Source organism: Thunnus thynnus, chromosome 14 (genome assembly GCF_963924715.1).
Source record: "Thunnus thynnus chromosome 14, fThuThy2.1, whole genome shotgun sequence".
Taxonomy (NCBI): Eukaryota; Metazoa; Chordata; class Actinopteri; order Scombriformes; family Scombridae; genus Thunnus; species Thunnus thynnus.
In genome coordinates, this window is record NC_089530.1 from 15035132 (window position 1) to 15179310 (window position 144179).

The following is a 144179-nucleotide window of genomic DNA, read 5'->3' on the forward strand; positions in this document are numbered from 1 at the left end:
TTTTATCTATTTTATTTCATCTTATTGAATTAGATTTTACGGACAGACTGCTGTTTTCTGGAATTTTATCTTCTACGCTACAGGCAAAGAACAATACTGTCCCTGATTCTGATCCAAGTACACCTCCAACTGTTTGCAAAACACACACACACACACACACACACACACACACATACACACATGCTTTCCTAGTCTCCTTGTTTGTACTGACACATACAGATAATAATAACAACTCACAATCACGTGTCTTTTCACTTGATCGTGGTGTCAGCGGTATGCAGCCGCAGTATGATCCGGATTGTCTGCTGAAATTCAAGCAGCACAACCTGCTATCATGATAAAATGTCAGCTTGCCAACATTTTACTTTAATTTGTATGAACCCGCATTTGCAGCCCATACACACGAGGAAAAGCATTAATGCGTAGCGGAGATCAAATGCGAGATGGAAGGACACCCTCCGTGAGAGCCACCGATCCCACATCCTGCTCACAATGCTACAGCCCTTTGAATCTGAATGTATCCCTTCTTGTGAAATTGCTGCCAAGGCGAAGGCCCTCACTGTGTCAGTGGCACTGATAGAAAGAGACAGAGAGGCAGCGTGCCTCTATTCACAGCCAACATACACATTAGCATAACTCACATTGCGCAGGGGGGGGGGGGAACCACCTAGCCACCTGTAGCTGTGCAACACACTCTCAGTGACCTGTAGCGCTCTTTCCCATCCACTTCATTCACTTTCTTCCTCTGAATTTCTTGCATTTGCATCTGTGTGTGTGTGTGTGTGTGTGTGTGTGTGTGTGTGTGTGTGTGTGTGTGTGTGAATGAGTGTCCTCACTGGTGACACAAGCAGACTGTTTTGAGCTAATGAAGTGAGCAGGCTTGAGCGGTGAGCAGACATCATTTGTTATGTGTGGAGCACAAGTGCTAGATTGTGCAAGAAGATTGTACAAAGATTTGCTGATAATGACTAAAAGGTGATAGAAAGTTTATAAATGCATGATGATGACAACGAATGTTATGAGTGATTGTGGGTGTGTTTCATACAAAAGAACTGTGCACATTAGAGACATGATTAAAAAATACAGCTGGAGAAACTCGCCATAGTTTGTTTTCTCTCTCTCTCTCTCTCTCTCTCTCTCTCTCTCTCTCTCTCTCTCTGTCTCTCTCTCTCTCATGTTAACTTATTTTAGAGGAGGGGCAGGAGGAGTGTCCTGAAGACCACTGGTAACCTCCCCCAGGGTTGTGATTGGCTGAGACAGTTGTGAGTGAGTCCAGGGGAGGCCAGTAGGAAGGTGAGTGGTCTGGGAGCCTTGCTAGGGGGGCAGGCAGCCGCAGAGAGCAGTTACCACTGCCTCTTAAAACCTAGGTACTCCTCATAACAGCTGCAGACTGATAGACAGAGAGCAGGGGAGGGCCGGAGACAGTTCTGAAGGAGGGAGAAGGAAGGAGAGTGAGAAGTTGTGAATAGGGAAAATTAGAGAATAAGAAGTCCTACTTGTGTGTTCACCCTTTCTTGAATGCTGCCTCCACACTGCACTACCTGAGGCACACATACACTCACACACAGGGAGGTGTTTGAGGGAGGCTTTGAGGGCTGACTCTCCAGGGAAGAAGGGAATTAAACACTTTTGTTTTCAATCTGCTTCGTCCACATTCAGGAGAAAACAAAAGGATTACAGCTTGTACGTCTGCCCCACTTGTTCCTCTCTCTTCTCTGCATTTTGTCTTCACTGAGTTACTTTGGAGACTTTGGATACAACCTTCTTGAATTGTTGGTCCGAGCTCAGAGAGGCATGGCACACGGACAAAAGAGCCCCAGGTGGGCATTAACCCAGGGCTCCTTCAGCTTGGCACCGGGCCTGTCGCTCTTCTCCCTCCTCCTCCTACTCCTCACCGTCTCGGCTGCAGACGAGTACGACTACTACAGCTGGCAATCGGACAACTTCCACAACGGCCGCTTCTACACCAAGCAGCCCCAGTGTGTGGACATACCAGCTGACCTGCGCCTGTGCCACAATGTGGGCTACAAGAAAATGAGGCTGCCCAACCTCCTGGACCACGAGACCATGCCAGAAGTGAAGCAGCAGGCTGGCAGCTGGGTGCCCCTCCTGGCCAAACGGTGCCATGCCGATACCCAGGTCTTCCTGTGCTCTCTGTTTGCACCGGTGTGCCTAGACAGGCCCATCTATCCCTGCCGCTCGCTGTGTGAGGCCGTGAGGGACAGTTGTGCTCCGGTGATGGAGACCTACGGCTTCCCCTGGCCGGAGATGCTGACCTGCGATAAGTTCCCCATTGATAACGACCTCTGCATCCCCATGCAGTTCACTGGGAACCATGCGACCCAGCCACCAGGTAGGGAAGCCATGTGCACATACACCCACACATAGATACAAATGGATGCATATACTCAACATATATTTAAATATAATTAAGCATGGCTCCTAAATAAGTTACAGGTCAAAAGTTTTCATTATGGCTATTTGAGATTTTAGGCAACGTGTTAATATGACATTTTGGACATACTAAAATCTAACTACCCCGTCAGAACGTTCAACAATGACACTACAATCACTTTAAGTTAAATATATCAATTAATAAAAAGTTTTAAAAACTGTAAAATCTCTCTAGCATAAAAAGTATTGCCATTGTTGATATTCTGTACAAAACATGGTTCGTATTGGACAAATTTCAGTTTTTAATGTGTAGTGTAGCTGATGCATTTTAGTAAGCAACATTAATATTAGTAACTAAATTAAACATATGGGTTAAAAAAATGAAATAATTGTCATAAAAAATGCTATTATTGTTATACTGTGACTTGTGTTGGGCAGACACAATTGCAGTAATAAAACCGTATCAAGAGAATAAACGGTCTCTGCATTCAGAAGTTTAGACCTTATATTCATCTCGAATCTCAGAAATCTCAACATTTCTAAGACAGATGAGTGTTCGAGATCCTGCAGAGTCTGAAACAGCGAGAGCCTGAAAAAAAACGGCTGTGAGTCTCATATGGTCCCCCTGCCCCGCGCTGATGACAGATGAAAGTTTAAGTGAGAGGCTTTCCAGAGGAGGTCGGTGAGAGAGAGAGGCAGGAGCAGGAAGAGGCTACAGGGGAAGGTTCTTGTGTAAGTGGACAGTTCAGGACGGCTCCGTGCCATCTCCACACGCCTCGGGGAGGGACAGACCGAGACAGAGACGGGAGACTGAGAGACTCCGGTGTCCAGATCGCTCACTGAGTTAAGATAAATAGACTGTGATGTTAAACACGTCTTTACTAAAGAATTGAAACACACACACACACACACAGTTTTGTCAGTAGATGCCAATCAGGGCCTAATTAATCAATCTAACAGCTGAGTGAATGGAGAATGTCTTATTTCAAGCTGTCATGTATGCAACTCACAAGATGGTCTGCTGAGTGTCAATAAATGAACAAATGAACCCAAGATGGATGAAATAAGAAGACAAATCACCACCTCAGTGTTTCTCAATGAGATCTGATTCATAAAAAATTGAAAATATTATATAATTTTGGACAAAGAACAAGCAGGAGGACAGAGAACTTTGAGAGAGTGAGTGAGAACTAAATTGAGAGAAATAGGCGTGTGTGTGTGTGTGTGTGTGTGTGTGTGAGTGTGTGTGTGCGCAGAGCGACTACTTAAGCAGCCTCTTCACAAAAGCAGTCAGCGCTAAGAAGGGGGAGAGAGGGAGTTGATGAGAGTCTTTAGACAGTGGAGGGGGACAGTCCCCACTGTGTCCCAGCCTGCTCTGCCTTTGTTGGGTCTGGCAGCCAGCAGGCCAATTAGCTAGAAGGCCAATTACTGAGCTCCCACTAATTAGTCGACATGACAGGACAAGAGAGGCAGGCAGAGAATGGGAATGGCTAGAGTCTGATTGTCCCTAAGAGAGCAGAAAGGAGAGGAGTGAAAGGAAGCGGGAGTAAAGAGAAGCAGACAGTGCGCAGGAGAGGAGAAAAGCTGCTTCCTGCAGCATAAAAAAAAGTGTCCGCCTCTCTGCTTTCAATAAGAAAATGGTTTATTATTCTCATTATTCTACTTCTTGCCTTTAACCGTTTATTGCCTTTTATTATCTACTTTGGTTTGAAATAACGCTCCTGTATGTATTATAGTTAATATCTTTTCCTTAATACATTTAAAAAGCTGGAAAAAATTATCTTAAATAAATAGTGATTTACTAAAGCACTACAAATGAAAGCCAACAATGCCAAAACATCATTTCAGTCCTGTCAATTGAAACAAGTTGAGTAATATATCTTCACTTTTTATCAAAAAATGTTCACAGCATACTGATATCTATCTACTCTGATTTTAAAAGTGGGAAAAGATCGTTCGATTCTCTGGTGAAATCATGCAGGGCTGACTTATTCCATTAGGAAAAATGGCTGTTCTGTTTTTGTAGGACTCGTATCAACTATGTGACATTTTGGCTTTTGCAGCTCCATAACTCATTCTTTTTACACGCTCACTGAGAAGGAGGCGGTTAAGACTTCATCTGTCACCTCCTCAAACAGGAGACTGTTTGTTGATCCTATCTAATCAAATAACGATCAGAGGTGGCTAGATTACAGAAAGTGGTGCAAGACCAGAGGGCAAATATGTAGAGAGATCATATGAAACTTAATGCCAAGAGAAAAAAATAGGACTAGATGTTATGAATGAAATGTTTAAAGCATAAAGTGAAAATGGAATATCAGGTTGGATTTAACAATTACATTTGAGTTTGTGTGGTTGTGAATATGTGTGTGTTTGTGCGTGTGTTCGGGTGTGAGTGAAACTGAGAGTGAACCCGTATCACTTCTAGCCCGAAGGCTCAGTCACTGACATTTTGTTAAGAACCAGAGATTCTCAGATGTGCCGATGGGGCCATCCTGAGGACAAGCTTTTGGCTCGCAAACACACACGCACACGCGCGAACACGCACGCACACACACACACACATAACGCACACACACACAAAAACACAGCCAGAAATAATAAAAAGGAATCTCAGCTAAAAACTCTTAGAAGCGAGTTTCTTGGGAACCTTCTGTGTCAAAGGACATGGATGATTCTCTTCACACAGGATCGTATGTAGTAATCCAGATGAATCTCGGGGAGTTTGATCAATCACAGGAATCAAATGCTGCTCTACCTGCTGCTCTCCCCCTGTCCGAGAGGCCCCGATGCTATCTGAGCTATTCTGCAATTACATGATATAGCACGGTTCGAGAGCTCCTGTGGAAACTAGCAGTACAGAGTTAGATTCACTTTCCACCACTCTGTCACAGCCAAAACTGAGAGGAACACCACCACCACCACCACCACCTGAGCTCAGGTTGTGCGTGTGTGGATGATTTTTTTGGCATATGTGTGTGTGCATGCCAGCTTATGTGCGTGTGTGTGTGTGTGTGTTATGGGGGCCCACGGGGTGTGATTATGTGAAACACAAGTCTGTAGATATTATACTGAGGAAGACAAGCAGACTGCTGACAAAAGAGGGTCCAGGCATCCAGGGAATAAAAAAAAAAAAAAAGGCCAGCTGAGCTCACTCTCTCAGGCAGAACATAGTTAATGCCGCCCATCAAGTTCACCTCATGGATTTAATGATGCTACCCCTAGCTACTGTCAGCTTCTGTAAATCAGCAGGTATGATAAGCGTAGGGATGATTCTGCAGTGTCTCTGTTTTTGGCACGGGCTAAACTCTATAACTCAAGTTGCATGTTTCCGCGGAAAATGTTCTTCGAGACAATATGCGCGTTGTCCGGTGAAAGTCGTTGAAATTGCGCGGTGTGAAAGATATTGTCTGTCCTCGCCGCCCTCATTGATGTGGCTAGTGTAAGTTACAACCGTGCTAAAGGAGACAGGCAGCACTGTCAGGTCCCCAGCAGCACAATGGGCGCTACTCATGTGGCCCTGGCTGCTATATGAAAGGGGAAAATGTGATCCAATGCTCTGTGCATGGAAGACTGCCTAGGCCTTTTGAGAATGTATTTTCTCTTCTGTATAGGATTCCTACAGATGCGAGGAACGTGCTGTGTTTTAGGGGCCCCAGGGGTTGCCTCGCGGGCCGTGTTTAAGTCCTTCTCTGTCTGTCTGCATGCCACATTTAAACAGATGTTAGGCCCTCCGACATAAATCACACGCTGCATTTCATCTCCGGCACGGTACCGTTTTATGTCATAAGTGTTGCTACTCGTAACTTAAAGGGTCCAAATGAGGCGTGAGATGGTGACCGACGCATACTTTAAATGGAACGTTCTCCCCATAAAAGTGGATGTGATGCTCGGGCTGCAGGGGATGAGGTTACAGGACACCTCGGGGGATCAGATGAGGATATTGTAAGATTTTTTTTAAGTTAAGATATGTGTGTAAGAAAGAGAAAAGGGGGAGGGGGGGGTCTTTGTTCATACTCTAAGATAACATTAACTGTGATTGGGCAGAGCGGTTCTGCTTTTTTTAGTCACTTACAGTGATGGCCATAATTTACGTCCAAATTACCAACTGATTTCCTGATGATGATGATGATGATGATGATATCATTACTTTACTGTCATGTTTTTGGAGGTCACAGCAGCCAAATATCGTATCTAATAACATTTCACATTGGTGCACATTGACATTGCTTTATGGGGCCTTTTATTTCAAAACTAAGTCATTATTTGACAAATGACTCTTCACTTATTTATCATTAACGTCAACTTTTGTCATTGACATCACAAAAGTGTTCTCAAGTTTTTTTTTCTGATACTGGGGAGATTTCGTTGCTGTTTTTAATCAACCTCTCTGATTCGTGAGGTAACAGCTATGGAAAGGATCAGCGAGAGAGAGGGGGGGGGGGGGGGGCGAGAGACTGCAAATACATCAAGAGCGAGAAACAATGAAATGGAGAAAGTGATATTAACCTCAGAGCTATGACTAAATGAAGTTGTGCAGTTAAACTACTGGACTCTTGCCGCGCGTCATTTCCACTTTGGCTTGCTGTTCGAAGATTAACAACAGGGCTTTCCAACGGACCACCTCCCTGCTCACCCCGCTCCCATCATCTCTCCTCTCTCCTCATCTGTCTTTCACAGGCTACAACAACAGCTCTGAGAGACAATATTATAACACTCGTCACTATGTTTGGGAACATTTAAGTATCTGTGTTATCTAAAAGCCAAATGAAAACACATGAGAGGTGGTCAAGTCCAAAGTCAACCAAAGCAAGAACATAAGCCTCACAATATAATCACATAGCATGGTGAAAATTCCTTAACTGCTTTAAGTTGATGGCAAAAATACATTAATGACCTAATGTTAAAATATTTTCTGAGTAGAAATGTGTCCAGGAAAAAAAAGCTACGCAGCAATGATTCCCATCAGAACATGACGGTGATTCCCTCGACGGAGACCAGACTGTGATGAGGGCAGTCGTCGCTTAATTGATTTCTCAGCAGCATCCAAATGGTTTTCTGTCCAAGCTCAACTAAGTTTTCATGGAGGGACTTCTTTCTCCTGACACATGCTCTGGCATCGAAGCAACTGGGCCTCCTGCCAACATACCACCCCTGTGAAACCAGAATGAATTACCGTGGAGCCTGAATAAGACTAACAGCTTCAAGGGAATCATTCAAAACACACAAATCCAGAAGAGTTTTGGCGTCTCTTGATCTGTGTGTGTGTTTGTGTGTGTGTGTGTGTGTGTGTGTGTTTCCGTGTTCTTGTCCCAGTCTTCATGTCAGCACCAGACAATTAAGAGGCCTGACCCTGTAGGCCTTGCAGGTCTCTCGCCCACGAAAGCTATGGGAACCCTCAGGAGGAGAAAAAACAGGCAGAAAAACAGGCAACAAGAACATGGTTCAACTCCCTCCACACATACGTACGCTCAGTGATGGTTAGGGGGTTCACCTCCCAACGACCCGAGCAGCGAAGCATGCTAAACTTTGACCCCTCTCATTATCTGCCCAGACGCTGAGGTTTGGGCTGGGGGTGATAACCTTTGAACTCTGACTTTTAACCCAGGGGCCTGGGCTGGACTGTGCTAATATAGTCCCGTGTGTTTCTGTAAATGTGTGACACAGAGGAAAAAGAGAGAGAGAGAACAGGAAACTTTTGGAGGGGGGAGAGATTTGAAAAATATTTGGGATATTGTGGTGAGTGAATGACAGAAAAAATTAGGTCCCCTACAAGCAGTCTCCCTGAAAAAGGCTGCTTACTCAGCAGAGGGTTTGTGTTGTTTTCCCTTCAGACAAGTTTTCTCAAATCATATTTCTCTGCCTGTGCGTGTATATATATGTGGGTGTAGGGAGAGGTTCTATACCTGCTGCAACCACATCCTTCTCCCCCCCCCTGCCTCTTTCTAATGTTATGCCTTACTCATTCAAATGGCCCAAGGCTTTTTTGGGAGATGAGTAGACTGATATTAGATGTGTACAGCTGCAACCAGCCCCTCTGGGATTACATGGAGTTTATGTAGTAATTGTCATAATAAAGTTTTATATTGAAGAGCCTTTGGAGAAAATTGCAAGGCAGTATGCGGCATGTCTGTGTGTGCTTGTGTGTCTGAAGAAGAGAAGACTTTTGAAAGTAACAAAGGTGATAAAACTGTCCGTTTTCTGCCGTATAAGTGTGTAACCGAGCAAGATTTTGCAATATTTGAAACATAAAAAAAGACTCAGTTTACTGTAGTGCTTGTTCTCGGTTTCTCTCATGTTGTATCTCCACTGTGTGGGTACACAATAATAACAATCACACAGCCCTCAAATCAAAGTTAGTGAGGCTAAACATGCTTTTGAGCGAAAGAGGCACAGTCATAAATTTGAAGTTAAAAATAAACTGAACTTGTTGCTTTGGTTTCCACTTGCTGTTTCACAATGTGTGGTTGCTGTGTGGCCTAAGTGCTTGCTGTGTCTGTGTACAGAAACACTTTTCACCATGTTCAGCTGCTCCTTCTGCAGCGTTTACCTTTCTGCGCGCCCAAGACCACGCCTGCACCACCAAAATATACAACGGCCAGAATAAAAACATTTTCTCCAGTGTAATTGCAGGGCAAACATCAGTCAGCCTGCTGGACTATATATTCTCTCCACAGCAAATAGCCTCTGACAAGGGGAGGGGGGCTCCAAATAAGTGCCTCAAAAGTGCTCGGGGCTTAACGATTTCATACTGACACGGCTTTGGTTTTGCTGACTGCACTTGACTAACAATGACCTCAACTCAGCCGTTAGATATTAGCTAATCTGGCCTTAATAGCACCGAATGAAATATACGTAATTCTTCCCACTCGAGTGTCGTTGTTGATGAAAGTTTGTTCTTTTGTCTCCTCAGTGTCGAAGCAGTGCCCTCCGTGTGACAACGAGCTGAAATCAGACAACATCATGGAGCATTACTGCGCCAGTGACTTCGGTAAGTACAGTACGGGTGATTAAAATGTTTGAGTGTTGCATTGACACACATACAGAACAGGTGAGGAAAGACAATTTAACACATGGCACAGCTGGCCTGTCTTTGTGGGGCCCTTAACAGAAAAAAAAACACTCATTGCCTGCAGGTGGCTCAAAAGTAAAAGTGCAGCAGCCATTACCAGTAGGTGGCGACACAAATTTATCAACATCTACGCAGTTACGCAACAGTTGTAGCAGCAGGTTAGTGCAAAATGGGTCCATCAACAGCTCCCCCTTGTGGAGAATCTGCAACCTGCTAAGCATTAATAAGTTGGATTGTGAGTAAACTACAAGTAAGAGAATTTTAGAAAATGAAAGAAAGAATTTGTGGTGAAGAAAGCCAAAGTTACAAGTGCCATCATGATCATTATAAAGAATTTTTGGTTTGGTTTGAAAGGCAGCTACACTCCGAGCTAGAAACAGCAGCAGCTGTAGTTGTTGCACCATGTTACAAGCCCACCTGTCTGCCACCTGAATCATTATGTTGTATAACATTAGTCTGTGTAGATTAGCCAAAGCAATTACGGGACTACAACACTCATACACACTCACAGTCTTGTGATTTATGCATTTACAAAAACTGTTTCAACACTGAGCTAACACTTAAATACACCGCAGTTATTTAATTTTCACTCTGAGTGGGTGGAAATAATAAATGTTCTTTCTCTTAAGTTTAACCAAATATTTTTACAAGTATTTTTAGACAAGGGTCAAAATTAACACATTTATTTGAATTATTCTCTCTGCTAGCATAACTCTTCTTTCTTATAAATCGACTAATCAATTTAACAGCCCTGAGTCCCCGACGCCCATTCAACACCATTTTCTAAGTTTTCTACTTTCCAGTATTCCAGTTTCACCACAGTTCTGACCTGCATATGAAGCCAGAAGATAATTATTCCATTATTCCTGCTCATCGAAGCTTTTGGCCCATCATATTCCGCAGCAGCTGAGTTTCTGCTTGCATGGACTGTTGCCCCACTCTTTAGAGTTAATGATATACTACAGTCCATTTTCTGCGGTCATAAGTTTCAAAGCACTGAAAAAGAAATGGTGACAAAAAAAAAAAAAAACCTCGTAACCTTGGGAGAATCATGTTTCTGAACATATTAGTGAGAATACAGTAATTGAAAATGAAATGTGGTCAGACCGGTGCTAAAAACCATATTTCTATGCTGCAGTGTCCCACAAAGGAGATGTCTGCAGTTACGTAATCTGTCAACTGGCAATTACACACACCTACAAAATGGATGGGACATACAAAACATGACCCATTATAAATCATAAATTAATAAACATCCCATCACATCCAACAATAACAACAATCTATGCACATCTCTCACACTCTGAGCCACAGCCAAAACGTAGACTCATCCCCTGTAATTAATCACATTATTACCAAATCACAGATATTTGTCTGATTAATTGCAGGATTAACCTTCATGTCTCAATCTTCCGACATGTTTCGGAGGATCAGAAAGAACGACGCGGATTCTTTCTGTTCATTTGGATGAAACATGATTACATGTGAAAGCAGATAGCCGGCCACGCCGACAGATTATTGGCTATGAATGTATGTCACCGGATGAGACATGAGGATGAGCGGAGAAGTCGAGATAAATGTGACGTATGGATTTGGAGATCAAGGCAAGAATGGCTCAACATTGTTATTCTATAGAGCGATAGCTGATTACAGCTTGATCTCACGCCTCATGAATGTTGTTACCTATTCATCTTCGCTCACTGTTTGCCCTGAGAGCATTCTGGTGTTTTATTACAGTCTACTTTTGATGTCTGATCGCATATCTTTGCTTGCATTCCTAAGTATGCAGTGCAGTACCATCCAGTAGCATGGAACAATGACAGGAGTTGAAAAGAAAGGTGCAGGGAAGTGCGTCTGGCACGGTACGGACAAGCACCCTGCACCTGGTTGGGAGGGGAAGGTGCTTGCTTTAGCTTAAAAGAAAACCTGTTTCTCCTCAAAATGACAGCGCACTTCTCTCTCTTTCACTTTCCATCTGTTTCTACCTCTACGCCCCCTCTACTCACTTTAAAAAGAGTGACTTTGTATAAAGACGTGGGCACAGCTTGTCATAAGGACACTGGCCAGGCTGCACGGTGGGCCCCACTGCATCACTTATGACTGAATATGACTGAATACGGGTGTGGGCATTAAAAGTGAAAATGATTTTATCCTTCCTATCCCGAGCTGAAACACTCACACACACACACATGAATGCATTCATTCACAAAAGTGCGTACGCGCTCGAGCGTGTATAGGCACACAAACACACCCTCAGAGAGGGAGCTGCATGTGAATCGAGATGCGGATGAGAGGCAACTCAACACACGCATTCCTCCTTGAACATGCCATCACCTCGCATGTGTGTATACGTATCAGAGAGTACCGAGGGATGTTTATGCAGCAGTTAGACAAGCAGGCGAGAAGTGAAATGGCGATCTTCCAACAGGCTTGGGTACATAGCGATGCCTCATACCGACCCAGCGCCTTTGCCCGGCCCGTGATTAATTTCACCTGTCAAAATGTTCACCCAGAGAATTCCTTGCTCAAATGCTTGGCAGTTCAATTTTAATCTCTCACATGTAAAAATATGAACTTATAAACATGTGGCTCGACGGGAGATACAAGTCAGTGCTTCATTAGTCTGATAAACCTGAGTTTGCTGTAACCGAACACCACATACTGAGAATACAGAGGTTATCTGTTCTGTACTTTTTGCTTTAAAAAATACATGGTTGTAAGCAGAGTAAATGCAATATTCCATCAGAGAAGCATAAGACTTTGATTACATCTGCTTACAAACTGCTTAGCTGATTGTTGTAAAATTATGTACAGGATTAGAGTCAGTTTTGACGAGCAAATAATGCTACAGACTGTGGTCCCATGTATAACTACAGCCGCAGGCTTTAGACCTGGATTCAAGTTAGACTTAGTTGAGAAGAATGAGAACTTGAGACTTGACTTAGACTTGACTGCTGTGAACTCTCTACAGACCTGAGACAAAAACATTCAAGTCCCAAGTTTTGACATGTTAACATCCAATATGTAACAATAACAAAAAAATGGCAGCACCAGACAAGCCTTGCATAGCCACACAGCTTGCAAAAAAGTGAATTATTAGCAATTATTCACATTAAAATGTCTCAGTCATGTAACACTTTTGACCCATCTGTGAAAGGAACTTGTATCATTTAACAGTCAGATATTTGACTCGCATCTTGACTTGAAACTTGCTTATAAAGACTTGTGACTTAGACACACTTAAGGGCTTAAAAATGGACTTAGAGTTAAAGACATAAACCAGCTGTTATTGTAACTCCACAAACATCTCTTCCTTGTCATTTACTGGTTTTCCCCAAGTCAACAACACAAATATACACACAGGATGCAGTTTTTACAATGCGGGAGAGGTGAAATGATGATACTCAGGAGAGGTGTAAACCAGCTGCTTCTTTTGCACAACACAGAGCTCAGAGTTGTTCTTGCAGAGAGAGGAAATGTCATAGCCTCTTGAAGTAGAAGTGAGCAGAACATGTGAATCCAAGTGACACGTCATAAGAATCTGGGTGTAAATAAAAAAAGTTCAGCCTTAAAATATCTCTTTGTCTTTTTTTTCCTCAGCCCTCAAGATGAAAATCAAGGAGGTGAAGAAGGAGAAGGGTGACAGGAAGCTGATAGCGGCACAGAAAAAGAAGAAAGTGTTGAAGCAGGGCGTGCTCAGGAAGAAGGACATGAAGAAGCTGACGCTGTACATCAAGAATGGCGCCAACTGCCCGTGCTCCCAGCTAGACAGCCTGGGCTCCAACTTCCTCATCATGGGCCGCAAAGTGGACCAGCAACTACTGGTCATGTCCATACACAAGTGGGACAAGAAGAGCAAGGAGCTCAAGTTTGCCATCAAGTACATGAAGTCCCATCAGTGTCCCACCTACCACACCGTCTTCCAGTGACGCAGCTCGCCGCGCTGTCCGCAGAATCCACCATCGCTCCCCACATTCCACCCTGTTCCGCTTAGATCCTAATTCTCCTTTCAATATTGAGTCCCTGCACCCGAGATCCCTGCAAAATCTGTTACCAGCCCACTACACAGTCCTACCAGGGAATCGCGGGGTGGTCAAGTTTTTATTTTCTCAGCTTTAACATGAATCAGGTAGTCAAGCCGGTCGTTCTGATCTGCTTAGAGGAATCAGACATATTAATGTCTGAGAGGGGGAAAAGCTGCACGCTATGCCTTACACACATGCCTGCCCATAAGAGCCCCAAAGAAACCACTGATTTTTTATAACAGCGTGATATGATTTTAATCCCTGAAGAAAAGCAGATCAGCAGAACAGCATCCAATTCCTACGACTTAATACTGCTTCTGATATAGTAGAGCCAATCACTTGTACGATATCTTAAAGCGACTTTATCAATTAGACAGTAGCGATAAGAAATGGGGAACCTAAAGATTTGAGGCAACTTTTGGAAAACATGTTTGTTGATTATGTAATGATCCTAGAGTGAATGGAAAGGGAGATGAGTAGGAAGGGGGAGCTTTGTTTCTATGTGAAAAGAGCTGAGAGAAATGATTCGCTGTATGTGGGCTGTGCAATGGGCCAGTGCAGACCCTGGCACAGAGCTCCCAGAAACAACATCAAAGCACAGAAATGTAGATGACCCACTTAACTGTACGTTTTAATAATGTAAAAAGTAGATAATTCAGATGAATACTAGATGATTAGAAAACAGGGCTTTTTTTTTCTTTTATCCCTACTGGGGAAGAAGATCAACGGAGTAAGACATGGCGAAGAGAGACTGACGGACTGGATGATGCTTCCACTGACTTTGTACAGCAGCGTTTTTTTTGTGGCCTGAAAGAGGGAAACTTGAATATTTTTTTTTTTTGCTTTTTGAATTGGAGAGAGAAGGAGGTCGGGGCAGAGAAGACATCTTCCTGAAAAAAAAACAAGTGGAGAATAAGAGAAAGAAAGAGAGAGAAAGAGACTCTGGATAGAACCAACAATGTTGGGTTGATAAGTCTCTGGTACTCGCTATTTTTCACTATCACTCTTCAAATGTTTCTTTTTTTTTGTACTTAAATTTTTTTTAAAATTTGCTTCAGTTAAACTTCTATGGTATGAAAGCAGAAATCATACGTACAGACATAGCACCTGAATTCACTGTTGCTGTAGCAATAAAGAATGAAATTTAACTTTGACAATATTTTCTAATCAGTTAACCTGTAAGTAGTTCTGTTACTGAAATACATCTTTTGTTTTACAAAAAAGTAAATGAATAAAATATATTTAAAATTTTTATAAAGAATATCTCTGTGAAATGTGCCTTTACTTTATCCTAAATCATTATTATTATTAACCCACACAAGTGCACACTCTGACTATTATCTGGAGAAAATAATCACATGGTTACACATTAGTGCATAATTTCACACACTTACATGAGAAACTGTGTCCCTATTTGATTCTATACTTAGCGAGGAACATGTATCTTCATGCTTATCAGTTTTCATTAAAAAAATCAGCAACAAAATTTTCAAAAAATTTAAATTTCCTTGACTAAAATCAGATTAAACTGTTTCCATCAGCTAAACACATTCTGTCAAAACATGGCATTGAAACTATCCTGATCTCTAAATATTCCATTTTCCATTTTTTCTCCCCAAAAAGTCAAATATTTTTTTAAAAACAAGCCCAAAGTCTTACTTCTATATTGATCTGACAAACAAAACAATTTTTTATCCAATTTTAACTTTTTCTATTACACATTTTGTTAAAAGTGGAAAATCAAATTGATCAAAGCATCACATGAACCTAATCTGAGCTGCAGTTTCTCAAAGAACAAGAGGATACATAGAGGATTGTGAGAGTTCACATGTTCTGCTTTGCACCTTCATTTTTCCATTCAAATGGAAGAAAGAGGTGATACCTCAACCGCACTCCGCTTTACATAAAGCCGGCGTCCCTCCGAGCCTGCGCTCGAAACCTGCCAACATTTAGCGTTAAGGAATTAGGGGTTGAAGAATAAAGGGGTGACGCAGACAGACAGCGGGCTGCAATGTAAATGACTAAGTCGATCTAAACCACCCAGAGCTTAATCGCTCCAGACGCACACATTAATTCACTGCAATAAAAGGGTTTTGGCATCTTTGTTCTCCAAAATGCAGGACAGATCAATTGTGACACTGTACAATGTTCGTTGTCTTCCGCCCATATTTCCCGGAATGTGGAGGCTTTTGGAGACTGTTCGAAGCGTGAATGCCAGTAGAGTGATGACCTATTTCCACTGATGGTGGAGATAGCGCGCACTGTGTCTCTAGACTGAGGAATGATAGAAACAGAAGGAGACAGGGAGAACTGTGGAGGACAAAACTGCCCTTATTGGATACCTCGAAACCTACAAATTCTCTGCGATTATATGACGTGTGATCGTAAATGAAAAGCACTGAGCTAGAAAAATTGAAATTCCACAGAGGTGGCGAACCCTTCGTCTGAGAGTGTTGACCCCTCCTTCAGAGTTGAATCAGATGTCATGCAGAAAATGTACATTACGTGTAGTGCGGAGAGAGAGTGTAAGGGTACTCGTGAACAAAGAGGTAGATAAGCAATGGGTTCAAAGTAGAAGAGGACAAATTAAAAAGAGGGACGGTGAGAGAGGAGAGGGGGGGGGGAAAGTTGGCTGGGTCCCACACACACCCATCAGCGCCTCCTCAAAGGTCACTTAGTGTATTTAATAAGGGCCTGATGAGGGACCAGCAACACACAAAAACACACACACACATGCACACAAAGACACTCATGCTGGGAAAAATGTGGACACAAGCTCACATTGTCTCACTCCCTACAGTGAGACTTTCATTTAATCATCATTAAGTTGATCAAATAAACATGAACTATCACACTTGTTGCCATAGGTTGCAGTAAAATAGTGGAGAAAAGGCATCAAAACACACATACAAGTGCACACACACACACACACACACACACAGACCAGAGAAGAATGGCCACATTGTCTGTTTTTATTGCAGCTTGCTGATAAGCGCCACCTTTTTCACAGTTGAATAGTGGCCGTCTGTCTGGCTGTCACCTGCACACACTACAGCCCCCGCATCCCAGTGGTCACACACACACACACACACTACAAAAAATAACAGTCATATATTATCATATACTGTATATTCCAAGAGCTAAGTGTAGTACTTTGCTTTTTTTGTTGACTCCATGTTCCCACAGTCACCTACATTTTCCAGAATTTCTTTTGATGAAAACCAGAGCGATGGGTGTGATCGACTTTCGACCACTTTTTTTCATTCTTTGAAAAAATATTTTTCTCGTGCGATCAAGTTCATTTGGGAAATGAGCTAATGAAGTCTGTATGTGTCTTATCAGAAATATATCAGAACACATATGGATTTGGAAACCAGTGACTCCTAAATGTTTATCTCTCCCAGTTATCTCGAATCTCTTTATCAGTGAGGTTTTATTTGAGTTTTATTTGATTTCTTTAGAAGTTACGGACAATGAAAAAACAAATATCCACTGATCCAATATACAATATTAGATTTTGTAACTTCATTCCAGTGTTCAGGCTGAGTGGAGAGAGCATTACAGAACAAGACTGGGTCAAAACCTAGTATATGTCTGGAGCGCATATGGTTAATGTGCAAAATTGTGGCCAATTTGTTACAGAGACAGTCAGTGGTAGTGGCTATAATGTGAATTCCTGGATATTAAATGTTCATCTGCAATTTTCTGTAGTGGTCCCAGTAATGTATGTTGTTAAAGTGTACTGAAGTAGCATCACATGACATGGTTAAGCTACGTTTGAGTCAAAAAAAGGCTATAAATGCAGTTGAAAGAACACTTTCCACTCATATCTTGGGATGTTTGATATGAAAGAGAACTTATTTTACTTCTAATTAACTATTCTAATTATCTGTTAACTCTCCCTGCTCTTCATCTGTCTCTCGCTTTTCTAACAGTGCAGCCCCACTATACGCGACCGATGCGTATAAACTCGAGTCTGCCCTGTCTCGCCGGTCGCTTGCGGGTGTGGGTGGGAGTGTCTCGTCCATCCTACAACCTAAAACTCTCCCTCACGCCTCCCAGCAGCTCTTGGAAAGCTGTTTTCTCTTTTTCTCTGCAAGCTCACGCTGTTTATCCCGGCTCGTATGCAGCAGAAGCCACCAACGGAGATTTCTCATGTGTAGCAGCCCGAGCGCCGAGGCCGCAAACCTCACGCGCCGGGTCAGCTGCAACAAGGCCTCCGCACGCTCCTCCGACAGTCGTGCAATCATGGCGTAGGAGTCCGGGTGCGGACCAAGGTAGGGCGTTTACTGGCTCAGCTCATCCTCTTAGCGTATGATAAATTTGGAATGAGCTGCAGTCAGTGGAACCGCTGTACACATAACAGAAAAACATTTGCGCCGATTCATTTTGAAAGAGCGACGGCCAATGGGAAAACTCCAACGCTCAGCCGGCCGACCACTGGTGTAACTTATTTACTCGGCGTATCTGTCAGTCAAGTGTTAGTAGGGCTGGCTCCATTGTTGCTGTCCAGCCAAAAATGGTGAGCCTGGATGAAACTCTCACTCTTTGAACTGACAAAGCCTGAAATTTACTGCTGATGTTTTTGACTCCATTGTCTTTGGACACAGTATTAAACATTGGCAGCAACATCACACATTTTTCTGAACCGAGTAAAAAAAAGACTTACAGTAACTTAAATTGTTACAAGTTTATTTACTAAAAAAAAAAAAAGATACTTTCTAGATAATAAATATAAATTTAGAATAATCTAGAACTTCTTTTAACTAAAACATTCAAACACGCACACCAGCGAGCCTACAACCACACGCACACGCTCATACACACGTTAATCAGATTTGACAAGTCTACCTCAACAGAATGAGACCATTATATAACGTCCTGGAGAGTCAAAAGAATTTCTATTAGTTGCAGCATGCCTCTCTCTGCCCACCACACAAGGTACCATTAAAACAGCATTAGACAGTAAGCCAACATCCTTCTGGTCTGAACCACTAGACCACCTGTCTGCAGGAAGGGAGGACAGAGAGAGTTGTACATTAATTTAGAGGAAGAGAGTGAGGCAGAGAGAGAGAGAGGGGTGGAAACAGCAGCACACGGACAGAAGAACTGTACTGGCTCCGAGCCTTGGCCTGCCTTGCACAGTAAAATGCATAAAAGATGTTGCGTGTTGGTGTGTGTGTGTGTGTGTGTGTGTGTGTTTGTGGATGAGTATAAGTGTGCCGACTCCCTTTAAAAAGGCCTACAGCAAGCCAGGGACTCATTTTCTCTCCATAATAAAGTCAGAAAAACTTGTGGCACACACACACACACACACACAGTCAAGGCTGCTTTCCACAGCATTGTTCTCATTTACATGAACACTCGCTGGAGCTAAAAAGCCGGATTCAGCTAGCTGAGTAATTTATTTTCTCAGTCATAATGAATATGATGGATGAAGCAGGATTTTTACAGTAATGTCATTTCTAAACCGCTGCGACGTGAAGTCTGAACCAGTTGACAACACTTGTGGGATATGAAATCACTGCACTTCATTTTCTTTTCTTTGAGACGCATTCACATTGGGCCTGTTGTGTCATTCTACATCATTTTATTTAATTTCATATGAGGAAACATTTGCGTGCATGAGAGTGAACGTGTGAATGATGTGACAGTTGTCAAACCAAACAACAAATACTCCAGATATGAAATATAATGGAAATAAAATAGTTTCGTGACTGTTTGAAAAAGCCAGAATGAGACTTGCTCTAACATGCATCCATCACTAAACACAAAGACATGGATGGACTACGAGCAAGGCAAATGTTTTGCTCATCATCATGGGAACTCACAGTGCTCTCTCACCCACACAGATCATTGAATGGTTTCAGCGATCGGGGATCAGATAAACACTACAACCGTAAATTACGACTTCTGTATGACGCAAGTGTGGAAATCTCTGGAGTCACTTTCTTCTTGTCTCTTTATTGTGTCAGGGAAGATTAATTATATCACTGTGTAACTTCTTCTGCCATTACCGCAGAGGCAAAACCGTGTAAATGGCTACTTCAACAGACCATTTTACAAAGTAGTTACATTTAGGAAAGGTAAACATTACATTTATAAGTTCGTATTTCTTGGAGTACTTGGAGCGTGGACGAATTTAAAGCTTTTAAACATTTGGTTGAAATGCGTCTTAAACCACCTCAATTGCAATCAAATTGCTCCGACAAAGCAGATTTTCAATCACCTCCTAAGGTGGTTAGAGCAGTAGCGTTACAATCCATCTCTACTGCCGCTTTGTTGCTTTTACAGTTGGCTTTTTTTTAAAACTCGGATAGCTTTCCCATCCGCCCACGATGCACAAAGTGGCTAAAGCGTAATGGATCAGTAAGTGACAGTCAAATTATAGCCTCTCCTCTATTTGTACTGGTCTACATCCCACCCTGACCTGACAGACTGACAGGCACAATGACACCGTGACAATGACATTCAAAGCTCGTCAGTCGGCCAGTCGCACCAGGGTGATAAGGTTAGATCCACTGAAGACACACATGCATAGCGCCGCCATCCTGAGGAAAAGAGGGCAGGGGGACAGAAGAGAGACAGGGTGAGAGGCTGAATGAGGAGGAGAAAGAATGAAGGGGTGGGGGGGGGGTGGGGGGACTGGCTAAGAAAACAACCGAGCTGCTCTCGAGGGACTTGGGCTCTCGGAAACAATCACACTGGCCTCAGTGTCTCCTCTGCAGTGGAAAATGAATAAATTAATAGGTGGAGTAGCGGGCCTCCCATGGGCAGGGCCCTGAAGCCATCTGTGAAGGCCATCAGTGTGTCCCAAACCTGCTGTTTCCCTACTGAACCAACATGTCAGTCTGGAGATTTACAGCCGCACGGAAAGCACACACAGACAAAGACACACACACACACACATATAAACACACACCCACGCACTGACAGCATCACACATCCAAACATCAAAGAGGATACAGCAGCCAAACACACGTCCACATGTATTTATAAAGAAGTGTGCCAGGATGCAAAGCCACAGACAAAACAAATATTGGCGCAAAACACATAAGTGGAAGCAAAAGTTCATACTCTTCACACGCCCATATGCGTGCACCAACACTTGGCTGGCACGGAGATTTACAATCGTTTGGAAAGACAAGCATCAGCCAATAAATAAATCTGTTTCTCTGGAGACCTGTTGACCTCCTTCTCTCTCTTTTTTTGTTACACACACACAACGGCATAGGTCAAGGTCAGACAGGGATGAGCGGAAGGTCGCGAGGAGGTGAAAGTGCTTGTGCATGTGTGTGTTTGTGTGTGTGGGCACGAAGGCTGATAAAACTGTGCTCGGAGTCAAAGCCCTCCTATGTGGCAAGGGGTTAGCAGCCTCCGTGTTTTGGCAGTTAGGTCATGAACTCTGATCCCATCGGACCCTGAGAGATGGGGGGGGTCCGGTTAGGTGGGACTGTGACCACTAATTGACATAATCTCCCATCTCCTATTTGTCAGTGTCTTTTCAAATGGATCAGGATAATCAGACTGGCTCAGGGAGGGTGTGTTTGGGTGGCATTTCTGCTATTGTTAAGTGGACATTGCTAGTTCTCCCGTCGAGTGACCTCCTTCTCCCCTAGAGGACTGAACACAGTCGTTTCTTAAAAGCTACGCAGATCCAGAGTTTAGGATCTTCAATGATTTTTATTCTGGTGTATCTGTTGATAAGGCGACATCCAAGGCAATCAGGACCTGTCTTGTAGTGCAAAATAGTTGAAGACAAAAGATTCAGGTCTCTTTAAAGGGGACATATCATGCTTTTTTGTGATTTTCTATCATTTTTATACTGTTAGGATGTCGGATGTCTATGTTAGACATGGTTTAAGTTCCAAAACTTGAGGTGAATGTAAGTAAAAATGTTCCCTGAAAGTCAAAAACCCAAGTTTCAGCCTGCTCTGAACGCTTCGTTTGCAATGTTTCCTCTACTTCCTGCTCATGCGTAGCCTTGGTTGCTAAGGTTGTTCCGTGGGTTGATTGTGTCGTTCACTCACATATTTCGGCTCATGTACGGATGTATTTGAGAAGTTGACATTTTGAGTAAAGAAGAAGGAAAAAGAAGAGAAATTGTTTAAGTAGCCTCTGGAGCCGGAAGCCGATCAGAACAGAGCGGGTTCATCCAGAGGGTGGCCTTAAAGAGACAGGAGCTAAAGCGGCCTGTTCCAGACAGAGGCTGAACTGAGGGGCTGCATTAAGGGCCAGTATAAGATAAAGAGTTTTTTGAACTAACTGTAAATCAAACAAAATGCAAAGATATACTAGTAGAGCCCCAGAATATAAATATAGACCCAGGAATGTGCATGATACGTCCCCTTTAACAACCCCAGAGCAGTTGGCAAGATGTTTCCAATGTGTTGGATGTTGCCGGGCCAACTGTGCCAAGACTTACCAAAACTAAAATGTGTGCTGGCAAAAACTGATGGGGGTTTAGCCCAAAGAGGAAGGAAAAGAGAATTAGCTGGAAGTCACTGTTGAAAAAGCAAATAAATGAAAAAAGCAAGCAAATAAATGTTTTTTATTTGGAGGCGGACAACACACAGTTTATTTGTTTGGAACGTTTGTTTGTCAGTAACCTTGTGATAACAGGTTGTCTTTTTCCTGTCCTGAGTGGCTCATTTGCAAACTCAGATAATCAAGAGTCTGAGGGAGTAAAGCGGTGTGTCAGCCTTCTTCTTCTATTGAGTCTTTTTTTTCTGCTCTATACCTTTAGGGCTGCAAATAATGAGGGTTTTTTTCAGATTAATTGATTAAGCTTTCACCCTGAAAATGTCAGTAAAACACCCATAACAACTTCCCAGAGCCCAAATTGCTTGTTTTGTCCAACCAACAGTCCAAAATCCAAATATATTAAATTTACAATGATTTAAAACAGAGGAAAACTGCAGTGAGTCTAGAACCAGCAAATATCTGGCGCTCTTGCTTGATAAATGATTCTGATTCTGATTCATCCACTAATCATTTACACCTTTTTGAAATAAAAGCTGGATTTACTCACACCAGTGTTTTCATCTTAATCAGCCTTGCATTATTGAAGCAGTCTTATAGCTCTACTCGAGGCTGTTTTTGCCTTCTGCTCAGCCTTTCAACCCTCTGCACCTCTTTAGCCTCTGGCCGACAGACGTCTCACTTTTCTCATCTTTTTATTTATTCCTCCTTTCTCTGACGACAAACCGCAGCCACTCTCAGACACTTACTTCTCTTCTATACCACACAGCATCTTCTCTGTCAGGCTTTTTTTCTCCTAGTAAATCCCAGGATATCATCACACAAGCCACCGAGATGACAAAACATACATTTGTCCTGTAACTACAGCACTGAAGATACTTCACAGTTTAATACATCCACAACATTCAACTAGGAAACTTTGTAAGCATCACTCGGAAAAAAAAAAAAAAAAGAAAAATGCCTGTTTAGCACAGAAGCTGAAATGATGCCATTGTTTCTGTGTTTCAGGTTGACAAAACAAAGGAAATGAGATTTTAATGATGCGGTGTAAAGTACAGCTTCACATCTCCAGTGATGATGCATGATGTCTCCACAAGGTATTTAAAAATTTTTAATACACAAATGATGCATTGAATTTCACAATATATCAAAAAGACCTAAAAAATCCGAGCAAGAATTTTTACAATAAAGCCTACTGCAATAAATATTCACACAAATCTGCTGTAACCAAAGTTCTCAAATATTCCCTGCTGGTATTTGTCCTTGGTGTGAATACAGACTGCACAGGCTTAATCATCTGATTCCTTTCCATGAGCAGATCGCTCGCCCAAAAAACGGTCTGTACTTTCCCCCCGCTGCCTAAAACAATAACCCCACCAAATGCAACTCCAACCGACCAGCTTCAGAGCAATCGCTCCTCAGCGTTTGAAGTGTTTATGGACATTAATGATCCAACATTTCAAAAGAGCAGCACATGTTTGGCATAGCAGAGCGCTTGGGCAAGAGGAGAAGGCATGTTTCAATGGAAAAAGTTTCATCAAAAGAGTTGTGTTGTTTTATAGTGTGGGATGTGAGGGTTGTGTGGTCTGGGTCGGGTGAGTACCCCTGGGATGTCAAGACATCAACTGTCCGACCGCAGAGACATCCAAGGCACGGAATGAAAAACAGGTGTTTAAGTAGAAGGGAGAGCACCTTTGCAGAAAATATAGATATCAGATGTACAGATGTTAAGTTATGCTCCTGGCAAACACGCTAGACTCGTGTCTGTTCCCTCAAGTGATATATGGTAAAAATATGGTATAGGAGAAACACGCAGAATGCCACAAACATATGTATTGCGCAATGTCAAGCTTTAGGTTATTGCATGGAAGTCAAACTGATGAGAATCAATCTTTTGAAAAGATCTGCAGTACAGCCCATTTTTCACATTTTTTTCCTACATTTTAAGACTAATGTCATTGTCAAAAAGAAGGATCAACAAATTCATGGATAATATGAATCATCATTACTTGCTGGCTTAAGCCTTTTAGGCGAAAAGAGGAGCAAACAGACACAAACAGCACAGGACAGAGAGGAAAGACAGTGCTGTATGTACCACCACAGAGGCAGGACAGAGCCAGATGTAAATGATTTGCTTTTTTTTTTTTTTTTTTGTTCTCTGCTCAGCTTACATGATTTTGGAAACTTGTGATCCTGTTGAACATCTATGGGGGGAATGAACTCTGCTCTCTATCTGCCATAGATGGAGTGTTTCCCACATGTTCTGCATACTGATCTCTGGCCAAGACAAGCACAAGGTCGGTCAGTTCGGCGGACAGATTCTATGTCCATCTAACCTCATTTCCTCTATGACTGCCTTTCTGCAAATCCTTATTTATTTTTCTCTGTGTCACTCTCTTTTTGTCTCAACCAAACCGTTAACCGTAATCTGTTTATTGATGCGTGTTTGCGTCTCCGTGCGTCTCTGTTTGAGAGATCAGAGTTGAAGGGATGACAGACAGAGAGCAGAGCCTCTTGGAGACCTTCGAGAGACACAGAGCGGACACAGAAACATGTTTTCGCCACACATCAGCCGGCCTCCATGAGTCCACACTGAAACTATGTCAGACCCCGGAGCTTGTGTTCAAACATGCAGAAGTCACGCAACTGTCTGTTTATAAGGGATCTAGCACTATTGCTTGAGGACAAGTGTGTTTTTTGGACATAAATATAGCCAAAATAAGGAAGAATGAAAAGAAAATGAAACAAACACACAAATAAACAGAAAGATGGATTGGAGGAAGTCTGTGAGGTCTTCTGTTCAAGCATGTTTCAGTGATGACGCATATGGCATCACAAAGCTACCTTCATTTCTAAAAACAACTACTTATTTACAGATATTTCATTGAGAAATGTTATGAAAAGTTTTTTTTTTTTTCTTTTTCTGATTCTCCCACTTCTACCCACTCACATGTGGCAAACATACCAGATGAAACTAATACAGTGGAACAGACGCTCAGCATGTCGACGCGTTTCATGTGTAGATACAGTAAAGGCAAGTGCAGCTGAAAACACTTACAATCAATCATACTGTACACTGATGAAGTCATTGCTCTCTGGATCGCTTAAATAACTTAAATGACATGCGAAAGCATTGAAGTCGGCGCATGGTGACAGTTAGTTTGGACCGCCTATCAAAGTTGAAGAACAGTGTCTCGAGTCGTTGGAGGTACTTTAATATCTTGGAATCTCCGAGAGTAAGTCATGGGGCACTTGAATCACCACGCAGCACTTTACAGTAACTAACACATGTTTCTGTGTTTCCCAGTACTGTAGCATGGTGTGTCTCCAGGTGGGTCAGGATATAACTAAATGGGCAGCAAGGATATTGTGGCTAAACAGCTCATTTACTATGAAAAGGTGAATCCCCAGAGGCCAGGTGCTGTATACAGACGCGTCTTTTTTCTTGATGACCGTGTCTCCTTTTTTCCTCTTCTTTAATAGATATTTCATTATGTTGCACTGTAAAGATTTCTCTCCCTCTCACTCACTGTGTCTCCTCCTCCTCCTCCCCTTCCTCCTCCTCCTCCTCCTCCTCCTCCTCCTCCCTCCTCCTCTGAGAGATGAAGTATTTGTTTAGGCAGACTCGGTGAGATCACAGTCACTGAGAGGGAGCGGGTGCAGCTCTCCAAACCGCATGGTGGGACATTACATTGCTTTTTAATTACACTGTGCCAAACAAAGCACATTATGCGTGATACAAACACGCCCCATCATCTGCATTACATGTGCTGTGACTGCAGGGGTTTTGCAGAACAGGAGCAGGTTTATTCATCATGTAGCGAGACAGTAAATATGACTGAGAGACTTAAAATAGTCTCAGAGGACAGAAAACAACTTCCTGCATGAAAAAAGGGAAACTTTCCACTAAATGGAATCCGAGTGATGTCTTAGAGAGAGTAACAGAATGTGCACAAGTATCAGCGTGTAGAAGCCACATATTAATTGTATATATCAACGTCTTTGTCATCCTTGTAAAGTTGTTGATTTTTCCAAAAAAGAAACAGTCTTAGATGGACCATCATACATCTTGGTGGTATTGTAAAGGGTTTAAATGGTGCTATATGTATAAGACCAACGGATCATGGGATCAGCATTATCAAGGGATTTTTTTAAGCCAAGCAAAACACTATATAATCCCTCTAATTGCATAATATGTATGTATGCACTGTCGCGTTTGCTCCCTCTTTACAACGCGTTGTTACAACAGTAAAGAAGTCCCCCAGTGCAATGTTTGAAACTGATCCTTTGATGAAAAAAAGTCATGTAAAATGCACAAACACAGATTAAATGCAAAGAGTTAGCATTCCAACACACTGTAGCCCACACACTTCCATGTACACCGAATGCCAGCAGCTGCTTCACAGTAAAAACCTTGTAGCCACTAGAAGTCTGAGGAAGATAAGGCAAGGAGGAAGGCTTTACTTTGAAGTGTTGCCTGGAATGCTACTTCATAAAATTGCTTACATCTACATTTTAGCAGTTTTCTGTGCTTTATTTTTTCCCTCTAAATTTGGTCCCCCAACTGTAATAAATCTAGGGATGGCGAAGTTAAGCGTATTAGACGATCAGCATTTTGCTGCTACCGTATGCTTGTTTCAGAGTTTTTGTCTATACATTGTCAGGAGGAGCGCAGTCATCTTCTGGTCAGTGCAGTCAGTGAGAGAGAGTGATGATGAAACCCTTGGTAGTTTTGACCTTCATGTATCTGAAAGAGCTCCCCTGGCTCCTTCATCACACTCTACACAACCTCTGTCTCTGCCTGTCAACACCAGCTTATAACGAAAGAGCTGGCCGACAGCGCACACAAACATACGCGCGTTTGCAGACACGCACCTCACAATGCAAGACAAGAGCAGTTTGCTCAGCAGTTACGGAGCGCATATCTGTAGGTACAGATGAATGGCAGCATTTTTCAAGTAGCACAATCGCTTTGATACACAATGGCTGGCAGAAACAAAAGGGAGATTCCTGGACTGTGGACTGTGCTGATCTGGTCTGAGAGCAGAACCCACACTACCACCCTGCCGCCTCATCCCTTCTTGTCCCTGCATTGTCCCTTTTCCTGGAAGCCCATCCCGCTCCTGACACATGAATTAGCCCCATCCACCTTACAGTCATCACTGTGACCACTGGGCACCGACCAGTAAATCTCTGTTTACTCACCACCCCAAGCCTTGGATGAGCTGTCCTTGCTAGATGTGTCATTAGCGCTTCCCAGGGGACCAGCCCTTTGCCTGGAAGACATGGCGTCAGGTTTTGATCCATGTTAACACTCACCGCCCAAATATTCCGATGCTGTGACCTGATTCTTAGAGTTTCCCTGTCCTGAGAAGCTCTTTCATGTGTTTTTGTCCTCTATGTGTTACAAGTTTCCTGTGAATAGAATTCTTTTAGTTTGAGTTTCACCTGTCACCAGACAACATATTTTGACTCTGTCAGAACTTCATCAGAATCCTTGTCCTGCTCTTTATTTGATCAGAAAATACTGAAGGAATGGAAAATCTACACTAAAAGGTATTGTGGTGCAAGCTGTGTAGTATTTGCTTTATCCAGCACCACTTCACAAATGTGTGTGGACTGTATTTTACAAATCCATATGATATGATGTGATATGATATGATATCTGATATATACGATACGATACGATACGATACGATGCGGTACGATAGGATACGATACGATGCGATACGACACGATACGATACGATACGATACGATAAGATACGGTACGGTACGATATATTTATGGACTACAAACATAAAAACAAAAATCCAAGAAACAAAGAAACAAAAAGAAACACAAGACATTCAACATAAAAACTAAACAATACAATCCTGAAATCCAAAAGCATATCTCCACAGCTTAATAAATATGAATAATGCCCACATCAAAATACAAGGATAATTTGATCTGAATGAGGAGAATGAATAAGGAAAATCAGTCTTTTGAATGAATTCACATGAAACTTGGCAGTGCAGGAAGTGGTTGTTGATTCAACACATCCTCATAATTAAATGACAGCCAGCAAAAGACGACCTATAGTTACGTTTACGCTATCAAGCAATCGTAGTGATGCGCTCCAGAACGAGCTGTAGGACCCGAATAGGCTGCTTTTCAAAACTATTATAAATGTTACAAAATGTTTTATGATGTGACGACACCGTGGTTAAGGTCTGGTTAGGTTTAGGCACAAAAACCACTTGGTTAGGGTTAGGGAAAGATCATGGTTGAGGTTAAAACAATCACTTGAAATGTGGTTTATACTTCCTCAAAGTTGGGCAGCCTTCGTGGTCAATGGCAACAGTAAACACCATGACTTACGTTTTTTTTTAAAGATGTCCTGACACGTGGTTGGAAACATGACTCTTGCGGTTGGAAATGAGAAATGAACAGTGCCAAGTAACTATCTAGCCATCCCCTCAACCCGCCTCCACCTACAATAATAAGGCAAAAAAAAAAACTTCAAGTCACCTTATACTGACATCATCTGAACTGCGTCACCTCCCTGGGTCACAATTAATAAGGCTGCTAGATGGTGTAAACTATGGGTCGTTTTTGAATTTTAGACCTATACTGGCATTTTTCTTGTGAGGGCAGGCTGGCTGGTCAATCAACAGAAAATAAATTGACAACAGTTTTTATAACCAATTAATCGTCAAAACAATTTAAGAAAAATGGCAGGCACCCGCATCTCAAATGCAAGGATTTGCTGCTTTTGCTTTTTTTTTAATCATGCTAAATTAATAAATAAATTGCTTTTGACCTGTTGGTTGCACAAATCCAGCCATTTGAAGATGTTACCTTGTGCTCTTTGTGATTGTGATGCACCACAAGTGGAGGTTAAACGACATGCCAACAGCACGTTTGTTGTCTTAATGAGTACCAGTGTGTGTATGTATCCTCATATCACAGTTTGCAGTAGACTATGATCAGTTTGTAGCCGCGACAGCTCTGTGATTCCAGTCCAGCCTCGACGCCCCCTCACCTTCTTTTCTCTCCTCTCTCTCTTTGCCATTTCACTGGCTGTAGACCTACTGCTGGCAGCTCTGTTGACGCTGAGGGACAAGTCAACAAATCAACAGCTTCCTATGCCAAACTCATCACACAACGCTCAAACTGTGCTGCACTGGCTCATTTACAGATAGACAGATATAGAGAGGGGTCAGCACACATACATGTACATACCTACATATATGCACTTGTACACGCCTGTAATTAACCTCATGGTTACACTTGAAATATATAGGTTTGTCACTGATGTGTGTATGTGTGTTTATCTGTGTTTACCAGGCACTAACATGACACAGTCACTCAGTTCACAGCCAGTAGCTTGGCGGCTGCCTGATTTAATTTTTCAAAGGCTAAGAATAGACTTTTACAGGTTTCCTCCACACCAAAGCAAACATCAACACATTTTCACAACGACAACAGGGGCTCTGAGTCAGTCGGATCAGCCTGAGCTGGCTCCCCAGAAGAGGCCCGAGCTAACTGAACAAGTTTCAGATAGAAAGCAAAAGACATTCTTAAATATATTTCTCTTCATCGTCTGTGTCATTAACTGCTTTGCTTTCTGAAATATAAAATGTAGTATAGCAAGAAAAAAATCCTACAGCCGGATAAACAGCAGCACTTTACTCCTACAAAGCAACCCCTCTATAATGTGGCATGTAAATGTCTCATGTATTTAATCAGTGGGCAGCACATGTAACCGCTCATGTTTTATTAGCCAAGCCAAATGTTTAAAGTGAGCTCCCGAGTACATTTTTTCCAAGGATTAAAAATACTTACATAAGAGTATTTCAAAGGGAACAGTATACTTGCCGTATCTGCTAACAGGGTGGAAGGGATATTCATGTACCATGAAAAAAAGCAGAAACGATAAAGGCTTGTTGCGGGCCTTTAGGGTAAAAACTGGGTCACATCTTTGTCAAAGTAAAACTACTTCAGAGACAGATGTGTGTGTTCAGTCAGACAGAGACAGAGTGGTTGCAATAATTCCTGCTGTCGCTCCAGAAAATGAAGGCTTTATTGGCTGCCTGTCAACGAGCAATGCCTTTGGAGAAGATACGGTATCAGAAAGGTGGGTCTGTGCATGTGTGTGTGTGTGTGTGTCTGTGTGTGTGTCTGTGTGTTTGTGTGTTATGACCGGTCATGGTCAATGACAAGTAGCAATCAATTAGGGCGTGTGCTGAGGTTTCTGGGTAAAGGTTTCTCCTAGACAAGGACAATCATAACACAAACACAAGGCAGGCGTCACAAAGCATCAGAATATATTGAACTTCCTGATAAATGAATGGATAAAGGATGAACTTCTTTCTCTGATATTTCAGGTTGAAATATTATCAAAGGCTCTCATGTGGTAAAGTATTATGGCCTAACCTTGAAGAATAGCCTGTGCTGTGTCACCTGTGTGTGTGTGTGTGTAAGCGTGTGTGTGAGTAAGAGCAGGGGCCTCTCAGAGCACTAATGACAGCTGATGATAGGCTGAGAGGAACAGCTCTATGACTGATGAAAGCTTCTGCAACACTGAGGCAGAGAGAGGGGTCAGATTGTGGCTGGTTGGACCACAAGAGATAACGCTAATGACACAGCTATTTCACCATTTAACACTTCCTTGCCCAAAACACTGACAATGAGGGTGACTCCTAAATTAAAAGTCCAAATTAGACTGCGATCTTGTGAGCTCTCTTTGTGTGTGTTGTGCTTCTTTTTTTTTTTGAGATGGCTTAGATCCACTCAGTTAGCTCAGATCAGGGGAAATACCGATTAATTCCAAGGCCAGTCTGGGTGATCCTATTCATCCCATGAGTTGACAGGAGTGGCTGCGTGCAGGATGACATTGACCATTTCCATTGGGCCCTGGTGCACACTAAAATGTTTTGATGAGCATAAAAATGATGTGAACCATATGCCATGGCCATGTCAGTTATATTTAACACTTATTAAATGAGACATTTTGGATTGGCGCCTAAAGCGGCACTTTCCACTAACTACCAGCAGCAATTAAAAACCCAGTAAAGTAATCACTCATGGAAGAACGCGGTCATATCCTTCCTGCAGAGCTACAAACACTCACAGTATAAGATGCCAGAGTTCAAACTGTTCTGATGGCTCGGGAGCGTTCCAAAACAGCTATAAAACTTAATATTTGTTTTGGTTTGTGTTTTGGCTACCTGTGTAGCACTTGGTTTTAGTAGCGCAGCCTATTCAGTACAATAAAAATACATATTTGAGCTGTCCAAATTAGCTAGATATACAAGCCAGAAAATACTTAAACTCTTGAAGCATGATGTAGGAAAGCTGAAACAAGGCTGTGACTGATGACGGCTGACTTCATCAACAAAGAACTTCAAAGGCTAGCTGAGCCTCTACTGTATAGCCTCAGGCAGACTACTCATCAATCTGGAGACAGCACTACTGAGGTGGTGCTATACATCCAGTAGATAGCATCATACATCAAACAAACTCTGGGAAATACTACCCTGCTCTACAGCTACAGCAGAAAGCTATCTGATGTTAGCCCACACATGGCCTCATATGAAAAACATACATGTGGAATGCTTAAATACACTAACAAAGTGATGTTTTTTTTGTCAACTGTGGACTCTCAGTATCCAAATCAGTGTTACAATCGCACCTCACTGATCTTACATATTGCTTTTAAACTCATATTACAGTGATATACTTTAAAATAAGATTTGACTAACATTTGATCCTTTTATACATCCAAGGGTCAAATGTGCACCTGGTGCTGCTGGGCTGTGAATAACATGTGAAACATTCGACACTCCCCTATCTCGATATGTCTTTATCCGTTCATTCCACCGCTGAATAGTTGGACAGTGTGTTAAAAAAGGAGTGGGTGCTACACCCAACCACTGAAAGCCACGGTGGCCAATCTCTTACTCAATTACACCTGATAAGACCTGGTTGGAGCTGATGTTATAAACATAAACTTCAGCATTCTGTGGTTTTCAGAAAAAAGTTAGATCTGTGTGTGAGGTAGTGCGGCGGGACAGGCAGAGACTTGCACACATGATCAGTTATAGATAGAAAAGACATGGAGCTGATTGGAGACACTCAGCTGCACACACTAACCACATTAATCTCTCTTCAAACTCATTACTAAGTAAAATACAGCCCTGCTATTACTGTCCATACAGAGAGTACTGTGTACAGTAGGTGACATTATACAGATGCTCTGTTGATACAGTATACACAGACACCAGACGCATCCTGTGTATTACAGAGTACATGGCACCAGGGAGCCCACACACCGAACACAGAGTCTTCAGCCTCCAGGCTGAGAGCAAAAGAAGCCTCCATGGTAAAATGCTGTAATTGCAGCTCAACTGTCCAGCGCAAACATAAACAATTACATCATGTCCTGCACAGATGCAAACAAACAAAGGAAGGGGAAGAGGAATAAGAGTAACATTAAATATCTGATGCTGTCATTACATCTGCGGCTTTCTGGTGGCAGTATTACATCAGTCAACTGGTACTTTTACAGACAGCAGAACCAATAAGATGGTGAAAACTGCAGTCAGTTAGATATCTTATCGTTGATGGTAAAATTATGAAAGTAGCAATAGATTGAAGTAACGAGCAAAGGAATGAGAAAGTGGGCAAAAAGTGGAGAGAAGTGAGGAAGAAAGAGAGGGGGTGAGAGACCAAACAGGAGAAGCGGGAGGGAGAGGGGCAACGTCTGAGTGTAGGAGACCCAGGAATGTTAATCCTCTTTGTATGTCTCCCAGCAATGATTAAACTTTTCTAATATCAGGCATGACGAGAAAAAACGGGTCATAAATGGGTCAGCTGTGGGAGAAGAGGAAAAAACAAGAATAAAGCCAGTGGTTTTGCTCACAGCAGCACAGCTTTAAAATCACACAAAGCAAAGCCACAAACAAGCCGGGGGTTACCACCTGCAGGCTTTCAAGTACGGCAACAGAACCAAAGCCTGTTGTTAGTTAGCATGTCTCAGCTACATCAAGCTGCGTGTACATCGCTGGTAAAAGTGGACATGCATATTTGTACCCTAAATGAAACCAAGCTACACTGAACTGGTTACCCATTCACCACAATAACTGCGGCCACGTGACAAATGAAATACATCATGCCTGCTGCTACTGTGTGAAAATGGCCCGAGAAGGCTGGCGGGCTGAGTGGTGGAGTCACAGAGAACCACTTAGCGGCTACGCTAGGCTAATCAGAGGTGAGAGGTCAGCGCCAAACTGTGTGTTCTTAACCCCTACACTTCCTGGAAACTGTGCTCTCTGGAGGAGGATGAAGAGAAGACGAGCACACATTTTCCACAGCTCGGGAATCCCTGGGGCTCTGGGGACTGGATGTATCCCTCTTTTTTTCCTTCTTCTTCTTCTTCTCCTTTTTTTTCCCCCTCCCAGTCTCTCTTTCCCCTGCTCTCACCACTTTCAATGAGCTGCATCATTACTGCAGATTTAAAGACAGGGCAGATGAAGAACAACACAGGGAAAGTGAGGGGGCATGGGGTGGGTTGGGAGGGGGGGGGGGGGAGCGCATGTATGTGTCTGTTACACACTGGTGTCAGCAGGGAGACAGATTGGAGAAGTATTTCCTTGCCTGTCAGAGGAAAGGCTCTCTCACAGGAGGGCTCAGACATCATAAATCCTCTGTGATTCTTTCCATGCCCCTCTCTCGCTCTCTCTCTACGCCTCTCTCTGAGCCCAAATTCTAGCTGTGGTGTCGAAAACAATCTGATTCATAATTTCCCCTGAGTGGCTCTGTGAATTAGCCCCACACACAGCTTAGCAGGCCTCATTTTCACACGGCCTCTATTCATCAGCATTTGTGGTCACACACTCCAAGCCTGCGGTCACCTCCACACTGATCTGTCTCCACTGATACTTCATTTAGCCCTAACAGTGCCATTTATCTTCAGATTCAGTCATGTATTACTATGTTAAGCATTATGTTCAAGCACTGTTTTATGGGGCCTTTATTGTAAAATACCATAGACACCCATACACCCACTTAGGCTGTTTCACACGCTCTCACTTGGTTCTATATATATTCTTCCATCAAAAGCAGCGCAGCCCTGATCATTAACATTCTTACATTGAAGGGCAGTTTTATCACTCCAACCACACGGAGCAGCCGCTCGCTTTGAAGTTGAGTTATAGTCAGCATCAGCTCTGTTTGCGTGCTAACTGCTGGGCTATCTGCTGAACTACTGCTAATCTAATGAGAACTCCATCTCTGTGTGAAGTAGCCACTCATCTGTCACATGCCACCGCAGTGGACTCTATCCAACAGGGATGAGCAAAAGTGGTTGAATCTGGTTGTTTGAGAGCGATAGGGTCGCTGTGTATCTGCTTAGTGTCTGATAGAAGGATTTACACCCTCACCTCTGGACTGGTTTACTCATCGGGCCATACACGTTCCTCAGATTCTTTGGTGAATGGGGGGAAAACCCACTACATGAAACTTACACAACAAACATACTGCACAAGTATACATACTGTATGATAAAATAAGACAGCGATGAAAACTTTATCTGAAGAGACACATAGGATGCCAGCCAACATGTATTTATATTGCACATGACTGCCCTCTTCTGGTCTTAGTTCTTCTGAGTGACTTCTAAGGTACAAATTTATTTTTAAGATTAAAAGATGGGAATTTGCATGTTGTTCAGTTATTATAGGTATTTACTGAAATGCATGTGACAGTTTCATCACTGGTGACAATTCCTGTCATTTCTGCATCAGAATTTTATTATTTTAGATGCCGGTTAGGGAAAACACAGCAATAAGTAGTTGCATATTTTGTTTGCCAAATCTTGATCATGGATTAGTTGAGTTAAGGATTCGGGAAGACCTGGTAGATTCAGAGGGAAGGGAGAAAAGCAGGGCCTGAGTTCACCTTGGCTAGTCCTGACTCTGCAGCTCAGCGGCTCCAAAAGGCTCTCAGCTCTCAACAGTCAGCTACTGCTCTGACCGCGGGGACAAGGTCAGGTGGTCACTGATTCACCAGCTCATACAGATGGGGAATCCCACTTTTTACTGTAGCTGTTTCTTCTCCTCTCTGTCATCAGAAGACTTAAGATCTGATCCGAAAGACATGAGTATCACGCACAATACCATAACTAAGCTGTAGATTACAGCACACAACATTTAAATAAGAAATGAATACAGCAGCTACTTCAATACCAGCGCAACACAAGTGCAAGATTCATGATATGGGGGCATAACATGCTGATAACCTGTGTAGGCTTTGCTTATCATCAACATTTCAGGTGTAAAAGGTCAGGTGCTGCAGCAATGTGCTAGTCTTCTTCTTGTGGACTTGCTGCCCTTTGGTTTCCCCCTCTGCCCCCCTCGTTTGACTTCCTCCCCTCTCCCTCTCTCTCCCTCTCTCTCTCTCTCTCTCTCTCTCTCTCTCTCAGGTGCCTGCAGAAGCAGAGAGGGTCCCGTGTGTTCGCTCATCGGTCCCTTGACACACATTCCCTAAACAAGCACTCTCCAAAACACTGCTGGTTGCCATGGCAGTGCTACTGAGTAAATAAGAGAGAGGGGGAATAATGTCCTTAGAGGAAAGGAGTGCTGAATGCGGTGGGGGGGCCGTGGTGTGTGTGACTCTTTGCCACTGTACTGCCCCCATGGGAGAGTTGCCTGGCAGAATCATTACGGTCTGTGCAAACACACGCTGACATCTCGATTTGAGTTAGCCCCGCCACACACGAACACGCACACACACGCATGCATATGAGCTATAAACACACATTTTGATGGAGTTTACCACACATATTCGGTTAGGTGGTGTCAGTGTCTGCAGATCGTCACTACCGGCCGCTGTGGCCGAGCCACATGTGCTCATTAATCTAATTGTATACTTCCTCATGTTCGTTTACGGAATGGCTACTTGTAGATCTGGAATAAACCACATCTACTGTGTCTGTCAATTTTTGTTTAGACTGACACACATGCACAAACACATGGGTAACGTGTGTTTAGTCTAGCTCATTATTTGCCCTTTAATTTCCTCTAAATGCTACATCATTTAAATAAAAAGGAAGCTTAGGGCATCTGGTTGCCCAAAAACAGGTTATGAGTCATCATCAGGTGATGACAATTTACAATCTTAACAAAGGCGCACACAGATGAACTTTAACACGCTCGTAGTCTTAGGCACTGTTGTGTAAATTTTTTCTATGATTTTGAGCACAATTGTTGTGAAATTATCATGAGAGTGAATTAGTACAACAGTGTGCACATCCATGTATGCACTCACACACATATATACCAGTGAGGACCCTCCTTAAGCTACAGTAACTGTACAATAACTCCAAAGAACAAGTCCTAACCAAACAATCGAATGAAGAAGTGAAGACCAAAATGTCCACCCATTGAAAAAATGTGACCAGAGAGACAGAGGTGGAAGATCTCTCTCTCTCTCTCTCACACACACACACACACACACACACACACACATACACACACAGAGCACCACTGAAGCAGCTAAATGCCAATTAGACACTGATGAGAGACATGAACAGAGGAATGTAGGACTAAGTGAAAGTTTAGTCCTTTCTTGTCCAAAGTCCACTGTAGCTTCCATTTTTCAATCTCAGACTTGGAGAATATAACCTGTGGAGACCCCCCCCCCCCCCCCTCAGCCCCTCAACCCCCCAGTTGCATATCATAGAGTTCAGCAGTAAATCTTACTAAGGTTTCTTGATATATCCCTGTTTTAGTTGGCACTGGTCTGCGTGTGCATGCATGTGCACTTCAGTTTACAAGTATGTGTGTGAGTACAGTATGGTACAGTGTGTTTTTGTGCCGCACACACAGGCATGAACATACTTTGTGTGCCCTGTGTGTGGCTTTGTTATTGCATATATAAACCAGTGATTAATGGAATTCAGCTCTGCAGATGAAAATAAAAATGTCTGTAGTCTTTAAGGGATTTAGTTCATTTGTGATGTTGCAGTATAAAGGCATTCTGCCAAATACTAAGGTTTCAGCTGAAATAATTTCTGATTCAATTTGGCCTACTTTTCAAACTTTTCATTTTAGGTCTCTTAATCTCCTCAATTTTCTAAAGTCCCAGTTCTTATGCCAGCCGTCTTATAACCTACATGAATATCATACATTGTAATCTAAAAACATCGGTTTCATCAAAGTACAGAAATGATGATGAAAGACACCTTCAAGGTGTTTTTGCAATACACGTGATTTGCCTGTGCAGTTTTCTTTCCTTATATGATATATGAATTATAAAAGGAAGAAAAGGCGAAAAATGCAGTTAATTAGTTCCTTGGTTACCACTAGGTAGCTTAAAAACAATCCATAAAACACACCTCGGTGCACTTTACAGACACATAAAGCATGTTTGGAATACCCATCGGACCAATTCACTTGCATGGAAGAACTATCCATTGCATCACCAGCTTTAAAACGCAGCTCTATCAAAATCATACATGTATGCATGATGTATGACCCTGCCCGGCTCTCACTCCTAGCCCACTGGGGGGCCATGGGCAGGTAATAGCCAAGTCCAATTGGTCCTCCATTATGTACTTAATCATCCAGGGTCCAAAGACCACATCTGGAGCTCACTCGGACCTCTAAGCCTGAGGCAAGCCAGAGTGCAGCTTGTCATGGTCAACACATGCTGCAGCACAACAGCTAAAGCACCTGGGATCTGGATACCGGAGCCCAAAGCCTGAAGGCGCAGGACACAATACAGAGTAATGTCTAAATCTGCATCCTAACTGCACTGGTCAGATTGTTAACAATTTAATTGTCCATCTGCAGCTTATAAATTAATGTAATATAAAATATATTTCAGCCCTCCCTGTATCAGCCTGTTAATTTAGAATGTGTTAGTGTTGTGAAGACAGAAGGATGGCAAGGTTGTCTTCTCTGAGTAAAGTCCATGTGTCTGTGTGCGGTCATACAGGAGTGTGTACGCGCATGCATGCATGCGTATGTACTGGCCTGTGTGTATGTGTTTGTGTGTTGGGAGAGTCTTGGCTCTAAGTGTTTATGATTATTCTTTATCTCCAGGCCTACATGATCATTAGCAACATGAGTACGGCTTGTGTCAGTCTCAGCACCCCATTAATCTCCTCCCCACCCTGTCCCTGGCTGATGACACATGTCTCTGTTCTCTGTTCTATCTTGTTCCAAAATGCAAATTGTTCCAAATGCCACGTCAGCATAAAACACATTTTTCATTAACAGAGCAGAACACACACAAAGCCGTGCTCTTATATATACAGTATGCCCACACAGAGGTACAAACTGCAGAAGTACACGTCAATGTGCTCGTGCACTTGCACCCGGTCATGAGTGCATAAGAGCACACACACAATTCAAGGAAACAAAGCATAATAGCCACAATCCGAAAATCCCTTCTTTATGTAATCAACTTTTTTACTGAAGTTGCTACACAGTAGATCCACAGTTTGAGGAAACTTTAAAGTGAACAGACAAATAAGGCTTTCTGCGATGTTGTATAAAAGAAACTGTGAACTGTGAGAAGATGTAAAGCAACAGGACGAGCGACAGCAGTCAGAGAGTGTTCATGTGATGATGCGGTCACCATGATGGATCTCCAGCTGCAATTAAGCATGGCAGCTCGTTATCAGCAGCTGTGATGCATGTACAGTGCAGTAGTGGTAAGGTAGAACTTTCACCTGGACACATTAGATCCACACTCATCTGAGAGACATTAGTGAACCATAACACACACACACACACACACACACACGCAAATTACATGCTGATCTCTGTATCAGCTGACATTTTTCCTACGATGCTTGACTGTGTGTCCACATGAGACACATAAATCTTTGACACCGGACCTATTGAGCGAGGGCCAAACACACAAACAGACATCAGAGAGGACCGCTTTGGCACAGCTGTCATTCACGTCTTAGCAAAACACACCAGAACTGGAGGGGAAAACTGTAGGAAATGATGGATATTGAATTAGCGGAATAACAGTCTTCACACTCACACATACACATACTGTACATTCACACAAAGTACACACACAGCGAGGTTAGTGTAACCCTCACAGGTAATTTTATTTGATGGCTTTAGCAAGCCACCACTTCCATTTCTCCTACACTGTCTGTTTAAACACTTGCAGTGAAATATTCAATGTTCTGTTTGGTCAGGCCAAATTGGCCATTTGGCTGACCTACAGGAACAAGGTAACAAGTATGTACCGCAGATCTTGTGGCAATGTGCACTATGGGGTGGAGTACTCCTCAGAGGTGATATTGTCACATTTATGAATTCTTGAGGACTGACCGAAGAAGAAAGATTGAGTGTATTTAAAATAAATTAAAAAATTTGCTTCCATGAAACACATTATGTTTTTCACACAACAGCGCCTTCAACACCATCAATCCAGAGTTCATCTAACAAATTGGCCTGTGTGTCCAACACATTTCTACATATCCAATTCCCTCCAGTTTCTTGGGTCAAGACAAGTTCAAAAAGTTTTTTTTTTATCAAAAACACATTTTTGCTTCTTATCCTAAATTAGTTGACCCGGTAATCAACACAGTGGAAAATAAGCATATTCATTGCTTTTACTGGCTTATCAAAAGATTTTTTTAACTTTTGTTGAGCCACATAAATGGTCTGTGACATGAGAAAAAATTAAAAAATGTTGCAAAAACAAAAAAAAATGTCTTTGTGCTGCCTGGAAATGATCAATAGCGGGGACTGATTGATTTGCAGCAAATAGTGCAAACAGACAGATGTTCTGACATTACTTTATCTTAATCAGAGTCAAAACAGACAAATACAGTTTATAGTCACATCAATCAGTTTATTTATGTCTTTTTTTCCCTTTGGAGTTTGCCGTTGTTGATCTAAGAGGAATCTGAGCTTCACATTGCTGCATGATGTGCAGAAAACCCTTTTATTCCAGGATCAATCGTGTACACTGAATATATAACCAGTGTGCACATTTAATTTATATAATACCATTATACAAGTTAAACTTTTAAAACTCTTTTCACATTTTCAGTTCAGTTCCTTAAGTCAAACTGTGTCCAACATGAGTTTTGTCAAAAAAATTCTTTAAATTCTTTTTCTAAACAACTGATCAAATCTACACTGTATACTCAAGGCGGCATCATGTGGATTCAGCTTGTCTGTGCAATTTTAATACTGCAAACTATTTGGCATGGCAACAAAGACAGACACAAGAAGTGAGCCTTTACGTTAGGTTTCTCCAATCACAACAAAACTCCTCACAGTGTATAAAGTCATTGTTGTACGTGAGTGAACTGTATTCTAAATATCACTGCTGTATTATTCAGTATGCTGTTGTTGTTGTTTGTGAGTGTGGTGAGTGCAAATAAGTGGGTGGTGGGTGGCTTTGTAACATGAATTTACTGACTTTTTCCACCGTATTGTTCTGATGTAAATTACACAGTTCCCCCCTAACACACACACTGTGTACACACACACACACTCGGTCCCTCTGAGCCCTTTGTAGGCCTCAGGTAGACCCTCAAACCACTACTGTAATCTAATCATCTACTGGACCAAGGGACTGTCAGAGAGGAAATGTTAAGCACAGGTCAAAACCTCAACAAACACTCAAACTAACACACATACACACGCTCATGCACACATGCACACATGCATGTTTGTGACTACGCAGAGACCCTGAAGCGTACGGCCCCTGTAAATGTTTTTGTTCAGTCCCGACCACAAGACCATTAGTTCAGTCTTTTTAACTGGAAAGCCGAGTCCCTTTTGTTTAGAAGAAAGAGAATAATGGTCTGTTGGAAAGGGTTACCCTGCTTTACTTTCATGACGGTGGTTGTTACGGATTTCTGGGGATTTAGAATAAAGCCATTTGAGGATCATGTCATTGTTCGGAGTGGCATGGATACACAGGGAATGGAAATTCACAGAGCTTAGGTGGAGCTTGCAGTTCAACGTGTTTCGAAATGATGATGGAGAGATTAACGTGCAAAGTCAAAATCAACTGTATGCACGTCTATGTGCCATATAAACGCATGCCTTTCGATGCGTGCGAGCATGCGTGCGAGCATGCGTGTGAGCGTCTCTACTTAAACATACCAAAGAAAATGCAATAACATCCTCTGAAGTGAAGGGAAAGTTACAGAGTGATTGGAGGAGTGGAGGGCTGTGGGATGTGATGTGATGAGGTAGAAAGTGGGGTTTAAGGGATTAGGCTGACCCCACCTCCCAGTTAAAACCAGTGAGGAAATCAATCATGAGTCACACAGACTGCTATCCAGGGTGCAAAGTACGACACAAGGCTGGGTTCGTTAGTGACACACTGCAAAAGCACGCTCAGAAAGCAGCATGGAGCCGGAGACGTACCACATTGCGTACAGAATGCAAATGCGTGCATGCGCTGTAACATAATTAAATTCCTCCGGGCACACACACATATACAAGCACTAGCAGATGCACAGCAAATCAACACAAGTGTTTAAATTCCAGGGAGACATCTGTAATGAGGACTGAGCCATTTGGATCTAATTATGGGCAACCAAGTGGAAAAGATGGAGTAAATCAACTCAAAGTGATTTCAGTAACGAAAACTCAATTCCAGTGTGTAAACTCTATTCGCCATAAATTTAATTAATGTTGGTTTAAATGGGAGCGCTCAGCTGATTGTGCATCATAAAACATTGCTGAGGTTTCAACTTCACTCTCTCCGTCTCTCTTCTTCACACTCTCTCATTAGTCTTTCTTCTTATCGCAAGAACCCACAAGCACAGACTGAAATAGCAGAGTTCTAGCGCCATCTTGGGTCCTCTAATGCATCCTACAATGGACCAGAGAGTCTCCTCTACCCTTATTTGGGACATGCAATTAAGATTCTGAGAGCACATGCTGGTGAGTAATGATTTAAAAGCTCTGCCAGGTAGCTCAGTGCCATACTGTGCAGGGCCTTAGAGGTCAAAAGTAAAATTTAAAAATCAATTCTGAAACAGACAGGCAGCCAGTGAAGGGAAGTTAAAATAGGGGAGATATGATCATGCTTTACAAAAGCACTAATATGCTTCAACATCCCTATTTTCTCAATATATTAACTTGTGTATCTGACCTAATCCAAAGCTGATTCCAAACAGTGATAGCTTGAGTTAACAGTATAAGGTATTAGTGAAAAAACTATTCAGATCCATTACTTAAAAAAGTAAAAGTGCCAATATATGAATGTAAAAATACTCCATTACAAGTAGAAGTCCCACTCTCTCTCTCTCTCTCTTTCCCCTTGTTGTCTGTCAGCTCTCAACTATCACTATCTCATAAAGGCATAAAAATGTCCACAAAGAACATTAAAGGAAGTATCTTAAGTAAAACTACTCAATCTGCAGAACAAATGAGTGTTATACCATTACATATTACATTATTAGACTGGTTATACTGAGGTATTAATGTGTTAGCAACATATTACTGTTGTGGCTGGTTGAGGTAAAGCTACTTACCTTAAACTACTTTACAGTACAAGCTAGAGGACAGGCCAAAACAAATTTGAGGGGTCGTAATGTGCATAACAGAGCAGGAAGCAAGAAAAAACAAAAGTTAAACTTTTGTACTTTTCGTTAATATTTTCTTTTTTTAAAACATTTCAGTTATTCAAATCAAAATTATCTGAGGAATTTGAGGGAGAAATCACACTTTGGTGGAACTGCAAATAACTCAGACATCTGAAACATAAGGGGTCTCAACTACACACTACTTCCTTTTTTGTAAGGGGTCATGAGCCAAAAAGGTTGGCAAGCACAATGTTTTTATTCTTAAGCAATGTATTGTATGTTATAATCTTATATGTTTTAGATGTACAATCTTGATTTGAAAAGTTACAACTGTCATTTAAATGAAGTGGAGTAAAATGTGTAATATTTCTCACTGTGGGGGAGTACAAGTACAAGAATAAAGTAGCATAAAATGGAAGGTGTCCAAAATTGTAGTTATTACAAGGATCATGAGATGATTTGAAATTTGAAATTTACAAGACAAACCCATGTTTCTTTTTAGGTTTCTAATCTTTATTTTTTTGTGGATTGCTGGATAATTTCACCTATTCTGAACTTTTCAAAATGATTCAAATAAAACAATGTGAGAGGGAGTGAGAGTCACGCGTCATATATCACAACACACACAGCCTGTGACGAGGGCTCGCAGGTATATATAGCTTTGTTCTAGGGGGTCACAGGATAATAAAGATCGGGAACCATTTGTATGTGGCATACTGATGGAAACTGCACTGTGTTCATTTCTCCTCTAGATGGCCATGGCTACCAACTGCAAAGCAGACAGTTACAGAGAAGACAACATTTGCAGGGCAGCAAAACACATTAAAAATGCCTGGAGGTCAACAAAAGTCATATAGATTATATGTTCCCATGAGGATTGTAACTGCAGACTTGTGTATACTACTTTGTGAAAGAAAAGAAAAATGATTTATAACAACTGAACAAAATATACTTCATATTTCTGTGATCTAAATATTGCCATGAGATGACATGAAATGATGAATATGGAATATAAATAAGGTTGGCTTTACAATGAATATGACAGACATCTCTCACCCAACAACCACATGACATCTCATGCATACTGTAACTCTGCAGGTGTTGTTACTGTAAAATACATCTCCAGACATCTGATGACAAGTATCGTGTTTGTACAGTGTGACTGATATAGATCGGTCTGCTGCCTCACTATCAATCATGTTCACGGTGCAGCAGTTTGAAATCACCCACAGTTTCTTTACTGATTTCTTAGTTGGTCATTATGAGAAAAAGGAAAGGTTTAAAGCTAACGATTTGAGAATTGAACAACCTTACTGGCAAGTTTTGCAAAATGTCTTGACAGTTTTTGAAAAAATGTAATAAAGTTTAATTTGAAAGTTTAGGAGAGCCACTCTTGTTGAATATTTCTGGAGGGAAATGTCTATAATGCTGCTTATGTAAGGATTACACATTTATTGCCATCTTTGCACAAAGAAAACGGTAAGAGTAGAGTTTTATATTTGAGTTGCTGGGGATAATAAGGGAAGAAGGCATAAATCACAATGGTAGATTTGTGTTGGAGTTGACTGTAGATATCAATTACTCCTCTGTCCTCGCTGTTTCTTCCTGGTCCGGTGTTAAGGGTTGGCGACAAGCTCACATTAATTTTGATTTAGCCCCTTCTGTATGCTCTCAGTATCAGCTGTCCTCTATATATGGCTGTTTGTAAGCGATCTGAGCTGTAAGTGTGTTAAGAGTTGCTGATGCTCCTGAAATCTAATCTCCTTCTCTGGATTATCCTTCACCTGTTTCTAATAAACACTTTATTGCAGAGAGCATGGACCCATATTTGTCCGCATCCTCCATGTTCACCTAACTAACCAACTCCACACACACATATACACACACACCTTCATACCTTTCTGTGTCCCAGCAGTCCATCTCAGGCTATTTCGGTGTCTCTGACCTGTGGTAGACAAACAAAGGCATATCAGTTTTGTAAATACTTTTGGGACCATGATTCTTGGAGCTGGCCTTTTTTTTTCTCCCCAACTATAATCGGCAACCCACCCCGCTCAGGCTTGCCACCAACTGGCAGTGCCGGCAGGCTGCTCACGGACTTTGGAACATTATCAAGCAGAACGGGCCAGTATCCCAGCAGCCAAAACCCAACAGATGCACCGCGCTGAAGCCGACATCACAAAATCAGGGGACGAACATTTGAAATGTTCCCTCGCACATTAACAACACATGTATTCACATCTATATATAAACAGTCGCTCGGCTAGGGAGTTACCGGATGAGTGGAAATAAAATCTGGTGTATCAATTTCATCTCCACTGATTTCCCTTGTAGGATCTGTTTCTGTACGGATTTAGTTTTGCATCCAGTTACATTTGTAATGGAGCAGACGAGGATCACAGCAGTATTGATTTTAAGGCCATTGTGAAAGGTAATATTTTTTACACTGTATTTGCTAAAAATGTTATATTTTACGGTGTTCAAAAGCTTTACAGTATATTTTGTACTTTAATTATTCAGTGTATCCTCAAGATTTCATCGTATCAGAAAATGTAAAACTATTAATTAAGCCCATGTAAAGAATCATTTTAGGTAGGTATGCAGCTACCCCAGTCGATTTAATCCATACCACATTAATCACATTTTATTCACATCAATGATTCATTTACCAAAAATCAATGGTTCAAGGAATAAAGGAGTGAATGAGATGTCAAAAGAGTGTAAACAGCCACTGGGGAGCATTTCCATCATGATACTATCCAATATTTTAACACTGACTGAGCTCAAATTCAAGCAATACATCTGTCACTAAATTGAATAAGAAATCTCTCTCTTTGTGTCTGTCTCTAACTTTTTCTTTGGAAAGATGAACAGTTTCAAGACCAATGTCATGCCTTCAACAATGGTTCACTGTGCAAACCTTGTGAAATGTTCAGACAGAATATATAGCCTACAGTACAGACATTAGACACATTGCGGTACTGTTCTTTTTTCCATCTGAACACAACCTCTCTCATAGCCCTGCTCTGTGCCTCCTCTGTAGCTCTGTCCTGCAGCTCTCTAATAGTGGATTAGTTTGGGCTTGTAAGTGCTGTAAAGCTCTGGGAATGAACATCGATCTTGCAGTTTAATGAGAAATAACATGGGACAGACCCCTGCACCGTCTCTCCCTCTCTCTCCTCATCTCTTTTAACAAACAGACGCACATACACACACACAGACACACACACACTCTCTCTTCTTCACACCAAAGCGCCTGACAATCAGAAAAAACTACAAACCCCTTTGTCATGCAGCCACGTCAGATGGAATCAGCGTTAAAAGGTGTTGCATTTTACTGGGTAAATTGGCCGAAGGCAACAGTGCATGTTATGTTAGGAGGAATGACTTAACTGTCTAGGCAAAGAGGGAATGAATAGTCACACAAAGTTACACACACACACACACACACACGCACACGGGCACATCCTTCCCTCTTTCACCAGACCAATGCTGGCACTATACGTCCTCAGGCCTGCCTTAGCTGGTGGTTTGATAAATTGGCCCTTTCACCTTTCATCTCATCGATGTACATTGTGTCAGTGGGTTCGTGTGTATTCAGTTCTGCGAGTGCATGCTTGTGTGTGTGTGTGTGTCTGTGTGTGTGTGCGTCTGCCTGGGTACATTGTCTGAGCTGTGAAGTGTTTGGCTTCCTCACTGAGGGCTGCTGTCACAGCCTCTGAAAGCGTGTAATAGGCGCCCATTCTCCCGGAATGAATACACATCCATACACTAGTGAGAAAATGTGGCATTTCAAAAGAAAAATAATCGAACAGAAATACTATAAAAAAGGGGCGTAGCAATGTCATTCTTTTCAGCTAAGCACTAAATTTGGTGCATATGATTGCTTTGGGAAGTGTTTGCGGTCCACAGTGAATTAATGCCATTTTTGATAGATCAAGGGTGGTTATTATTGGCTGTGCAAAGCATTTTGGCACTAAACATGGGGTTTTCTGGGAGCTGGACTGTGATTCATAGCTGTGTAATGTGGTCTTGGTTTGACTGGGATTCAAAGGCAACTGTTTGTTTTATTCAAATTCCTTAGAAATACTTCCTCTTGATATATGTGTTCATTTGCAGCAGTTTGGTTTTGCTGTAATAATGATTTGTAGTATCTGTTTTAAGAGATATACCACAATCATCGTATATTGTAGCTTGTCTGTAGATGAGTCACTATCTTTAACACAGGTCCTCAGTATAACGTCATATCTGCGCAAAAACACCACCAACATCCAGCAGGAAGAAGAGAAAATGAAGCCATATAAGGAAACTACTGTAAAAATATCCACATAGCTTTAGCTGGGTACAATAGAGTAAGGCTGCAACTAATTATTGTTTTCGTTATTATTTATCTGTCAATTATTGTTTTTACTTTGTCAATTAATTGTTCAGTCTATAAAATGTCTAAAAATAGTGAAAAATGCCCATCGCAAGCTTGCAGAGCCCAATGTGATGTCTTCAAATCTCTTGTATTGTGTGACAGATAAAACCAGCAAACTCTCACTTTTTTTCATTTCCCGCTGAAAAATATAACTCAAGCAATTAAACAATTGTCAAACTTGTTGATAATTCATATTATGTGAATCATCTAATGAATGAATTGACTGATTGTTACAGCACTACAAGTGTCAGATACTGTAGTTTATGTAGAAATCTACACAAAGACACCAGGTATTGATTATTAATCAAACTCCCCATAAGAATATTATACCAAAAGGCTGACAACCTGTCCAGGATGCTTTCTTGCATTCAATCAAATGCACGTCGGAAAAGGCTGCAGGAACCCCCCACTACCTACGGTGCACCACATCACAAGAAGTATGGCTGATGAATAAGCATAATCACAGAGGATAGGCTACATTGCTGCAGCAGTTCTCAACCTTTTAGGCTTGCAAAACCTTTTAAAACACACATTTCATTGGTGTGAAAAGTTCAAACAGTCCAGTACATCACAAGAAAAAACAACTGTTGTAGTTAAGTTAAGCCAATGTTGTGTTGCAGAAATGTTTTATCATCTTTATTTCTGTCTTGTTAATCCTCTAGCAACGTCTCAGGTTTATCTTGCGACCCCTTGGGGGGGTCCTGACCCCAAGGTTGGAAACCACAGGCTGCCATGGGGTATAACCTGGTCAATATTTCCACCAAAGGCTACTTCAATAACAATAACAACACACAGATATCATAATAAAACCATACTATTACATAATGTCTGAGTGTGACAAAATGATTCTCACAACTGCAGCATAAAAACTTAATGATGGAAATACTACATCGATATTACAATAATTATAAGAGAGGGAATTTGGACACTGTCTCCGTCTCTCTATTCATTTTATGTAAGATGATATTCATGTGGGTGCACTGTGCGGAAACCTACTTACTCGACCAGTGCTCCCACTCACTCACTCTGCAAACCGAGCATTCTCACACACACAGACACACACACACACACACACACACACACACACATAGTGTATGATGAGCCGAGAGCGCTTTCTGTCTTTCATTCATCTCCGTGTGAAGGCTGCTCACACTTTCTTCCCGTCTTCCCCTCCTCCTTCTTCTTCTTCCCTCCCTCCCTAGCCGCTGGGATAGCTTACTTTGTTTTTGTTTTCCCTCCTGTCCGCGGTGCCTTTCGCTCGGGAGTAGTAGTGGATGATATCAACAGAGGCAGAGCTCCGTTTCTTTCCTCCGCGGTACTACGGAGAGAGGAGTCGCTAGAGGACACGCGCGTCACGACAGAGCAGCACGAGGCAGTTTTTCTTTTTCTTTTTTTTTTTTCTTCTTTTTTTTTTCTTTTTGGAGGGGGACGTTGCGACTAAATATAAAACATAAACAAAAATATCTTTACTGAAGAGCAGCGTTACCGCGGACAGGACTCCCGTTAAGTTTTGACGGATTCTACGGTACAGGTGCGTTAAAGGATCAAAGAGCCAGCTGGCGGATGGTTGTCGGGTTCAGTGAAGAGGAGTCGCTGCCTCTGCGCAAGGTGAGTGATGGACTCCGGACTAAAATACTGCTCAACAGATGAATTATTGACCGGCATTGACCTCGTCTTCATACATCTGCATCATTCTTTTATCTTTTTCAAGCGGAATAACCAAACTTTCGGGCACCTTAAATCACTCAGTAGCCTGTTTCTATGGATTTCTTGCCGGTGTTACAGCGTATTTGGTGACCCATCAGATTCTGTGACCTGCAGTGTTGGAAGAGGTACTCGGATCCTTAAGTAAAAGTATCAATACCACAATGTAAATATACTTCATTACAAGTAAAAATCCTGAATTTAAAATCCTATTTAAGTAAAAGTGTGGAAGTATTACCAGCTAAATGTACTCGATGTACTTAAGGTGGCTGCAAAATTAGTACTTTTACTTGAGTACTCTAAGTAGGATTTTAAATGCAGGATTTATACTCGTAATGAAGTATTTTACATTGTGGTGTTGAAATTTAAGTAAAGGATCTGAGTACTTCTTTCAACACTGCAGGTCACAGAATCTGATGGGTCACCAAATACGGTGTAACACCTGGAGTGTTGAGTGTCAGTGGTCTGCAGCAACATCTCCAAATTTTGTGGTATTTTTTTTAATCTAGGGGAAAAATACCATAAAGTTTGAGGCTTATGTATCGATCTATATTTTGATGCACAGCATCTACTGTTGCATGATATTAAAAAAAACGTTTCCCTCTTCAGCATACTATATTTTTTTCATGAATTAAGCAGTTTGAAGTATCTATTAGGTCTGTGTTTCTAGACTGTGTTGGGATGTTGACCATGAGGTGTGGAGCTGGTGAAGTGTCGGGCTGCAGCTATGTTTTGTCCATTAGTGTTTGATTGGTTATCCGATTAGTCATTTGATCTATAAAATGTCAAAAAAAGTAGTTAGGAATGTCTGTCCCAGGCTCCCACAGTCCAAGGTAATGTCTGTAAATATCAATGGGCTGCATTCATAAACAGCACTTTTATCCATAGAGGTTTACAATTTGTTTCTCATTCACACACACACACACACTGATGGTGGCAAGCTACCATGCAACGTACTGTCAAGACCACTGGAAGCAATTTGGGGTTCTGTTTATTGCTCAAGGACACTTTGACATGTGGATAGGAGGAGTTGGGGATCGAACCACCAACCTTTTGATTATGTCTCATTTTATCCAACCAACGGCCCAAAAACCTGAAGATAATCAGTTATTACAATGATACAAACACAGAGAAAATCATAAAATCCTGACATCAGAGAAACCTGAACCAGGGAGTAGTCGAGAGCTTCTGCTTGATAAATGACTTTAAATGATCGCCTGATTATTAACATCATTTCAGATACATTTTCTGGCAAACAATTAAAGGATTAATTGACTAATCATTTCGGCCCTACTGTTATTCTCATGAATTTAGAGCAAGTTGAACTTACTGGCAAGTCTCTACAGTTTGAATTAGATTCTGGGACTTTTATTGCATAGAAAATCCAAGCCCTGCCCTTTCAATAATGACTTTCTGTGAAATCGGAAAATGAGATGCACATCAGATAAAATATGGATTAGTTCTGGTACTCACTGCATCTAGTTTCACTGGCTCTGATCCATCTCGTTGGAAGCCATCTCATTGCAAGTATTTGTCACTTTGGGAAGAATGTCCAGTCGGCCTCGTACTGGGTGTCTGCGACAGGATGATGCCAGCTTAGGGCTTTTTCAAAGCACCCGCCTGCCTATCGCCAGGCTATCCCTAAATATCTAGGTATAAATATATAGTCCACTCACTACTGTCTGTACTTTCCACTGAGTTGCACTGGGTCTATTTTTCCACATGTAGCCCAACTGCCTGTGCTGAGCGGAGGCCTCGTGCTCTGTTTACATACCGTTATTGATCACAAGTCAGCACAAGAGATCTTCAGTTCTGGGCTGTGATCGATTCTGCCTGCACTGACTTCTACTGTACTTCAGGTCACTGCAGCAGACAGGGCGGCAGGGTGTCTCAGAGCCAGAACAGAATAGAATAAACATTAAATGCACCTTATACACTTATTACAGCTGGGGGGCTAGAGATATTAGGACTGCAACTTTTTCACTATACATTAATCTGCCAAATACGTTGTTGATGTTTGGTCTATGAAATGTCAGAAAGTAGTGAAAAATGCCCATCACAACTCTTTAAAATGTTTATTTTGTCAGAACAAAAAGTTCTAAACCCAAACAAATGAATTTTACTATCATGTAAGGCAATGCAAATCAGCAAATGTTGAGCATTTTTCCTTAAAAAAAATCTGAAAACAATGAATCAAAACGGTTGACAAATGAACTTCTGTAGATCAACTGGTTGTTAAATCAACTTGTCATTTCAGCTCTACACCATATTCAATTTAGTTACAGCTAAAGAAAGTGTTTTTTTATGTTTTACTATTATGTCCTGATTAAGTTTTGTAGTGTATGTGGTAACACTGTAAAGATGATGTAATAGCGACAGAACTGTATGTAGAGCTGCAATGATTAGTCGATTAATTGATGTAGTTGATTGACAGAAAATGAATCTGCAGCAAAAATAGCCAAACTTTCAGTGCTTCCAGGTTCTCTAATGTGAGAACTTTACTTTATATTATAGTAAATTGAACATTTTTAGGTTTTTGGACTGTTGGTCGAACAAAACAGGACATCTGAAGATGTAACCTGGGACTGTCATAAATTGGGATGGGAATTTTTAATCACTGTTTTCGTAGTGTTTTGTTGAACAAGCACTTCATCAATCAATGAGGACACTAATTGGCGGAATAATTTGAAATAAAACTAATTGTTGGTTGCAAACTCTCTCGTATTTATGCCAACTCCCACGTACTGCACTGTAGAGCAACTTAACAGGTAATTTGTGAAAATTTTAAGATTTGCAAAAATTAAAAAAAGATGTTGCGAGCTCTGAGCCTCTTTTGCTCTCCTCTGTCTCTGTCTGTGTCTCTCATGAGGTGCTGAACTATGGGGGAGAATCTGATTAACCGACTGGCATAATTTACCCAGTCCTAAAGGAATAAAACGGGGAAGCAATGTTGTTCTTGAAAAGTGCCTGCTTTCCTTTTGTACATACAAATAAAGCGTATACACACATGCAAAGAATAACACACACACACACACACACACACACACACACACACAGTCCGAGAGCAATAATTGATGCAGTGATGCTCTTGAAAAGTGGCTGCTGCTTCCTCGCTTTCCTCTTTTCTTAATAGGACAAGGATTGATTGAGCGAGTGCATATACGCGTGTGCGCGCTCACATTTCTGTTCACAGGCATGTGATTGCTCTAGTTTCTATAAGATTGATAGAGCATTGTGTGTAGGTGTGTGCCTTTGTGTGTGTGTGTGTGTGTGTGTATGTTTTCCTCAAGGGCTGCTCCATAGCAACAGGCAGCACATCTTCTTCAAATATCTCTTTCTCGCACACCGTATGCAGTGACCTTTCTGCTGACTGCGTGCATGCGAGTCTTTGCATGTGTGTGCGTGTGTGTGTGTGTTTGTGTGCGTGTGTGTGTGTACGCGTGCATCAGTGTGTGGGCCATTTGACCTTTCTTTAGTGTACATTCATTAATAGCTGCATAATAACTAATATGGAACCGCCCGCTGTGCCTGTCTACACGATCAGGATATTGAGTGTGTCTGTCTCATAGCAGCATCAGTGCCATGCCAACCTTTTTCCAAAAAGCTTTTTGTGCTTCTTTTTCTCTCAAACAAAGCAGATATCAGCACAATAGCGTAGTATTGATAATAATTTGGTATGCTTTGAACAAGTGGCAGTTTATCATTTTTAGCCCATTTCACGTATCTCTCAGCGGGAGCAAGAGAGACATCTTTAATATATATCTTGACACGGTTGTCATGTTATGTTAATATCAGTGTTAGACTAATAACTGGTTTCATATCCAGGCATAGGAGACAGAGCTCTTTAGAAATCAATTTTCTTTTGCTCCATCACCAGGCTCGGAAACTGGCCCGGTGCCAGATAGGGAGGGCATGATTGAAGGAGAGAGGGGATATTGTGGGTACATTAGTGAATGAGAGGCGAAAATCTGCTCATCAGATGTAGGATTCACCTTACTCCACCTTTGAATTTGTCTAAACGGGTGACTCACCTTCACAAAACTTCTCAGGCAATCTCACAAACACTCTTGTACCAAGGAGTAGATGCAGGATGAAGAAGCACTTGATCGTAGCTTCCTAGGTGCTGCAAGGTCATGCCCTATTTAGTTCATGCCAGTGTGTGTGTGTGTGTGTGTGTGTGATGCACTATCACAGCATGCAGTCTAAGCTCATACATATCAATAGCATATTCCCTTTCTGTGCATGTGTTTTAGGTCAGAATTTACACAGTACATGAACGCAGCACGGTATGTTGTCGCATGCTGTCTTTGTAAATGGAAGCAGTGTGTGCATGTGGTTACTATATGACTTGCTGCTCTATTGTAAAAATCTGTGCTGTGCAGTTTGTGTACAGGCTGTTGGCCTCTCTGGCTTTTCTTGAGAATATTTCTGGAGGAGAGAATACACAAACACAGCCCTCTCATATTCAATTCCCTTATCAAATTCATGCTCGTATTTAGAAAAATATTCATGTTTTGAATCGAATGGCGAAGGAAGCGGAAGGGAGCTTACGTGACTGAAACAGGCAGCGGTTTGTACGAGTTGTTTCATTCCAAAGTGGGGTTTTTTGTGTTGTTTTTATTTGATCTTGATTGATTTACTTAAAATAGTTCAAAGATTTAGCACCACCTTTCTTTTCGGGCTATGTTCAACATGGACCTTACAGTGTTTCCTTTGTGTGATCATGACAGTTGATTGCCATGATCAGTGCCATTGATTGCTTCTCTGTTTTTGTAGCTCCAGTTTGCTGGAAACAGTATTCTCCAACACACACTCAAGGGCCAAAAAACAAGCTCAGTTTAACCTTAAAGCCAAAATCAAACCCTTCACTGTTATGACACTACTGTTAGAGAACACAGCTATCAGCAAACTGAATAAACAAACATCTCCACAGTGTGAAAGGTAAGCGCAATTAGTTGTCATCACAGCAGTCAGTCCTTTAACACTAGTTGCTTTGCATTAAATCTGACCTTGAATTATTCAATCCCAGTTACACAGCAGGTTATGCAGCATGTATGCAGCTGCAATCAATCAAGGGTGTATTTGTGAGCTTTCGACACTGTAAAATATTTCATACACACACATACCTGCAGGCAGGCACATGCCTCCATGCCAGGTGCATTAATAAGCTCCCTGTCACCTCGGGCTTATTGTGGGGATCCCTGCAGGTAAACCAACTCACACTTAGCTAAGCAAACACACTGTACATACACAATGACAGACTGACACTCTGTAACGCACATACATAAAATTGGAGATCTGTGATTGACAGTTGATACTACAAGGACGCTTGTGTACACGTCCCCTAAAGACGGAAATGTATCATTAACTCTCAGCCGTATTGTACCGAAACTATTTATATACCTGCTTTGTAGTCAAACCAGCAGACTTACAGCAAGTGGGAGGTATTCAAATGAATTACGCTGTGTGATATTCTAATTGGTCGAGCCTTTTGTGCCACCGAACAAGGAGCTTATTTTTCTAATTAGTAAGGGAGAAATTGTCATAATGCAAATTAGCTGTTTGCAGTCATATCAATTCAATAATGGAGACAAAGAGAAAGAGAGAGAGAGAGAGAGAGGGGAGAGAGAGGATTCCGAGATATGGAGACAGGAAAGTCATTACAAAGCATTATTTGGCTCGTCACCTCAGTTGTTCTGCTTATTGCAATTTAATGCCTGATTTCTTCCTTATACTTTTTTTATTTTTCTTTCCAATACCTTTTAAATTTATTATTTATATGTCTCACTCAAAGCTCGAAGCTCGTTCTCAAAGGTAATGTGTGTCTGTTGTGTTGACTTGCATGGCGCCTCATGGGAAATCTCCCCATTGGTACGATACATACGCTACTTGGGAAAAGAATTTTGCTAATGTGAGTTTTTTGTTTGGGTTGAGGAAAACACATTCATGAAAATATTGAATTATAAGTGTATTCTCAGGTGCTCTGATCCTCGTTTCACTCGTCGCCAACCGAAGAGTGTCTGTGTGTTTGTGTCTGTGAGTGTCTGTCTAATATTGAGGCGACAAAAACAGAGACTGAGACATTGAATGTGGGTGTTCGGTGCAGAAAAACCAGGACATTGCTTAGTCTGTTATTGTCCTACAGCTTTCAAGGGGAAAACATGAAGATGGAAGGGAAAGGAAAGTCACATAAAACAGGATAAGAACAACTGAAGAAAAAGTGCCAAAGTAAAAGTTGCAAATGGAACTGATAGACCCCAACAGTTTTGTTGCCATCCCCATATGTTACAGTAACATAACAGCCCTCCGTTGAAACTTCAGCCTGCCTTTTGTCTCCCCCCATTAACTCAGTTTGCCTAAAGTCTGTTACTGAACACACGCAGACACACACACACACCCATATACACACAGGGAGGCAGAGATGTGCTCGATTAAACTGGGAAACCTAACTTTGCCTGTGAAAATAGTCTTCGTTCACCCTCTAATGAATCGATATTGTGGCCTAAAGCGATAGATCTGCTATTAATACCATTAACAACTAATGGCCCGGGGAGAGAGATGCATTCGATCTCATTTATGCTCAGATGGGCAGCGAATGTTTTTTGGACTCTATAAACTCAACAAAGTACCACAAAGAACTCTTCTTGTATCTCTACCATTTGTAACAAAGGATTTCAACATTGCTATATTATTTCATTATAATATGTTATGAATATGACTGGAATGGATCAGAGGAAGTGGTATGTACACTATTTTGGGCTGAGTAAAAGGTTTTGATAGTAGTTTCAATATAATACGTGAGTTTAAATACGAAAACAATATGTTTTATTCCTTACTTTTGAGAACAAACAACTTTTTCATTCAAAAAATGAAGGTGCGTCAAATGTCGTTGTCTAAATAAGCAGCCATACAAGAACGTTGTCTAAAATTGGCAAAATTATGACTGACAGAATAACTACATTTTAGGCCAAAAAGCAGCATTTTAACGCCCTCTTATGTTGTTTTAAGTGTTGCACCTCTGACCACACCCAGCATCAATGATGTCAGGATGTACTGACCACATCCTGGAGTACATCATTGCAGCAAGGTGAGAAGTTAAACCACCTAAGGGTCGGTGTACGTACATTTCAAGAGTTACTGGTCGTTTTAATTGTTCATCTTGTCCGTACTGATCATTAAGAGATGCATTCCTTCACACAATTCCAATGAAAGAGATGGGAAACCGAATCCACTGTCGTCATTTTGTGCAAAAAAACACATGCAAGTTCAACTGAAGGTAATATGAGGCTTCAGCAGTCTGAGACAAATCAAATGGGTATCTTCCAAAGTTAAAATCTTTTAAGTACAAAATTCCCTCTTTGTTTCATGATCCCTCTGCCACAGCTCAGCAAGGAAACACTGTCTGTGGAAACAAAAAGGGGGAATTTACAAAAAAAGTAACTTTGGAAACTAACTAACTTTAGCTGCAGCTAAATTTTGGAATACATTTTTACAGAATAATAACTGGATTTTATCCCCCATCACTTACATCGGGGGCATCTTCACCACCAGTATAGAGATGAGGAATCATTACAGCGACTAATACAGTAACTCTTTCAATGCACATACTGTATGAGCATATACACACCTCACATATTATGAATAATGTGAATAAGTATTCCTCAGTTGAATGGATGTGTCTAACTTCAAATTGCATTGCAATTTATTCCAGTAGTAAGGTGCATAATACAGTAGCTTATCTGCTGTTCTTTTCTCAACAGTAGATAAGTCTAGCCTCATGAATAATCCCTGCCCTCAAGGCCATAATTCCACCACTGGGAGAGAAAAGAGACGGAAGAGACGAGAGGGAAACAGAGACAGAGATGGAGAGCATCGTCTGACTGCTGCATTGTATGTCCTACTGTTTTTGCCTGTCAATATCTAGATGCTTCATACATACTGTAACTCAGAGAGGAGCATATCTCAAAGATAGAATTTGGGTCACAACAAACAGTGAGAAATGGGAGAGAAGGAGTCATAAAAACACACACACACACACACACACACTGACTCAGGGGGAGGAGTGTGCGACGTGACCTTGGCATTAAGTGTGCATTATTCTGTGCCTGAGACCATACTGTGTGTCTTCCTATAGATTTCCCCCTCTTCGTATGATGAAATGAACGCTGGTGAGCTGACAGGAACCATGATCTCATATTTGTGTCACTCATTTTGGATGATTTAGCTTTTAGCGTCTAGTTTTATACTGCACAGAGAGACTTGTGTGTTTGTACCCTGGCCGTATTTGAGTTTGTGTATCTTCAGTATTTAGCACAAATAGTACAAAGGAAGCTCCTGCAGTGCAAACAGAATGAATGTGAATTTGGAGTCAGACTCAGCCTCCGATTCCTTTGAAGACTTTATTCCCTCAGTCTAGTACCTTTGATTGCTACTGTACAAAGGGGAGGGTTGTTAATCTTGGAGCGAGTGCAAGTGGGGGAAGACCGTGTTCGGAAAGATTACATTACCAAGAGCGAAACAGAGAAAAAAAACTTGTAATGTGAAACATCAAAGTGACACGGCAGAGTGCCTTTGCGATACGAGGTTCCATAATATTAACCCTGCAACCCTTTCTCTTGTTATTCCCACTAGTGACTCATTAGACAGGTCATTGGCTCAAAGGCTGGTGTCAATATTTCATTGTCTGTATGCATAATTTGATAGTTAAATCAGGGGAGCACTTCATTTCAGATGAGATAGGAAATATAGGATAGTGCAAAGAGATAGGGCGGGGGGGACAAAAAGTCCAGTTCACAGCAGTTACCCTCCTGATGGAGCAGAAAGGGATAGATTGAGGAGGGAGGAGAGGAAGGAAGGAACTTAAAAGGAGCCCCGCTGCAGCAACCACCTGCTGTTCTCTCTCTCTCTTTATCCATATGTCTCTATCTCTTGTCCTATACAAGTGTGTTAGACATTTCCGTCTTTATGCACTTGTTCTGCAGTATGCATTTTACCAATGAAGAGGTGTTTTCAGGCCATGAGAGACCTGAGAATGTATTTGTAATAACACTAGTGTCTGTCAATACAATAGGGCTCTCATTTAGTACACAGCTATCTAGTGAAAAGTAATATTACAAACTAATTAACATTCTAAGCCCAGGCAACGGAAAACAGCCTAAGTGGTTATTAGAAAAGTACAAAAGCCACAACCAATTCAGTGCCAGCATTTTAATGAATAGTGGGCCAGAGGCTGAGATTTCAGGGAGGGCATAGAATTCACATCTATGTTAAATACTTGATGTGGTCTTAAAAGAGAATCCCCTTAAGGTTCATTCTGTCTTCAGATGGCTTCGATTTTTCATGCACTCGCTAAGACTCGTCTAGTTTTTGAAATCCTACGTCTGCTTGAGTTTGTACAGTGTATATTTTCACACTGAGAACTCAGTTTCAAGTCCCCGTCTACTTAAAAATGTGTTTTGCTTATTGTTCCTTTAGTTGGATGTTTGAGCTTCACTGTGCAGAATGGTGTATGTGCATAGTTTGACACTGTTTTTATGTTCATCTGCTGAAAGGAAAAGCCTCTCTGTGCTCATCAAGTTTAAGTCGTGTACCCAGGAGCTTGATTTGGGACATCACAACTAGTTTGGAAGCGAATCATGGTCCAGAATGCAACTGACAGAAGTGTGATGTGGAAACTTGAAGCCTCCAGTGCACAAATACTGAGAATGGACTTTACAGTGAAGTAGGAGACATCTTTTGCCCAGCAGTTAAACTTTTTAAAGTTACTACAAGTAACTTTCATTGTGTGTTGATTTTAGCAGCCCCTGTGGACAAAAGCGGTAGTGTTTTCCCAGAGCAAAGACTGCATTTCCCATGAGCACTGCCGCCTCGTGTCGTAAAGCCATTTTTCTTTTTTAAACACAGCTGTTTGCAGGATGCATAGCGATGAGGTGATATATCTATTTGTGGCGATGTAAGATTAATAATTGTAATATGACGATGGTGAAACAAAGTAAAGTTTGTTTTAGTACCGTTCATGCACCCAGGTTACATGTAACGCTGCATTCACCACCAAATCCGGCAATGCAGCACCTTCCCAAAGGGTTGTGCGGAGGTGTGGGCGTATTTATTTGTGCTTTAGAACGTAACCGCTGTGAAACAATCAGAAAATAATGTTATATTTCTCAGATTCACTCCTTTGTTCTCGCTTCACCGCCGCTCACTCGCTCTCTCCATTCACTCTCTCTCTGGCTCTCACTAGTGTTCTCAGCTCTCTCTCTCTTTTTCTCTTATCTTTTTAAAAATTAGTCGGGAAGCCGACAACAAATTGGTAACTTTACTTTTAACGTTATCAAACAAAGAGAAATGTCCTCCCCTTGTCCTAGTAAGGTCTTTGTACTTCCTCATGCTACAATGCTACATGTAATGCAAACAGGCTCTTCTCATCGGCGTGCCGTAAATTGTTTCATCTGATTTCGCAGGGAACCCGACCCAGCGGCGGGCATTTAGAATAGCAATATAGAAATAGCCAATCTTCTCGCTGATGGTCTCGTTTGCTTATGTAGGTCATATAGATGCATCAGAGGCATCATGAGACTGTTTGATAATCAGTTAAAAGTTTCTTGTAGTAAATTGAAATTAGCTCATCAGTTCATCAGCTCTGAATTTTCAATGAGGGAGAAGGAGTAGATGTAATTTTAAGGATGTTAATTAGGTAAATGGTCTTTTATTGTAGAAAAAACACATTACATTACATTATTATTATTACAAGCTAAGTATTTTTATATATCTTACAATATCACTGGATGGGATCTTTATGTATATTTCTATTTCTATTTCTATTTACTTTATGTATTATTTATTGTATTATAACCAATGACCCAAGTTGAAAAAAAATATCCTCAAGTATTATTTTGTAAGATTTTAATACTCAAAACCCAAACTCATCTGCTTACTCAAGACTGTGTTGGTGTGATTTGATCAGATTTGATTGACAACACAACAAAAAAACCCCACAAGCTGTCGTCTCATTTTGAATCCAATAGGGCTAAATCCTGATTGGTGCACAGTACACAATGTGACAGTGCCTTCACACCAATTTCGAACAGCGCTGACAAAACAGAACAGATTAATGTCTGATGTGAAATAATCAAAATTGTTCTAACTTTGACGGATATTTTTTGTGCTTACATAGGACTAAATAACTCATTGTCAAAGCCTGATTGGGAAAAAAGGTTTTCAGGGCCTTTAAATTTCTGATTGCTGAATTCTTATCAGCCTCTGCTTGCATTTATTGACTTTATACAACCACTCTCTATTTATTACACACTTCTGTCATCATCAATTATATAGTGACCTCTGAATGCATCTGAGTGAAGATGCAAATTACACTGGAACTCTACCGTAGATTGCTGAACTATAAAGATGTAATTAAAAGATGAACTGAAGTTGAACTGTCTGCTGATACTGAATATGTATATGTGTACATGCCTATTTGTGGTTCGTGCTCGTTTCAAAATTGATGCTAAAGATGGAATAAATTAAAAACGGGATGTGATGACATACAGTAACAGTCCATGAACAACTGCTCTGGTTTAATTTGGTGAGAATAAAACCACTTTTAACTCTAAACCCTTGAAACATGAAGATATCACGTTCAGTGCACCAATTATAAACCTCTCCTTCCCTCCCCACGCTCTTTTTTTCCCTCTTTCATTATTTTCCCACTATCTGTCTCTCCATCTTTTCGCTTCGTTGGGCCTGCCATTCTATTAAATCTCACCAACAGATTGTCTCTATTAATTAGTCTACATCTCCCATCTTGCATGTAATAATCAGAGGTAATAGAGATATTAGGAAGATACGGATATTTCTGCAGTCACAATCACTTATAATTAGCCGGATGATTAAAAGACAGACTTGCCTCTGCCTGGCTGACGTCCAGACAGACAGCACAAGGTCTTTTTTTTCTTGCTGCAAAATTTCTAGGGCACCTGTTCGGCAGCAAATTTAATGTGTCAGTTTGCTAAATATCTCTGTTCCATCGTGTCTCGCAGGACACTTCAAATAGTGGAGGTAATAATGCCTCTAGACAAAACAAGTTTCCAGCTTGTCATCAGTGACTTTTATGAATGAATATTTTACACAAATAGCGTATTGGAAACGATAAAGCGTGTCGCTCTAAATCAAATGTATCTGCGTTTCCATTTAATTTTCAGGTCTGAGAGTCGAACTGTAGGGTCAAGTAGATAATGGATGACGTGTCTATACAGCATGTCTGTAGTTAATTGGAAGGTCCTGGGTGCACTAAACAGACAAGGAGAAAAGACAGGGGTAATTACCAGTCTTCTACTTTGTGTGTAAAGGTGTGTGCGCCTCCACATTTGAGTGTGTGCAGTGGCTAAAGGTAATTATACACTGGGCCAGAGATAAAGAATACCAATTCCTGTCACAATATTTCCCTGCTGACACATGGAGTAGATTTTGTCTGATTTTATCACTCACCCTGCGATTATCAAGACACATCAAAGGACTTATTCTTTCAGAGTTATTGGAGCTGACCTCTACAGCATCCATGTATCTTGGGCAATGAAGCACTTTACCCCTGCAAGCTCCCCGTCCTGTCGCATCCTTGCGGCAAAGATCTCCTCCAGTTTAACGGTTGATGTTCCTGGACCGTTCCCTACAGACCCGTTACTCACTCTAACCCTGTCAGAGTACTGCCTACTGGGCACACATAATGAAGAGAATAGAAAATTGAACACAAGACCCCAGAGCACATCATTAAACCGTTTTCTATTATGGTACTCAGTACAAAAGCGAACGAAAACACTGCTTGCCAGGTTGTTAAGAATCCACAGCCACAGCTCCCAGTGGGATGCTCAGGTCTCCATGGTTTTACTGGTTGGGCAATCCCAGCACTGACACGGTTTTATGACACCATTTCTCACCAGGAAAATCTTGCCAGAGACCTTTTAACAGTTTACTTCAGAGACTGTAATCCTAGACAAAGTTGCTCTTGGCTGTACTATTCCCTTTACAGCATTATTATTTCCTGCGTCTCAGGGGAAAGCATTTTATTAGCTTTCAAAATTTAAAGTCAAAATTTAAAACAGCAAGTGTACAGTAAATTGGTAAGACATTTTGTGATTGTTACTTACTAGAGCCCAGTGTACAAAAACCACAGAGAAGAGCTTAAACCAATGGTTGTTCTTGGCCATCACCAAGTCCAGATATATCCCTTTTTCATAGCTGATATTTTCTCGTCATGGTAGGAAAAGCACAGGTGTTATTCAGAGAAAAGGGTCTAAATACGATCCCAATTGAAGGTCAATCTTTTTGTTTCTTACTGCAAGATCAAGAAAGTTTAAGGAAGAATGATCAATGTTTCTTAATGATTCCTAAAAATGTAATGCAAAATGAAATGCAAAAACTCAAGCCAGAGCCTTAGGCTATTGTTTCCGAGACTGGAGCCAAAATCATCCATGAGAGGATATTCTGACAGAAGATCAACATATTTTGGGCTGAACTGTCATGATGAGTCTGTCGTTCTAAAGGAAAACCATTTCTGCATTGAGATGAGACACATGCATGTTCATGCACCTCTAACACATACTGTAAGGTTCACTGACATTTTATTCCATTCTGCATTTTAATCATATTCATATTTGCGTATGTTTGGGTGGGTGTGTGTTTGTGTAGTCTCAGATGAAGATGAAGTCTGCTGGCGTCGTGGATGGAGGCTTGTTCACAGAGAGCTACTGTAACATCTGCAATGCCCAGCTCATCTCCGAGTCCCAGCGCACTGCACACTATGAGGTGAGTCGTCTCCTCTCAGTTTGGAGGAATTTTTTTCTGCTTCCTCGTTTTGTCAGGACTAAACATACACATGCCAAGTAAAGAAACACACCGACGAATGAGTGCACAAAACAAAAAATGCTATGATTACTGCTTTGACAGGCAGATTCCTGCACTGTACACTTTGCATTAGGCTTATTTGTACCAATTTGTGCTTGTGCCGTTCAAAACAGTGCTCATCCATTATACATAGACTTAATGCAGCATGGTAATGCCACTGACTCGCACAAAAACAAACACACGCACTTTTTGTTTTAATGTAGTCCTCTCAGCAGACTCCCCAAGAGTAATTTAATGAATGGCCATCGGCCCTGTGCATTATTTAACTAGGATGTATGTGTGAGTGTGCACATGTGTGCATGTGCGCTTATGTGTGTGTACTGCATTGAGGTCGTCCTTGATTATAAGGCACAATTGAGATTAACAAGCACACTAATGAGGACAAGACCCTTATCTGGAGAGAATTAAGCAGGGACAACGACAGTGTGTATGTGTCTGCATGCATGTGTACCAACCCCACTTAACAGTAATCTATTTCTGTCTCTAAACCCAAGTCAGACAAAAACACACAGCCTTGAGTTGCTCGCCCAAATGGGCGAGCTGAGTCACTGTGTTTCTTCAGTGTCACCCTTAACGCACAAAAGGTCTCTGAAGAAGTCAGTAGATCAAGGAGACACGGAAAGAAATCATTGGATGGAGGTTTTTTAATGTTAGATTATAGGGTCAGTGAGGACAGGAGCCAAGGCAAGGCAGGGCAACTTTATTTGTAGAGCACATTTCATTCACATAGTAAAACAGACTAAAGACAACAGACAACGGATTAAAGGGCACCAAGAACTATAACCATAACAATAACTATAATGATAACAATGTGAGCATCCACACTTATGAACGATAATGTTCTGTAAACAGTGGTGCCAAGCACGCATTGTGTGCTCCAGCTGTGTCAGCAGCTTAGGAAAATGGATATTGATGACTTGTTACTGCTGTATATTGCCCAGAGAAAGAATAAGAAAACCAGAGGGGTATGGGCTCACAGGCAGGTGGTGATTCAATGTGTTGCTCAGAAGTATTTCAGGACACTAGTTGCTGTGTATTTACAGACCAAACTGCACTGACTGACGGTAGCGGACACTGAAGCGCGATGCGCAAAAATGCAGAGATGTCAAGCTTTTATTGCGCTGTGGCACGGACACATGGTATGAGAATGGATGGAAGCCTAAAAGGGTTGCTAACTTTGTCATTTTTTTACATTATAGTTGAGAACAAAGTTCCAGCATCATTGTATAATATAGAGAGATAAACCTATCTAAAGAAATCACCTCTGGCTGTCATTCTGCTCTAATTTACAGTGTGTCAGTCCATGGTGAGAAAGCAGCAAACCCACATTAAAATAAAGTCATCAGTCAGTTTCCAGAATTAAGATGACATATGCAGTTTTGAAGTTTTACTGGAAATGTCAGACTAGATGGAGATTTTGTCTTGCCATATGGTTTAGAGGATGGATTTTGATTGGCATCAGTGTTTCTATCGTTCATCAAATCGCTCTGAAAGTGATTCCAACGATATTGCCACTGTCGTTGTCGCTATAGTTGCGGTGTGGACTCCACCATCTAATCCAGTTAGAACAATTTTTAAAACTATATATTTATAGTTATCATTATAGTTATTGTTCTTGGTGTGGATGGCCCTTTAGACTAAAGAAAAGAGATCATTGAGGATTACAAAAATACAGAGGATTGAAAAAGGGGCCTGCTCAGAGTACCGTGGTGCCCTTTTTTGAAGCCTTGTTCAAAAAGGATATATCTGTACCCTAATGTGACACTGATGCTTCTTTTTACCCACGATGGCCAAATGGCTTTAGTCAATCCAAGTGACCTTCAAGTGACTTTATAGTCAACTTAAGTGCTTCTTTAGTCAGCTTCAAAGCCTTTGAGGCCAGTTTCAGCAGTTGGATGTAATAAAGTTGGGTTTAAGCCGTACGCCGGGCTTAGCTACATCCAGCCTTGTGATAAATATTTACCCCTGTTGCACCATCTAAAACTATGACTAGGCGCTACGTCCAGCGTAGACGGTGCACGTCCACGCTGACACATGCTGCCGCAGTGATAGTTTCCATGTTTACTGGCGCCAACAAATAGATTACAAATGACTGAATCAGCTTTATTGCCAAGTAGGTACTCAGTTTACATACGAGGGATTTGACTTGGTGTTGTTAAGGTGCGTAGCGGTCAAAGATATACAATCAAAATTACACACAAAATTAAGAGGCCCTAAATAATATACAAAAGAAGAATTTACCATAAAATAAAATGTAACATATAAAATATAGAATATATTCTGGTGAGAGGAGCAGCTACAGATTGAATTTTAAACATTAAATAGATGAGAATGGAATGAATGTAGAGGATATTGATCAGGAGTTTCGTTAATGTAATGCACCATGTAGGATCAAAGATCACTGAAGTGCAAATGAGAGATTGTGGCATGTGTAACGTGTAATGTTCATGTTGGGGAAGGGGGGGGTTGAGTCCGTGTCAGTGGGGATCCCGGGGCTTGTTGATGAGTCCGGCTGCAGTCAGGAAGAAACATGTTCTTGTGGCATGAGGTTTTGGTCTTGACAGACCTCAGCCTCTTGCTGGAGGGGAGCGTTTCAAAAAGTTTGTCCGGTGTGGGAGAGGTTGGGCATGATCTTTCCTGCTTGCCTCAGTGTCCTGAAGGCATGCAGGTCCTAGAGGGACGGCAGATTGCATCTGATCACCTTTTCGGTAAATCGGACAGTACGCTGCAGTCTGCTTTTGTCCTTTACAGTAGCAGCAGCTTACCAGACGGTGATGGAGGAGGTGAGGATGGATTCAATGATGGCAGTGTAGAAGTGCATCATCATTGCCTTTGGCAGGTTGTAGTTCTTCAGCTGCCACAGGAAGTACATCCTCTGCTGAGCCTTCTTGGTGAGGCTGCTGATGTACAACTCCCACTTGAGGTCCTGGCTGATGATGGTTCCCAGAAAGCAGAAGAAGTCATGCAGGGTTGGGCGGGTGGGGCTGCATTTCTTCTGAAATCTACAACCTGCTCAGAAAATTAAACTACTCATATTGTGAAACCAGAAAAAATATTGAACTCTAGAGTAAGTATATGCATATTTTAGCATGCAAACAGAACAATGCCATAACTAATAAGAAAAAGCAGGACGTCAGGACAGGACAGGGTGGACGTCAAACTAGACTCTTCAAATTTCTGCCAGTTTAATATATTTTTTAATGGCAAAGCAAACACCAAAGAAAACATGAATTAGGAAATTTGCATGAACCTTTATAAACTACTACTCCGTTCAAGGTAGGTTAAATTCACTAAACTGAGTTCAGTTTACTAAAATCTTGAGTTGAACTGCTGGTTCATGCTGCTCCTTCATGCGCTCCTCTGCATGGGGAGGACCGTGGGAACCACAGCGCGAACAAACCGTGAAAGCTGGAGTGTGTTGCAAACTAGACAATGTATGTATGTAGAACTACACCTAGATGGTGCAGCAGATAGCCTATTAATTCTACGTAAGGGTTAAAGGCACATTTTATGTCCAGCCTAGTCTTACGAACGGGTGTACATCTAACTGGTGCAACTGGCCCCTGAAGTGGGATTGCGTTACATCAAAAATGAGCCTGAAATTAAGCCTGGATTTAAGGTCAGAGGGATTTCACCCTTTTCAGTTTCATCTGTGCCTCTTGCACCAAATTCAGGCTGAACAATTTCAGCCCAGTAACCAAACCCAACACGGCGTCGGGAACAAAAATGAGCGTTGGGCGTAACAGTTGCCTGTGTGGTGTGTAGGGCTGCAACTAACGATTAATCTGTCAACTATTTTCTCGATTTATCGATTTGTTGTTTGGTCCATAAAATGTTAGAAAATTCTGGAAAATGTCAGTCACCGTTTCCCAAAGTCCAAGGTGATGTCTTCAAATTTCTTTTTTTGTCCACAAGCAAAAGATATACAGTTTACTGTCATAGAAGACTAAAGAAACCAGAAAATATTTGCATTTAAGAAGCTGAAATCAGAGAATTCGGACATTATTTCTTAAAAAATTACTCAAATCGATTAATTAGTTATCAAAATAGTTGGCGATCAATTTAATAGTTGGCAATTAATCAATTAATCGGCTAATCGTTGCAGCTCTAGTGGTGTGTTATAGTGGAGGACAACCAGCAGAGCATCTGGGATGCCTGACAAAAAAACAAGCATGTCAACATTAGCCTGTAAGAGCTCAGACTGCACAACCATAAACAATTGTAAATATAGCGAAGCAAAAGAGGAACAATGTTTTATTTCATTACAGTAAACCTGTAACCATTTGACTCAACCACCCACATCACCCTTGGGTCTGGTGTGCCATCATGAAAGATGGCAAGCTAAGACTGGTCCAACATGTAGTCTGCTGTGTCTCCCAAATAAGTCACAGCAATTATGATACTGTGATCGCCTAATCTGACACAAAGAGCTATCTCAATCTCAATCTGCCTAGTGTTAAAAATGTAAATCAGAGTGTGAGAGTGAGATACCGCCTGTAAACACACAGGGACAGTGTGGCAGATATTTTTATGTTGTTGTCCTCTGTCCTGTCTGTCTCCTCCAACTTCATTTTACTGACAGGAAACCAGAGAAGAAGAGACAGAGAGACAAGTATAGTCCATTAGAGTTGGATGAGCACTGAGGGTCTGTGCAGGGTAACCATGGTGACACTAGGTCTCGCTTTTAGCCCATATCCCAGAGCCATCAACTACATGACCATTTATACACCTCTAAACACGAGCATACACTCAGGCACACAAACACACGCACACACACGCTCTGACAAAATGCATTAAAGTAGTCTGACAAGTGAGGAGGCATGTGAGGTAAGGGGGGGTCTTGTCCCGGGGGCAGACGATCCAATCGAAGCACTGGAGCAGCAAGTACAGTGTCTTGTCAGAGTCTCCCGTTTGCCTGTTCCGCCATGATATAAATTTAGTACGTTTTCATCTACAAAACATAATTTCAAAAATCGTACGAATAAACAGTTAAATGATTCCCTCGGAATTCCAGCTCTGGATCGAGCCATTTTAATACATCTAATAAAGAGTCTGTGATTTTGATTTAATCATATCCATCTCTCATCAATCCAATACACATATTTCTCCCTCAGCGCTTCTTATAATTACAATCTTGACTATTACGCCGACACTCTGTGTTACAATAATGTGTATTTGACTAAAGATGTGGCAGTAAAGATACAATGCCTGTGTTAATAGTGTCAACACTTGCTCATGGAAAATTGCACCAGCAGTGGAATTTATAGATAATAATAGATGTTATATAGTAGGGAGTGAAGGTCAGAGCTTGCCAATAAAATGATATGTACAGAGCAAGATAGCTGTGTCAACCTTGTACACAATCACACAGGGGCGTCTTAACACATTCACATGCAATGTAATCTTCCTCCTGCAGTGTACATCCAGTGATTTTCATTGTTCTTCAGTAAAGTGACAGTTAGCAGCTTCAAGGACAACTCGCTGTTCTTTCATGTAAACCCTACTGTATAGTTCTGCTTATTATAGCTCAGAGTCTTGAGTGTAAAGCTCTCTGATGGAGACAGGTCAGGTGGGGCTAAAATACAACATTGTTTGCTTTTTTAAAAAACATTTTTGCTTATATTCTATTAATTATTGATTTCAAATTTAATCTTTAAAAAGTAATTTTAATGTAATCTGAGCAGAGCTGCGACGATTAGTCAATTAATCGATTAGTTGACTGACAGAAAATTTATCAGCAAATGTTTTGATAATCAATTAGTCTTTTTTTTAAGCAAAAATTTACTGGTTCCAGCCTCTCAAATGTGATGATTTCATTCTTTTCTTTGTCATACAGACGTGGCCAAAATTATTGATACCCTTGCATTTTGTTATAATAATGCTACAGTCACCCTGAACAGTGTTGAAATTAAAATAGATTTTATTATCAATGCATGTCTGTGTTTGATTTGCAGTGGAACAAAACAAAAAAGTTGTGAAAATAAATGAATTCATTCTTATTCCACAAAGACATTCTAAAATAGCCTGGATAAAATTATTGGTACCCTTTAGAAGTTGTAAGACATAATTGATTTGAAGTGAAACTTTAAGCAGACTACTGTGTTTTAATTAGGTCCACAGGTGTTTCCAATCTTATAATCATTCATGCAGCCAGTTTAAAAGGAGAAAATTACTCACTCTGATGTTTTGTGCCACTGTGTGCATCACTTGAACATGGAAAAGTGAAGTAAAACTAGAGAGTGGTCTGAAGACAGACTTTTAGAAAAAAGGTAATAGCCAAGCATGGTCAACGTAAAGGTTACAAGACCATTTCCAAAGAGCTTGTTGTTCCTGTGACCACTGTTGCCAACATTATTAAGAAGTTTAAGGCCAATTGAACTATAGCCAACATCTCTGTATGTGGTCACAAGAGGAAAATTGGCCTCAGATTGAACAGAGGGATTGCTTGATTGGTCGAGAACGAACCAAGGAAAACTTCAATACAGATCCAAGCTTCTTCAAGTTAAAGGTACAATAGTTTCAAGTTGCACCATCCGTCAATGTCTGAATGAAAATGGACTCCATGGTAGAAGAGCCAGGAAGACCCCACTTCTAAGAGGAGGGACAAAAAAAGCCAGACTGGACTTTGCCAAAAGGCAATTTGACAAGCCACAGTCCTTCTGGGGAATGTGCTTTGGGCAGATGAAAGGAAATTAGAACTTTTTGGTAAATCACACCAACCCTATGTTTACAGAAGAAAAAATTAAGCCTTCAAAGAAAAGAACACCATAACTACTGTGAAACATAGTGGAGGCTCAGTGATGTTTTGGGGTTCTTTTGCTGCCTTGAATCTGTGCAGGACAAAATGTAATCAGAAGACTATCAAGGCATTTTGGAGCGAAACATACAGCCCAGCGTCAGAAAGCTGTGTCGTAGTTGCAGGTCATGGGTCTTCCAGCAGGATAATGAGCCCATACATATATCAGAAAGCACCCAAGAGTGGATGAGAGGAAAACACTGGACCGTTCTGAAGCGGCCTGCTATGGGTCCTGATCTGAATCTCATTGAACATCTGTGGAAAGAGCTGAAACTTGCAATTGGGAGACAGCACCCATCAAACCTGAGAGAACTGGAGCAGTTTGCTCAAGAAGATTGGGCCAAACTACCAGTGGAGAAGTGCAGAAACCTTATTCAGAGTTACAGAAAGCGCTTGACTGCACTTATTGCCTCTAAATGCTGTGCTACAAAATATTAAGTTAAGGGTACCAATATTTTTGGCCATTTCCATTTGTTTTATTGTATTAAATATGTTAAGTTGTAAATCAAAAGCAAAGTTTCAGTTATATTCAATGTGAAATAAAGAATGATATATATACCATATACTTCTGTCAGTTTCAACTTAATACAGAGAAAATTTAGTTTTAAAAAAAAAAAAAGGTGGAAGGGTACCAATATTTTCAGCCATGTCTGTACATGATACTAAACTGAATATCTTTGGATTTTAGACTGTGGTCAAACAAAACAAGACATTTGAAGGTGTTACCTTTGACTCTGGTGTATTATAACAGCCATTTTTCACTATAGTACAATGCCAGTATGTTCAAGTGAAGCAAAGAGCTCTCATCTCCCCCCACCTCCTCCTCTACCCAACATCTTACCCCGAAAGCTGAGGCTGGCCCAGGCCATTAGTCACCTAGCCGGGGGCAAAATGTCTGCTAGCATCATCAGCTGAAACAGAGATAAAAGCTCTGAGGGAGGTGCCAAGATGGAGTGACAGTCATTGATTTTTTTCCACTTGGTTCACTTGATAAAATAAAACTCAGTTCACTGGCTGACACTCTTACTCTCTCTCTCTTTTTGTCTCTCTCTCTCTCAGAGTAAGAAACATGCCAACAAGGTGCGTCTGTTCTACATGCTTCACCCTGAAGATGGAGGACCACCTTCCAAGAGACTGAGGCCAGATAACCCAGTATGCTGTCACTGAGTGTGTGTGCCTGTGTTGCATGTTAATGAGATTTTCTTCCTCCAAATTAGAATCGCTAACCCGAACTGTAGTACCAGTTAGCACATTAGTGGGAGGACAAATATTTGCCTGCTGACATGTGTGAATGTGCAGCATGTCTTCATGTCCTTGATCATATATAAACAACAAAAGACCAGAGTTTACTTTCTTCAGTATAATCCTCTACTATCCCTGTCCACTTTCAGGCTTGGCCGTGGCAGCCAAGTGCTCATGGGAGTATTTGTTTGATCTTTTGTGTGTATTTGTGTGTGTCTGTGTGCTCAGATTCCCCCCAAGAGAGGTTGTGCCTTAGCTCTGGTGTTTCTGGTAAGGTTTAGCAGAGGCATACACCGCCAAGTAGTTCTATATCTGACTACTGCAGGCCATGGCTAGAGAGGTCAGTGCATTAATGACGTCTGTTATTTCGTGGGTTCCGCTCTGCAATTGTAGCAAATGCTGAGGTTGCATTTGCATCCTCTGCGAATTGTTAGGCTTCGAACCGTGCTGCTATTTTTCTGTTGATTTAATTATGACTTTGTGGGTCTTTGCGTGTTTACATCTGTTTTTGTATGTGTGTGTGTGTGGTGAGAGAGTGAGAGAGAAACAGTAAGTTACAGACAGAAATGGAAAGAGAAGTGTGAACGTAATGGACTATTGTGAAGAAGGCACTTTACCATAGTACATTGTGTGCCCCATTTATCCTGCAAGCCCATAAGTCCCACATGGCACAATACACACACACACACACACACACACACACGACACATACAGTATACACTTTGAGGACACAGCTGGTGGAAAATTAAATCTTATCAAACTAACTGACAAATCTAGCTGTGCCAGAAAGAGAGAGAGAGGGGAGGGGAGGAGGGCGTGAGAGGAGGGGAGAGATGGAGCATCTCCAAAAACAATGTGGTGCCAGACCAAAGACCTTGGGCTGCAGTTTTAGGGCCAATTACCTCGGCATGGCAATGACCCTCTGTCCTCGGACAAGAAATTCAAACTATTGATTTCAGGTTGCACTTGACGAAAGAGCAATGCAGAGTTTAAAACCCTGACAAATTTGGTATGTTTGAGGCTGCGAGCAGACATCTTCAAAAGGAAACAGATTAAAGGTTTTTTTTTTTTCCAGTTTCAGTTTCTGTCAATTAAATCCAGCAAGGCAAAAGCATAAAGACAGGTCTGTTTAATAGTTTAAAATGTAAGGAGCCAGTTCAACTATCTGTGGTAGGAGCTGTCTGTATGTCACATGACAGCTACAGTATCATGTATCTGTTTACTGCTTTAGACCACACATGTTGATAGACTGACGCTATGTTTTGGCATGTCTAGGACTGACCTAGACTTGATTGTTTCAAATTTTACTATATATAATATTCCTTATGTCCATGGGTGGATTAGTCCCCTCACAGTTCTGTCACATGTAGTGTCCCTCAAGGCTCCATCCTCGCACCATTTCATCACGTCTCTTTGCATAATTATATTAACTATAATCTAGATCCATCGTTTTACCCTTGTAACAAAAATTAGACCACTGAAGTCCAATCTAAAAGAAAAAGGAGAAAAAAAAACTAAACTGGGAAGCAAATGGATTTAAAAAACAAAAAAATGTAAATGATGTCATATTGTGAGACTCCTGCTGGGCACCTGCTTGTGGAATCTTGTTTCTTAACACAAGCTGTAAAATAAGACATAAAAAGGTGATGCATGTGCACCACACTGCATACACTCATGAAGTTGGCATGTCCAGGGCACATGGGTTTACACACACACACACACACACACACACACACACACACACACACACACACAGATACACACACACATACTGTGGAAATATACACACCTGCGTCTCCATCTGTCTCCCTAAGTGAGTAAGACATGACTCAGCCCCTCCTGGCTTCCACCTCATATGGGACACTAAATACACACACCACGTGCACATGCACACACTTCATCCACCATACTGTAACATACTGTGAGCACCGCAGCTAGTACTTTGTTCCTAACCTTTCACACAGAGATGTGACATTGATTATCTGACAATGCTTGAAAACTGATGTAAGATGAGCGGTTCTCGTGAGATGAAATTCTTCACCTTTCAATTTGGGATGAACTTTTCTCTTTTCATCTCTTTCATCTTTTTTTTTTTTTTTTTTTGCTCCCAGGGGAAGTTTTGCACATCTCTTCTCTGCACTTCATCTGAGTGTTTTTTTTTTCCTCCTCCCTTCTGTTCTCACACTGATTGACATGGTGCAGTCCAATGGGAACGGCAGAAAGGGATTTTTCTGTGGAGTGAACGAAATGCCAGCGTCTACCCACTATAAAATGCCATGCCTTGAGCTTTGTGTGTCTGTTTGTGTTCGTGTGCGGAGGTGAAAGTGTTTGTCACAGAACCAAGGTAGAGAAAGTAGGTCGCGAAGGTGCTCCTAGATGAAAGGGGAGGGGGGGGGGGGCTTGATCCGTTTTTCTCCCCTATTCTCCACCCTGCTCTTTATTTCCATCTCTCCGTCTGTGCAGATTTCTACCTGTGCAAAGGGCAGCGGATTAAAAAATGCTTCTCCCCCTTGCCTTTTATTCTTCACTAATGCTGTATTTGCACCGTAGTTCCTTTCAATTTACACTTTCAGCCGTTCTTCAAACTCCAAATGAGTGCGTCTGTTTCCCTGTGCTGCTTCATGTGTATATTTAGCAATGTTTCCCACAGCGCCTCGACACAGAGCAGTGGAAGAAATAAGGAGGAGCAGAGAGATAGCAAAACAGAAGGAGAGGAAGATAAACACAGCTAATTAGGAGTCTATTGTTAGGTGCATAAGCAGGATGAAACCACCCAAACACAAAATATTCAGAGATACAGACATCATTGTCAGGCAGCGGATAAACAAACGTACATACGGCATCCACACATACAAACACACACAACAATTAGGTTGCTTGCAAACCGGTCTCAACAGGTGGGTGCTGTGTGACAGGTAGAGACAGTGAATGACGAAACAGAGAGGAAGATGGAAATGAGCGCGGGTAGAAATCTGGAAAAATCAGAAATTTAAGAAACAGAAAGGTTGATGACATTCAGCGGAGACACACGAAGGAGGAAAACAGTGAGTCAGAGATGCGGCTTATTGTTGAAAGTAGAATGGCGGTTGTAATGAGCTGACAATTATTCATATGTCAGTCATCCACACACACTTGAGATTGTTTAAAAACTTTTCCTGCACTGTGACTAAATCCCTGGTGAAACATCTGTTATTGTGAGACAGGATTTGCATTGCCTTTCTTCTTTCAAGTACAGTAGATGATGTTTTGTGTTTCGGTCCCATCTCTGTCTATGGCTTCTTTTACTTTTCCATGTGTTTTGACAGGTGAGACCACTGCAGGTTTCCACAGGGAATCGTCTCAGCCTGTTTGTCCTCAGCCCCCCCCCCCCCCCCCCCCAAAAAAAAAAACCACGACGCAGTAGTGGGACATCAGGCTCACTACGGTTGATTTTCCCTCATCCTGGTACAACAAGATCTCGGTAGAGCGAACAGCAGCGTTGCCCATGGGAGAGGAGAGGTAGACAGAGTAGGCAAGGGGGGGAAGTAGAGAGAAAGAACAACAGGATGAATAGTGAAGGAGATGAGAGGAGGAGCAGAAAGTACACATTAGAGAGGAGGTGAAAAAGAACGAGGAGAGATGATAATAAGGGAGCTGAAATGTAGGCGAAAGTGGGGGATGGGTGGAGTGAGGGAGGAAACTTTTCCTGAGAGGAGAGAGAAAAGAGAAGAAGTGAGACTCATCCTCATGGGCACTGTGGCTCCCCTGATACAAGCGTGAATAAAGAACATGCGATAAATATAGATGAGCTGTTTTTACTTTACATACAGACGCACAAATCAACATGCACACACATTATCTTCCTGGCAAAATGAGACAATGCTCCACCGTGACAATACAGCACAATACGTTTAATTTGTACCTACAGAGAAGGAGAAGGAAAGTGAGTTAGAGATGGAGATGGAGGGTGGAGGTGGGGGGGGGGCAGTTCGGAGCAAGCCTTTAACAGGATCACAGCGGGGACAGACACGGGGGAGGACAGGAGGGGAGGCTGGAGAGGGGGAAGGAGGAGAGGTGGCAGTGAGGCCCTGCCAATACAGATAAATATTTCATCCTATAACACACAGAGTCACTGAGACTGGTGCCCAGAGGGGGAGGGAGGACGCAGGGAGAGGGAGAGAGAGAGAGAGAGAGAGAGAGAGAGAGAGAGAGAGAGAGACAGAGAGAGAGAGGGGCTGAGAGTGAAGGAAAGGCAAAGAGAGAAAAAAGCAAGAGAAGAAGAGAGTGAGAGAGGAAAAAAGGAGAGAGAAGAAAATAACAAGAGAGAGATGGGACAGCTGAGAGACAAAGCTAAGCCTGGAAGGTAAAGGTGTCCTTAACTCTCACATCCACTGACTCTGATGCTAACCAGGGCTGACACAAGACACACACACGCACGCGCAAATTCACACACACACGCGCGCGCGCGCGCGCACGCGTCCACAAAGACACACCCACACACCCAGATATGGTGTCGCAGACACTTTTCTATTATTGTCCTCTCTCTCCCCACGACTGAGGTTTTTCTCCTTCAACTCGACTTGACACCTGGATTAGAGAGAGCGCTGGTGTGAAAAGACAATAAAGAAAGAAGGAAAGAAAGAAGTGCAAACAGGAGAGGCAGAGAAAAGAGAAAAAAGCTTGGATGAACAGCGAGAAGGTAGAAGTTCAATGTGAGCAGAGAGAAGGAGAAAGTGTGAAATACTGCTACTCTTAGTGTACTCTCGTTGTGAAACACAACTGATATATATTTTTAAATTAATATATTGTCCATGCTGTCAAACATATTTAAGTATGTGGACTCCCAAACATAACACCCATATGATTTGTTAATCGTCGATTTCTAAAACTATGAGCATTAATCTGCTGCTATAACAGCCTCCTCTCTTCACCCTCATCCAATCACAAGAGCATCAGTGTATCCAGGCTCTGATACTGGGTGATTGGGTCTGTCTCACAGTTTGTGTGTCAGTTCATCTTAAAGGTTTTGGATGATTGTTGAGGTCAGAGCTCTGTGCAGACCACTTAGGGTTTCCACACCAAACTGGTAAAATCATTACTGGATCTCGTTTTGTGCATGGGAGCCATAGACTGAATATAAAGATGTACGTAGCGAGGTGCGAAGTCACCCACTGGTTTGCGTTAGAGCTAGTTTGAAGCCCAGAGTTGTCGCTTATGGTTGCGGTGCCATCTTTTCCATTTGGAGCCAGGACCTTCCAAATAAGGTGTGCGGAGTCACACGCTGTTGAAACACGCCCCAAAGCGCGTAACATTGAACTCACCAAAATATTGCGGCAATGGTCTGATTCAGTGTGAGCCCCGGGCGGCAGACATCAAAGCCTACATTAAGTCTTCAAATCTTCAATCTAATGGAGCAAAAAAATTCCAAAATGACCATCATTTAGTAGTTGTAGCCATAATAATTTGTTAAAAAAAATGATTGACTAGATAGAAGCTGACGATTTTTGAATGGGAGTTAATTGAAGTCAGGGACTTTCTGGAGCCAGCATCTAGCGGCTGCGGTAACATTGCACTTAAAGGTGCTTTCACATTGGCTTCAGCCTCGAGCCGTGGTAGTTGCTGCTTGATGGGAGCATTGTCATGATAAATCACAAAGGTTTTTGTCAAAAAGAAAAAGAAAAAAGAGTGCAGTTGGAGTTTCTGTAAGTCTATATTTGAAATGCTTCCTCAATGTACAAACATTTTCTGCTTGTTGAAGTTAAAGTTTACGGGCAAATGGCACAATTCCATCAATCGTTCCTTTGTTAAGTTTTCTGAAAATTTGTGAATTTGAGTCATTTTCATGACCCCTCATCATTTCATGTTGCCTGCAGTAAATGCCACTGTGGTTTTATACAGTATTTTTAGATTTTTCAACATAGTGATGAGCAGGGACAAGCAGAGATAGAGAAAACAGCTAGAGAGAGAGAGGGAGGAATATTGCTTGATTTCTCTATGTATGTGTGTGTATTTGTGTGCATGAGCGTGTGTGTGTGTGTGTGTGTTTGTACACTTGTGTCAATCAGGCAGTTGGTCTTTTTGTTTGTGTTCCCTCTCTGGAGGGAGCAACTCCCCCTCATCATTAGTAATGAACCAGCAGCGGTGAAAGGGCCAAGCCACAATCTCAGCCCAGAGAGACAGATGAATATTTGATCAGTGTGTGTGTGTGTGTGTGTGAGTGTGTGTGTCACAAAGTGCAAAGTGTACATCTTTCCATTTCTCATCTCTTCTCTCCTTTTCTCACCTTCACTTCTCTTTGCCTTGCTTTTCACATCATTCCTTTCATCACCTCCACTCATCTCTTTTCCTTTTCACCCCCCCCCCCACCCCACCATGGTCCATTTTTCTTCCTTAACTCTTCTCCTCTCCCTCCTCTCCTCCTGCAGGACTGTGCAGAGACAGAGGTGGACAGGAACAAGTGCTGTACATTGTGTAACATGTTCTTCACCTCTGCCATTGTGGCCCAGTCCCACTACCAGGGCAAAACCCACGCCAAGAGAGTCCGCCTGGTGCTGGGGGAGCCGACCAACCTACCCACAGCAATGACCAGCCCTACGAACACAGGTATCTCACACCTTCTGCCTCTTTCCTGATCTAGGTTAGATAAATCTCGCACATTCAAACATGCTGTGTTTGAGCCATGTATGTTTCAGTACTTGTAGCTGTTAGTGCACTGATGTCAGACTGATCACAGCAGGTATACAGTGGAATAAGATGTCAACCGGTGCATGTTCAGTTTTACAAAACAGAGAGAATAGACTACTACACTGATTCTCTGAGTCTTCAGGTCAGACTTGAAAGTGAACGCTTGACAGATCCGATCCTCTCATTGTTCTGACAACAAACTGGTACTTTGGTGATCAACCCTTTCAGCCCCAGCAAATCAATACTTCTATTGGATTCCAATTGTGATGCTTGTACACAGAGCCTCACTAAAGACCAAGGTGATTAACCTGGTCGTAAAACATGCTCTATGTCACACATCAGGATGTCAATGATTAATTGCTGTTAATAATTTAATGGATTAAAAATAATGATAATGCAGCAGACGAGGGACATGCAGTGTAACTGTCAGAAAACTGAACTGTACTGTAGATTTTTTTGTAGGTGTCTCTTCATGTTTAATGAGATAGAGTAACAAGTGTGCTTCCTGACCGCCCATAAGGGCCACACTAATTATAAAAAGCACCTCCCTGTCGTCCAAGGAAGAAAAACATTGCAGCGTGTCTCGCTCCATTCACTGAGGCAGTCGTGTTTATGAACACTGACTGCAGCATAAAGTTGTGAAATTCACAGTGGCTGTATGATTTAGCTAGCTATCTGAGGCTCATATTACCGTCTCGAACAGAAGCAGAGAGCAGCTGCTCGGTTAACGCAGGCTGGGAGCTGAGTGTCAGACAGCAGAGAGCAGCGCTGTAGCTACGGTGCTAACAGCTTCCAACAAAATCAAAACTTAAATGTTGAAATATAAGTGATACTTCCCCGCTCCGAGTATAAATGCATTTTAGCAGTGGCAAGTTGAAGCAGCAATATATGTGTATCTCCGGACTGTTCCAGCTGAGCAGCTGTTTCCAGCAGCTGGACTAACATTAGCCACAATGAACAACACACATCACTCCATCATGTAGATAAAGCATGCGTATTATTTAATATAAACCCTGTCAAACTGAACTTCCTAATGGGAAACTGTTTACTGCATTTAATACCATAATAAACTTTAGTTGTTAGTTGATTTTAAGGTAGTATAAAGCTGCCACCACCTTTGTTAACCCAGTCTGGTCCAGTGTCAGAGGCAAGAGAATATTTACCACACACACACACACACACACACACACACACACACACACACACACACATATGGCACAAAAATAGCCTTTATTGAAGACACAAATTTATTAAAACTATAACTAGACATCCCAAAGCAAAAAGCCCCCACAGAGGTCAACCCCTAATAGGCACAGGCGGCCAGCCTACGACCCTACAACACACAGCACTGTGAGTGAATTAGAATAAACAAACCCTGAGAGAAACACTGCACACAGTACCAAACAGCAATCAGTACACTGCACACTAATGGAACACGGTATCAAAATGCACATCAGTCAATAAAGACCACTCCAAACTGTAGTTAGGTCAGAACCATTTCTACCAAGAGGGGGAGGCAGAGGGCCCCCTTGGCCACCAGCGTTACCTCTTAATGGGCCCCTGGCAGGTTGTCAAATTACTAAAATCTATTTTTAAGACAGGGAGATAGAGGCCCTCCCCCACATTTTCCTCACTACAATATTTTGGATTATGTTGGGCCAGTTGTTGAAAAGACGGCAAAAGTCGGGAGTGAGAGCTCGCAATTTGAAATGAAGTCATTATTTTGTGTTATTTAATTTATAATTCAAGTAATTTGGTGTTTACTTGATCTACTCTTTAAATTCTTAATGTACTCTGATTTTGTGTTGAACATAGGTCACATCAGTTGTTAAAAAACTTTTATTAGGGAAAAATGTCTACCGTATTATTAATGATTAATTGATAATTAATTGTTAACGCAGCCAACTATCGATTAAGGAAATTTCCTCGTCACACATCTCGTGTACCTCTGCTCGCACACACCTAAATATCCAAACGTCCACTTTTTGCAACATTGAACTGAGAGCTATTTCCATTTCAGAGCATATATTTTTATATGAAGTGGATTTGTAAAGCTTTAGTCATGCTTCAGTCAAAACGTCTAGACTGGGTATCAGAGGAAAAAATGTGCCTGGAAATGCTAACATGCCAGAGGCCCAAGAGGTACAACTTTGAAGGTGAAGTGCACAGACAGACTTTAATTCATAAAGGTCTTATGATTTAAAAAAATATCTCATTATAACAAATCAAGACATCCTCAAATTGTTTTTTGTTCATGCTCATGATTGTTTAAGATTAGCGTTTTGGTTTTTTGTCAGTGTCAGTGCTGGTGAGTCGTCTCCAGGGGAGCTTTACATAGTAATGTGATTCAAATTGGATTCAAAGTGAAAATTCACAGAGCTATAAATGCACAATCGCTACAAAATGGAGTGTTTTAATCAAGCCCCTGAGTGACTTTTGCTAAACTTTGACCTACTTTGGAGAAGTGTCACTTCTGTACAGCCGCCACTGTGGATTTGCGCTGGTTTTGTGACAGTGGGACCTGAAGGAAAAGAAACAAGAGAACAAGAGCAAGAAAAGAGGAATAGTGACCTGGGAGAGAAGAAGAGGATTTCAGGAGAGATTAAAGTCAAAAGTAGCCTTCATGATCACTCTGAGATGAGCACTCCACCGTAGACGCACAGTCAAGCTGACAGGCTTGTGCACGCTCTGGCACAGAAACGCGATCATCAGAAACACACGTAAGCAGGATGACAGATGCATGCACGTTCATGCTACACATGCACATGGACACTAACTAACATACAGAAACACACTCAGACATATACACGCACAAACAAACCGCACAGTGAAGAGTAAACAAAGGACCATGTGTGTTGGAGAGGCCCTTGAGATGTAGAGAGCGGAGACTGTACCTGTGTGCCCTCCCCTTTCACACATCACATCCCCGCACACTCCAAACCTCCTCCTCCTCCTCCTCCTCCTCCTCCTCCTGCACACACACTATCACACACACACACACACACACACTGCCTGTGCCCCACTCCGTGAAAAACACTTACTTCTGCTCCAGTGTGCAGAAATCACAGTCGGGAGAAAAGGAAGGGTGGGAAAAACAAGGGATGGAAAAGGAAAATACATCCGAGAATCTCTCACTGTTGCTGCTCGGCACGTGCTGTTCCATGGAGGTGACAGAGCTCAGGAGCTTTACTCGTGCTCACATACACACACACATACACACACACGCACACACTCACACACACACACACACACACACACACACAGACAAGAAGGCTACACCAGAGATTTTAGGATGGCCTTGAGTGAGATTAATTAATAACAAAAAAATGAAATGACAGTAAAAGAGGAGTAGGGTTTGGCTTTGTAAAGTGAGATGGTATTGTGGCGAAAGCAAACACAAGAGAAAGGGAATGTGAGTGGGTGTGGTTGGCGATGAGCAGGGACACAGCCATAGATACAGTAACTATGTGAACAGAGCCCGAAGACACATCAAGGTATAAGCAACCAATCAGCACACAGGGCTAGAGTCAAGTCAACACAGGCACACACACACACATACACACACAAAAAAAAAAACCAATTCACCTCACATCCATGGTCACTGGTCAACAAGTCAGGCGCACTCTTCATTTGTTATCAGTGAGCTGATGGTCGTTGTGATGTGACTCACACAGGCTTAAAAGAGTGCGCGAGTGGGCTTGTGTACATGATATAAAATGTCTAAACGTGTGTTATTGTGGCTGTATAGTCATAGTTGGTCTAACTCTAGAGTCATTGACACATTGTAAATGGCGGATCGGCACATTTGGACATGCCATCTGGCATTACAAGCTTTCTCACACGATTTGGCTGTGGACCTAACACCCCCTCCCTGTGTTCAAATAAACAGTTTGAGCAGAGATGATTTCTTGAGTACACGTAAAGTACTGCACCTCACACAGACAGACGGCCTATTCTGGAGCTTCATTCACACGGGCGCGCACACACATACGAGCTTTCACACATTTTCTCAAGCGTGGATCATGCATTCAACCCGCCACCCAAACACCCACACGCACACACAAGACACACGTGCAGCAGCACACGCACGTATGTAGTCCTCACTGCGTGAGCCACAACCGTGTCCTGTGGACATGTCAGTGCCTGTTGGCTATTAATGGGCAATCACCATGGCAACCAGTGTCATGTCATGAGTAGCAGGTCACCTGGAAGTCTGCCATTTCTCCCCACCTCCATTCCCTCACAGAGGAGAGGGAGAGGAGACGGATACAAGGGAGGGAAAGATATGAGAGAAGATGATCTAGGAAAAAAAGATGAAGCAGGGAGGTTCAGACGTACAGCAGATGTGAGTAGAAAGAGAGTTTCTAGCACTTGAAGATTGGTCCCTGGAATGCTGATGGCCTCCTCCCGACCCTCATCTCTGTTCATTAGATAATAACAGCAATAATAATAATAATCTTTATTTATAGAGCACTTTTCTAAACCCACATTACAACGTGCTTTACACAAGGCAACACCTTCAAAACAAGCAGATCATAAAAACGATTTCCAGTAGAGTAATAAGCAAATAAAACAAATCAAACCCAATACAGTGTCGCCAGCAAAAAGGCAGTCAATAAAAAATCAAGTAAAATCAGGAAAAGCTCTCCGATAAAAGTATGTTTTAAGAAGAGATTTAAAAGAGGTCACTGATTCTGCTGACCTGATTTCCTCAGGCAGCTCGTTCCATAGCTTCAGGGCTCTGACTGCGAATGTTCTGTCACCTCTAGTTTTCAACCACGCCTCGGGAACAGATAAAAGACCTCTGCCCAAGGATCTCAGTCTACATACTGGCTCATATGTGACTAAGAGGTCAGATATGTAGCATAGAGACAGGCCATAAAGAGCCTTTAAAGTCAACGGTAAGATCTAAAAATCAATTCTAAAACATACTGGGAGCCAGCACAAGGAGGCTAATACAGGTGTGATGTGGTCATTTCTCTTGGATCTTGTTAAAAGCCTGGCGGCCGACTTCTGCACAGTCTGGAGCCGATTTATAGATTTTTTGGTTGAGGCAGGTGAAGAGGCCGTTGCAATACTCGAGGTGTGAGGAGATCAAGGCGTGTAAAATGGTCTCTGTATCTTTGAAAGATAAAACAGGTGGTATTGTGGAAATATTTCAAAGATGATAAAAACAAGACTGCACAAGTTTTGTTGTGTGCTGCTCAAAGCTTAAGTTACTATCAAACCAAATGCCGAGATTCTTTGCAACACACTGGTTGTGTTCCAACAGGGAACCAGCGGATGGCAGGATTTGTTTTGCTATGTGCTAGGAACCGATTACGACGATCTCTGTTTCGCTTGAGTTAAGCTGCAGAAAATTTGGTGACATTCAGTTTTTGACATCACATAGGCAGGTGTGTAGTGAACTCAGCATGCCAGGTATATTACGCCCCTGAAAAATGGGGAGAAATAATCCCGCCAGTGATAGGGTGATGTTTCTTCAGAGAGTGTTTACTCGAATTAATCATCAAATATACATATACACAATTTGCAAATAAAATACCTACACAACAGGTCCATACTCTGCAAAACTTTATTCTAACTTACTCACAATGTTACATACACATTCTCTTAACACTCAAAACATATAAGAAAATTATTACGACCACTTTAACAGTGTGAAATACCAACAACATACCTGAAAAACTGGGCGAAATAATCACAAGAGTGATAGGGTGATGTTTCCTCAGTGAGAGCAAGGAAAATACTGCGATTTCCCCAGAGTATGTGGGTGGAGACACAAGCAATTAATCTCAGGCTACCAGATTAAGACTACTTTGCAGATCACTGATAATACTATTATAGCTTTATTTTTAACAAAAAAGAATGAAATAAACAATGAATGAATTAAAGACTTTTTAGCATTTTAACATGAGTTTTTATTGTTTCTAAACCATTTTTAAACAAATCTTATAAATTGTGTCTCATGATGGTTTGATCTTTTTAACCTTATTACAGAATTTGAATCTTATTACAGACCATAAATTTACTCCTACACTTTAAACCTGTAACAGACCATTAGTGTATTATCCTTTTAATTGTCACAGGTACATCTGGGTGTCATCAGCATAACAATGAAAGGAAACACCTTATCTATGGATAATATGTCCCAGGGGAAGCATGTGCAGAGAAAATAAAACTGGTCCCAAAACTGACCCCTGAGGGACACCATACTTGACAGGAGCAAAAGATGATGTGGTTATTAATGGAAATACAGAGCCTCCTGTTTAACAGGTATGAAGAGAACCATTTCAAAGCTGTACCAGATATTACTACCCGGTACTTCAGCCTGTCAAACAGGATGCAGTGATCGAATGTGTCAAAGGCAGCGCTAAGGTCAAGAAGAACAAGGACTTAGCGCATCCCGTCATTGGCAGCCATTAAAAGGTCATTAAGTCTCAGTGCTATGATGCTTGTGAAAGCCGGACTGAAATTTTTCAGAAATGTTATTATGTTCCGCTGTTAAAAGCAATTGCTTGGACATGTATTTTTCTAAAATTTTTGATATAAAAGGTAGGTAGCTTGGAGATTGTTCTGTAATTGTGGGGAGGGTAGGATCCACCCCAGGTATTTTTTTAAAAGAGGTTGTAATCCGGGACACAACCATTAGATAAAGAACTGTTAAAAACTGACAGGGCCTAATAGATTCAATGACTTTGAGAAAAACTTTGTTAGCATTACTTCAACTGGCCTGGAAGACACTTTCTGTGGTAGGTGATGGACATTAGAGTATGTGCCATTAGGTGTAACAGAAGCTCTGATAGACTCTACTTTACCAATGAAGTAAGATAAAAAAAACATTTCACAATCAGCATCACTTTGAGCTGGGGCACAAGGAGGGTTCGGATTTACCAGCTGATCAACAGTCTTAAATAAAAATCTGGGGTTGAGCTGATGAGCAGAGATAAATTCAGAGAAATATTGTGCTCTTGCATTCTTTACCATATTATTGTAGTGGATTATGTGGCCTCATAGTGTACATGGAGACCTGACTTCTTCCATCTCCGCAGATGTGGCCTACAGCAATCTATTCTTTGCTCTCAGTCTCGAGCGGTGCAATCTAAACCTAGAGCTTTCAAATGTGCATGTGTGACTGTGTGTGTAGGCATGTATTTGAGATTTTGTCTTTGAGAAGATAATGAACAAGAGAATGAATGTGAATGCATTAGATTTACATGAAAATGTAATTTCATGAAAATATTTTCATTTCATATAATTTTTGCCCTAGAATGTCATTTGCATTTGAATTCATGTTAATAAGCTCCCTCCCTCTCTTCTTTCTATCCTCATTCTGCAATCCATCACTCTCCACGCTGCACACCTTCTCTTTCCCTCATCTGCTCATTACTCCCCCAGATTCCTCTCCTTCCACCCCGCTGCCCACAGACCCTGCTACGTGTCCCCCTCCTCCTCCTGCCCTGCCCTGGCCCATGGCGGTGGTGGGCGGAAACGGCGGAAGAGAGGCGGGGAAGTACTGTTGCCTGTGCGGAGCCTGGTTCAACAACCCGCTGATGGCCCAGCAGCATTACGAAGGCAAGAAACACCGCAGGAACGCAGCCCGGGCACGTCTCGTGGAGCAGCTAGCGGGCAGTCTGGATGCCACGGAGAGCACAGGTCAGCCTCTTGGCCCCGCGCCCAACAAGTGACAAGTGAAGGGCAGAAGGGGTATTACGACTTTATACGAGGAAAGAGGATAAGGGGCAGATCACATTCAAGATCTGTTGCAGTGAGTGTGGACTTCTGAAATGTTCATATGCCTTTAATGTAGTATGCATTTCACATATAGTATACTGAGGTAAGCCACACCGGTTAGACAAAATTAGCCCCATCAGCCCATTACTGTTAAGATCAGCATATTCGCATTTGCCATACAACGGGGTAGAAACATGGCTTCTATATGAATGACTGTCTTTCTGACTGCGTCCTGAACCATGTGTGCTTCTACTAAATCAGGTGGGAGCTTTCCCTCGTGAAGAATTAATATCTTAAAGATGACTGGAATACCTTCTTCTAATGGCCTTTAAATTTAGAAAAGTTTTACAATCCTGCCATCATAAAAAGCGGCACCCCACGGGCTCTAAAGGGAGCTTTGGCAAGTCAGAGAAAATGACTCAAGTTACATCACCCACGTATTTTCAGCTTGGGCTTGGAGAGTACTGATTTTATGAGAAAGCCTGTGTTACAAACTGAGGGGGGAGGGTCTGACGATGCTTTCAAGTTGCATTATGGGAAGTGTATTTCTGAAGCTTGACCCCTATTAGGGACTAAGGGCGTTTTCAGACCTATAGTTTGTTTGCTCTGGTTTGAATCAGTTGATGAGTTGGTTAACTTGGTGCATTTTTTTTCCTCCTTGGTTTGGTTTCTTTTCACAAAGAGAAAAATCCAAGCGAACCAAAATGCACTCATTGGTCAGATGTGTCTGGGGCAGGGGCAAAATCATAAACACAGGCAGGAGGTCCTGAAGAAAATGCACCATACTTTGTTGCACTAGTCCAGGTCAGACCTCAATTCATTCTCCAGTTGCTGTTGATTTCGCTCGTTTCGCTACAGGAGCCGTTTAACTCGTAGAGTACGCCTAGTAGTTTGGTCGGATCAAGGTCATTTTACGTTCTCACCACTAATGAACTGCTTTAGAGTTTGTGTGGGACCAGACCAAGACCACATCCTCTAAAGGGTCTTGGTATGGTTGTTTCGGTTTGCACTTGAGTACGATTGCTGTGTTAAGATCTGCCCAAACAAATTGCATCAAGGGAGATAACGAACCAGAGTCCAATACAACCAGACTAAACAGCACAGGTCTGAAAATCCCCTAAAAGTCAGCAGGTGTCAGTATTTGCTGCATCAATCAATTTTGACTCCAAACTTATGGAAATGTTATACAAATTCCCTGGAGTAATCTTTTAAAGGTGTTTACAGGGTAAATACTCTTAAGTGTTGGTCTCTCTAAGTCAACAAAATGTAAGAGTCCATCCATCCTCCCAACCAAATATTTGAATCTCTATAATTAACTGTGTATCTCAGTCCAACTGAAATTTTGACACATTTTATTCATCATCTGTTTGCCAGAGTCTAACCTTGCCATGTCGGTTCTCCGGGGACACAGTCTCCTCAGATTACAGCATAGCTTTCACACTTGTTAGTGCTGGGCATTGCGACGTGTAAAACTGTCAAAGTCATAGGACCTCTGTTGGCATGCTGCATATAGTTTACTTAAGCTCACACTACTAAGCTCAGGCAGCTAAATACTAACACATATTACACTAATATTTCCACTGAGGGTTGAAACATAAATCCCACACAGAATGACACATGAAAGGGTAAATAATGATATTTAAATGAGTGATTAAACTGAGATCATTTCATACTGTACATTACTAATTGATAAAACTGAGATCAAATTACGGTTAGCATAACAAGCACTGGGTTTTAATTACTATTCTCTTTCTCCCTCCCTCTCCAACACAAACAGTTCCACGCACAAATGTAGCAGTAAAAGGACACTGATGCTCATATACACATTTATGCCAGAAGGATATTCTAATGAAATAAGTAATAGTATTTGGCACATAAAATGCTTTCCTTTCCTGGTTCCTTTGAGTAATATCACTTACATTAGCCTACTGCAGTGGGCAGCACGACAAGCGCATGAGCGAAACACAATACCGTCAGGTTTGACGCACTCATACCGCACGCAGACACTGACACACACACACACACACACACACAAATCTTCTGTGAGCTAAAGCTGCGCCATTTGCTGTGTGTGCTCCAGGTGCCATGACACAAACCATCATCTCAAGAAGCCAATCATATTAAAAGCATGAGTCATGTTGCCGCCTACACTGGCTCAGAGGCTTTAAGTGGTGTCATGTTGGATATCGTCCTCCATCCACACACTGTGACCCAGATCCCACAATCTCGGCTGTTTTTTTTGGGGGGGGGGGGAGAATTTGACTTCAAATCTCAGCATGTAACTACAGAGCACTCTTGAAAATTGTTAAAATACTGTGTAACAGACATATAAAATTCAAATTCATTTCATTTTTGTGTAATTTAAACGGAGATGTTTTCACTCAAAGACGAGAGAGTTGAAAAATCTATTAGCCGTCTTCCTTTCAAGGGCGATGAACTGGTCTAAGATTTCTAAGTGAGCTCGCTGCTGACGTGATCTATTATATGTGCCATCAATCAAGTGTTTCTTCCAGTGCCTTTAGTCTGAAACACTTTGTTCATCACAGTACGGCTTCATTGTCAGGAGTCGTTTCTTCTTTGGTGAGACACATTTCCATTGGTGCAAGATTCTCACATCTGATTGGCTTTTATCAACACTTCAGGTGTGAAGTCACAGGTGTGCTGGGTGTAATCTCGGAGGGAGGGTCGTATACGAGGCGGCAGCTGAGCTAAGAGAGAGAGAGGAGGAGGAGGAGGAGGAGGAGGAGGGGGAGAAATGAGGAATTCGCTCTCGGCCAAGTGCAGATTCATCTCTGTCCTTTTGTCCTCCTTTTCCCTCTGTGGAGCAGCGTTCTGTTTACATTCTGTTTTATCTTTTTTTCCCACCCCCCCTTCCTGCCGCTATACTCTGTCTTGTGTCTGTGTTTGTTGTTCCTGTTGTTGTTTTGTGTGTAAATGTGTGTGTGTGTGTGTGTGTGTGTAGACCACTAGGGCCTCCGAACTCGTCATGTCTCATCTGTCATCCTCATTAGCTCCCCACAAGGCACAGGTGAATTACTTACACACCAATATTTCCTCTCTCTCTCTCCAAAACTATGCCTACAGAGTCAGGTTGTTTCCTTCTGATGATACTGACCTTTACTTGTAGGCCTATTTGCATATTCTCTCTTTGTCTCCCTCCTTTTCTCCTCCTTTCACAACCTCACGACCGAAACGTATCACAAAATGCCCATGACATTTATATTGACATTGTTTCTTACTTCTTAGATTTTTCTTGTGTAACTGCGGCAGACGGGGTACCATGGGAGTATGTTGTTAATTTCCACGGCTAGGTGCCAGACAAAACCCCTTGGAGATGGATTACGGAGGTGGACGAGGGACTTGCAGTGGGGGTGGCTACTGACGAGGGATGGAGCCTGGCTGACTCGGCTGTGTCTTTACATAAATCATGACAGGGGTAGAAACCCCTCAAGACAGAGCCGGCGCATTGTCTCTTCTCTCTGGAGACTCAGTCGAGAGTTATAAGCAGTGAGATAAGCGTCTCGGACTGGAGCGTGCATGTGTGTGTGTGTCTGTGTGTGTCTGTGTGTGTGTGTGTGAGGACCCAAGAGAGAGCGAAGTACCAAAGCAGAGAAAATTGTGTGTAATTGATGACTGTGCGTGAGTCGGAAGACAGGACTGACCCCTTCGCCCCATGAGACAGTGTGACACTGTCGCACTAGCTGGCTTACATACATGCATGCGTCAACAAGAACCACGTACGTAGTGCCCACATATTAGCAACGTCTTGGTATCAACACTCGAGTACTTTTTGGGTTCCAACAGAAATGTGCAAGTTTTGAAATTTGGCATCTAATATTTGGTAATTGATTGCTGAGCTTGTTTACTTATTCTTTGATAAAATATTTCCACGACTGATTGAAATCAGAAAACCTTTCTGACTATATATTATTTAGGCAAAGTTCTCTGTTTAACACTGATGCATTGAGCAATTTAAAATATTTTGTTTGAGGTTAGATTTCTAAATTTTTGTCATGGATTAAACTGCCCATTTAAAAGTTCCCAGAGCCCAAGGTAACATCTTCAATGGTCTTGTTTTGTCTGACCAATAGTCCAAAACCCAAAGATATTCAACTGACAATAATATAAAACAGAGTCTAGCAGCAAAACCTCACACTGGAGAAGCAGGAACCAGAGAATGTTGAATATTTTGCCTTAAAAGAAATGACTTGAATTGTTTATCAAAATAACTGATGATTAATTTTCTGTCAGTTGACAAACGCATTCATCTACTAATGGTTTCAGCACTACTAATGTTAATTTTTTTTTGTTTAAAAAGTCAAAATGTTTATATTCACCAAACTAAGGCAGTGTAAAAAGTATTATTTTGTATCAGTACCAAAATTCAAGCATCACATGGCACCGTTATCAAAAACAATACCTAGACTTAACATGAATATATCCTTGTAAACTACCTTTTATTAATTTGTTAAGATGAGTCAGAGGATAAACAGTGCAAACTAATGAACTGTAGTGTCAACTCAGAAAATGTAATTGAATGTGGTCATTTTATTTTAAAGCTAATAGTTTAGAAAGAGTTTCTTGTATGTGAATAGAATTTTTTTTTTTTTTTGCCTAAAACAGATGGTCCTCCCAATTACTGTCACATTTGCTGAAAGACTAATTAGTCCCTCAATAGGACCTTCAAAGTTTGTTGCTTGGTAAAATTCCACTTGGATTCAATCTGACTCTGACCCGATGCTCAACCCCTCTCTGCGATGGTATTTGTGATATATTCCTGTGAGACGTACTGTCGGGCGTTCACTGCAGACTTTTGGTTTTGATTGCATCTCAATGGGCTTCTTTTTGGATCCAGTTCCTTTTTAATCTTGCAGAGCGCATGGTAAACTAATGGTGTACCACGGCACAGAGGCTCTGGGGTAGTAAGAGCTCTGTAAACTATTACCCTGCCTCCACAGCGAATAAAATTAAAAGATGAATACTGTACAATGAGATTCTCAGCTGCAGTTCGTCCCATAGGAAGGAAGCAGAAAATAGAGTAAACTCTACCTCGAAATGATCCTTATTTAACTGGATGTTCAGTGGTGGTGGGTAAACAGCGTGTCATTTCCTCCCTCTGCTGCTCAGTACAGTACTATCCCACTATCTAACTAGATTTCATGATCGTCAGCGCTGACCACTACCTAAAAATCCTCCTGGGACTGAAAAAAAAGCTGCAGTTATAGCTTGGCAGAGCGTCCTAATGGAACGAGCCATGAGCATCACGGTACAAATGGGTCATTAATGTTGCTTGAGCTGTGGCTAAGTGAAAATACATCAGACACTGACTCCACAGGAAGACGTCGGATTACTTTACAACAAGGCTCTTGAAAATAACGCAATTTTTCCCCATTTTCTGTGCAGAGAATGTAGCTCATTACTTTTCTGACAAGCATTTAGGCATCTCCATACCAGGGGTGCCAGCAATGCCAGAAGGCTCTGTATATTAAACAGCCACAAACAGCACCACACCCACTGCCTTAGCTCATCTCACCCCCTCTTTTCTCTCTCCCTGGCATATCTTCTTGTGTAATTAACAAGGCTTAGAACACCCTCACAAATACTGGTCATGCTCACAAAAAACCCACATTCACAGCCCTGCGCTGCGTGCTGACGCTCACATCGCGCGCGCGCACTTTCCCTGCATGTAATTAACATGGATTATGGCACAGCATGGTATTCTGCCAGAACTGTTTTATTAACCAAAAAACATAGTGTGTGTGTGTGTGTGTGTGTGTGTATCTCCATGGCTGCATGTTCAAACGACTGGCACATACGCATGCACATATTCTGGCACCGATGCAAACTGCAGCATATTGTAGATCAGTGCTACTCGGCCAGGCAGTGGGGAGGTGACATCAATCAGACTAAAAGCAGGGAAGCTGCCTTTGTGTGTGTGTGTGTGTGTGCACATATACACACGTGCACATAAAACACACTTAATCGTGTATACAAGAATAGACCTCTTTGTGTAATCCTCGCGGCGGTATAGAATAACGGGGTAGAGAAAGGGAAGGAGAATGAGAGACTTATCATTCCTCTTTCTTTTCTAAATTATCTCTTCTCCAATTAATAGCCTTTTCATTAAAAGAGAACAGAAGTAATGACATTTTGGCAGAAGAGGTAGTACTATCTCTCTTTTTTCTCTCTTTCACACACAGACTTAGTGATTATCTCCTAATAAATGCAAAATATCAACATTTAAGCCAAGACAGCGCTTACTCTGGGCAACTAATTTAGTCGCGGCTTTCTTGTAAATGACTGCTTGTCCTTAATCACCCCTGAAACAGACACAGTGATTCGGAGACGACGGGGAGTGGATATGCCACATTATGCGGCTCCGGCCCAGTCTAAATGACCTCCCACCACTCCTAACTATATTACAACTTCATCTCCCAACATACTTCACCAATTACCGCCACAGAAGGTCAAAAGGTGATGGAAAACACAGACAACTCATAAATCTCAAGGACAGTAATGACAGCAGGGAAAAGGGCACCCACACACACATATGAGCTGAACACCTATCCAGAATTCGTCTTCAAAAAAAAAAAAAAAGAAAATAAAAAAACAAGCAGAGACGAAGACGGGAGGGGGGAGTAAGTGCAGGCTGAGGGGGGGGAAAAGTCTTGGAGCAATTAATTTTTGACTGTTTTGTCATACAACCCCCGAAAGTGACAAGGTTGTTCATCTCGGATCTGAGGGAAGTTCTGCAGTGACGGCTCTGCAGTGTGCAAAATGTGAGAAAAACAAAAATAGCACTTCATTGCATCTCTGAGAGAGAATACGCAGCCAATTAAGTCATGATGCTGATTGCCCTATCCGCAGTGCATTTCCTCTGCTTCCTCTTCTTGTGAAAGAGAGAAAGATTTCAAAAATTCAGTGCCGCTCTGTTGTAGCTACCACGTGTGTGAGGAGGGTGGATGCACATGTCACACGTCTTCCCATGTGGTCATTAAACAGCGACGTGCATTTTACATCACTGTTGCAGCGAGACGACTCACTATCCTTACGATTTCTCCGTCTCCTCTCCTTGATCTTTTTATATTCATCTTATTTTACGCCGCAAATTTTTCTCTATTCGCTCGTTCTGTCTACCTAAACCACCGCCCGCTCCCCCCCCTCTCCCATCTCTCTTCACCCCACTCTGTCAGTGTCTCCCGTCCTCATCCATCTATTTATGGGTGTTCATCTCGACCACCTGCTAACCCTCTATTTAGTTCACATCTGTGTCTGAGCCGCACCATCTCGAGCACACATTCACCGATACAATACGAACCTCTATGCACGCACAGCCGTACGCAGCGCTATACATGTACACAAGCTACTACACTGTTCTCTTCTTCTCTTGTCCTAATTCTTCTCACCCGAGTGAAGCTTGAAAAGGCACCTTCACACACACACACACACACACACATACATACACACACGCACACAAGCGGATACTAGAAAGAGGAAGGCAGTGATCTAAAGATCTAAAAATGTAACTGGCTTTCTGCTAATGATTAGTCTAATCAAATCTTTCTCCAGATGCACTCTAATTAGGAAAATTACTCTGTGCTGCAGTGAGTAAAAATAGGACAGTTATTTGGTGTCAGCTCAGATTTTTATTGTTGTTCCTGTTGGCCTCATTGCTGCTGCTGCTGCTGCTGATGATGATTCGGATGATGATGATGATGATGATGGCAGCTTTTAAGAATTTTTATGGTCTAAACTTCTTAAAAGTGCCCTTACAGTAACTGCTGTACCTGTGTGGATGTGTGCTTGTGTTTCTCCAGGGCTGCGCAGTAGTTACTCCTGCAGTGTCTGCAGTGTGGTCCTCAACTCCATTGAGCAGTACCACGCACACCTCCAGGGCTCCAAGCACCAGAACAAGTGAGTACAACAACTCGTCACTGTGTATGTATGTATGGATGAATGTACAGATGACTTAACAGTCAATTGAACTGAAGGAGAACTGTGGCGTGAATGTGAGTTGGGCTGAAGACTGTATGAACTGAAGCACAATCCCTTCTCTTTCTTGCTTATAGAGGGAGATGTATGTCATATGACAGTAGACATTGAAGTCACCACAGTCACTCCGACCTGGGTGGCAAACATACAACGCAACAGTCTTTACACGTACTGTGTATTCACATAGAAAACAAGAAAAAGCTCAAATGGTAAATGCAATGCAAATGAGGATCATGGTGGATCCAAACCCAAGTCTTTTATAAATATAATAATAGACAAGCAAAGATCATAGCGTTGGCATTTCAACCGTGTCTCCTAGAAATGACATTCATCCACAACTAATTTGCAACAGCAAATATATTGTGTAAAACATATAACGCTGCCACGATTATGCTTTCTATCACGATAATGAGGAAATGTTCATTAATGGGTCCGCCAAGCTGCAAAATGTTTATTAAGATTGTATCTGTAAATATCTGTTGTTTTCCTACAATATCTGCTCTTGCATTACAATATCCACTTGTAGCGAATAAAGCATGATAAAATGTTTTTCTGGTTATGTTTAGGGGCTCACAGCACTTTGTTAAGGTTAGAGAAAGACTGTTGTCTCGGTTTAACACTGAGAAAGTTTGCAGTGACTTGACAGACGAGGCCCTGTGCTTTGTACACCCACCATCCGCCCTGACCACCTCCATATATTTACCATCAGCTACATAAATATAGTGCTTCCTGCACTAGAAAAATATTACAAGTCAACATAATTATGTTTCTCTCCAAACTTAACTTGCAAAACAAACGAGTACTTTGCAAATGTAATTTCTAGGAGACAGTTGGACATATGTATTGCAAGGGGACAAAGTCAGAGAGCTGCACTGGGCGGGACCGCCTCAAGCTATAAAATGATCAAACTGTGTAAATATCTGATGAGCCTACATAAGCCACATCGACTTGATGAGATAATGCACACAGATGTGGAACAGGCTGCGGCAGCATATTGTAAATATTGACAATAACACACTGAAGCGGTGTGGTCATTTCCATTATGGATTTAAAGAATGTAATCCCAGCCAATGTGAGGGGAATTATATCCACCAGCAGAAGGGACTGTGATATGGAACAGTTACATTTCATGCATTTACCATGAGATAGCTGTGAGCGTGGTTATAGGCAGAGTCTGTGTCTCTATGCATGTATGTGTCTCTCTATATTTAAAGCAGTGTAATGGAAATTAAGTGTCTTATGAAGGGAGTATTTGTCAGATAAAAGGGTGCTTGAGGATATAATTTTGTTGTTGCGGCTGTTTCTTGTTTTCTTTTCCTTTTATTCTTTTCTTCTTCTTTTTTTTTTTTTTTTAAGCACAATTCAGCTCAAATGTCTGTATTTATCCACCCTGGAGCTTAACTTGTCTGGGCTACACACACCAAACTTCTGCAAACAAGTTAACTCTTAGACAGAGACTGGTGGGTGTAGTGAGAGAAACAACGGCGATAACAAGGATGAGAGAGGCAGAGAGTTGAGGACAAAGAGACAAAAACAGAAAGTAAATAATAGGATATATTTTCTTTTAGCCAAGGGTAAATTCTAAATGCCCTTTTCTGGTGATGATGAGAATCATCATGGATGCTCTGTATAGTATATGCAGTATGTGATCTACATGGACACACTATAGTTGTCATATTTTTCTCCTGTTAGTATAATACAACGCAAAAGCTTCCATCATAACAAATCACTCAGTCTCAGTCAGTGTCAGAGTTGTGGTTTATAAAACAAGAAAGTCTGATAATGGATTCCTCTGCTCCTGGTGCATCTTTATAGAAATTTATGAGAAATTGATGCTGTTATGAAGAAAACAACAGCTGATTCGACAGATTTTTTGAAATGTGTTGGAAATACCCCAGTGCTAGATTTTAATCTTGTTTCAAGAACATTTTTGGCACTCAACAATAGACTACATAATATTTTTTACTTTTTTTTGATATAAGTTAACCGGAAACTAGAAAATAAAATTTGGTCAGGCAGCTGAGACTGCTGCTAGAGCCATGGCTCGGGGGTGAAATGAGTAAAAAAATGTGTTGGGATGGAAACGGGACCCCTTAAGGCATTTAAGTTCAGCCCAACATCCAACAATAAAACCTTTTTTTTTTTTTTTTCCACCTAGAGTGTTAGCAGTACATTCAGAGAGTTTCGGTGTGATTTGCTGAGCTTTAGCGATAGCGGCTCTCACCAGCGCAACAGAACCTAACTGGAATTTGGTTTGTGAAGCTGAAAGCACCAAAAATTACATTCAGAACGTTCAAACAGAGTTGCATACAGACGCTGATGTTATCCACAGAAGCCAATGTGATTTTTTTTTTTTTTCCTTTCCTTGCACAGATCAGTTAGCAGGTGTATTTTGATTGAAACTAGTTCTCAAAGGTTTGCAAATGAATAGGAGTAACTGCATCATTGTATTTGGAGAGATATGTTGTTGAGTAGGTGGCAAATATGTTTTATTGTGTTTTTAGGTGAAACTGAAGGTCACAGAATTGATGTTCACAGCAGGCAATGTCCATTAACAACTGCGTGTCAGTAAGCAAGATAGGTAATGCCCAACATAGCTCACTGTAAGTCAGTCTGGATAAGAGTGTCTGCTGAACTCCTAAAATGTGTGATTGTTGAGGTGTATAATATTTCTGCACAGGCTTTATAACTCAGGGCAGGAACAGTGGCTCATAACTCTCTCCCGATGTCAGTTTTACTGTCGTAATGCGGAAAAGAGAGCAGGACACACTGACAGAGTCGTGTTTATGAGGGAGGAAGAGAGAAGAAGCGAGACAGATCGACACGGGAGAGACAGTATGCACCGCACACAAAGAGAGACAGATGGGCAGAGAGATGCAGTGAGACAGAAAGACACATCGTGTTTGTGACAGAGGCAAAAAAAAAAGGGGGCAGAGAGATGGCAAAAGACTGAGGAAAAATTGATAAGAAGAGACAGATGGACATGGAGAAAAGCAGTAATATGGACAGAAACAGGATGTATGAGAGACAGAAGGGTGCAAAGAGCAGAAAAAAAAAGTTAAACAAAACTGCAGGAGAGAAAAAAAAAAAAAAATCTCCTTAAATTGAACAGAAAGGTGGAGCCAGAGAGATAAGAAGCAGATTTGGAGCGGACACTGAGGTGAATCCAGGGTTGCTGACAGCTGCAGGGCTTTTCTGCTTAGGGTGGAGAGGATGGATTGACAGGGAATCAACGGATAGAGGGCAGTGAGAGACAGACTGAGAGAGAGGTACCAGGGAGATTTATAGGAGTAGCACTGATAGGTCACTGGATAGAAGAGGAGAAAGTCCCTCATCCACCTCATCAGACAGGATTACAGGAAGTGGAGGAAGTTTGGAAGACAAGTGTGGAGAACTGGTCTCATTTCAAGGCAGCGGAATTTACTGAGAATTGTTCACGGGGGATGTCGACAGGAGGAGGAGAGATAATGCTGACATTTTGGAGCGCGATGAGTGTTTGGTGACTTTTAAAAGAAAAAAAATATGTTTTTTCTGAGAAGTTCAGTCGATGTGTGTGATGGGACCTCATGATGTCTCTGTGGGTGAGAGATCGATAAATGTATACTGAACTGAAAAGAGAAGATAGCGGGATCGTTAGGGGGGAGTAGAGTTGGAGATTGATTTTAAGGCCAAAGTCTCAGACTTAGAGACATCACCCACATGGTCAGTTTAAATAAGAGCTCAATGGCTCAAACGTCCATATGGTTCATCATTTTTTTGTTTTCATACAGATTTTTAAAAAACAAGCAGATTTGTATTACCAGATTTATCAGTGATTTTATGTCCAGTACACCCAAAAGTTCCTGCACTGCAGTCAAACTTGTTGTGATGTTCGCAGCTGCTGATTATGTAGCACAGTCTGTCCAAGTAAGAAAAATAAATGGTTAAATTACAGAGGATGACACTGCAAACGACAACAATTAGTTGATTAACAAATCGACAGAAAATTAATCGCCGACTATTTTTGAGTCATTTTTTAAGAGAAAATTTCAAAAAAATTTCTTTCCAGCTTCTGAGATGTGAATATTTTCTGGGTTTAGTTTATTGAGTCTTCTGACAGTAAACTGAACATGTTTGGGTTATGGACTGTTGGATGGGACAAAACCAGACATTTCAGGTTGTCTGTGGGAAACTGTGATCGACATTTTTCACCATTTTATGGACCAAACAACTAATTGATTAATCAAGAAAATAATAGATTAGTCGATAATGAAAATAATCTTTAGTTGCAGCCCTAATATTTTTATAATTTCATAAACAAAGGGTTTACCCAGTTGTATTATTGATTTATAAGGGGAGAGATGTGCTGAGGAAAACTCGGGAGAGACTCAGCAGCAACCTATTTCTCCGTTCTCTGTTTAGCATTGTCAAGTTAGGCTAACCCATTGTTGCTAACTATGGAGCTAACGCCCTTCACTTTTCCAGCAGTTGGGGAAACAACAGACGTGACTCTTTTTTGTGTAGAGAAGCTGCAGCATTTAGTAACTGAAACGCTGCAGTCTGTACTGCCCATTTACTGCCAGACTTACTGCTAACCTTTTCCTCTGCTCCGCTCGCCTTCACCGTTGCACATTTTTTGCTTCTGTTGGCACCTATTTCATCTAATCTTCACCAAACTTGGTACATATCATATTTAGATGACCCCAAATAAAACCGAGTGCGCCCTCAAAGCACAAGCAATTTTACAGTGCAACAGTCATGAGCCCTTGCAGACTTACTGTAAAAAGTCTGTGAGAATAAACACTGGTGCTGGAAATAAGTCAGTTGCCGGCTCTGTTGCACTGCTGTATTGATCCTCCGGGAAACATGCAACAAAACTAAAGGTTCCACCTCATCGACCTCACTTCCTCTGCCTTCACCCAGTCGCTCAGGTGAAACAATACGGGTACATGAATGTGTGTTAGATATCACTTTAGGCTATGTCTCTCTCACTTATATACACGCTCCCACACACACTCTTCCTATTCTTAAATCATGTGCATTTCATTCTATTCTTTGCAACACAGTAGTATTGGGGGCATGATATGATAGCAAATAACTCCCCTGTCACAGTGTTTTGTGCAGCACTTTGTGCAAAGTGTTACTCTTTTGCTGACATGGGGATGTAAACACACTTGTGTAAGCACTAGACACGACTCTAGTCTAAAGCACTTTGAGATAAGGAGACATAAGGGTCCATAAATGAGGACTGTGTGTGTGTGTGTATGCATTAGTATTAGTTTGTTTTTGCAGCTCATGGCATGAATACAAACGTTAAACCAAGTCTCTTCCTTTTAAGAACAAGCTGTCTGATTATGGGATGTGGTTTAGATTTGTGTATAGCTATTTGCATGTGTGCGTGCATGTGTGCAAATGTCGACGCGTTTGTGAGTACTTATGTGAAAGAGGCTGCTGAGATTTTTCCGTTCATATCTTAGGGTGGGACAAGGCTTTGCCAAAATGACGTGAGCTCTTCCACCCCAACTTTGAGTATGTGTTTATGTGTGTATATATGTATTTGTGGGCCGTGTGTGTGTGTGTGTGTGCATGTGTGTGTGCTTTCACACTCAGGATGAGCTTTGGCTTGTGTAAGGAGCTTTCCGGAATAGACGAAAGCGCAGCTGACAGCGGCAGGGGATTAACTCTCACCGAAGAAACATCCATGAAAACTGTGTGTCTACGTCTACATGTGTATGTGATGTTCGGCGTGAGGAATGTGTCATCAAAAAACAACAACAGATTTCTCTATTCTTTAAACAGCTGGATGCGTCTATCTGCCAGATATCCTTATCTGTACCGCACATCTGCTTCGTACACAGTCAGCTGCAGGTCATTTGAAACGCTGCAGACTCCACAGTTACTCCAGACTGGCTGCTGTAATTGGACCTGTACAGGATGATAACAGCAGAGATATAACTAGATAAACTTGGCAGAACATTTTCACAGTTTACAGTGTGTTGCAATTAAGCGAATGCACTATGCTGGCCAGCAGACAGGAACACAAGTGGGCAGCAGAGCTGTACCAGAAAAGAAAATTGATGAACAAGAAATCCTCATGTAGGTTGCTGGCATGAGTGTTACAAAAAAATTGATGGCTAGTTTTGAAAAAGTGAAACCATAAGGTGACGCCGTCAAGTGTTTTGATGAGGACAGGCGGTTCCCAGCAGGTAGTCAGTCAAGTTTTGTAATGGTTGTAAGTGGCTGGCAAACTTTGGACCTTTCCTTGGAGAGGTAAAATTCACATGTCTGCAGCTACGACTTCAGAGAAAATGTCGAGTCAACGTTTCTTTTACGCTACTTTTTTTTGTTTCTTTGTTGTTTGTAGTTTTGTTTCCATGGAAGTTTGCAACAGTAAAAAAAATGCAGATTATTTGAATTTTGTTGTGCAGTTGAAAGACGTCTTACTGATCCCACAAAACATTTTTGCAAATCCTATAGCCTCTATTTACTTACATTAGTAATATAGATGTAAATAATGTATTGTTTATATTGTGGTTTTCACATAAACATATAATATTAAGAAGGTAAGTAACCCTCAAATTTGGTTATTAAACAGTTTTGACAATGATATGTAATTACAGCGAGATATCTTACAGTTGCATAAAATCACAAAAACTACAAAATGACAGTACATAAATAAAATAGGTGAATCTATCGGGTCGATACAATTGTGCTGCAATTGATTTTTGTATACATGTATCTGCCAACATTGATGCCAGTATAGAAATACAGTATTTGCAATATAGCCCAAGCAATACTATATCTTTTAGATTGATATTACGACACATGAAGTTTAAAAAATTCTTTGACAATATATTGGTGGATAGTGATGTTTTAACATTAACACATGACATGAACATACTCTTAGATTTGTTTTTTGAAGAATTGCGACCAAAATACACATTAAGCTGGACATTTTTCAGTTGTAAAATCAACTTGACAATGTTCTCTCGTATAAAAACTATTTAATGGTGACATTATCTGTAAATTACCTCAATTTGGCATTTCTGTAATGAAATATCTTGTCATTCATCGTCCTACATATACACTGATACTGATATATCTGCAATAAACTCATGATATTATATCAGCCTGTCCAATTTATCGGTCTAGTTCTAATCTCCAATAAGCTAATATCTGCTCATAATCGTGCTAATTTATCAGTCAAACTCTATTATAAAGATCCTCCTCTTTCTGGTTCAGTATTGTTCTTGTTAAATCCAGTAGTCTGAGGCAGAAAATAGTCCCTGTACAGAATATTCTCAAGCAGGTGATGGATTTTTCTGCAACAATTACCAGCAAATTTATACTGCCTGAAAAGTTTTTTGTCTAAGTAATATACACGCATTAAATTAAAGGAGAAAAAAAAAAACAGAAGAAAACAAGGGAGAGCAGTAATTAGCTCCTTGGAGTCCACAAGAGAAAACAGAGCAACCAGTGAAGTGCAGTTTACTTGATGGGAGTTGTCAGCATGCTTGTATCTCTGACCAATGACACTGGCTGGCTTTAACTACCCGTATAATATTATTCATGTTCACATCGCTCACAAGGACTGTATGGCCTTTGCTTCCTTGGTGCTTTTTCATTATAGGATTCTGACCTCTGACCCTGTCTTTATGTGTGTTTATGTGCATAGTGTGTGTGCTTGTGTTATGAATGTGTGTGTGTGTGTGATGTTGATGCTAACGCAGACCCCAAGGGTATGATGGTGAGGTCGGGGACAATCCATTTAGCCTACTCACCCTGGTAATTATTCAGCATCAGTATCACTGAGGACACACACACACACACACAGACTAGAAAACAAACTAATGCACATTTAAGAGGCAGAGGCACGCAGAGAGAGGGTGGCAAACAGCGTGAGAGATTACAGTGCTTAGTGTAAAGTAACTCTCCATGCAAATGGTTGAGTTATCGACCTGCTAATAGCGTAGGCACGCCGCGTGTATGTGTGTGTCATGGTCTGAGTATGCGTGCGTGCGCGTCCTCTCCCTGCTTGAGGCAAGGTGAAAGGTTAATTCAGGACGTTCGCTGGTTAGTTCTCCTCTCACACGCCTCTTCTGTCACACTCTCCTCGTCTCCCCCTAAAAGGCACTTGTCCTTCCCTTCCCTCACATCCGACACAGTCTTTTTATACACACACACACACACACACACACCGTGCCCTGAGTTCCTCTGTGTGGTGATGTTAATAAGATTGGGGTGAGGGGGTTGGGGGGGCGCTCACAGTTCTGCTCCCCTAGCAACTGCTGGACTGCGTTTACCTGGCAAACACACTAACGCACACACACACACACACATAGACACACACACGCAGCATGCCAAGGTGACTTTCACATTCTCACAAACACTTCCCTCAGACTCATAGCTCTCTCTCTCTCTCACACATTCTCATCCTCGTATATCTCACATCCCACATGTGTGGCCTTGGGACAGATTATTGGATTAGTCTATTAACAACCCCCCCCTCACTCTGCAGGACCCACATAGTCCATGACCTTTTTTTACCTTCTCCCTTCCTGCCTTGTACTTTTCCTCAGCTATGTCACCTTTCCTGCCCTCGTCCTTCCTTCCTACATGTCCTTCTGCCTTAACATTTCCCTCCTTATTCTGATTCATAGCACATACTAATAGTATGTAAAATGTGTGTGCCATGTTGCAAAGCATGTAAAATGTTCATGTTCAGCACACACATTTGCTGTGGTATGTGAAATGTGTCAGTTTGCATGAAAATACTGGGTATGTAACCGATACTCCCATAAGGCTGTGCGATATGGCTGGGGATTGGGGTTGATTCTGCAAAACACAAGCTCGAAACATCATATTTTTTAAAACGAGCAAGAATAATAAAAGACCTGCACCACCTACAAGGATATCATCCTTATGCATAAAATACAGGTTATCCCACACAGCTACTGACTGTCAGTACCAGATGCTTCAACTGAGCAGAGCACATCTAGTGTAATAATCAGCACAGAAAGAGCAGAAAAGTCTGCTCACTAATTTATCTGCTGCTGTTTTTGTTTCAAAATTGTGGGTTTTTTTTCAAGTTTTCTTCTATTTTTTACTTTATTTCTTGTGGATTTCTGTAGTTTACCTCCTCAAGCCTCTAAAAGTTATTCAGAACAAAACAAAACAAAAAGTTCTCTTTCTTGAGCTGCAAGGTCAGTCGATTCATTTCTTATTCCTTTGACAAAAGATTAATCCGCAACTATTTTGATAATTGAATAATGATTTTAGTAATTTTTTAAGCAAAAATGAAAAAAACGAGATGGTTTCAGCTTCTCATGTTTTATTGCATTTCTTTGTCGAACTTGATGATAAAGTGAATATTTGGGGTTTTGGACTGTTGGTCTGACAAAACCAGACATTCGAAGATGTAACCTTGGACTGTAGAGAACTTTAACAGATATTTTTCACTATTTTTTGACAATGTACAGACAAAATGATTAACCAATGAATCAAGACAATCATTGGTAACTTAACTGGTAGACAATCCCAGGTAGACTTTGCTTTATTTTAAGGGGTCACTGGCCAAAAAGGTTGGGAACCACTGCTTTACAAGACATCAGCCAGATATCAAGATAGAGCAGATTTTTGCTCAATTTTATGGTCATACTGTACCCTATAATAATAGGATAGGTACCCGGTAGTTAAATAATAACTACAGTATAACTTCCAGATTACTGCTCAGTAGTTGTACCTGTAATAATAGAATACGTACATGGTAGTTAAAGAATGTACAGCTTCTTTGTAAGTTCCTGAATCGTTATTCCATTATTCCATAACTTCACATCTTGTTCCCCTGTACCTACATATATGTATCAGTACGTACTGTACTGGTACACCATTAGTACATGATTCTTTGTGCCATGTTGTTCCCATAGAAACAGCTCAATCAGGGGAAATTTTCAAAACAATATGAATTCTGATTAATTTAGTGTGAAATAAGAGTTAAATTTAAGGGCAACAAACTTCTTCTGGAATTCCAAAGGTTCTCAATATAGAGTTTAAAATATTGGTCAATTGACGGAAAATTAATTGCCAATAATTTTCATAATAGATTAATATAAAGCAGAAATGCCAAACATGTTGGTTCCAGCTTTGCAAATGTGAGGACTTCCTGCATGTAGAATATCTTAGGGTTTTGGACTCAGTCGAACAAAACAAGCAATTTCAAAACACTCCCCTGGGGCTCTGAAATTTTTTTTTTTTACTATTATTTGACATTTTATAGTCAAAATTATTAATCAGTTAATTTACAAATATACAAAAATAATCACAACTGCTCAACTGACTTCTTTCTTTCTGCAATCTGACTCTGTTGCCCCCCAGAACGGACCTGGTTTTAGATCTTTGACCGCTCGTCCTGCCCCACACAGCAGTTTTAACTCATCTTGTTGTCCTTCCCTCCTTCGTCGCTGCTACCTGTCCCTTCCCGGAGAACAACGAAAGCTACCAGAATCGTGCCCACCCACTCCTCTGAGAGTCTAAAGTGCTAGATGAGTCCTGACAGAGCAGACAGGATGTAGAGGCCACGGTTTTAACAGCCATTACCAGGATAGGTGCTGACAGCTATGGTGCATCCCTCGCTCTCTCTCTCTCTCTCTCTCTCTCTCTCACACACACACTCTATCGCTCTCCATCTCTACATTTGAAGTGTGCGTGTGTGTCCTAACGCTCCAATTATTAATTGTGGAGGAGTGGCGTTTTAACGAGGTCTGTGATGAAAATGGTGGAATTTGGGAGACTTGTTTTTAAGTCAGACTCAGACCGATGGCCGCGTATGGAGACGAACATCTTATTCTCACTTTATGTGTGTGTCTGATTTTGTTTGCCTCACTGAACAAAGGTAAAAACAGACTAAGCTCAGCTCACACTGAGGAGAAAACAATTCAGAACGGCATCATGAAACAAAGATGAAAGAGGTACTGCATTACTTTATTGCTAGGATTTCTGCTGTGACATTCAGGCAACTGAATAACTGAAAGCAACTCAACATTTCGGATACACTCTGTGATGATTAGCTGCAGGATTACTGAGATTTTGGTGCCTTTAAATCCCTGTGTGTACGATAGTGGGTCAAAAATAGATTTTTCTAAAAATGCCTTCTCAATTAGTTGGGTGTAGCTTAGCTTGAGCTTCCATCCAACTTATCTCTTTGTTTTAATTAAGTATGGCGTGTTTGCCTCTGGAGTTGCTTTGTTTCTTGGCGATAAAGCTACAGAATGCAGCCACTGCGCCTGTCATCATGAAAAACAATCAGCAGCTCAAGATAAAGGCCAAATCCACAGTAATTATTGCACCTTAAACATGAAGGTTTATACTCCTATCTTTCTCCTTTGTTTTAATTTGGGGAACAGCCAGATAGAAGGCATAATAGATGGCTGTAATTATGAGAAGATTGTGAAACGGGATTATCGGTTAATGCTTCACACGGAGCCGTTATCCTCGGTAAAGGGGAATTCTCTTCAGTTGCAGCAGAGGAATAAAAGCAATGCAGGGTTACGGTGTTTCATATCTGCACATTTGAGGACTTTGTTTATCTTGCTATTGTACGCTATATTACGAATGGCATGAGACTTGGACTTGCAGGTAAATGAGATTACTTCCCAGGGACTGAGCATGGCACAAACAGAATATCTTCCCCCCAGTGGGCTTGATGTTCCCTGTGGTTAAAGAGCCCTGTCTCGTCGGATCTGCCTGTGTCAGAGACTAAACAAGACTAACAAATTCTTTCCTGTGTTTTGTTTTCAGCCTGAAGCAACACCAGCAGTAAGCCACCGAGACAGGCCACTCTGGAAAGAAGAAGAGATGGAGACAGAGATTATTGGAGTAAACAACATTAGAAAAGAGGACTCTTGTCAGAAACTGAGAAGTATGAGAAAGTAGTGCAGAGTAACTTCAGTGTGTGTGTGTGTGTGTGTGTGTGTGTGTGTGTGTGTATGTCTGTGTGCGTGTGTATGGGTGTCAAGGGCATCCATGCATGCATCTACAGAATGCATGTGTGGGTCATTGTGAGCGTGCTTATTTCTATCTTTGATCTAAAAATATATCTCGGAGATTTATTCAGCACCTAAGTGTTTGACATGAGTTCTCGACACCAACAGCCATCAGAGGAATTATGGCTGCTCGTCGCCACATAACTCCTGTGTGAATCACAATCCTAAAAATTGAACTGATGTCAGTGCGTTGCCCGGAGTGGTAATTATCGTTACAATGATCGTCATAGAACAGCAGTAATAAAAAAAAACTCTGTCACTAGCCGCCCTCTGAGTGTTCTGACAGTGATCCAAGTCTGAACACGATCTTCTGTTTCTACATGCATTTCACAGACAGTGACGCTAACAGTGGCACACGCATGGCTCACTTTCAGACCACTTGAGACCTACTCAGGCCCCGGCTTTCAAATCCAAGGACACGAAAACTCCCGATGACCTCAGCCATTACAGATTGCATGAATTTCCATAACTTTAAAAAAGGTTGTTTTTTTCTTTTCGGTTTGAATCTTGTGTTGTCTTTAAATGTAGTGGATTGGTGTCACTTTACTCAAATGATGGATGTGTTATTTTGAAAACCATCTTTTCATATATTCCATGTAATCGAAAAAAAAACCTGGAGACGCGGCATGAATACAGGACAGGAGGCAGTGGAGAAAAAGCAGCACAAAGACTTTTAAACTCCTGCTTTGACATGAGGGTCTGTGCAACTTTGTGAATCATCTACTGTTGAAAACATTCCTACAGCACTGAATACTGATGTCAGATGCAATCCGGAGGTACGAAAAAATTCCTGTCTCTGCTGAGATGGGCGACATGTAGACAATTTTTATTTTTCTGTTGCTGTGGCCAGAGAAAAAATTTCGGTCCCGATTCATGTAGCAGCCAATGTACAATACAACTGGGATGTGATTCAATGCATGCAAAATGTAAAACGTTGCATTCACTTGCCTTTTTTAAACCTATTGCTTGCGCGTTTTGGCAATAGCGCTGCTTTCTAGTGATAGCTTCGTAATGCATTACTGCACATGCTTGCACCTGAACAAAGAGGTCACCTTTTAGTACTGAACCGGCTTTGTTTTACCTCCTGATTTATTCATTACAAAACGAAGACCTTTTTGATACCTATAAATTAGACCAGTCACCGCTGTATAACTCCTCTCATCTGTAGTGTCTTCAGAGTGTCTGTAAAGTGAGTTTCAACAATGGTTTGTAGCACCTTAGCGAGGAGAGAAGACACGCTCCGCTATCCTGTGCTGGCTGACATCGGCCCTGAACTGCACTTCGTTATAAGCTGGATAAAGGACTGAAGAACACAGCTCTCAGTGCTAAACTGTCCTCTGTTAGTTCTTGTTGGACAACCTCCGTTTTTTTTTTTTTTCTCTGTTAAGCAGTAAACATTAAAAGCATTTTTTTTTTTATTTTGTGCTTTGTTCATTTCACGGTGAGGAGAGTGAACTTCAAATGACCTGATTAGAAATTGTTTTTCTTCTGCGGATGTGGATGAGTAAACGGTTTTTATGCAATCACAGTGTAATATTAACAACCTTACCGATGCGGTTTTGAATTGAAATAGTTTAATGAAGCAAAAAAAAAGTGTTCTGTGTAAATAAGCAGTAGCTGCAGGTGAAGTTTGTGTTTTAAGAAGAGTTTTGTATTCATAGTGTTTATCTGCACTGAGCCAAGGGGTGATAAGGGAAATGTGTTCATATGGATATTATTGAAAACTACAAAATATGCTGACAGTGAAATGAGAATAAATTGTCTTTGGGGGGTGTCATGTTTTTGAATGGCTAACCGTCAGAGAAATAAACTCATCCTGAGCCAAGGAGTCAGTGATCCCGGATGAAATTCCAGTCCTAATCTGAAACCACACGGAAGAAAGTCAGTGTCACCGAGAGGGATTCTGGTAGCAGCTGTTTTCATGAAGACAACCACTATCCCTACACGGACCCCCCCCCGCCCCCCCCTCACAGAAACATCTGATGTGTGACTGTTTTGCCAGTGGATTCATAAAACAAGCCAAGGCTTCCTTCGATGCAGGATTACAAACTGTTGGATTCTAACACGACACCTAATCTACCGATCCTCTGTTGTCGGCGATGCCATCAGGAAAAAAAAACATAAAACCGAGGATCGTTTGGCATTTACGACGCACATCATGACTGTTTTGATGACTATTTACACTGACTCCTTTCTCTCCAGCACTGGTGTATTCACGATAGAAACGGTGTCTCTGTGTGTGTGTGTGTGTGTGTGTCAATATCACAGTCTGTGCAGAGAATGACTGGGCCATGAGTCACATATTTTAGCAGATGTTACATAATATATGACAGATGTATCTATGGGTAGGAATTGTGTGATATGACGCTTGCGGGTGGGTGTCTGTGTATGTGAAGCTGTCAGCTGCACTGGCAGTGTGAGACGCTGTGAGCTGTGTACCATAAGCACATTTGTAAAGACACCTGATGATGAATACAATGAAGATGACAACTATATCTATTTTCTCTTGCAAAATTCAGACCTGTGTTTTTCTTTTCCTTTTTCTGGCAGCAGTCCTCTATCAACACACATACAAAACTTCATGCTTTTCAGTTGTATTCACACAATAATATTACAATCATTGATCTTATTTAAGTTGTAATCCTTAAAATGTCAATCCTGGCTGATTTGGCAACACCCCCCTGCTTAGTGGTGGTAACAAGTGTGTTTTAATATCGCAGCAAACACCCTGTGAGCGGCCACTTTGTCAAAAATTAAACAAAGCAAATGAGCGTTGTTTTAATAGAGGGGTCAATCAAAAATAATTGAAACCGCAAGCAATTTGATTTCATGATGCACGTGGCGCATAAAAAGGAGTCGGGTTACCTTGCTGTTCACCTAACAGGCTCACTGTGGCTGCTTTTTCTTTTTACTCGCTGCAATCAATCAATGACATAAAATTAAAAACAGTAACACTGGATTGCACGCATGCCCTGTTAATCCAACACAGGTCATTTGAATCCAGCCTGGGAATGCTGGACTCCACTACTAATGATTAAAACTATGCTATAGTGTGATAATTACAGAATATAAATACATGGACTGACTATTGCTAAAACATGCAGACCATAAATAGTATCAAAAACAGGGATTTGGTTTAATTAACATTTTAAGGATTACAACTTTCAGTAATCTCCTTTTACTTTAATGTCTCTATCATTGTTCTCTTGTCACTTCATTTCCCAAACCTCATTATTTCTCTGTCTGCACACTAAACTATGGTTACTGTGTAGTTTTATACACATTATGAACAAGAGATGTGAAATGTGTATAATGAGATAAAATCCTGTGATATGAATGGATATTTGTATTTTTGAATCAAGCAGACCAGTTAACACACCAGTGGACGAGTGGTGCTGAATGTGGACGACTTCACGCTGACAACTCTGACAGCACAGAATACACAGGGATGTTATGAAAAGTAGAATCGGATATTTTTGAGGTCAATACCCAATAGCTCATCATCAGCTCAGATCATTTTTTACATAAACATTTTGGAAAGAATCCCTTAAACTTGAATTGTTCTTGTTTTATTAAAGGGTTTCCCACAACATACACAAGTGGAGGCGCACTGACTATCCTAAAACAAAAAGCGCCTCTGCTAACGTCAGAACGCATTATCACACTTTATACACGCTTTTATAATATTAAGCTTCAGGGATAAAGAGCAGAGGTGCTAATTGCCACAACTTCAATGAATAAGCTGTTTGGTTAAAACTTAATCTAGTAGCTAAATTGATGAGACAAGACAGCACAATGCCATGAAAAGAAAACCTGAGTTTTTACAATTTAGGGAGAAGAAGACAAAACCAAACTCCTTTGAGGAAATCTGAACTATATTAATTTTATTAAAGATTTTAATAAAAAATATTTTCCAAGCGGGAGGTTTAACTTGTCAGTGCTCTCTGGTGGACAAACTATGTAACACTGTCTCTAATTAACTTAAAACTTATCTTTAGTATCTAAACAGCAATGTCTTATATGCTAATTTAAGAAGCTCAAACAAGCTCAAATCTACTGATAATATCAACCACATTGATGTCTTGTTTGGATGCTAATGTATAGTAAATTCAATTTGTGTAGAAAGTGAAAAATACCTGATTTTTCTTCATGGCCACTGTTGGAGGCTTTGACTGCCAACCACCATCACAAACCTACAGGTTCACATCTCATATTGCCTTAGAGGGAGATGTCCTTGCTCCTGTCACAACACTCAACTCTCTTATACACACACACATAATATAGATTTTCATCAGGGCCACGACTCATCATTAATTCATGCAGAAAAGGAGGAAGCACATGAAAAGCGTAGAGGTGTGACCTGAGCTGTGTGTGTGTGTTGTTCTGTGAACCTTGGATGTGACTTGTGTTGAATAAAAAAAAAAAAAAAAAGCAGATGAAAATGTTGGAAGATTAAAAAAAAAAGTAGATACAGTTTGTTCTGATCAAGCAATTAGCTTCAAAGCTTAGTTCTCACAACAACGTTTCCATAGTAACGTTGCTGCTGCAGCTCGATGAAGAGAGAGGAAGGCGGAAAGTTTGAGGTAGGCTGAGAGCACCGTCACAAAAACACACACATGCTTTCCTTAAAATCTTGTTAAAATAAAAAAAAAAAAGAGCATAATAACCCACAGACTTTCCTCATGAGCACAGTTAGACTGAGCTGCAAGATATCTACACAAAGAATCAATGTGTTTTTAATTTCTCTGAATGGAAACTAGACTGTTATTTATTTACAGAAAAAAACTGTGCAGTAAATGAGTGAAAAAAAAAAAAAACAAGTGCAAGGGAGAGAGAAAGAGAAAGCAGCAAGGCGGAGAGGAAATCGATGTGAACGGGAGAGATGCTGTGCACGCTTAATGGCCCACTGTAGTCAACAGGAGATGAGCTAAATAAAACATTAAAGCTGGTATTATGTCATTTCCACTGCGCCATCCAACCACTGTGCACCATAAGTCAGGGGGTGTGAGAATTCTAGGGCATGTTATCTTTGGTTCATACATATTCATGACCCTATCACTGTAACCCCACGTTCTGCTGGCATGTGTTTTCCGCAAAGGTAATCTCTCTGCTGTGGTTTGCACGAGCCGTTTCACAGCTCCGGCTTCTTGAACTCCCTTCGTTTGAAGCACTAATGTGGCCCCGGCCCTCGCTGTAGAGTTTACACTGAATTAGCTGCGGTAATTGATTGTGTAATCGTTTCCAAAACACATGAAGGAGGATCAGTGAGTCACTGTAATGGTACCCAGAGAACCAGTAGACTGGGTGTTACAGTTTCCTCTGTGTGACCTCGTATAAACTGCATCATTATGAGAAGCATTTGTTGAGAATGTCGACATATGTCTTCAGTTGACATTTTAAAGGATATATGGGGCACCGGGGTCGCATGAAGCAACAATCTCTTCCCGTGGAGGCAGCGGGGGGATGATTTCATTACTGTAAATTACTGTCTATTTATGAGTGTGAAGCAATTGTGCGCACTGAGTCACCCCTCTTGACAATTGGTAAATGAACAAACAAGAATAGCTTTCAGGGGAGGAACAACGTTGGCTGTTAAAATTTCTGAACTTCTCTTTGATTCAATTGTACTTTCATTTAGTAGAGTAATAACAACGCCCGTGTGATAGAAAAGGTTACACTGATGGTGTAGAGAGAGTGATATTTATTCATAAAAGCCTCTCACAACAATCACAAAGAACAAGGACAGACGATGAACACAGGATACATTTTTTCTTTTTGTCTCTGTTACATAAATACACAATCATTAGACGCGTTTAACCTGCATATTTAAAACACAAACTCCTATTTGAGCCAACTCTTACCTCACCTGGCACACGTTTTTTGTCTGCCTGCTCCTAACTGGCCGTTGCCGTCAACAATTGTGATGTGACCCCAGAAAGCCCAGCAGCAACAGATTTCCACTCCGCTGCTCTGCTCCATGCAGCAGGCTGTTTGTTGTCAGAGTCTGTCAGAGCTTCCCTGTCAAAAATCATTGTCGCTATCACAATATTCAGCCCCACAGCCCCTGCTGGCATTTGAGACAGTGGATCAGAGGCTGCCGGGGTGACACAAGCAGCCAGTAACACATATGCAGCCACGCAGCACTGAATGCATCTGCAGAAACACCAGAGCACTAGTGGTCTAATTATTGAAGACAGAGATAGGATGTTAAATTGCAGCAATCTTGTGGTGTGTGACCGGTAGTGCTGAGAGGCCTCATCTGTCTGGGCTGGTTTATTCTTGCAAGGCTACATGCTGACCTTACACCTGACACACATTAACTATCCTGTTAAAATTCAAGTCAGCTAGACCAGGTGAGAAGGACAAACCATGAATGCACAGAGAGACAGAGAATAATAATACTGCACTGTTCTGGATCAATATTGTGGAAGATTAGAGCTTATTAAACTGCATCTTTGGTGCTTTATTTGGGCTGAGCAAATTTTCTGATCCTACAGACGACAACATCTTTTCAAAAATCATGATAGTTTAGAAGTAAATGGGTGCCGAGTTCAAGGTATAGCTTTTTATATTATTTACTTTAGATTCTGATGTTAAAATGAAAAAGATGTCCCTCAGGTTGAAAACACTTGGTTTGATCGATGGTTGTGTGTGTACCCGATTTTATGGCAATCCACCCAGTAATGTTGAGATATTTCACTCAAAGTCACAAATGTCAAACAAATGGTGGCACTAGAGGAGAAGTCCAGGTCGTACACAACGTCATTCTGATTCATCATCTGGGAACCATGAATATCTGCACCAGATTTCATAGCAATCTATCCAATGGTTGCTGAGATACTGGAACAAACTGACGGACTTGCAAACTGACATTGCCATCTACAGAGCCACACCACTAGCATGGTTAAAACAGTATCTATTTGTCAGTGTCGTCAGTATCAAATATGATCTTTTGCCCAAAGCTAAAACCCCAAAGAGGTGAGACTACATGGAAATAAATCTCATCCTATTGTAAGAATTGTTTCACGTTTAGCAGAAAACACGATTCAAGACTCAACAATTGACCGAATGGATTGCGTGACTCATACAGCAATTTTACAGTCCAGCTGTGTATAAGGTCCAATAAAATACAGTAAAATACCAATACTAATGTCAAAATACTGTGTTTAAACAGATGCCCATGTTGTAAATATGTGTCCTGTGTTTTTGTGACCACAAGTAGTTACATAATAATGAAATTACATCATGAGTAACCCTGACAGATTTCTCCAGTATTTTTAACCTTGTTTCATGCTAAAGACAACAAAGCTGTAGCTCCAGTCACGCAGAGACATTGTTTTGGCTTCTGCTATAATCCAAATCTGTCTCTTGCTGTTTTTCAAATGAAGAACCTTTGCCAAGTGCCAAACACTCCTCCAGTAAAAAGCTTTTTTCTGTTCCTGCTCCACGGCTGGCCAGAGACGCTTTAATTAAAACTCTGATCTGACACATTTCACTGCACCAGCGTACAGTTAGAGGTTTTCTGGTATAAAAACCGACCTTGTCAGGACCAGTAGTCCCTCATGGGGACCAAAGCCCGCTTCTAATGAAGTAAAACGTCATTTCTGAGGTTCTGGTTAAAGTTAGGTAAGTTAGTAAGGTGTGAATTGAAGTCAGGTTAAGGTTAGGGTTAGGCATGAATTGGTTATAGTTAAGGTTAGGGTTAGGCTGTCCACAGTGAATGGCAGTCAATGCAATGTCCTAACAAGGATAGCTGCGTAAACTTTTGTGTGTGTGTGTGTGTGTGTGTGTGTGTGTGTGTGTGTGTGTGGTCTGTGTGTGTGTGACTATGAGAGAGAGAGATCTATTTGAGTGTTTTGGCAAATAGCATATGCAGTGTGCAAGCGCCCTAAAAAATTCATTACAAGATGCACGCTCCGTCTAAAATCTATTTCACCATCTGGAGACTTTCACGACAAATCAATCTTGTTCCTTCAAAGAGAGAGTCTTTCAATTTAAATAAAACAGGATCTTTCACAAACTGCAGGCAAGCAACATTTGGTACAAAAGAAATTAAATTTACCGTCTACGAAAACTAATTTATACTGAACACACAATGAAGTTAGGAAAAGGGGCGACATTAAACAAAAAGGACTGAGTGCAGGAATGTTTCAGGGATGTCCTGCAATACCTACACACTTCCAAACTAGGCTATGCAGAAACTGGGCCAGTGAGGCAGCATTTGGCCTAATACCGTATGTATCTGGGCCTTGACTCAGGAGGGGGACAGACAGTGTAATAAGTCTGTCTGTCAGCTGACGCAAAATCTGATATTTCCCCCTCCTGTGACTGTTGTCATCTCAACATCCTGCTCCAAGCCTGCAGAGCGCACCCCAAACCAGCCATCTAAATCTGTAACCAGCATGCAAACAAACACACACACACACACACATTCATACACAGACAGCCTGTCTACAGCTGAAATTAGTTTGTCAAAGCCAACAGGCAGCTAGTCAGGTGTCTCTGTCTCCCTGTCACCTCACTGTCCTCTCATGCCTATATGTGATGAATGATGTCACAACAACCATCATTGTTAAAGCCGATTTGAAAGAGCCTAAATATGCATTTTGTAATTAACTTTATCGAAGTAAAGGGGAAAATTCAACTTGTCCCATGAAATCAAAGGGTCAAATTAAGGGTCTATGCTGTGTCTTTCAAAATCTTTTCTCTATGGTGGAGATAATAAGGCTTTGCAATAACAAATAATAATGTTTTGGGGCATTTTTGCTTTCACTGACAGGTGCTTATTTGCTCTTTAGCTTCATTTAGTTTCCTAGCTTTGTGTCTCCATCTTTCTGACAAGATGGCAGCAAGAAATAAACTTCAAGACTGTGGGTCAAATCCAAACAATATTATGTTTAATGTCTGGCAGTTAGTATAGTGGAAATTATTTTAACATATTGAAATATTTAAATTATTTCAAAGACATGATACTTTTTTCAGATCTTTGTTTTAATTTGTTCCTGTAAGTCCAAAACATCTAAAAACATCCCTTTAGCCAGAATGATGTCACAGATGCTACATTCATGTTTTCTTATAGTTGGTGCAAATTATACTTACTATATATGGAGTGTAATGCTCCAATTGAAAGTGTGCATCAGTGCACTTCTGCCTGGGTGTGGTGACTTTCCTGCCAATGGTGTGAAATGTCAGACAAATCAGACAAAAACTGATTCCTAAGCAGAAACAACAAAAAAAATCCAAATTAAATCCAATTCCAATTAAAAGTTTCAGGTAAGCAGAAAATTACTTTAGCACAGAAACAGAACAAGGCACCAGCTTTTTTTTAATGTATCAGCATTATGTGAGAGAAAGAGAAAAGGGAGACGGTCAAGCGGAGTACGAGATGGCCTAGTTGTGTTAGAATAATATGTTAAACATTTTTTTCTAAAGCCTCTAAGCAGTCATTAAGTACTGTAATAGGACAATGACAAATTTTCTGGTGTTTTGGCTTTTGTCAGCATGCACATTAGATTAAACTAAACAATAACTTTCAGGCAAAGTGCTGACTTTCAGCTTTGAGCTTTGAGTGTTTGGGGGTGCTGACATCCCAACTGGGTGAAGAGTGTAGGAATTACAACCCTTTTTCACATTTCCATCAATTTTATGACGATACAGCAGGACAGTGATGCTAAATATACAACCAACCAAGGAGTTCTTTATGTCTGAACTGTTAAATATACATTCATTAGTGGTCAACTTCATCAACTAGGCAAGTGTTTCACTTGCTGGAGACCATACTGAAGGCAAAAAGACCCTGAAATGAAGAGAAGACGCTACATTACAGGTCTGGCAGAGAATCACCAGGGAAGATATCAAATGTCTGTTGCGCCAACACAACAAAAATATGTTTACTGTAATTGCAGCAACAATACAACAATTCTCAGACAATTTTTCCCGGTGGTCAGTGGTCCCAGCAAAAAATTCCAAAAAGCATTTTCCCCATAGACCACCATTGTAAAAGAGATGTCTCTAAAGGACACCTCGCACTGTAAACAAGGTCAAATATGACTCTTTCTATTATGAATTTTTGATCCATAGAGGTTTTATATTTGTAAAACTTTCCTCGAGCCAAGAAAAGCGATTTAAAAATCTGTGACATCATCACAATGTAAAGTCTATAGGCCAAGCGGGAACTCCCAGGCAGGGCCAGCGGGGAAAACACCACTGCCTATATTCAGTGGGCCGCACAACGCGGAAGCAAACCCGGAAGCTAGAAACTTTTTTTGGTGTATGTGTCAGCCAAGTAATTCTTATTGGACTGAATGGGCGCCATTTTGGGTCCAGTATCCAGCTCCTGTAATACATACATGAACTGGTAGTTCATCCTCAAAAAGTGCAGCAGTTGCAAACATTTTTTGATTTAATAAACTAAATAATTACCTTTGCGAGATAGACGTGAAGTATATTGTGAACTTTCTATGCCGCCACTCAGAGACTAACATTATCAGAGTGGAGCAGCAGTAACAAACGAGGCTGGCTGACCAACACACACTGTAGCATTAAACAACTTAAACCAACTCTGAGGTGAAGAAAATAACCCGGTGTTCAGTCTGTTTCACCTCAAAAACCCTGCGCCCACTCAGCGTCTTGTACAACAACGTCTTTCCCCAGAGCTAACGGTGCAGCAGAGAGGCAGCTGGAGACTGGAGCCTCCCCTCATTTTGTTATTCTCATACAGGCAGGAGACTGTAAGATGCCTTCAAATTAATTCATTCATTAATTAATGCCGTTAACTTTGTAAAATAAAAAGGCTGCGGATCATTTATCTTATCTGCCATTTATGTTTCTTATTGTATTTCAGTGGAATAAGGACACCAGTGAATGGTTTGGCACACAGTATACAGGAGCAAGAGACTGAAAATATCCATCTTGGTATAAAATTTAAATCCCTATGGACACTTTTGTCTGCTCTAGAGCACACTGTAGTGTCCATATCAAATTTAGTAAACTAAATCATTTCAGTGACTCAGTGTGAAGCCCTTTAATATATGGTTCGTGTGTTTAAGGTGTTAAAAGTTGCATGAAATTAATAATTAAACACTGAAATGGATGAACCATACTCGCCCTCTAACGATACACATCCTTTCTGCACTTAAAAGCAGAATATCAAAGGGTCTTGACCCTAATCAGGCACTGCTGTATAAGTGAACCGGATGAGACGGAGTATAATGCAGAGCCATTAGAACACTAAAACGCACTTAGCCTTCATTAGAAGAGGAAAAAGTGGGAAGTCACTGCACGGCAAGAAGACTCATCTTTTGTGCTGGTAAATGTAAAAGGCCGGGGAGTTAACTGAGCTGAGTTCCCCATGAGGAGCAATATATAATCTTTTAGGTCACAAACCAGAGGGCGGCTGTCATCACAATCACTGTGGGATGAAACCGACTGCACGGGTTTGAATAGGCTGCTAATATCTCTCAGATCCCTAGGGTGGATGATGTTATTCACCCTAAAATCTGCGGCTGTTCTGACGTCTGTGCGAAGGCAGTTGACAGTTCGCACATGTGAGTCACAAGCGTCACTTCTTGCGTGTCAACACAACAAAACTAAAATAAGAATGTTAATTCCGTTTGGGTACCGATCCAAATGAAAATCAGGTGACATTATAAAGTGAGCACGCCCTGGAAAATGACATCTGATCTAAATAAAAACCTGCAGAATGGTAAACATATTGTTATTCATGCTCTTGTCATCATGAGACGCACACACACAAACACACACACACACACACACACCACACTCTCGTGATGACAGGTGCCAATTTTCTGAGTAAAAAATCCACAGAGACTATATTTGAACATGACGGCTTACAGGCATCATGACTACCTCACTGTACAAAGCTGTAGCAAGGTCTCTGTTACCTTTAGTGACAGCTGCAGCACCATCAAAGTTGGACTGAACCTCATGCGTGATTTTAAATCTGTATAAATTAGTATTAACAAAATCATCATTTGTACCTTAACAATTTAAAAAGTGTGATTACACCCTCTTTCCAGCACACAAGTGACTAATTGCAAGCATCTTTTGCCAATCTTTTATTTAATGATAGTTTGCCAACAAGCAGTAAACAGATGCATTCATCTGAAATGACAGGCTTGTTACCCGGGCTTTGTAAAAGCGGCTCCGTCTGAAAATCTGCATTAAACAGCTCCGTCACAAACACAGCCTCCAATCAACTCCTCAGTCACAGCCTACTTAAGATTCTGATCACAGAATTGTGGGAAATTGCATCACAACCGCATGTGTGACAGGTGTCAGAGCGACAGAGACACACGGAGGCTGACGGATGGACAGAGACACCATAGGAACTGTTACTGATTGGACCGGTTAAGCTGTAGGCACATATAGCAGCGGAGAACGAGCACTAGAAAGGAAAAGAAAGTGTGTTTTCACATTTCGGTTGCGGCCACACACAGGTTTTCTATTAGATGACAGATGACACGCTTCACACCCTGCACACTGAAGATATCACTCAGCACAGCCCTTACCTCCTCCTCCTCCTCCCTCACCTCTCCATCTGGCTATTGCCTCATCCCAATTTTACCCCCTGCCCACCACCACCACCACCACCACCACCACCCCCACATACATCCATGTTGTCTATTCCTCTCAGCGTGTCTTCCTTCCCAGCACTGAAGCTCTAGCCAGGTATGTTAATGAAGTTAATCGAATTGTCGCCTGCGGTGCAGCAGCAAAACTTTCACAAAGTTCACAGTTAATTTTACCTTAATTCAATCAGCGGTTGTCTATCTTCCTGCATTCTGTTCTTGTGTATGTGCGTGGACAAAACCACGGTGTTTGTGTGTTTGTGTTTATGCACTTGGACGCGTTTTTTCTCCCTGAGCCGCATTACCAGCAGTTTGGCAGAAATTAGCCATAATCATATTAGCTGCTCTCCCTCCTCGTCTGCCGCGAGAATAAATGTGGGACAGAATTAGCAGCAAGTTTCCTTCTCAGTTATCTCAAGCCTGTGATCAACTCGCCTGACAAAGACAGCGGCTTAAGTGATGACAAAGACAACTCTTAAAGGTTGTGTAAGAGCTGACAAAGACGGATCAAGGTTGGCACTCTGAACTTAATGCCGTAGAATTGCTACTCAAGACCATTTGAGATCTCAAATGTGATGACCTTGTGTCGGCTTGTCGCCGTGGTCGCTCAGTAATGACATGGACCAGGTGTCAGAGGTTAGTGGCTAGACAGCGGCATTAGCTCCAGCAGGCTGCCATGCTTTGCTGAGCGAGAAATCCCCCCCGAGGATCATGAGGCCCGTAGGAGAGGGTGTTACATATTTCACTCACTCACAAGTCACCAACACATCCACACTGCATACCATTGTCTCATTGTGGTCCCTCACCCTGTGGCCTTGGTCCCCAATGTGTGTGTGTGTGTGTGTGTGTGTGTGTGTGTGTGTGTGTGTGTGGACATGACTGAGATAGTTCACTATGTGCCATAGATTTCATAAGTGCTAGCAGGTCTCTCCATATTTATTCTCCCCTGACAGTGACCTTGCTGCGCTGTCTCCACACTGTCTCCACATCCTAAGTCTGAATGCCAGGGCTGTCAATCAAACAGGCTCCTACCTCCCCCCAGCACTACCTTAGGGACTATTCTAATGAGGTACATGTTGGCATTATGGGACAAAGACTGCCTGTGAAACTGTTTCATACAAGGGCAGTCATTGCGATGTGTGTGGAGAGAAAATATAGAGACAGTGAGAGCAACTTGACTCCAGTTGTTTGGTAGATAAGCAAAAAAGAGGTTTTTTTCTCTCGTAGTGAAATAAAACAAATAGCACAAAGGCCGGGTGAAATGTTTCAATAAGTTATTTTCAGAACTGTTTTTCTGTCCACATTCATGTCTAAATTCTCAGTTGTTAAATGTTATCTAAACAGAAACTGCTGTACAACAATTTTGCATGGATAAAGTAAGTAAGTCTAAAATTTGCAAAATTTGATTTAAATCAGGAACTATATGATCAAAGAATAATTAAACAAAATTACAAATCTGACTCATACTAACTCTTTTCAGTCAGTACCAAAAAGTTGAATAAACAGCTCTGCACACCGAAGGTACACGTTTACCTCATTCCTCCATTTTTAAACTATGCAAAGTTAATTTGCTGTCACTTTGTATCCTTTAAGGCTCAATTTATGCTGCCAAAAGTTATTTAGGGAGACTTGGCACCAGTGTGTGTTTGTGGATCTGCAGCAACAACAGTGAGACAGTAGTGCCAGCTGTTTGCTGTCCAGGCATACAGCAGAACAAGCTTTGCGAGAATTAGTGGTCACACACACACATACACACACACACACACACACACACACACACACCTCTTTCCCTCACAGCAAAGTCTGAGACAGACAATCAAAGAGGATTTACTGATGCTGTGTCAAACCTGCATTTCTGCTCTCCATTTGCTTTTTCTCCTGATCTTTCTTCACGCTCACACGTACCCACACACACGGGGTTCCTCATGCGTACTCACTCAGACACACACACACGTACTATAAACTGCATCTTAAAGGTGGTCGATCAAACATTTAATTTTCCTCCAGTGCTGACAAAGGCCTCTCACCACTGAACAGAGACAAGCCGTTTTTATCGATTGGCGTCCAGAGGGCCCCGGCAGCTATTATAGCAGCAATGAGTGACTGGCCCAGTCAATAGACTTTCTATTAGTGGACTGCTCCCTCAGCCCCACGCCAGCACACACACACAGTGAGAATGAGAGAGAGAGAGAGAGGGGAAAAGACTTGGGAGTTGTATGAAGGTCAGTGAAAGGAGCAGCGAACCCCCTGAGGGAAACGCGTAGTGTGTGAGCGAGTGTGTGAGAGAGAGAGGACCGGGAGTAGATCAATAAGAGGAATAAATAGGCACTGACACTAGACTCTGGTATCAGAGACATGGATGCTAGTAACTGCTAGATACATGGACAAGTCCTTGCTCGTCACTCGTACATGCAACACAGATTACTCTGTTATTGACACATTAGTAAAGGATTTCTTTTATACAACCACAAAGTCATGTTTATGGCACTCCAACACGGTGACAAATATTAAAATAATAGTACAATGTGACAGCAGTGACCTTGGTCCTGCCTGCCCGAGGCAAATTTAGACTGATGAGCTGTAAGGTGTGCATGCTGCTTCGCTCTAACAGAGGGAGTAATAGCCAAGGCAAACACCCTCATTCATCTCTGAGCATCTCTCGTAATACCACCTATCATTAATGATCCTACACTGCTTAAACAGACAAAGATTAATCTGACAGCACAGGAGACAGAGAGAGAGAGAGTCAAACAGAGAACACGAAGGAACAGGAGCATGTCAGACTTTGACTTGAGCTCCATGCGGTGCTGTTTGAGTCATTTTTTATGAGTTTCAGCGAGTGTGGAGGTACATTAGCTAAAACAAAATGTGTAATTAGAAGATTAATATGTAAATCACAACTTCACACCGGGATACTGACTTTTACTTTAGTACATTTCAGTCAGTAAGCTCATATTGATCAGATTATCATGGGAATCAATTATCAGTATGTCTAGTTACCAGTCATGAGAAGCAGCAGTACAGTAGCTATTATAAAGCTTTAATGAGCTTGGTAAGAGCAAGGAGGAACCCAACATAAACAGTTGTGCCTGAGGGCCCTTAACATTACCTTGCCGCAATACAGATACATCAGTTTACCAGTTAGCTTACAAGCACGATGGCTGTGTTCACTAATGTGATGAAGTCTTTTTATGTAAATCTGTCTTTGACTAATGTACAACTGCTTCTAGTGTAATACTACTGTATTTGTCAGTTTGGTAGGTTGCTGTCCAACTTTACTTGACAAAATAGCTCATTAATAGTTATGTGTTATTCAGAGTTAGTCATGTCACATATAATTTAATATAGTCCTTGAGTTATTTAGCTTGTTTTGATTCAGAGTTTGTTAGTTATTTGGTCATAGTACACACTAATTTTTTAGAAGTTTGCAAACTAAGCTTTAATACTTGTAAGCAAAATTAAATAAACATATAAAAATATGCCACACAATCGACCAATGTGACAGTGAGCCAGCATGCACAATACAAGGACCCTGAAACTGACGCAGCCATTGTTCATTATTGTATTCACACCTGTGACATTTCAGAAAGCTGTTCTCTGAAACAGGCCTATTGTTTGAATCTTTAGCAACCACCAACAGAATTATTAAAATAATATTTTTTTTATAAGCAGATATAATTTACAACATAATTTCAATAATTTAAAAGAAAGGAGAAGTCAAATTTTTATACTACAATATCTGTGATATCTTGTGGGCAAAAACATTGTATGATTGGACAGTGTAGCTGATTTAATGTTCATGCTCCATTGTGCTTTTCTATCCAAAAAATTAAATAACAAGAACAGTGCAGTCAGTAGAACGCAGATCTCCACCAGGAGTCTAAATTTTCTTATATAGATGTATGCAAAGTTTTTAATAAAGTGTTTTTGTATAGAATAGTCTGGTATAGTTTTCTGTAAAATGCAAAGAATGGTGTGCACATAAAGTCTAAGCTTTACTATCGGCTCAATCACGTAGGAATCACGAAAATATGTTTTTTTAAAAATTGTTGATCACTGCAACCACGAGAGGTCCCTGAGCATACAGTCATAAATGTGCACAAAAAAAAATTGGGTCCAGTAATACGCAAGATTAGCTGTGGACAAACACACACACGCACACACACACACACACACACACACACACACACACACACACAACCAAACGCATGATCTCCTTCCAGGCTTACGCCTGGCGGAGATAATAACACAGTCTTAAAAGAAAATGCTTTACAAAAAAAAATAAAGAGGGAAATTCCAGGGTCGACCACACAATTGCAGGAGGCAAAGCTGCCAAGGTTTTGAATACATGCATGTGAAACATGTCCGCACAATAAATAAGCCTTAGTTGAAACATCTAATCAAACACTCTAATATGCAGAATGACCTGAGCCTCAAAAGAAGCAGCTAAACAAAGCAGTAAAGCAGTAACTCATGACTAAAACTGGAAAAGGCTAGCAATACCAAATAGATGTTAGCATTTGGAGAAGAGCAGATAGGCTGAATTGTTGTGAAGCTACCATCTCTCTAAAGCCTCTTGATCTTGCAGTGTTCAAGACAGATGACCAAAGTCTGACCAATGCTTGTCAGACTTTGAAATGTCAAGAGGATTAAAATACAAAGAAACAGATTGTTGCATTTCGGGCTCAATCTTTGCTTCTTCTGCACTTCTGTGATGAAGCACCACATCAGAGAAGCTCATTGCTCTGTACGCAGAGATGTGTCACCAAAAACAATTCAACAAAAAGACAATTTAGTCTTATTTTTTATAGTTAGAAACTGCAGTATAGTGCAGCAAGTGCAGTATTCATCCTAGAGCTGAAAATGGGAGCAATGCAATATTCTTGTTCTTTATGTAATTACAATGAATATGCATGTACTTTCAAAGGCCATGTATGTTCCTTTTACACATAATCAGAAAGGGCAGCCGCGTGGCTGAGCAAGGACAAACTAAACAGGAGCAAAATTAAGAAAGACACAAGGAGAAAGCTTTCACTTTCATTTGAATTTGTTGTGACAGTCACCAAGAGCTCAGATACTGTGTACATACAGCTGCACTCAGGACTTACACTAGAAGAATAGTTCTCCCTAAAAATAAAATCCAGTCATCTGTCTACTATCTACTCCCTCAGTGTAAATCTACGGAAGTTCATAAAACTGTTAAATAGTGCTTTGATCCACAACATTTGATCAAAGCCCTCTAAACTAATGATATAATGAGGTAAAACAGGAAATAATTAGATATATATTAAAGAAAGTGATTACACAATATGAGGATTTTTTTTGTGAATGATTAATTTCCAATTTGGGAAAAGGCTGAAATGAGAACATATGGGTAGAAGGAAAAATGGATTTAGCTTCAGTGACATCACCTACTGTCATTTTGCAGCCTGGAGTTTAGATTTGTTCTTGTCAGTGTCTCTGTCAGATAGTTTGTGCAGTGCCACAGGGAAGCTGAGATGGGACAAACAGGAAAAATTGTTTCCTGTGACTGACAGTTGTCAGTAAATACAACTCAAACATACCTCTTTTAACAAGATTTTTTTTTTCAAAGTCACCACCAAGACACACCAAGATATGAAATTAGAATTCCCTTTGGGTTCAGAGAGTGTTTCTGCAAAAGTGAGATGGACTGTCATGGTGAAGAGGGTCAAATAAGTTCTGATCCTCATCTATGGTCATGAGCCTCAAGTAATGACTGAAACTCACAGATAAGCAGTTGTAATGAGTACCTAGGGAGTATAAAACCTGCTCTTTTGCAGTGAAAGATCCCAGTTGAGGTAATTTGGGCATCTGATCAGGATGCCTCCTAGACATCTTCCTCTGGAGGTATTCCAGGCACTGGAGTGATTATGTATCCCATTTGGAACGCCTCAGGGTCTTCCAGGTAAATTTGGAGAACATGGTGGATTGGTGGATGGATGGATGGATGGACAGACGGATGATATAAGTGGCAGGAAGTGGATGGATGGATGTGCGGAGAACAATTTGCAGTTTTCTACTGACTGAGTGTTTGTTGGGCCAACATCTGGTGGCCTTCAGGGGAACACTGTATTTGACGTGTAGCCATGGTTGCTGCCTCTGACAACTAGTGCTAAATCTTTTTGTTTTTATTTGTTTGGTTCTCTTATACATCCAAAGCTTCATTTCAACTGAATTTGGGGTGAGTAGATATTGCCAGAATTTTTATTTTGTTTTCATTTCATCTTTAACTTCTCACCCGGTCCCTTTGTGTAGTGCACATGGGAGCCTGGATTAGCTGTGGTCTCAGAGGGGTAAATACAGCAGTGGTAATCTACTGAGGAGTTTGGTACTGTCTGTGTATTCAGCTAATCACACTAATGCCAGTTGGACCGCCAAGGCTCTGAGATTTAAAGGGAGAAAGCTACATGGGAAATGAGAACACAGCTGGATATCTTGCCACCTAACAATGGAGAAGAGTTTCTGTAAGAGGGGAAGGATGAAGACGACTGACAATTACACCTTTGTCCTCGAGGTTTTGTTCATTCAAGTCACATTACTATAACACTGACTTATACTATGGCTGACAAACACACAGTGCTGCGAGCGCATGCACACGCTGAAACGCTGATGGTAGGTACACACTTGTTAAATACAACTGTGTGAAAGTGGTGTGATTGTGTGAAAACAAAACATTAGCATTCAGACAGAATTCACACACCCTTTCACAAGAATAAATTACATCATTTCAAACATTCACAGACACAATAGAGATATAGGATTTCTGCAGAAGTGAAGGAGGATTCTTGTTTTAAGGCAGTATATTTAGCACGCCAAAGATAAACAAAAGATGTCCAGACTATCTCTTTCTCTCTGTTCTTCTTTCTCACAATACAAAAACACACTTTTCTTTTCTCAGTCTCTTGCTTACTCACAGTAGCAATTCTTTGTGGGCATGTTCCTGCCAGCGAAGATATTAGCAGCAACCCTCTGACAGTTTAATCATGCATACAAAAATGTGACAGACTCAAATTAGAGGGACAAGTCAAGAACACTGACTACACAGGACTTTTAAACATGTCAGTGTCTCATGCTTCATTAACACAGGCACCTTACCACACGCACATTATGCAGACACTTGCAACCTTCACTCTTCATAGTGTGTGTGTGTTTTTGTCTTCTTGTTTCAAGGACACTGGGCCTCATTTACTAATATGTGCGTAGAAATGTTTTTACTTTGTGCACAAAATAATTGCGCATGCAAAATTACCGTCGGATTCATGACACGTGCGCACCGGCCAATTCGGTTCTTACCACCGTGCGTATGTTAGTGAATCAGAATCATTCTAAATTGACAGGCGCGTGCCTGCTATTGCTAATTAGCATACTACCACGCCCTCATTTCTCTATATAAGGAAAGCTCTGTTGTAGCAGTGCAGCGGTGGAGAGAGCTGTCACGTACTGCAAAGAGAGACTTTGACTGTCACATCCCTTGACCGCCTCCCATCATCCCATTTTTTTTAGCATCTAACTTCACGTCAAATGATTCCCTCTTTATTTGTGTCACAGTGCAGAGCTGCTCTGATGACATGTTAGCTGGATTCATATTTTCTGATTGTTTCGGGTCTCCTACTGTTACTCCTAAATTTCTTCTGTGTTTGTCTTCTGATTTCTGAAAGCAGGACTTGAAGCTTTGCAGTGTTTTTACTCTTTGGGAACTTTTTGAGAATAAAATTTGCCCATAAACAGAGCAGAACATAGCGGCTTATATGGCAACTGGGTGTGTTCTTTACTCTGAGGACGTTTTTCTGTTGTTGTTTATGTTGAGGTGTGTAGGTGTTTGTTAAATTTAAAAAAACAATTAAAAAAAAAAAGGTTGGTTTGTAATGTAGAAATTTATGTGTGCCATAGCAGACTAATGCACCATCAAACACCTCCAGGAAAAAAATTAATTAAGTTTCTTAACATGCATACTGTAGCAAAAATTATGACGATTTGGATTTTGTAGAAGCCCGATGGGTAATGACATATTCCTGATGCTCTTGCTAGCACAATGTCATCTCATAGCACACCCCATCACTTTCTCCTTGTAGCTCGTTCAAGCGAGTACAAATCTTTTTGCAGTTTTTGCAAAGTCATCACTACAAGTGCAAAGTCAGCTCATGGAAATAAGGCAGAGCAGGATCGCTTGGACCATTTTTGGTCTTGTGGTAAAATAATATCCAGCCATTGCTAAAAATGGGTTCTCATTGACAGTTCCACTTTGTATCTAGTTCCCAGTCAGCAGAATATCAAGATTCATTAAGCTCTGATGCTAAAGTATCTCTTATCAAACCTTTTAATCTCCTCACTGTTTTTTATTAGTGAAGAGCAATAGAAAGCTTAAAGGTAACAGGCTTTGATTTTTAGACTGTTGCTGTCTCTGGTTAAAATTACAGACATCGCCAGCGGCAGATTAGCTGTAGCTAATTAATGTTAAATCTGAAATGGCGAAATTGCAACGTTTGGCTGTTCTTAGGCTCTGATTAATGTGCTCTTTGCAGCTGCTGAGATCCAGTGAGTAAAAACACACATCACATAGTAACACCAATTTATCACATCTAGTGGACTGTGTGTTTTTGTAGTTCAACAGGGACCAACAGAGTGGTGACTCCTGTCTCGAGAAATGATCTAGCTGCAGTGTGCCGGGTCCATTTATCAAACATTTCATATATTATGCTCTTTTCAAGTTGTAGGTACAGGTCGTAAACATTAATCAGGCTGCCAGACTGTAGTGTTTCTGCCTTCTCAGCCAACAAAAGGTGATTAGACATATTTGAGTTGTAGTTAGTTCAGCCTTTAGTTACTTGCAAATGTTGAATGTTAAACCATACAAAACTTAATGAGGGATTTGAAAGGATTTGAAAGGTGATTCCATACTGGATTTGCATTTATTAAATACTATCAAACCTCCCATTTTGTACTATTTTCAAACTGACTTGACATAAAAAGCATCATTTCTACAAAGCAGTTATCAAGGACAGGGTTGTGTGGGTTCAAACTATCCCAGCATGAAGTGGGTTAGGAGCAACACACTACGTCCTAGACAGGTAACCAGTATATCATAGGTCAACACACAATGATGGAAAAAGACATCACACTCACACACAACTATGAGTTGTCCAATTTACCTAATTTGCATTTCTATGGACTGTGGGGGGAAAGTAGGGCACTCGGAGCAATCCTATGGAGACACAGGAAAACTAGCCACAGCTAGCCAGCAGACTTGAACTAATTGGCATCTGCTGACAGTGTCATCATCAGTGCAGCCTGGATACCAGTTTGATAGTGTGTTCATCGAAACAAGCTCAAGTTTCACACTGAGAGTCAGCCTCAAGAACACAGTTATAGACGTGTGATATTTTGTAAGTTTTAGTGGGTAATGAGATAACTTCCAGCTTTCAAATTCATGTGAGACTGCTGAACTTGGTAAATATGCTTCAGTTGTGCCAAATCATAATGATTGAATAAACCTGGTTCAACGCGGGTTTTTCTTTTTAACTCTAATTGTTTCCATCCAGTTTTAACAATGAAAGATGGAAGATTGTCCTCAGTCTCTAGTTGTGCAAAGCGTTTAGAGACTGACCTGTGAGTCTACTGATCTTCAGACAATGTTTCAGGATGTATCCAATTCTTTTTTTTTTTATGCGATGGGGCAAAAATATGAATTGTGTAAAAATCCCAATCAGTCTGTGTGTTTTACCTTTAGAACTAAAAAATATATATATAATGTGGCCTAAGATCTGCTCCAGTGTATTTTCTGTTTGTCAGTACTGTGGCACATCTGCTGGAGTACTCCCAACCACTTGCTGCTAATCAAATCTGTCTGGTCGCTCCTCTTAGCGCACACACTGCTGTGAGGTCACAGTTTAAAAACTGATGATAATTAATGATGATGATGGCATATGCACTATATATATATATATATATATATATATATATATATATATATATATATATATATATATATATACACACATATATATACGCAACCTAAACATGCTCCATTCTTCCCCTTAACTGATCTTATGCAAATGCTTGAATTTTGATATAAAAATATGTATAAATATTATATGTATATGTATAAATGTATATGTATGTACAAATGTTAAATGTATAATAATAAGTATAAATATTCAACATCTTCTGTAGATAAATGCTCATCTGTTACTTTTTAAATTGGATCAGGCCTATCCATGGTTGTCACAATTTTAAAAGTTGATATTAGATTTTTTTTTTATTCAGTCATTTTTATTTATGCAGACCACATTGTGGTCAGTCTCCATTGCTCTTGCTGTGTCTGGCTGATGAGACAGCTGAGGTCATCCACTGCTTGATCATACTGGCTATCAGCGATGAAACATAATAACAATAGGACGATATGAAATAGAAAACAACTGCCCAACCTTGAGAGGTTCCAGTGAAATTAATGTGGTTAATGACAGTCTTCACAAGTATAAAAAGATACACAAATGTGTATATTTAAGTTGTGAGTCTAGAACCAGAGAGCCAAGCTCAGCTGTGACCACAGCAAACTAACAACACTGACAGTGGATCTCTGAGAGGCAGAGTACACCATCACTAATCGTAAATCCCACCTCAGCAGCTCAGCAGCTCTCTCATTATGGGGACACTAGCGGCTGTTGTGCCCTGCTCAGTAAGGTTGGGGGTAATTGTTGTGGATGTGAGGGTAATCCTTGTGCTTTTGAGCCATTTTCCAAAACCCCGATTGGCTTGGCAAAGAGATGGAGACACTGTGAGCAGCAGGGATTGTGTACGAGTCTGTGAGTGAGGACGAGAGAGAGAGAGAGGACGGGGAGGAAGAGAAACGGAGGGATGGAGGGAGTATAAAATATTGGCTCCAGAAAAAAAGAGAGACACAATCTCAGACAGAGACAGAGAGAGCGAGAAAGGTGGGATAATCGAAGGATGAGGCATCAGCCAGACGGTAGGGAGAGAGAAAGAAAGAAAGATATGATGAGGAAAAGAGAGCATGTGCGACACATGCACGTGCCAGTGCATGTGAAGTGTTCATTTGTGCTTGCTTGCCTGCTCTAGTGTGTGTTTGCACCAGACTGAGTAAGCCTCCCTTTATTTGCTGTAAGGATTAAGAGGACAGCTCCAACACATGCACATTCTCGGGCTTAACGCAGTGCCAGACTCTGAGGCACACTCACAACTTGGGGTGTGTGAAATAACTCTGCACGCAGACACGCGGCTGCAGAGATGATGAGCACATTCAACAACTCATGTTGAAGGCTCCACCACAGGATCAGGAGTGAAGACAAAGACAGTTTAATACACGGGTGGAATGCTTTGAAGGCCAAGACATACTGTTGACACTTCAAGGCTGTTATGTGATTAGCGCTGGTGTCCTGCAGAACCTCTGAAATTGGGGGCTGTTGAATAAACTTTCTGCCATCATGTCTGATAGTTTCTGTGTTTCCCCGAGGCAGAGCCGAGTGCTGCTGATCGTGAAAACTTAACCCTGGATGGTCACGCAGGTCAAACACTATCATACAAATACCCTGGGTTTGAGTAGCTGCTAATCTCAACTGGTTTGGGACTGTATTATCCAATTAAAAAAACCTGACCCTTGAAACGACCCACTCAGCACCGAGCACAGAGGCGCAGGCGACTGCCATTACTAGAGATAAAAGGACCGGGATTGGATTTTTGGGTAACAGGTAGATACTGTGGAGATTTCCAGTAATTACTTTCAGCACCATGTTGGAGATAAAGTGGGTGAAATTGCAACTAAATTTCTTTCATTGAAAGCATTCTTTTCTTTTAATCTCAATCATTTCTTAGCATGCACTTTAAAGACACTCTCTGGTTTCATTATACTGCCAATTGTGCCCACAAATGTACAGCTGCAATACTGAGCTACAGACAAGACAACCGCCGTGGATGGCAAGCAATGGCCACAGCTGCGCTATGTTCACATTTTTTCTTTTTCCCATGAGGCTAGGCCCTTCTTGTTTTACACTTCGATGCGTGTGTATTCAATGTCTCATACGCTGGATGCTTACCTGGCGACCAGCCCTCCTAAAAGCACTGGGCTCTGTGTGAGCTGAACGTGGGTCGGTGCTGATGCTCGGTAGTTAAAAAACATCCGTATGAATAATTTGTCTCGGTTATATGTTTAAACTCTCTTGGGTCAATGTTCGGGCCGAGCAGGCTGTCATTTAACATGCAAGGTAAAGTAGTTTTCCACCAATCATACATAAAGGCCACCAAAAGGACTCCATTCATAAATTCCAGGTTTAAGGGGACTTGGCTGTAGGCCAACGTTTTTTCCTGCCATATAATGATTTAAAGTTTTCCATGTTCGTACTGCTGCTTTATTCAGCCGACACATAATCAGACTAACATTCCTTGATTTTCACACAAAAAAACAAAAAAAACCCTAATACAGCATAGACCACATACCGTGCTGACAAAAAATGAATCATGAGGGGATGCTGATTTTTAGTCTGTGAAAACTATTTTTTGGTCTGCAGATAATAACGCTGGTTCAAGTTGCACAAATATAAGAATTTGCAGTTTTTCTCTGTTTTATATTATCATAGAACAACCTTAAAAATGTAATATTTTGTCTTTCAGTCAAACAAAACTCACCATTTTCTGAAATTTCATAGACTTAACGATTATTGAAAAAATAACTTACAGATTCATCATAAAAAAAAAAACATCTTAAGTTGTAGTCCCTTGTAGTTACAAAGATTCGATACTCTATCAGTATACAAAAACATCATTAACATGGTTGGCTGGTTTGTGGATGCGATGTCTGAGTCTTGAACTTGAACTTGTAAAAGCAAAACATTCTTCTGTTGATAATTTGTGAAGACAAGCTGCAAAAGCAGCTACAGATGGAAGCTGGTTACATTAAGTCTCTCTTAAAGTTTGTTCGTGGATAAAATACGAAATCCAAGCCCACAAATCATGTGCAGTGATATCATGAGAGAACTTGACATCGACAAATAAAATAAATTCCAATATAAACCATCTGATCAATGTTTACCAGGCTATGCAGGCACCACACAAAAATCTACAAACATTTAGAAACGTGTGTGTAAAAGTATTAGTTCAACTTATTTATTTCCACAATTTAAAATTCCATCTCTTCTTGTTCATGATTTACTTTTGCCAGAGTAGACAGCATCAGTCATCTGTGCCCTCGCTGATTTGATCAGAGGAAATTGTTTTCATTTTAATAATCAAAAACCAATTTCAGAGGCTTCCGACAGATTCACGGCAAAGCAGCGGCCGTGTGTGCGCGCTGATGTTTGTTTACTCCGTTCACTTCACAGCGTAAGAGCTTCACCCCATGACACTCTGTCAGTCTGTCAGACAGCGAGAGAGAGAGAGAGAGAGAGATCCACACATCGTCTTCACATAAACACGAACTCATGTCCCTGACCTATATATATGAGTAATTTGGGAATGCAGCAACTCTTTCGTTTAAGATTCCAGACAGATCGTGCATTTATTCTATCTGTGTTTGGAGCAAATCCTTTCTGATTTTAGCTTTTATCAAAATTTTGTCATTTCATTCAGAAACGTGCAGGCGAAAAGTAGAGTTGCACTTCCTTCCTTCCTTCCTTCCTTCCTTCCAAGGTAGCAGGTGTTAAAAAACAAAACAATTAGTCCTACATTGTCTTTACGGGCACTTAAAGAGGTGTATGTTTTTTTTAAAAATGTTCAGCCTGCTGCAACCTCACCCAAAACGCAAGCCTGCCAACAAATTAGGAATATGTCAAAGCCATGTTAAATAACAATTCTTATTTCCATTGTACTCCTCACACATGCAAATATATACACCCACATATTGTACACTCAGCCCACGTACATTCAAATACAAATTAGAAAGCACGAGGTGGAGCGCAAACCTCCGCCAACGCTGAACAATTCTATAACAACTTGTAACAATTCATGTGTTCAACATTTGTTTCAGACGTCTGACTTTCTGACAAAACAACACTGTACTGAAACGCCCTTAAGAAGCAGACTTGAAAGTCTCAGATGTCAAACTTTTTCCTCAGCACACAAACGCAGCATCATAGTCAGGGCTGTGAAAATGACAACCGGCTAATAGCAGAAATCCTGATCATCACTGATGTCTAGTCAGTTGCTCTTTTAGGCAAACAGAAAGGGATGAAAATATACACGCTATGTTTGTGAGGAAAAATAGAAACTCAACTGAAAAACAAAGTATGCGCATACTCTGCCAAGATGTGGCCTGTTCACGGTGTAAAAGTGAGCAAGTAAGTGTTTGGACCAGTGTGTGTATGTATGTGTGTGTGTATGTGTGTGTGTGTGTGTGATGCAAGCAGGATGTAACCAGAGTCTTTTACCTCAGAGTATCCATGCTGGCTTGTCCCGAACCTTCTTGCATCAAACATGTGCCAAGGAGAACAGACGCATGAGAGGATAGCGATGATAGCCAAGCTGCAAAAAAAACAAGAAAAAAAAAGATGCAAAGCTTTTTCTATGATGGATAGCTTAACCTCCCCCTGTCACTTATGCCAATTTTAGCAACAGACAGTATAAATACAGTTTCGCTATATCCTCAAGGTCGGTTTAACTGCAGTTTGGTGATAGATTTGAAAATAAAGATTTTCCTTGATAGTTTCTTGAAGAACAGTTCAAGGACAATACAAAAGGTGAGAAAACCAAAACAAAATCTTTGATTAGAGTGCATAAACTTTACCTCTCAAGGTTCTCACATTCCTTTGATTTTACACCTTTATAATACATAGTACCGTAGTGAGCAAAGTTCACCAATTGCTTTCAACCTCTGGTCACAACTGGAGGATTCCTCCCAGCAACACTTCTGCCATTACTCCCTGACTTTCAGTGAAGGTCACGCTGCTCAGAATGAGTTTCAGCCACCTCACAAAGCCCACGAATAAAGACACAAGTTATGGTTTCTCTGTTTTTAGGGTCAGTGGTTTTTGGCCCGGAGAGAAAGAGAGGCGGCTCGTGGACGAGGAACAAAGGAACAGGGGAACAAATGAATACAGGAGCTGAATAATTTAATTTGGAGAGCAGAAATGTCATCTCAATTAGACCGTGAGATGAACTCACCACCTCGCACGCACACGCTTACACACAGTGAATGGTATGTTGTGGGAAATGGAGGTGACCTGAGTCAGAGGGATAGATGAAAACATTAAGAGAGAAGAGAGAGAGAGAGAGGCAGAGAGAGAGCCATCTGCCTCTTGCATTAGTGTATTAGGAACAGACTGGCTCCAAGAGAGCAGCTCTTGAAGATAACAAACCTCACACTCTCACCACTCTCAATTTGAGCCCCCTGTCCAAAGAGACACACACACACACACACACACACACATAGGTGCACGCATGCATACAGACAAACACACACCTATGAAAGCATGTCCAGCCCTCCAGTAATTAGCTTCTATTTGACAGCTCAGAAACCACATTTACACCATCTCAGTCTCTCTCCAACCTCTCTCCGTCCCTCCCTGGCTTGCAGAGCTTCATGCAGTATATTTAGTTGGAGGGATGAGAGAAGCAGCAGAGGATGAATCCTCTGATTAATGCAACTCTCATCCCTACTCTAATCCCTGATTCGAGCACCTGTCAAAACAGGAGCTTTCACATGCACTTGAATCACACACATGAGATGCATGAAGGCCACGGCATATTTACTCAACCAAGATACAGTGTTGCACTCCAAAAGACTCGGGCCTCAGATTAAAGGCTTTGTAGTATAGAGAAGGCAATAATATAGATTCGCATCTTGCAACAGAGTTCAATCCACATTTCCAATAGAGCTGTTTCTCCACTGATCTCTCCTACCTATGACATCAACTTTTACTTCTCTACAGCGTGTGGTGCATTCTCGCTTCGTGATTCAGTATCGACGCCTTTATTTCCAGGGGTCCGCATCTCATTCGCTAACCCCAGGAAGTTGTATGTGCAGAACCCTGTGTAAGCATGGGGCAAATCCCAGGACTCGGGGCAGATTAGAGGCAGCTTACATTGGCACCTTGATGGAAAGGCACAGTAAATCTGAGGTATTCACAACCCAGCTGGCACATGATGTCTATAAGTCATATCAGCCTCGGCCTAGCACAAGATTTAGTCTGTGTAGCCACGAGTGAATCATGACCTGGCATCAGAACAAGAAGCGCATTGTTGTCCTCCCCCGTGAACCCCTGCGTTTGGCAGAGCTCAGGGGAAGAAAGCAGAAGAGGCAAGCCGACAGAAAGAGGTTAAGAAGTACGGAAAATATACAGTGTGTTTACATACAGTTAAGAAACCTTTTTTTAAATGTCATTTAATGATAAACCCAGTTTCGATTTATGAAGCGAATCCTGCAAGCAACTTCCTCTTTTCACCGCAACATATATATCCAACACACCATTTTAATCATGGTAGTGTGATTAAGGTGTCAGTGCTTTGCTCACCATTTTGATGCATGCCTGCTGCCACACTGCTGCTGCTACTGCTGTTCATATAGCATTTCAAAAGCTCCACCTCCACTCCAGCATCCACTTATGGGCTCTTAGTCTACCTTCCTCTAGGGGGGAAGTTAATATCATCACTCCCCACTCCCTGCTGTGCTGAGCCTGATGTTGTGGGAGCGATAAAGATCAGAGCATAGATTATATTAAATTTTCTTTACAGTACATAATCTATTCCACTGGCTGACCATAATCAGGTTAATTGATCAAGAGAAACCCAATTAACATGGCTAGATTTTTGCAGTAGAAACCAGTTCCACAAAGCAGGTTTACTGAGTTATCTGGTTAACTTCACGTACAAAACCGAGTCCCCACTCATCTGGAACATGATCTGATGGTAGATGACCTATTTCAGGGCGTCATAGTGGCCTAGTGATACACACACACATGTGGTGGCAATATCCCAGAGGCCCCATTTCACTAAATTAATAACATGCAAGCTGCAATTTGCATGTTAATTTTGACGTTCATTTTGATACGTTTCACTGGTCAGGAAAAAAAAAACACCCACTGCAACTCATGCAAGGGCATGCAAGAGCCCTGTAGGACATGCAAGTTTACCTGCAATGCTGCCATTTACGATCTGTGTGTAAGTTAAGTTACAAATCAAACAAGAAGTTGGTTTCCACGCAGTGCTTGAGATGTTTCCCTCTGGACCTGCCCCCCCCCACCCAAGAGCCATGCCGTCGCGTGGATGAAATGTAAAGCTGTAGACATTTATTTTTACGCTTATTGTTAAAGATGTTTGCAATAAGAGAATAAAAGCTGATACACAATAGTATATTTGTGTCGCAATACTTGTTTGTCAATGCAGCAGAGATGTGAGGAAAAAAACTCATTTATTATTTGTAAAAACCCAGAAGTGACATTCATTTTGCATGCTAGGGGTATTAAACAGACAGGACTGAAAATACACAAAGGACAGAAATCAAGTTTATGAGTTTGCCAAACTGGGTTATTAAACAGAATCTAAAAGAAACAAATGACAAACAAGAATTTCCAAAACTTTTGTTCTTTGTGATTTTTTCTTCTAGATTATGAGCTACAGAGTTTCCAGAGTGGATGCTGTAAAATGTGTGAGGTGTTTCTCAGGGAGGGGGATAGAGAAGGGGGGGGGTTGATTTCATAACTAAAACAAACCCCCAGGCCTCTCCAGATGCCTCATCTGAATAAATGAGTCCTTTTAATCAATAAGTCATCTACCTTCTGTGAAAAGTACTGAGGCTACACAATCATCCATGATAAATATACAACACATCCACATAACATGCCTGCATAGAAACACAATCACACTAACAAAAGTGTGAGAGACAGATATGAAGACTGTCGAAAACAGAGACAACTGTTTTTATCGCTTCAAATACCTCTCAGATAAAGTGTCTGTTCACATGCTGGAAAACAGCAGCTACAGCAGGTTTTTTTTACATTCTAATTTTGATCAAATATTGTAGGAATAACATTTATTAATTAAAGCTGCAAGCAGCGATGAACAGGCCCTCGCGCCTCCATGCACGTCGGGCCACGACACAATCAAAGGTCTTCTCTCACGTGCATGTAGATGAATTCAGACCCGGCTGTTTTCAGACAGTGCAAGGAGATAAACATCACTTCCTTTGTCCACTATTTTGCCTGCTGCTGGGGCTGCAGTACAGAGCTACAAATTTTAGTTTTGATTTTATTTTTCTGCAGCACTTTATCACTAAACTGTCACTCTCACTCAATGAGCTCCATTCAACCCCCACACCCACCCACCCCCCTCCTATTCTCTCTCTCTCCCCCTCAGTTGGAGAGGAGAATGTCACTCTTCTTGTGAAATATCCTCATGAGGATATGTCATCGTGAATCCATTGATACAGGTTTCAAAGTGGTCAGACTTATAGTTTAGACATCAGAATCATTTGTTTGACACAAAGTTCATGCCTAGAGATTGCCTCCCCATTGGTTTACATTGTAAGGTGTGATGTGGCACTACAACTTTCAGGGCTTATAATATCTAAACCGTTCGAGTTATTACAAAGTTTTTAACAACTTTTGTTCAGCACAGTGTCATAAGTCATGTATTCAAGTTTGAAGCCGACACCATTAACGCCCTAGGAGGAAATAGCATTTCTTGGGGGTCCAAAATTGGCACAAAGTCATACTTTGATGGGCATATTGCAGACTTCCTGTTGGATTTAGGTCAGGGGTGTCAGCATATGATTTGTAGGTCTTGATGAGACGAATAATTGAGTTTTGGTTCGATCTCTCTACGACATTCCTACCGGCCGTGGCGGCCATATTAGATACATAGGTGGCGCTATAGAGCACATTTTGGCACTTTGGGGGCTAATTTTTACATTTTATCAAATATTTCACCAGACCTGATGTGTATGCCAAATTTGGTGAGTTTTTGAGGATGTTTAGGGGGTCAAATTAAGGGTTGAAGTGGCGTAATAATAAAGAAAGAATAAGAAGAAGAGGAAAAAAACAAACACAGGAAATACAATAGGGTCTTCGTCCCTTTGGGGCTTTGACCAGGTCATGTGGGTTAAAAGTCTTTACTTTTCTAAAAATAGACTTGATGAAAATTAGGAAGTTAATTTCTTTTACACACAAAGTCATCAAAAGTTTTCAATTTATTTATTGAAATTAAGTCAGACCTTTCAATTCAGGTCTGAAAACATCTACATGCCTGTGACCGAAGCCCTTGGACTGCGCCACACCCCAGTTACTTACAGAACAGCACTGACAGCAGTGTTCAATGCTTACTTTTTTTTCAAGGAGGAGGAGACTATTACACATATAAGCATATATTGTACTAATGATCAAGAAAGACTGTAGCCTATATGAGGGAAGAACTCAGGAAGACTGGAGTTCCGGAGCTCAGCATTAAAACTTTAATGGACCTGCCAAGAGGGTGGAGCAGCATTTTTTTTTGTAGTTTATTAGACAGACAGGATTAATGTGTAGGATTTAATCATTGGTTCACAGTCTGAAGCAGAGGGTGGCAGCAATGCACCTAATTTGCTGTTTGCCAACCGCTGTTATCACCCAAACAGAGGAGAATAAACATTTTTTTCAAACAGAGTGGTCAGCCGAGGTGTTTCCTATCTGTGCAGCCGAACACAGCAGCTCTTCCACAGACTGTTTCTCCCTGATGGTCCCGGTGTTTGTTTTGCAGGCTCACTTCACTTAACTGACCGACAGACCCGCTGGTTCTCCCCACTTTAACCTGAATAACAAATCAGGGTTCGGTGCTCCTGTTGGATCCAAACGGACAGCCGGGGCTAGCTGAGGTGCTAGCGTAGGCTAAGTGGTTGTGCTTCTTTCCAGTCATGCTGCAGCTAACGCTGCGCTAGGCCTTACGAGCGTCGCCACTTCCTGTATCCGTTGTTTCAACTTTAAATCCCTCTAGCGTTTCATATACTTTTATGGTTGTAAATTGTAGTCGCACAGTGTGTGAGTAAATTTTTTTTCCACTTTGCACACATCTATTTTTAGGTACAAATGTGAGTCAACTTCCAGAAAGTTTCAGAAAACGCCGTTTTATTTACATGATTGGTGCTACTGGTGGCTCGATTACTGTGTGTGGGTGTCGTGATGGCCTCATGACGTGTCATCATGCAAGCTCAAAAAACAGCCGGCTTGGATGTGACAGTCCACACTTGATCAGTGTCGTGGTAAGAACTGGTTTCTTCTCTGTTAGCATGAACTCTTTGTTAAGTTTACCAATGCTTTTAGTAGTTAACTTTTTATTTTTTCATTGAACATATACAGTAAATGTGTAATGTGACTGTTGTTTGGTGACTGTGTGGTGAGGTTAGATGCAGGCGCGGGCTAAATTTCACGCACAGCTTACTTTTGTCTTGTAAAATGTAGTCCTTAGACACGTGGCTGACGTTAAAATAGTACGATAAAATACAAAAAGCAGTGTAAATAATGTGAGATGGATTAAAAGACTTATTGATGGTTTGTCATCGATTATCATAATTTGTGCTCATGCAAATTGTATGCTAAAGCTGTATTCAGACCAAATGCCAGTAGTACAGCTCGGCTGCGGCCATTTCGGCGCTGCGGTGGACTGCAGTGACCCACTGTTTTGCAAACTGCCATTGTGAAGCCACGAGTGTAGCGATATGGTCATTGCCATCTTGGATGTGGCCGTCGCCACGTCTGATTTTTGGAGTTGGAAGTGACCTTATTTGGACGAGGGGGTGTTCTGGAGCTTAGCATTAAAACTTTAATGAACCTGCCAAGTGGGTGGAGTAGCAGTTTTTTGGGGGTTTTTTTGAGTTTATTAGACAGACAGGATTGATGTGTTGGATTTAATATTTGGTCTACAGTCCGAAGCGGAGGGTGGCGGTAATGTGCCTAATATGCTATAATTCAGCTATCGTTGAAGCGTGTGGCCGTGGCGTTGAGTTTTGATGTTTCGCCATGACAGAGGAAATTGCTACAACTTTAGTGCAAATGCTCCAGTCTGCCCCAAACTTTGCATGTTTGATAAGAGTCCCGGCCTGAACACGTCCTCATGACAATATTCAGTCAGTGATGCAAACTGGCTGAATTGCGCCCCCTATGAAATTGGACAAAGGAAGTGATGTTTATCCCCTTCCTGCACTGTCTGAAAACAGCCTGGTTCTGAAGACATCTACATGCCCAGGACAGAAGACCTTTGATTGCGTCATGGCCTGATGTGCCCAAGGGCACGAAGGCCCGTTCAATGCGGCTTGCAGCTTTAATTATGGCTTAGAGAGAAACCAAACTTATGTTTATTGTTTTTTGCACTGATGAATTAACAGAGCTCCTTTCTGGTCTATAATTTGTAACGTAAAATTTCACATTAGTACCACAAGTAGTTATTTTTCACACCACTAACATACCAGTACATGTGCAAAATCAAAAGAATAGATAGAGACATCTCACTTCTTATCAGTGGTTGGGACTATTCTGACCTTCTGTTTTACTGGCTGGTAAGTTCATTGTGTCATTATATGCAGTCAAAAGCAGGCAATACAAGATAAACTTCATAAGATAGCAGAAGAAGTTGTGTATGCATGCGTGTGTGTGTGTGTGTTCTTTACTGTTGGTATTACTACTTGATGCTTCTCTAGACCGAGCAGTTTGTTAGCTGAAATTTCTGACAGTTGCCAGAGGCACAAATGAATTTCTAAAAGGGCAAAGTAAAACACCAGAATAAACCCAAAGACTGATGAGCAATCCAGCTCCCGTGTTCCCCTAGGTTGACTGCTTTGGGGGGACAGTGGCGGCGGCAGAGGGTGAGGAGGAGGTGGGAGGGGGCGGAGGCTGAGCAAAACTTGGAAGAGACTCAGCAGCCAGACATTTGTCCGTTCTCTGTTTAGGAGCAGCTGAGATTGTCACTAAATAAGAATAGCTGGTCCACCTTAAAGGTCAGTTCATCTTAAGTGAGCCTGGTCAAGTTAGGCTAATCCATTGTTGCTAACTTCAGGGCTAACCCCCTTCACTTTAAACAGCAGGAGTTCAAGCAAGACATGGGAGCTTGGCTTGGGTCCCGAGCAGTTGTAGCATTCATTCACTGACAAATAGCCTAAACTGTACACACATTGCACTGCTACGTTCACAGCCATACTGCTAAACTACATACTCTCTGCTCCAGTCGCTGCAGCCTCACTGTCAAACACATGCTTCCCCCCTCCTCTCTCTTTCTTTCCCTCTCTCTCTCTACCGCACACTTGCTACTTTCCACCTTAATGGAAGACTAATACCAGATATTTCAGCTTGAATTTCAAATGTTTGGGGTCATCGTCCGTCCATCTTTTGCGCGGATTACATTAATAAATTGCTCCTGTTGGCTTTTTATTCGTGAAGCTTTTATTGCACTTACAGTAACGTGTGTGAATAAATAACATAAATAAACATATTTCTCTGAGGAGGGGCGGGGGTCCCGTTGGAGGGGTGTGCTGCCCCTCCAAGGTAATGGTAGGGGAAACGCTGAGCTCTGTTCTAGATCTACTACTACCACATTTGGTCGAACAAAATGTTGGGAAATTATAAACAGGTATTTTTAACTGTTTGACATTTAACAGACACAAAATAATCACAGATATAATTAGCTAATTAATCAATAATGAACATAATAGTTAGTTGCAGCCCTGTAATAAAATGCAGTACTTGGTATTTCAAAACTTTTTTTCAGTGGTTATTTGTCTCTGAAACTGTACATAACTGAATTTTTGGTTAAATCTCTTACAAAACACTTGTAGTCCTCCGTGTATCCATCAACACATACACCCCATAACGTCAAAGCTATTTTGCATTTCATTCACCATCAGTTTATCAGCTGGTATGAAGGCTCTCTGCGGTAGTCGGTGTTACCGGTGTTACATGTTGTGACATACACCAATTACATTACTTGCCCACTGCCCCCACCGTCATTTTGCTTTTTTTATAGAAATAAAACCCATTTAGTTCATTTTAGCGTATCAGCACCTACATTTACGAAATAAAAAAACTTTAATTTGTATAATGTGCAAAAATTATAAACTGAAAGTATCTGCTCCGTCGACAGCAGCAGCAGCAGAGTCGTAGCACAGGGCAGCAGAGTGAGACGTCTGTCCTCCCCTCTGCTCTCTGCTGTAAAAGCACGTAGCTGTTAGCGAGCAGCTGCTCTCATGTCACCCTGGGTCGTGGTGTTTGTTTTCAGCAGAAACTCTCCCACTCTCAGCTTGCTCAGCCTGCTCTTGGTGTTTCTCTCTCCGGATGGCAGGCGGATCGCTCTGGTTCTGGTTCTGGTTCTAAGCAGCGGTCGTTCTCTGGCTCGTCCAACTTGCTGTACCCAGAGGACGACCCACTGGCAGCAGCCTGAAGCCCGCCGTCACTAACTCTTAAGTAAGGGCAAGATCTAAAAATCTAACGTTACAGAGCAAAGTAAGCGCTCTAAAGTCTAAAGATATTGAGCATCAGTGACGAATATCTTATCTTGTAAAATGTCCAGTGTAACTGGTTACACTGGTGTTGCCACGAGTTTATTAACTGGTGGGAAAATTTCCTCACCATGGCATCCCTATTGGGATGTTGCCAAGTATTTTTTACTTGCTGCCATAGAGATATCGCCAACAGTGTTGACGTGACAGCTGGCAGAGGAACAACAGAAATAGAGAAGAGAGAAGAGAGAAGGAGGAGGAGGAGGAGGAGAGAAATGGCAAAAGACAGACAGTTTGATAGAGGGGGAAGGAAAAGATGGGCTATTTTTTTCGCTGTCTGTTCTTCAGGTTCAAAGAGCCAACAGGTGCAAGAAGATTGCAGCTGTCCCGAAAAGAGGGCGCGGATGGAAATTAGGATGGAGGCTCATGTCAAAATGACAACTGTTCTCCATCCTCATCTCTTTCTCACATAGATAGTTCTCTACAGTCATGAATATTTCATTTTCATACTTCTGAAAAAGAGAAGTGTGCCGTTTGTACTTCCGCTGCTCTGCATACTAACTAGAAGCTCTTCCCTTTTTGAGGGAAAAAAAATCATCTTGTGAGGTAAACGGATGTGATGAGGAATGAAGATGAGGGATGGAGTGAGAGAGAAGAGGCAGGGCGGCCTCATCTGCAAAATCAAATTTGCGCTCTGTACCACTGATTGAACAACTGTGCAGCATTAATCTCGCTTTATTGTGAAGGTAGTCCGGAGTGCAGGCCTCTGCTGCCGAGCAGGCTTAGTGAGTTTTAGATGAAAACTCACAACTCGTAAATCTCACAGGCTACAAACAGTCTGCTAGGCTTCGATCGGGGTCGTGTCCTGGCTGTGTCGCACACAAGGAAACTAAGGAATATCGCTTCTTTGTTGCTTTCTCCTGACAGCCTTAACTAAAATTCAGGTTTTCACTTTAAGACAAAAAATTGCCAATCCAAACATGCATCACTCATACAGTATGTCAATATGGCCATCCCACACATGATTGGATCTGTTAATATAGATGATGTTTGCTCATCTAAAGACTCGCCTGGGAAGCATCACAATATCCTGCACACTTTACAACATACTTACAACTCACAGTGGCCTTGATCAGCTCTGACCTTCTTCTTCAGGTCAAAGTCATACATTCACTGTAGTCCCAAGACCCCACTGAGAATCCCAGTTTTATTCTTCACTGTACCAGGGAAAGATGTGGAGATGTGGATAAATGCACACAAAACACAAGTTCATACACAACCAACTAGGGCTGCAACTAACCATTAGTTTAATTACTGAACTATCTGTCATTTATTTTCTTCAATTACAGGAATCATAAGTCTAAACTGCCAGAAAATTGTGGAAAAAATGCCCGGCATCAAGATTCCCCATAGCCCAGGTTGATGTCTTCAAATTGTTTGTCTCACCCAACCTACAGTCCAAACACAAATATATTTCATTTGTAATCATATTAGGGCTGCAACTAACAATTATCTTCATTGTTGATTATCTTCATTGTCAATTGATTTGATTAATTTATCTTTTAGTCTGTAAAATGTCAAAAACTAATGAAAAACTGTCCATTAATTTCCAAGAACGTCTTCAAATATCTTGCTGTGCCTGACTAACAGTCCAAAAGCCAAAGATATTCAGTTTATAAACTGGAGCTGTAGCAAAGGATTTTTGGTGATTTTTGCTTGAAAAATCAGTGACACAATTATTCTTTTATTAAAATTGTTGACGTTTATTTTTCTTTTGATCGACTAATCGATTATTCGACTAATTGTTTGAGCTCTAAATGACATAAAACAGAGAAAAGCAGCAAATCTTTATATGTGAGAAGTTAGAAGCAGAGTTTGTTTTGCATTTGTGATTGATACGTTAACAATAGCAACAACTAATCAACCAACTTTCTGTTAAGCAATTAATCAACTAATCAATTCAGCACTACAAACAACACAAATTAAGCAGATTGACGTTTTTGTGTGCAGACAGAGTGCTACTAAATTCCTTCTTCACTTCAAATGTTGTTTTCATTTTGCCAGTTTGCCTGAAGTGGACGTTGAGATTGATCTCCGAGTTGACTAAATGACACCACATTCTCTGTCACAGGCCATAAAGATGTGATGTAAAGATTTGTTGTTAGTGCTAAAATGATTTGCTGTAGTTTTGAAGCACTGTATCACTGATGCAGCGAAAAACTGCTGCAGCTTTATGGACGTTTTTGACAACACATAGCTCATTATGCAAGTGCGTGTGAGTACGAGAGGGAAACAGAAAGAAGGAGTTGCACTGACTTATTACTGGAAACACTCTGTCATTTTGGATGAGGCAACAGAAATCAAGTTCCCCACTCGATTTAGTGTTAAAAATGGAGGATGAATAAATTACAATTAAAAGTACAAAAACAAAGAAAAAGACGGCTGGTATTGAAATGTAAGCATTGTCCTTTGAATGTTTGATTAAAAACATCCAGCCCAAAAATATGCTGAATTCTTAAAAAAAGGGGGTTTCAAAATATGGTGTTAAGAGGAGCATCTTTACTTTCAGCTTCATCCCGCACTCTTTGCAGCGCTGTTCATTCTGTGTTCTTACTTTGATCTCCACCTTTTTACCTCATATTTATCGCTTTAAGAAAACACAGGCGCGAAGCCAAAACAACATAAAATTCCATCTGAAAAGAGGCAACAGAGTGGAGATAGAGCATTACGCATACACAGAAAAACAGTTTCCCTTTTATTATTTTTAAATTATATGTTGCAGGTCTCCAGCTGGAGGTAAATAAATCCAGGAGAGACTTTATCGAGCGTGATGGGCCCGTGCTCCCCTCTCCTCTCCTCGTTATGCCTTCATAAACCCTCAGAACCGAATAGGCCAGATGTATAAATTTTTGAATGCAAGATTGCTGATGTGATTTCACATCTGACTTTGTCCCCGCTTTCTCCCCTCCTATTTATCACACTGCTCTGAATATTTTTATTATTCCCTCTATCTGTCTGAACTTTGAGCCTTGTTTTTCCTCTCAATTCTGTCCTTTTGTTCCTTTGCTTTTAGGCTTTTTATCTCTCGGTTCTACCTCTTTTCTCTGTGCAATTTTCTTGCAAAGTGCCGATCTTATTACAGAGGTATTAGGAGTGTGAT

The 144179-nt window shown here is 41.3% G+C and overlaps 2 protein-coding genes across 3 annotated transcripts; both read left to right on the forward strand.

Moving 5' to 3' along the window:
- Positions 1–1363: 1363 nt before the first annotated feature.
- Positions 1364–14752, forward strand: sfrp5 (secreted frizzled-related protein 5). The gene is made up of 3 exons (XM_067610097.1): positions 1364–2353; positions 9308–9385; positions 13067–14752. Exons 1-3 carry the CDS (start codon positions 1795–1797, stop codon positions 13393–13395), a joined length of 966 nt encoding a protein of 321 aa, XP_067466198.1. The 5' UTR covers positions 1364–1794; the 3' UTR covers positions 13396–14752.
- Positions 14753–47826: 33074 nt separating this feature from the next.
- zgc:171482 (zinc finger protein) lies at positions 47827–108347 on the forward strand. 2 transcript variants are annotated; one of them, XM_067610101.1, is made up of 7 exons: positions 47827–48571; positions 62348–62464; positions 70419–70511; positions 77006–77183; positions 84663–84920; positions 92816–92912; positions 104766–108347. In XM_067610101.1, the coding sequence occupies exons 1-7, from the start codon at positions 48527–48529 to the stop codon at positions 104785–104787; spliced, it is 810 nt and encodes a 269-aa protein (XP_067466202.1). In that variant the 5' UTR covers positions 47827–48526; the 3' UTR covers positions 104788–108347. The 2 variants fall into 2 exon arrangements, with proteins under 2 accessions (XP_067466202.1, XP_067466203.1); XM_067610102.1 differs by lacking the exon at positions 47827–48571 and adding an exon at positions 56429–56557.
- The last annotated feature ends 35832 nt before the right edge of the window (positions 108348–144179 follow it).

Coding starts and splice junctions, on each gene's coding strand:
- zgc:171482 (XM_067610101.1), top strand. CDS start 48,527: ATGGTTGTCGGGTTCAGTGAAGAGGAGTCGCTGCCTCTGCGCAAG. Junction 77,184..84,662: donor GACCAGCCCTACGAACACAG/GTATCTCACACC, acceptor TTACTCCCCCAG/ATTCCTCTCCTTCCACCCCG. Junction 92,913..104,765: donor GGCTCCAAGCACCAGAACAA/GTGAGTACAACA, acceptor TTTTGTTTTCAG/CCTGAAGCAACACCAGCAGT.
- sfrp5 (XM_067610097.1), top strand. CDS start 1,795: ATGGCACACGGACAAAAGAGCCCCAGGTGGGCATTAACCCAGGGCTCC. Junction 2,354..9,307: donor CCATGCGACCCAGCCACCAG/GTAGGGAAGCCA, acceptor TTGTCTCCTCAG/TGTCGAAGCAGTGCCCTCCG. Junction 9,386..13,066: donor TTACTGCGCCAGTGACTTCG/GTAAGTACAGTA, acceptor TTTTTTCCTCAG/CCCTCAAGATGAAAATCAAG.